The sequence below is a fragment of the Diabrotica virgifera genome, chromosome 2 (assembly GCF_917563875.1).
Source record: "Diabrotica virgifera virgifera chromosome 2, PGI_DIABVI_V3a".
Lineage (NCBI taxonomy): Eukaryota > Metazoa > Arthropoda > Insecta > Coleoptera > Chrysomelidae > Diabrotica > Diabrotica virgifera.
The window spans coordinates 89508601-89652779 of NC_065444.1; positions in this window are offsets into that span (position 1 = coordinate 89508601).

A 144179-nucleotide genomic window follows, 5' to 3' on the forward strand; every position below is an offset into this window, starting at 1 on the left:
AATATGAAAAAATAATACAAATAATAGGATTAGATATAAGAAATAAAAGAGAATTAAAAGAAATAATAAATAGAAAAAGACAAAATAAATGGGAAAATTCAACAAAATCTAGACGTTTATACAATTTGATACCAACATTAGAAAACATTCCAAATTATTTTAATCCAAAACAAGGTTTAATACACTTTTTAACAGGACATGGACCGTACCCAACATATTTGGAAAGATTTAACTTAAAAGATGATGCATATTGTGAATGTGGAGAACTAGGTACACCAGAACATATAGTGTTACATTGTGAAAATACTATAGAAAACGAAGAACATAGAGAAATGAGAAGAAGATTAGAAAGAATTGAAATAAAAGATATATTACAAAATGAAGAATATTTTGAAATATTAAACAATCTCACACAAATAATATCTAAAAAACAACAAGAAATCTATAATAATAGAAGAAGACAACCAATAATCCAACCCTGATGAAGTTGAGTAAGTAAAGTTAAAATAAATAAAATAAAATATAAATTCAAAAATAGATATTTACAATAATAATAATAATAATTCAATATAAAATAAATAAATAATAGTAGATTATACCACGAGTCAATAATGATGGCTATTATTCCCGAGGAATATTTACGAACCGAGCCGCGTTAGCGGCGAGGGAGTAACATTCCGAGGGAATGAGAGCCATCATTGCGAGTAGTATACTCTACTTTATCTACGACAAATTAATTAATTTAAGATTTTTAATGAACAACTTTATTTGTTAAAAACATTAAAATTAGTAATAGTACAATTAATAAACTGAATTGGTTGAGAATCATCATTAACTTTAGTAGAGATTTTAATACAAATATTTGGGATCTCGATTGCTGTAGAACAAGAAGATGGTACATTACTGTTTATCTCTTTAGCGATAGTATCTGCTGTAGTTGCCTTATTTCTCATAGACTGATCAATGTATCCTTCAGCTACCTGTGTTGACTTCCAGCCCCCATGACGCTTTAATCCAGTTAAATCGCCTCCTCCATCAATATACAGAGTGGCAGATGATCTGCGATAACAATGGCCGGTATAACTTTGAGGATTTGGCAAGTTTAAATATTTGGCAATCTGCCTACCAATATCTGCAAATTTGTTCTTTCCTATACGTTGTATTGTACATTTAGATTTTTGATAATTTAGAAAGAATGAATTTATTTTCACATGTGACGGACGGAGATCGATGTATTTCTTCACAATATTGTAAAACGTACTGTTTATGGTAAATTTTCGTACAATTTTGGTTTTAGACTTGGGGATTGTTATTAATAAATCTGTTTGAAGATCCTTCACGTCTTGTATATTCATTTGATAAAGTTCGTTTTTGAGTTTTTGAATAAATCAAATTAAATATGTATATTTACCTTATGTAAAAGATAAATTTCATCAGGAGCTTTGCTAATAAATTTCCTAATTTGCTCTGGGGTTAGAGTGGAAGACTTTCTTGCTTGAAATCCTTCCGATTTTCTCTTTAGAAACGCTCTTAGTTTGCCGTATTTTTCCAGATCAACGTCATGGTTTATTCTCAACATAGATTTAATCATTGAATAGAATGACCATAATGAAGACGGTTTATATTTTGCACTTAATTCAGCGAAATAGGCCAGCAGAACATTTTCGGAAAATGATTTCGCGTTGTTTCGAACACGCCATTCGTTGAAGGTTGCGTACGTTTTATTATAAATGGATTTCGATGTTTCAGGTATTAAGGTAGACGCTGTTGCTGTAGCTAGTTCTACAATTTCTGGTGGTGTACAATTAAAAGATTCTTCATTTTCGTCCATCTCAACAAAAACTGTCAAATATACTATTCGTTTGACAGTGACACTTTTTGAGGTTGATTATTTTGTTTCCGTGGTGAATTTTGTGATTGTTGTGCCAGAGGGTTTAATAGCTATTAATCCCGCATTATTAATCCCTAAGGGATTATTATATGGCATTATATTGCAAACACCACAAGTATAATACATATATTATGTATCAGTCGTAGATAAAAATAATAATTCAATACATACCTCATGAAATTAAAAAAAAAAAAAAACTACCAACTCTCTTCTGAAAATAGAGGGACTGTCTTTATAACTTAGAAGGGAGTTGATAGTACCAAAAATATTTTAAATTGTTTATTTAAATTTGTTTGTTAAACGTAATTAATAGATTATGGCAAATTGTTAATTGTAAAAATAGATTTAATAGTTGAGTAAAAAATGTAAAAATATAAAAAAAAATATCTGTAATCCCATCAGGAAAAAACGACCTGGATTAGTCACTAGAGGCCAGGTCATATGTATAAATAATAAATAAATAAAAAAAAATAAAAATTTATTGATATATTAATCTATAGATGCTCAATTTGTGGCTTAGGCCATTGTTGCTCTGAGCGCCTCATTTAGAGGTACTTACATTTTAGACTTTTGTTGATTTGTATCACCTATAGATTCACAACGTGTTTTTCCATCACTATTATCACTACTGTATTTATCTTTCACAGATGATAAATATTGGCGATTAATATTACTCATTCAGCATTTTCAAAATCACAAAGGATTAATATTACATAATTATATGTTATTCACAAAATGTTGTATAACGGACTACCCTCGTCGAATAAATGGACTCTATTTTGTGTCGCCAATTTCATGACTATTTGCTCTGCATTTAAAAATTAATGCAACACCAGGTTAGCTTCAAAACCTATCAATATTATATGCCAATATACGTGAGGCAACGAAACATTAAACCTGGGAATTTCTTTCAGTAAGATGAATCGTCATGCAACTTTTTGCATTCGGTTCGGGAGAGATTCAGGCAATTTTGTGAACTAAATTGATCTCCGGCAAAGATTTTGTGCATGACAAAATGCATTTTCAAAGTTCAACTCGAAGAGATGCAAAATGAAAAATTTAGAACTCATGAAATATTGACGGAAATGAGTTTAATTCTTATACTTGGGGGTTTTGGAGGTCACTGAACACGAATTTCATGGCGGCGATGGTCTCCGAGGTACCTGATGCCCAGGGTGGAACTCGTCGTTTGGGGCGATCGAATAATTCTCGGGACGATCGAGTAATTCGCGAAATGAAAATTGGATCTAAAAACTGCAAAATACGTTTTTAATATTTTTCAAAAATCTATCGAGTGACACTAAACACGACCTTCTTACAACACCTCCTGGAGGTGTTGTAGGAAGGTCGTGTTTACAACACCTCCTGGAGGTTGGTTGGGGTAACCTTAAAATCTTAAATGGAAACCCCCATTTGTTATTGCAGATTTAAAAATAAGTAACTTTTATTCGAGACATTTTTTCGAATTGTAGATATAGTTGCGCTATAATCGGAAAAACCCATTTATCGTGATACCATAGGTAAATTATAGAAACGGTCTAATATCACGAGAAATACACTTCCACATAAAAATACAAAAAATAAATGTTTAATATTTTACAAGAACCTATCGAATAATATCAAACACTGCACTCCATTTCACCCCCTGTAGGTGTGGTGGAGATTACTTTAAAATCAAATAGGAATCTCCATGTTTTATTGAAGATTCGAAACATTTTTTAGAATTGTTGTTACATGGATAAATAGTGTTTTTCCGATTATAGCGCCATCTATTCATAATTAGAAAAAATGTCTCGAATAAAAGTTACTTATTTTTATGTAGGGAATCCAAATCTGCAATAAAAAATGGGGGCTCCTAATTAAGATTTTAAAGCTACCCCCCACCCCAGCCATGGGGTGGAGTCAAGAGTCGTGTTTGATGTTATTTGATAGTTTCTTGGAAAATATTAAATGGAATTATTTATTATTTATTTAGAAGTGTATTTCTCGAGATATTAGACCTTTTTTATAATTTACTTATGGTATCAGGATAAATCGTTTTTTCCGATTATAGATCTATCCATAATTCGTAAAATGTCTCGAATAAAAGTTGCTTATTTTTACGTAGACAATCCAAATCTGGAATAACAAATGGGGGTTTCTATTTAAGGTTTTAAAGTTACCCCCACCCACATCCAGAGGGTGGAGTGGGGGGTCGTGTTTAGTGGCATTTGATAGATTTTTGAAAAAAATTGAACTAACATTTTCCAATTTTTCCATTCCATCTTCATTTCGCGAATTATTCGATCGTCCCGCGAATTATTCGATCGTCCCAAGCGAGGAGTTCCACCCTGGGCACCACGTACCTCGGAGACTATCGTTGTCATGAAATTCGTGTTCAGTTACCCTAAAGTATAAAAAATGAACTCATTTCCGTCAATATTTCATGAGTTCTAAATTTTTCATTTTCCATCTCTTCGAGTTGCACTTTGAAAATGCATTTTCTCATGCACAAAATTTTTTGCCGGAGATCAATTTAGTTCAAAAAATTGCCTAACACCCTCTCGAATCGAATGCAAAAAAGTTGCATGACGATTCATCTTACTGCACAAAATTTCTAGGTTTTGGGCTTTTTGGTGATCCGTTGCTTTGCCTAATAATCAGAATAATAAGACGTAATGCCATATCGAGGCGATGATGAAAATGATAAATGTACAAATTTATCGAATTAAATCAAGGGCGGCGAATTGCCCACATATAAATGAAAATCGAATTAACGTCAGAGTTCATACAAAGGGTAAAACAGTTTAAAACTTATGTGAAGAATCTTCAGCGAAACATACGAATACTTCGTCACAATCTGACCATATCTGCAGCAGTTCTACTTCTTAAAAACAGCGAAAAAAAGATACAGTTTTGATATAAGAAATGGCTAAAGAATAAAGAAACCTGTGCACATACGAATTTTTTAAGCGAATTGAAAGTGTACCTTCTGATTGGCATAATTTTTATTTAGGAATGGGCGAAGAAACTTTTATTTATTTACCCTTGGCACTTATTATCAGAATGCGTAGAAGAATTATGTCAGGTAACCTTGCCGTATATGCTCTCAACAGGCTGTTGAGAGGCAAACATATATCCCGAGGAGCAAAGTTAAGAACTTACAAAACCTTAATAAGGCCAATAGTAACTTATGCATCTGAGACATGGATTATATCAAAAAACAAAAAAAAATGCAATTAGTTTGGGAGCGAAAAGTGCTGCGTAAAATCTTTTGTGGGAAGAACGTAAACGGTCAATGGATGCGAAGAACAAACAAGGAGCTATCAGAGCTTTATTAAGAACCTAATATACTAGCAGTAACGAAAGCTCAAAGAATTAGGTGGCTGGACTACGTCCAGAGGCCACGTTGGCAGGAAGAACAAGAAGGGGAAGACCGAAGTCAAGATGGAGCAATGAGGTCAAAGAAAACATGACAAGACTTAACATAACCAACTGGAAAAAGAAGCTAACGATAAGCGGGAATGGAAGAGAATAGTACACCAAGCTATGGGCATGCTAGGCCTGTAGTGCTCATGTATTATTATTATTACTTATTATCAGTTTTTATAAGCCGTCTCTCTCTTTTTCTGTCATCATGGTACTCCTTGATTTTTACGGACCACAGAAATAACTCCTATTCTTAAACCGAAATAAATTCTTCGGGAAATCCTCGATCTCCCTTTTACATGTGACTCGTAGTAACCAAACTTGTATCGCACTAATCTAGCGGAAGCACCAATACCAAAGGTCTACAGGAATGGTCAAAACTCAACTGTATCAAACTTGTACAAGTCTTTTACACACACACGCTCAATTACACTTACGCAAGTCCGACATGCATAAGTAAAAATCGCTTCTATTCATCGACAACCGTTTCCAATTTGCTGCGCTATCTTCATCGCTCCCCCGTCCATCACAGTCTTGTTTTACCTGTACTCCTATTTCATTGGTACCGATAATAGGATTCGTCTGGGTGGGTAATTTTTATTTGCTTTTGACATATGCCCAGCTAATCTAAACCTACCAATCTTTATGACAGATATTACATCTTTTTTTTTTTCATCTTTATTCACTAATTGTTTATACTTCTCGTACAATTCGAAATTATATCGCCTTCTCCAAATACCAGTCTCACATATTGCACCCGTAACGGGTGCAATTTTTATACAATTTTCCTTTAGAATACAGGCATCCTACTAGTGCTGATATATGGATCAACTCCAAAATAGACGTAAATGGTTTACGTCTGTTTTGGAGTTGATCCATGTTTCTGATCCATATGTCAGCACTAGTAGGATGAGTATTCTATATATTGTAAGTTTGGTTTTTTGGCTTTTTCTGTTTTTTAACTGCTTGTTTTGTCCAAAATAACATTTGTTCCCTAGCAGTATCCTCCGTTTTGTTTCTTCAGATGTGTCATTATCGCAGGATATACTTACTTACTTACTTACTAGCCAACGCCCACCCTTGGTATGTTAGCCATTTGGCGGCGCGCTGACCACTATAGACGAGCCGTTTCTCGTAGGCGATCTTCATCCTCCTCGGGTGGGTCTGTTATCAGGGCTGGGCACTCTGGGAGGTGAGCAGCATCCATCTGGGGCTGATTACATAGTGGACAGTTGTCATTTTCACGGACGCCAATGCGATGTAGATGGGAGGCCAGGTAGTCATGCCCCGTAGTTGTTCTGAACGCGGCTACACTGATGGGTCTCGGCAAGTTGTGAGGGATTGGTGACTCTATTAGGTGGGCCCAAGATTTTCCAGCACCGGCTTGTGTTTGCTGGTCTTTTATCTTCGCTTTAATTCCTCTTTTAATGGTGCACTTTGCTGATGTGTACGATTGGAAGCTAGGGGGCTGTGGAAGAGTAGTGCCTTCTTTTGCAAGTTCATCCGCCGCTTCATTCCCTTCAACACCGACATGACTAGGTAATTGTAAAGTAATCAGCCACCCTTTTTCCAGCAAGTTCGATAGTTGGACGCGGCAAGATATTGTTTGGGCACAGTCGGTATATCGATTTGTCGACAGGGCGAGGATTGCGGCTTGGCAGTCAATGAAGAAGGCAAATTTTTGGGGGTGTTGGAGATTCTCGAAACTTTTAGCGGCTTCGTGTATAGCAGCAATTTCGCCATCATAGTTGGTGAGAGGGGCACCCACAGCTATGGAGCCTTTGGAGAACGTTGAGACATATCCTGCTCCTGTTCTTCCCGAGTCCGGCATCGAGGAGCCATCGCAGTAGATGTGGAGCCACTCATGCGCTGGGTAATTGGTGTGTATCGTCTCTAGGGCGGCTTTCCTTAGGACAATGTCTGACGATAAGTGCTTCGGGTCGTTATGGTTTTCAAGACGCAATTCTGTGTTTGGTAGACAGCGGGCGAGTGTAGTTTGCGCTGGGAAGGGGGCGGCTTTCGACAGGTCAATGTGGTATTTTTCCATGATTTGATTTGCTACTGTAAGCGGAGTGGTTTGTGTTTTAAGACGTGAGGCTGCTTGTCTATATTCGTCCTATTTTTGTGGAAGTATTCGTCTTTGCCTTTCCCAGAAGGTTAAAGCGTGTTGCTCTCTGCGGCATTGTATTGGTTCAATACCGGTCTGGGCTTCCATTGATGTAATCGGTGTTGATTTTGGAGCACCGGTGATGACGCGAAGGGCAGTGTTCTGGGCGACTTCAAGCTTGGAGGTGGTGTTTGTACTCGCAGTTATTGTAGCTTCACTCCCATATTTTAGTATCGGCCGGATATAGGTTTTGAATGTTGCTACCAAGACATCTTGCGTGGCGCCCCATTTTGTTGCTGTGAGACGTTTGAGCAGTCGACATCTCTTTGTGGCTTTCTCTGAAATGTCGTCGATTTGAGGTTTCCACGTCATTTTCTTATCTATGTACACCCCCAGGTATTTTGTTACATCCTCTATTTCCAGGTCGACTCCTTTGTATGTCAGCTTGACAGCAGTCTGCTTTGTTGAAAGGGTAAGTACTTGATATACGGTTTTGGTTGTACTGACAGTTAGGCAGTTTTTATCCGCCCATTTTTCTAGATTTTTGAGAGCCTGGTTCATTACTCCCTCGAGCGCTTTCAGACTGCTACTTGATGCCCATATTAGGAGGTCATCGGCATACAGGAGGGCTTCAACACCAGGTGTCTTTCTAATCATTGCGAGCACATCGTTTATCATTAGGTTGAACAATTGACAGCTGATGACAGCTCCTTGTGGCAGCCCTTGTCTTTGTAGTCTGAATTTGGAACAATGGTTGTGAAATTTGACTCTCTGATACCTTCCCCGAGAAAAGATTTTATCCAATTGAACAGTTTACCGTCAATTCCAGACTTCGCTATCTTGTGTAACAGCAAACCTCTCCATACTGTGTCGTATGCAGCTTGGAGGTCTACTAGCACTGCAACTGTTGACATCTTACGGTGGAAAGGATCCTTGACTTTTTGAGCAAACTCGACTACATGGTCCATGGTGTTCCTGTGTTTCCTGAAGCCAGCTTGTGCGTCGTCAATCAGTTCAAGATGGGTTATGGCTCGGTTCAGTCTGTCCAGAACCATTTTTTCGGCTACTTTGCATAAGGAGCTTGTGAGGGATATTGGCCGGTAGCTATCAGTCAGGCTCGGGTCTTTTTGTTTCTTTAGGGTGGGTATGACCTCGCTCTTCCTCCATTGACTTGGGACTCTTGAATTCCATGTTAGGTTAATCAAGTTCAGAATGGTGCTTTTGGCTGCGGCTCCCAGATATTTAAGCATTTCCAGGTACAACTCGTCAATCCTTGCTGCCTTTTTCGTTTTTGTGTCAAAGAGAGCCACTTCCAGCTCTGATATCGAGAAATCTTCTGTACAGATGTCCATTATACTTTTGCTCATCCGCCGGGGAGGGGGATAGCGCATCAGTCTTGCAGGATTATCACAGGATATCAGAGAACTCAGATAGGTAAACTTATTTACTTACTCAAAATTATAGTAGTATATGCTGAAGTTTTAGTTGGTGTTTCTAGCCCTATCTCTGTTATTTTAAATCGATATGCCGACATTTTGGTTTTTTTCGCATGTATTTTAAGGCCGACATTTTGTACGGCCGTTAAAAAGGTCGAAACCATATCTTTTAATGTCTTGTGTTGTGCGTACGATCAAACCCAAATCATCAGCGTAAGCCATAATCTGCATTGACTTATTAAAGAAGGTCTGTTATCAGTTGGTCTGTGCCCACTAAACTGGCAAGGACCTAGCATTTTTTCGAACATGGAACCATGCTGCCTTTTGAGCATTTATATGACAATTTAATCGGTTAACATCGACTTGGAGTCACTATATTTTGTTAAATATTACTATGTAAACTTGTAAACCATATGTTTTGAGGTTACTACTATTAGTAGTGTGCTAGTTTCATCTACTCAGCAGAATACACTGAAGATGATCTAATTTAGATCGAAAACGTTTTGCAATCCAGGTGGATGACATTTAAAGAAGTTTTTTAATAAACTATTTTATACCAATATACAAATTGAAGTTTTTTACTTCTGTATGAGGTAAAATATTGCTCCTCTATTTTGTAACTCAGCAACTTTTATAGTCTTTTTTTAAAGCTCTATGTGAGAGAAGACACGTCAACGTTTTGAAATTATTGTAAATATTCTCAATCAACATTGTCGCAATAATTGCTGCCAAAAATATTTAAATTAATTCCAAAATTTATACTCAAGACTATTTGTAAATAAGTGGTGATCATGCACTTGGCCCTAATGTCGAATATTGTCGTCATAAAATAATGGTAGAATTAAAAAAACAATATTTTGGATGTTTTATCCACAGTTTAATTCTCTCTAGTTGCTAAATACGCCGTAGTGTCCCCGAAGAACATTAAACCTAAGCGCACTCAGACGGTTGCATTTAGATCCTACTTCTCAGCTTTCTTTACCTATTTACCGAGAAACCAAAAACTTTTTTAAAGAACGATAATACGAACTGCAGGAAAGTTCCCGAGGCACTTGTAAATTGTGCAGTTGCTGGCTGTGAGAAGGGTTAGACTGGGAAAACGCTCCGTTAGATTGAGATGGGGCTTAATCAATATTACAACTTTTAGAAATAAATAATTTAAGCACTTTTCAGAAAGTCGCATCTGAGCTTATTGATTGGTGTAGCACAGTTTAATATAATTAAACTAGATAATACGATAGTTATCTCATAAACTACTACAGAGAGTAAATAAAATATTGGTATGTAAAATAAAAAGTAGTTACTTCAAGTTAACAGTGTTTGAACATTTTATTCCACGCTAAGAAAACAATATGTATTAGAAAAATGAAGTCTAAGAATTTATTAAGAAATAAGCAATTTAAAAATATTTTATTATTCTTTAGGACATGGTACCACTCAATACATTAAATGTTTGTATTATCTACAAATATATAATTATTTTGATACATTGTCCTACAGAAAACAAGGAAACGGAGTAAAAATCGAAATGTCAAAGAGCAGTTGAAAATGTAATTTTTATTACAATCGATTATGGTTGATTCCCATGAACATAATATTCAACATAGACATGCCACAAGGAGACAGTTTAATAACCTTTTTAAACACTAAGTAATATTTTACCCTTTCTTCCATTTGTATTGGTTCTATCTTCACCTGTTCATGGGTATTCTGAGGAGAGTTCCTAAACATTTTTATAGCTACCTTGCTTTTGAGCTTCCCATTGGTCAAGTTATATCTTTACATTTTTTGCCAAAACTGGTTTCTGCTTTAACTTAAACTTAAATCAGTAAATCATATGCCCAAAGAGAATGCACAAATACTGAAACGTATTAGACAGAGCTGTATACAGTGATGAGCACGTTAATAACCGGCAAAATAGCTCAAAAGATGGAAACCACAATACATTGCGAAACAAAAAGAGATGAAACTAGTAGAGGTGGAAATTATCGTTATAAACGTATTAATTAACATTACATTACATAGTTTCCCACCTTTAGACGTCTGTAAGCGGAGTATTTTATAAAATTCTACTGTCACAGTGACAGTGGTCATACTCATCTGATACGTCTAAAGGTAGATAACTATGTAATGTAATGTTATTTTATACGTTTATAACGATAATTCCAACCTCCACTAATTTTATCTCTTTTTGTTTCGCAATGTATTATATTTTCCATCTTTTGAGCTATTTTGCCGGTTATTAGCGCGCTCATCACTATATATTATCTATCACCAAGGCTTTTTAATATACAGTGATGAGTGCGCTAATAACCGGCAAAATAGCACAAAGATGGAAAACGTATTAAGTTGTAAGATAAAAAGAAATAAAACTAGTCGAGCTAGTAACCTGCGAAAATGGTTTAACTTAACCACTACCGGACTTTTCAGGATAGCAGTCAACAAAGTCAGAATAGCCATGTTAGTGTCCAACATCCGTAACGGATAGGCACCATAAGAAGAAGAAGAAGAGCTGTGAAATTTAGCGATACTAACTTATATATTTACATTATATTGATTGTTTCCCACCTTTACACGTATCAGAGGAGTATGTCAACTAAAACTGCCACTGTGACAGTGGCAGTTGCCAAACTCTTCCGATACGTCTAAAAGTGGGAAAAAATCAATATTATGCATATTGATAGGTTAATATCGCCAAATTTCCCAGCTCGACTATTCCATTTTATCTCACAACTTAATACGTTTTCCATCTTTTGTGTTATTTTGCCGGTTATTAGCGCGCTCATCACTGTATACTTTAAAGAGGTATTTCAAATTCATCTAGAAAACGTACATCATTAAATTTTAATTAAAATAAATGGGGTCATAATTAACAATATTCGTTACGCAGACGACGACGATGCTGTTCTAGCAGGTAAGATAGAAGATTTTCAAGCGCTAGTTACAAGTTTTATTTATACAGGAAAGGAAACCGCCTTGAAGATTAACATCCAAATGTTTTTATGATCATCAGGAGGCAGCAACATAAGCAAGAACAACGTCTCCTATTCGGTCAAAAAATAAAGAGTTAGGAAATTTAATTATCTTGGATCCACCTTACCAAGCCAGAGGGACTGTGATGGATGAGGAAATGAGTAGGTATTGCTCATGCAGTTTTTGCTAAGCACAATTGACCCTTGCCAGCTTCAATTGGGTCAGTTAGTTCTTCATCTACTTTTCCTTTTATGGTGTTGTTCTGGTAGATATTTTCGTTCAGTTTAATTATTCCTAAAGGTGCCTCTCTTGCGTACAATAAACGGATAAAGTCCTTTAACTTTACCCTGTCAAATGCCTCCTTAAGGTCCACGAAACATAAGTATGCCGGTTTGTTGTATTCTAACGATTTCTCTTGAACCTGTCTCATTAGACATAGAGAGTCGGTGCATGATCTTCCCGACCTAAAACCTTGTTGTCCTTCAGCTAATGTTATAATTTTATTCAGTTTGTTTGTTATCACTTTGGTCGTCAATTTTATTGTTGTGTATAATAAATCAATTCCTCTGTTATTCTTCGAGTCCGATTTTTTTCCCCTTTTGAAGAGAGTTATTAGGATGCTTGATTATCGCACTAAGCGAACAATATTACACATACTTAACGTTTCTAAATTCTATGTGGCGCTTTATTGTCACAATGTCAGAATAAAATCAAAAGATTATAATGAAAAATACTTGAGAAACATTCTCTCTAAGAGAAGAACGCTTTAGCTGCATCTCACATGAGATATTTAATTAGCTCTAAATACGATCAAAATAACTTTCATGATTTTAAATTTTCAATAGAAATAGTTCAAGAACAATAAAAACAAAATACCTATTATACAAAGAAGTTATAGAAAACTGAAATTGTCATTTGACGCTTGAAGAATTCCATATTAAAAGGGATCTTTCTTTTCACTGTTCTATCAGAATTCCAGTAGTAATTTTTCAGCTTATTGCAAATAATTTCCTGTCGCCTGATTTATGTCGTACATTCCACTGACATTCTTCCGATAACAACGAGCCAATAAAAATTTTTATTCCCTATAATTTACACGTTGAGCTAGAAAACTCCCTCAGATTTAAAGGATTTTCTAAAGTTTTCACTTTGACGGGATATTGATTTGATCATGAAAATGAATACTGGTTTACGGCAAACAAGGACAAAATAACCGATTGACAACGAACAGCTTTCTGTGTACGAAGTTTTGTAAAGTATAAAGTCTTTGTTTTATAAAATACAAACAAGAAGTTTTACCTTTTGTGCTCTGCATTAAAGAGTTTATATAGAGTATATCGTAAAAAAAGTAATATAAACATTCTTAAGATGTAGTTAAAGTTAAAAAACTGATAAGTGAATCCTGCATATTTTTGTTTTTTTATTATATATTATATTTACTTTACTATCCATTACATTTAACGGCGTTAAAAATAAAATTTTATATATTAAGTTTATGTAGGATTAAGCCACAATTCGTTTTAATAAAAATTACAGTTTTAACGACTGGCTGATGTTTCGAAAATCCGGAAATCGTTCTAAAAAATGAACGAGAAAAATAAATCAAAAGGTCCTTAAGACTACGTCAGCTCGTCATCAAGACGGAAAACACGCTCCAAGATTCAAGCTTTAATTTTCAATATTTTGTCACGTTATTTGGCACACATATACGTAATATAGTACAGGGCACAATTTGAGAATTAAATTAGTATGTGGAAATTACTCTATAATTAAATAAAATATTACAAACCACGAGTCTGTACCGCCATTAAGAAAAACAAAAAAAGAACGTGTGTGTGTACTTTGTACGCACGTAAGAAGATATTCTTAAGAAGTAAGAAGTAAATATACTTAAAAGGTTATTTGTATTTTATTTAAAAATCAAACATTCTTATCTACCACTTTCAAAAAATTTTTATTAAAACAACCAAAAATAAAAAAAATATATGAATCGCCCAGGAATTGAACCCGCGTCAGTCCAGTCTCAGAGCTAACGCATTACTCACTACTCCATCGAGGCCCTAGGAATTGACATGTAAGTTTCGAATATAATTACGCAACACGGCGACATATAGTGTAAAAATGTTATGCTTATATAATATTTTATTATTTTACTACAGAGAAACACAAATCCAAAAACACAAGAATTATAATAAATAATACATTTCCTAAAAACACTAATATATTCTTTTAATTACTTATTTGCACGGTTACAGATACATACATACCTATCTTGAAAGATTAGCAGTGAACTACATACTGTCAGAACTACATACTGTCAGTGTGCGCAGGCGCGCAGATTTACCCTCAATCGATTCGCTGCTAAAGAAGAATATCTTCAAAAATATACCATTTAGCGCGCCTATGAGTGAAATTATTATCAAGATGTTGTGCCTTTGTGTTTGATAGTGTCACGTACTGTCAACGCACTGTTGCAAAAGTTTCGCAGAACTTTCGAAAAACGGTGCGGGTACTAGGGGGTTTTTGTAACTGCCTAACGTAACGTATCTTCCTATACGTAAAGCAGTAAAGTATCGTACAAATTATGAACGTTAATAGGGAGTTTTTGTAACTGACTAACGTAACTTAAAGTCTTTTTTTAAATTCCGTTGACATTAAAAAAATAAAACAATGTTCACACCATATACAATTAATATACAAATGTAAAAAAAGATAAATGTGAATGATGAAATTGTATGGTATTAATTGCTTCTATTTAAATATAAAAATATTATTTTTCGTTAGTTTTAATTTTTTTTTAATTTTGTTTATACCTACTTTTTAGTTGTAAATTATTGTACCTACATCAGAATTCCAGTATAATGTAAAGAGTTTCTTCACATTTATTTGAAAATTTTACTAGTCCATTAAAATATTACATTTAGGATGCATTTCTTAGAGGAGTCAATTTTATTTTTTTAATGTGTAGGAGGGTTCAGTAGAAGCTTAAGTTCAAGTTTTTGGGGTCTCATCCCTTGTCCCCCGGCCGCAATATTGGAAAAAGGTGTGCAAAGGGTTCTCGCGCTGTATCTTCTAAACTAGCAATCCCACAGAAAATTTAATTACACATAAAATGTAGAAAATTAAATTTTCTACAATTTTATATCTACTACTTTTTATCGTGAAGTTACCAACAAAAAAGTTATAAATAAAAATATGAGAAAATTTTGTAAGAAGTTTCCTTTTGGAGGTTATAACTTTTTTTCCGTTCATTTCACAATAAAATAACATTATAGCGATTCTGTAGAAGATTTTCCAATGAACAATTTTCGCTATAAAGTTGTTTAATTTTATTTATTATGTAGGTTTTACAGCGCTCCCATCTTGACCAGATTCTCGAATTCTCATAGGAATACAATAAAAAAATATTTTCTATCTATTAGTCGAGCGGCAGCAATCTTTATGCCGACCACGAAAATCAAATTTAAGGTGAATGACCAATTTTGGTCTATTTTATGTTTTCGAGGTCGCTGAATCCGAATATGAAGTTTAATTTTATCTAGATTTGGTGGAACATGTTCAAAAATCAAATTATATACAAAAATGCCGAAAGTCAATTTTGATGATTTTTCAAATTTATCTCGCTGTATCTTTGGTCGCTGTAAATATTTCCTTTTGAAAATTTTACTGTTTAATCTCTGAAGAATGTAGATAACAATGGGATTTGTCCTAAATATTAGGACATACACACACCGGCAAAATTAGCCGAACACCTTAAAAATGGGACATGTTTGATGTCACGAATTTCCTAAACCAGTGGTCCGATTTGGATGATTCTTTTAGTACGTTATAGCCTTATTATTTAAGAATATCGTTGTAATAATATTGTTGCTAGACAACTAAATATCATTTTATACCGGGTGTAACAATAATACTGTGTTTTTTTTCTTAAAGTTTGGAACACCCTGTGGACTATTCTAGCATATATAAAATATGAAAATTAAAACTCAATTATAGCCTTAGGTATTCTTAACATTTTCTTTTTTGATTCATTTGCTTATGTTGGAAAATAAAAAAGTTATGGGCTTTAACAACTAGCCATGTTTTTGATCGATAAATCCTAATAGTAGGGGAGGAAAGTATGCTAAATTTGCAGTTACTCGAGCGTTATGGGGACCTATTGGATTGTGAATAGTATGTGCTAAAACCAGAAAAAGGTTAATTTAAATTTTCCATGTAGTGGGTGACTTTTCATTTTTTAATTTATTTTCCATTTGAAACAATCGTTTTTTTTTTCGATTATCGAGCGATCCATCCATAATTCGAAAAATGTGTCGAATAAAAGTTGCTTATTTTTACGTAAATAATCCAAATCTGCAATAAAAATTGGGGACTCCTATTTAAGATTTTAAATTAAATCCCCCACCCCACCTCCGTGGGGGGACGTGTTTGGTGTCTCATTCGATAGATTTTTCAAAAATATTGAATACGTGTATTTTGCAGTTTTTAGATCTGATGTTCAGCTAGTTCAGATGAAATCCACGGGAGGTCGTCATTGTGACATCGCTTATTAATTAATTTATTTAATACATCTATTGAATTACTTTAGGCTTGTTTATTAAACTAAGCAGATAATGATGGTAGGGGAGCCCAAGCGGGGATTTTTTCAGTTACTCGAGCGCGTCAGATTATCACATGGGAGAAACCTTGTACCCTGTAAATGTACCTATACCATATATTGGTTCTAACACCGGGAAATTGATAAAGAGGACCGAGAAAAAAATCTATTCTTAGAAAAACTCGAAATCGTCAGATTAAGATAAGGTAAGTTTAGGGCCGGTTGTTCGAACGCTAATCAAAAATGATCGTTATCAAATATTTTATTACTGTCACAACTGTCAATGTCAACTTTGATTGGGTTGCTGAAAACATAATTATTGATTACAATTATGAAATTAGTTAATCAATTATGTTAATAATTGTTATATTACTTGATTTACTAATCTCATAATTATAATCAATTATGTTTTGAAGTTGACATTGACAGTTGTGACAGTAATTAAATATTTGATAGTGATCATTGTTGATTAGCGTTCGAACAACCGGCCCTAAGTACATGCAAAAGAGTGTATATTTAAAAAATCTGACGATTTGAGCGGGGCATAAGAAAATCGGTGAGTCACAAAGTTTCACAAAAAAAAGCGAATATTTCACGAAGTAAACGTCAGTTTGAAAAACTATAAAATACGTGTTCAATATTTTTCAAAAATCTATCGAATAATACTAAACACGTCACCCCACGGAGAGGGGTGTGGGTAAATTAAAAATTTTAAATACGGTATTTCGCGAAATGAACATCAGGTCGTAAAACTGCAAAATACACGTATTCAATATTTTTCAAAAATCTATCGAATGGCACCGAACACGTCCCCCCACGGAGTTGGGGTGGGGGGTTACTTTAAAATCTTAAATAGGAGCCCCCAATTTTTATTGAAGATTTGGATTCTTGACGTAAAAATAAGCAACTTTTATTCGCAACATTTTTTTAAATTATGGATGAATGGCGCTATAATCGGAAAAAACGATTGTTTCAAATGAAAATAAATTAAAAAATGAAAAGTCCCCCAATATATGGAAAACTTAACTTAACCTTTTTCTGGTTTTAGCACATACTATTAACAATCCATAACGCTCGAGTAACTGCAAATTTAGCATACTTTCCTCCCCTACTATGAGGATTTATCAATGAAAAACATGGCTAGTTGTTAAAGCCCATAAATTTTTATTTTTTAACATAAGCAAATGAATCAAAAAAGAGAATGTTAAGAAAGCCTAAGGCTATAATTGAGTTTTAATTTCAATATTTTATATATGCTAGAATATTCCACAGGGTGTTCCAAACTTTAAGAAAAAAACACAGTATTATTGTTACACCCGGTATAAAATGATATTTAGCTGTCTAGCAACAATATTATTACAACGCTATTCTTAAATAGTAATGCTATAACATACTAAAAGAATCACTCAAATCGGACCACTGGTTTAGGAAATTCGTGACATCAAACATGTCCCATTTTTAAGATGTTCGGCTAATTTTGCCGGTGTGTGTATATTAAACACATTAAAAAAGGAGTTGTTAGTTTTTAAACATTTTGTCATTATATTTCGTTAGTTTCATGTATACTTAAAAAAGTTGAGTGACAAACTTTTTAGTTTATAATTTTAACCAACACAACAATAAAATATAATTTATGAAGAAGTTTTTCGGAAAATTTTAAGTCAAAATATACAATAGGAAAAAAGTTATGTTACTTCATAAACAAGCGGCACACCCCTAAAACGCTTATATCTCGAGATCCTGACCACGGTGTGGTGAATGGCTAATTTTGATCATACTTTATGATTTTGATAACAAAAATTCGTTTTTTGCTCTTCTTAAGGATTTTGCAATATGCGGTTGCGTCATTCTTCTTCTGAACCGGCGAATTTGTCCTCAAACAACTTCTTGGGCCGTTTCTATATATGCTTCGGGTTATAAGTTTTATAGTGGGGAGAAAGGTCAAAAACAGATTAATAAGAGCATAGGAATGTTAAAATCATAATAAATTGTATAAATAAAAAATATATAGATAGAAAAGTAAGCCTAACTTTTGTTTTTATTATATCCCTGAGCATTCGAGAATCTGGTCAAGTTTGGAGCGCTGTAACACCTATATAAATAAATACAATTAAACAAATTTATAGTGGAAATTGTTCGTTGAAAAACCCTATACAAAATTGCTATAATGTTATTTTATTTTAAAATGAAATGAAAAAAATTTATAACCTCCAAAATGAATCTTGTTAAAATTTTTTTACATATTTTTGCTTATATCTTTTTTGTTGATCACTTGACGATATAAAGTAATAGAAACAAAATTGTGAAAATTTAATTTGCTACATTTTATGTTTAATTAGATTTTCTGTAGGGTTGGTAGTTTACGAGATATAGCGCGAAACCCCTTTGCACACCATTTCCAAGATGGCGGCCGGGGGACAAGGATCGCGACCCTGAAAACTTGAACTTAAGCTGCTACTGATCCCCCCTACACAATAAATAAATAAAATTGACTCCTCTAACAAATTCAAGGTACAGCTTAAAAAATGTAACATTTTAATGGAGTATACTGAAGTTAGGTTATTTGTTTATCTAGTTATTGTGGTGAACACTGTATTTCTTAAATACAAGATTTATTTGTTTTGTTTTATTAATAGACAACTTAAAAAACAAGCAAATTTTCTATTCAATCTACTATGAAGTTCCAATTTCCCATAACAAACAAAGAATAATTTTACTCAAATAACTCAAATAACACAAATAACAAATAATAATAAACCAATATAACCTTAAATGTTTCGGGCGGTCCGCTGATGAAATGTTGATTTGGTAGTTTTTTACTTTTTTTGAAGTGTTTAAAAAAGTTTGTATCTGTTTTTTTTTAGTTTATATCATAAACAGTAAGCAAGTTACTCTCAAAATAAAGTTGGAACTTTTTTTTGGAATAAAAAATCGTGAAAGTCACCCCCAAATTAGCATCCCAAATAAAATTAATCGTTACCGCTTTACGAGTTGCATTATTCGTGTATGTATTGTTTATAATATGATCTGTAAATTTTATCATTTCAAAGTGCTTATTATTGAAAGGGCTGTAGTTGAAAGGACTGAACGAGTAACTAGTCACGAGCGTATGCAAATTTTGAACAGCCATATTTTAACCAATTTTGGTCTTACAGAAAAACAAAAAATCAAAAATATTCAGAAAGGCAAAAGCTACATTCTTTTACTCTTTGAGATTTTTGGTATCAATAATAAATTTTAAGTTATTTTGAAGAAAAAACATTTATATCAAAATTAAACACTAAAAAAATTTTATTTTAAAACCAAACTTTGAACGGATGAAACATACAAATCATATAAATCAAACATAAGTAAAGTAACTTGTGAAGCGGTAACCATTAATTTTACTTCAGCTACTAATTATGGGGTGATTTACTTTATTTTTAGGGCAACTTGTTTACTTTTGACGCTAGAAACTTTTTTAAACAAAAATAAAACTTGCAACGGTTTTTTTGGTTATTGGCTAAAAGTGCCTAATTTTTTTGCTTATTTCACGTTGAAATATTCGATTTGGAATTTGAAAAGTATGAACCTATTTTTCATTAGCTACAACTTGGCTTCGACTGCGTCTAGAGACCTCATGCATACACCATTTTTTTTTGGTTTTTTTAAGCTATATTTTTGCTGTTAATATTTTTTTCGGAAAATATTTACTTTTTGAGTTATATGCGAAAAAACATCTAAAAACGTGGCGCTTTTGTTGAAAAATGAAGATGTTCTCTCGTAAATAACTCGAAAAGTATTGACTTAGTGACAAAACTCTATGGAACAAAAGTTGCTTAGAATTAGTCAGTTTATCTATTTCCGGACTTACTTTGAATGTACTTTGTTTGACCCTCGAGAAGCGGTGAAATTCACCCTCTGGGCAAAAGCACACATCGGTATAATATTTTTTTTTCTTTGACATGTTAGCTGTGTGTGTGTTGTCAAATTCCATGTCGATCCAAGTGGTTCTTTAAAATTTAGAGCAAATGCCGTGATTCAATGGACTACTACATACAGAGAGGATCTAAATTACGGAATAAATTCATTTTTTGTAAAATGGACGACTTTAGAGAAAAATCCTAAAACAGGTCGATTTTTATTTTTAAATTACAATTGTTTGGCATATATTTCATACTAGTGACGTCATCCATCTGAGCGTGATGACGTAATCAATGATTTTTTTAAATAGGAATAGGGGTCGTGTGGCACCTCATTTGAAAGGGTGTTCAATTCTCTATTCAGGAATATAAACGATAATATTATTATTTATACAGGGTGACCAGAAAAATAATTTTTGAATTAAATTAATTGACGCAAAAAGAAGAATGTATGTAATTTATTTAACTCAAACTACATTGTACGGCTGTCAGTAAATAGAAAAAAAGGTTTATTTCACAAATAAACATTTCTTTTCGCTTATTAAATCACAAACAGCCTCCCACCTACCTTGGCAGCTTGAACATTTAATTTAAGCGGAAGGCAATGTTTATTTGCCAAATAAACATTTTTTTCTATTTTCTGACGGAGATAGAATGTATTTTGAGTTAAATAAATTGCATACATTCTTCTTTTTTCGTCAACTAATTTAATTCAAATGAGGTGACACACGACCTATATTCCAATTTAAAAGAATCATCGATTACGTCACCACGCTCAAATGGATGACGTCACTAGTATGAAATATATGCCAAAAAATTGTAATTTGAAAATAAAAATCGACTTTTTTCGGGATTTTTCTCTAAATTCGTCCATTTTACAGAAAATGAATTTATTCCATAATTTAGATCCTCTCTGTGTATTGGTGTTTCTGGATTGCTTGTAGATAGTGTTTTATTTTTTCCTTTTTTCAATATTGCAAAATTCTTTATTTAGTGACCTTAGAACAGGTGTTTTGCTTCAATCATATAATGATTTTATAATTCTTGTGTGTTGTCACGTAAATAAGTCGGGCGTAGAGAAAAAATCTCATAATACGAATTTAAATAGGACTTTAAAACAAATTTATATTATTTTTATTTACTTGTTATGTTAAAAATATCTATCTATCTATCTATCTAATTAGCCTTCTTCGGTCCATCTTTGGACATAGGCCTCCCCAATCCTTTTCCATTCTTCTCTGTCTGTCGCTACAGTTATCCACCTAGAGCCAACGTGCTTCTTGACATCATCTGCCCATCTCATTTGTGGTCTTCCTCTGCTTCGTTTATATTGCCACGGTCTCCAATTTATGAGAATTTTGTTCCATCGGTCTTCCTTTTGTCTTATAGTGTGTCCGGCAAATCTCCATTTCAACTTTGCAACTTCTTGTCTAACATCCCTAACTTTGGTTTTCTCTCTTATCCACTCGTTTCTCTTTTTATCCAATAGTTTTATGTGCAACATTTGCCTTTCCATTGCTCTTTGCGTCTTTATGATCTTGTCCATGTTTGCTTTTGTAAACGTCCACGTTTGTGAACCATAAGTGAGAACAGGGAGTACGCATTGATTGTATACCTTGGTCTTAAGATGTTGTGGATATCTTTTGTTTTTAAGGATGTAGCTTAGTTTTCCAAATGCCGCCCATGCCAGTCTAACTCGTCTTTTGATCTCTGCTGTTTGGTTTTCCTTGTTAAGTTTTATAATTTGACCCAGATATATATAATCGTGAACTTGTTCTATTTCATCTTGTCCGATCCTAAAAATATCTATTTCTAATAATTTTAAAGATAACTGGTTCTCACCAAAGCCATAAATTACACAAAAAAAATAAAAAAAACTATAAAAAATTTTAAAAAAATTAAAAAAATTCCCAAGTATTACTATAATCTTCCTCGAGGCACTTACGAGGGGAAAGTTATGTTGAAAAATTGTTCATCAAGTTATCACGAAAAAGGATAAAATGTTAGACTTTTTCTAACGGCGCGATTGCTCCCTGGTTAAATATATGTTGGTGTGGGTTGATTCTTTGTAAAGTGTGGTTACATATTATTCTCTATATTTTTTTGGAAATAACACATCCATAAAATGAAGTGAATTGTTGTTTTTTCGATAGCGAATTTGATTGATTCTTCATTATTGCTGATCATCAGAATTTCATTTAATGCTTTTGGTTCTTGCTAACTGGAGAACACATCATCTACATATTTCTACTAGCTGTCGGTTTTTGTCCTGTTAGTGTACCAAGTTTTGTTCGAAATCCTCCATGATTATATAACATTCTATCTGCTAATATCGAAAACAATCAAATTATTATATCATAAAGTCCAAAACACTTGCTCTAATTGAAAATGAATTTCAGAAAGAAAAAAACCTACCAAAAAAAGTTTTAACATAAAGTATTGACCCATTGTCTAAAACCAAAACTAATAACATACAAGACAGATAAAAGAACTAGGACAGCTTGTATATTAGTGCATCCTATGAAACCTACATCTGAATTTTATGTTTGTGCGTCACAGAGTTACCATATTTTTTGTTGATTTCTGTCATAATTTCAATCAATGTTAAATGTACCTACAAGAATAATAGAATAATTTAATAAGAACGTTTAAATTGAACCCAATTTTGAAAAATGTTAAATCTTTGAATTATCCACGTTCGTCTGTCCGTCCGACCGCGACTATAACTCCTCCGTCATTATACCAGGTAAAATGAAAATGAGGTGTCGAATGAAAACTTATAATCCAAGAATGGTACTAAATGTCAGAAATTTGACCTAAGCTGTCTGTCCGTCTGTCCGTCCGACCGCGAATTTAACTCGTCCGTCATTATATTAGGTAGAATGAAAAATGAGGTGTCAAATGAAAGCTTATAATCCAAAGATGGTACTAAAGGTGAGAAATTTTACATTTATACAGTTTATATTCCTCTTTTGAACTTTTGGTATTAAAAAACTTTATTTACTGGTGTTTCAATACTATTTTTTAATTTATTATAATTATTTATCTACTTTTTTATAATTAAAATGCCTCTTTTGAGGTGTTTGTATTAAAAAACAAGTAATTGGACTTCAAAATCAAAACAAAAGATTCAGACTCGACTTCTCAATACGCTTTGCTTGATGTGTTACATGTATTTTTGCGACTATAATATGGAACTTCCGGTTAGAACCTTTTAATCGGAAAAGATATAAAAACCAAAATTCTACATTTGTTCTCATCTTGGTAAGGCACATCGAATGATATATTTCGTTTACTATTTCGGTGACTTTAAACAGTACTTCCGGTTGCAAATCTAAAAACCGGAAGTCCGATGTCAAATTTTTCATCTTTAATCCCATCCTTTCATTTGACACCTCATTTGTTATTCTATCTATATTAATATCGGAGTAGTTGTATTCGCGTACGGATTGACAGACGGACAGAGAGCCTATGTCAAATTTCTCACCTTTAGTACCATCCTTGGATTATACGCGTTCATTTGACACCTCATTTGTCATTATAGCTGGTATAATGACGGAGGAGTTGAGTTTACAGACAGATAGACAGACGGACGGACGGGCAGACGGACGTGGAAATTCAACGTTTTCAGATTTTTCCAAAATTGGTGAAAACAACAACATACTAAACAAAACAAAACAACATAAAATATTGGTGAAAAAATATTTTTTAAATGCAACTGTATTTAAAATGGTAGTATGAAAAAATAGAGGATATGGCAAAGGTGTTATATGTCAAGCTCGAATTCAATGCCAAAATAAGCACAGTGATATTAGGGTGCACTAATATACAAGCTGTCCAAAGAACTACTACTACTGCATGTCGGTTTATAACGTTCTTCTATGCAGTAGTTTATAACATGCTTTTTGCAAAGCATGGCTATTGTCTAAAAGATCGAGGCCAAGTAAGTCACCCATCAGTTTTGAAAAACATAACCCGCTTAACAACCTTTTGGTTATATTTTTCATATTTTATTTCATATTTATTTTAAAAGGTCGTCAAGCATCTCAAGGTAAAGTTTGTTTAGCAGTAAATGGTTGACTTCAATTAGTGTGTCATAAATATTATTAAATTTATCTGACTTGGCCCATTGTTAAGACCGGTCCGGTGCGATAAGCAAACCAGGTAGACAGAGTTAGTCTTTTGACAATTAACACTGACTAGACGGTACTTCTATAATAAAGCAAAGAATCCAGAAAATTTACAATAATTACGACGACAAAAAAAAAACGTTTTTCTACAACCACTATTCAAAGTGCACTTTTCTGCACGGTTTTATGTTAGCAAACTTGATATTTTCTCACAGTATAAGATATTTGACATTAGTGTGCAGAAAAGTGACGTTTCTGTGCCGCAAAGTGACGTTTCTGTGCCGCAAAGTTCTTTTCTGCATAGTTGACTACCTCATTCTGAGTAACGTTATATTCTGTTTACATCCGTGGACTACCGCATTCTGAGTAAAGTTATATTCTCTTTACATCCGTGGTTAAACTTTAGACAAATATATAACCTATAAGACAATTATTATATTTAACTATAGCATAGAAACTAAATTATGGATGTTACAACTGTTTTATTTTACAATTTTATTCTTATTAAATATTTTATAATTATCAAATAACCAATAAGAATTTAGCAACCTGTGCAAGAGACGTCGAATGAAGTAGGTTTTGTGTAAATCCGTGACTGCATAAATATAATGTCAATAATGTGTAATCATTGTTTAAATTTAAACAAATTAAGGCAGTGCATTAATTTTTTAACTGCTCTGTGCAATTTATTTAGGTATAAGGAATTTAAATTGATTAGTAGGTATTAATTAAATACAGTTTAAAATTTATCACATAGTGATATAATAACGTGTGATCCAAAATTATTGTCACCATAGGTGGCTCTGAACGACAGAGATAGCCATACAGTGAATGTCTATTCTTAATTCAGATATACTTTCCAGCTTACGTCAGCTTTGCAGTGTACGTCAACTTAACAAGAAAAGTTAGGTTATGTAGAGATGTTGGTGGTGGACATATTTATACAGCATCTTGTTTGATTTTATTTATTACTGTTACTTATAATTTTGTTAATTATTTTTATTTTTGATTAAAATTCTGTGTTAAAGGTTTTGACTAATTTTTTATGTTTTATAATGTTAATCAAAATTAATTGATAAACCAATGATAAAAATTCAGATTAAAACAAGACATACGTAACTTTTTGCACCGCTATCTTTGATCCCAATAATTGTGGATCGCTCGTTATCACTATTATAATTAATCGTCGTTTGGAAATTGTGATTTTTATTTTTAGGAAAAACTGTGCTTGTAGAAAAAGTATAGTGTGAAACACGTGCAGAAAGGTAATTTCTCACTCGTTTGAATTGCGGCACTCGCTTGCGCTCGTACCGCAACTTTTCAAACTCGTGAGAGATTAGTACCTTTCTGCACTTGTTGCACAATATACTATTTCAAATGAGTTTTAAAATAAATTAAACCTAAAAATAAAATAACCTTAACTTTACCTTACCTTTTATATTAAATCTATTTTAATTGCTAAGATTATAGAAAAACAAACATTTAAACATATTTAAATTTTACCTGAAACCGGACCTTTTATACTATTGAAGTACCAGTACAAGTATTGACCATTGAAGTAAACTATTTACGTCTAAACAAACTTTATATAATATTTTTCAAGCATTATATTGCTTAAACTCAATTGTATTCATTTCTCAAGAACCTTAAATTCTATCAACATTAAAATCCATAAAACTTGATGAAAGAGCAGAAAAACTTCCATATTTCCATAACAAAACAACCCTATACATACGAGTTTTTACTGCTTTTTCATAGCGTGACACATGGAATATTGGGAGAGCACAAGCCTGACAACTACATATGAATCTACACATATATCATCCTAAACGTGTCAGAGAAAGTGAAAGAAATATCAACTTATTATATCTTTCCTCAATTTTTCCGCTTTTTACACAGCTGTTATCCGTTTGTCTTACGTTTCGTATCCTGAGATGATTTATATGTAACTGTATGTTTGAGTTTAAACCTAGACTGTAGTAATTTATTCTTTTATATGTTCTCTACCAAATCCAGTAGAATTAGAAAAAAGCTTAGTTTAATTCGTGACATGGTGTCATATGTTAGATTAATGGATAGGGCAAGTAAACGATTTTTTTTATTTACATTAATTTATCTAATGTGGTTCGAAACACTTGGAATATCGACGAAAACAATGGAAAAACACATAAGTACTTACCTTTCTTTAACCCGGGAGCAGTCGCGCTCACATCACGTAACGTCACGTAAGCATTCGCGCGTAGAGAAAAAATCTCACAATACGAATTTAAATACGAATTTAAAAGAAATTTCTATTTTATAATATTTTTATTTACTTGTTGTGTTAAAAAAATCTATTTCTAATCATTTTAAAGCTAATTGGTTCTCATCGGAGCCATAAATTCTATAACAAAAAATTTAAAAAATTCCAAAAACAAAATTAAAAAAAAAATTAAAAAGAATTTAAAAAATCCCACGCATTACTACAATGTTACTCGAGGCACTTACAAGTGGAAAGTTATGTTGCAACATTTTCATCAAGTTATCACGGAAAAGGGTAAAATGTTAGATTTTTTCTAACGGCGTGCCCAAATTTTAGGCGTGGGTAGCTTCTTTGACAATTTGCCGATACTGTTGGTTTGCTATAACTTTCCCATGCGTCACGATTCATTTTCAAACAAATTAAGTAAAAACATAAAGTGAAACGTACGCCGATGTGTGTATTATATAGTACACAGTATATATCTATATATATACAAGAAAGTCGAGTTATGTTAGTTACACCATTTATGACTCGAGAATGACTGAACAGTTTTTGATGAAATTTTACACGTGTATTCTACCGGACTCTGAATAGGCATAGCTCTGTTTTTGTGCCCGTACGTCATAAGGGGGCTTGCCCCCCCTGATATATTTTTTTAATTTTTCGACAAAAAGTTTTTTCTTAATTTTGTATGACGTAGAAGCAAAAGATACATACAATACTAAATTTTCACTTTTTTATCTTCAACCGTTATTTCTTAATAGCCATTTAAATATTTTACAACTTTGTTGCCATACTCCTCCGAAACGACTTGACCGATTTTTATAAAATTTGGTTCCGAACAGAACGATACTATTTTTTTTTTTCTCTCTAGCGCAGTCCGTTTTCGAAATAGTGAACCGTAAGCCGTAGAAAAATTCTGAGCACAGAAGAAGAACGAGCGGGAAATTTCATAAATGAAAAGTGCAACAGTTTAACTTTTGGACTCAAATTGGACAAAACATAAATTTTTTAATTGTGCGAAATTTTATAAAAATATCTCTTTTTTCACGAAATTGCAAGCTGTAAAAATTTTCTGAGCACACGAAAAAAGCAAGCGGCAAATATTATGTATGAAAAGTGCAACAGTTTAACTTTTCTACGTAAATTGGACAAAATATGAATTTTTTAATTTTACAAAATATTCAAAGAATTGGTATCTACAAGCGGAATTTTTACTCACGAATCCTAATCTTCACAAAAATTCTGAGCACACGTATAGAACGACCGGCAAATTTCATGGAAGAAAAATGCTACAGTTTAACTTTTGGACATAAATTGAACAAAATATTAATGCTTTAATTTTATGACATTTTCAAGTGTCAGTGTTGCCATACTCCATCTAAAGAGATCGATAATGTGAAATATAATGTGGAAAGCAGATGGGGCTACCGACGAAATGCTTTTTTATATTGTTACAAGACACATGATTCATAGATTATTCGGTAATTTCAATCGTTTATCACCTTGCATGGCAGATGAAAAATATATCAGTTTTTCTAATACATTTACTAACGATATATGATCACAAAAATATCGACGAGTATCCAATCATGTAGGTATTAAAAATAGCAATAAGACACTGACATTGACAATCGTTGGTTGGTACCATATTATAAGCCTTTGCTGAGCGAGACATTATGTGCTCATAATGTTGAGTTCTTCAGTTAGGTGAAGAACATCAAATACATTTTTGCAAGTATGTGAAGAAAGGCAATAATACGGCTGTGTCTCAAGTTGAAAATGCCAATATGAATGTTAATCCAATTAACAAAAACTGTGAAATAAAAATTCATGAACGGGATTCAGCAGTTAATCATTTAGCCGTTTATCTTGAAAAAGGTCAGCGCGTGTATTTCACGAACAAGACCAGTGATTGATCGTGCTATAAATCTACCCAAAACTGCACTCACCGAATTTTCCAAGCCGGTTAATCGTGTGGATGCTTTTGGTACCTTTGCAAGAGCGTTAACTACTCTCACAAGTACCTACCATATTATTTCACAAAGAGTCAAAAAACCCGCAACATGCACTCTGGTTGATAAATTAATGTCCCAATTTATTCAAAACACCTTGGTGCGAATATTTACAGTCAATCCAAGGCAGACTGAGTACTTTTATCTTCGACCGTTGGTGACCAATTATTTTTACTTTCAAGATATGCATAATTACTTAAAGTAAATAGACAAGTGTACTCAATATAAATATATCAGATATGCCAATTTAATTTAAACGTGTTAAATGTCCAATGAGATTGTCAACTACAGTGACATTAGATTACATTATGATCGATAGTATTTTGTTGTTATTTTCATAACTAATTAGTATATAAAATTTTAAGATATAAATTAAATATAAATGTTTGATGGTGGCGGATTAACCCATGATATTTTGAGTATCCTACGATATGATCACATCTCGGAGGCTTCTAATTTGTTCATAATGTTAACCTTCATGATTTAGGTTTACTTTCATATATAGTAGTAATACAGGATACACATAACATTTTAGGAACTTGATTGTTAAATGTAAGTACCGCTGAGAATTGAGCAGAATAGATCTAAGTTTCATAAAAATGATCCTCTTGCAATTTCTATACGAGTTTTAATTTCTTCGTCCGGATTTATATCTCGTTTTTCCACCATCCTAGGTATTTTACATGATTAACATTTTTTGTTATCGGTTCATTACAGACAATTAGTTTTATTGGGCCGACTGGTGTCTTGTTTATTAACCATTTACATAAGTACTAAAGGTTATAATATTAACTGCATATGTTTTAATTCAAATGCCTATAGCTGTATAGAAACGGTATGATGTTTAGATTTGGATTGTCTCTAAAAGCTCGGATAAGTCACTGGTTGGAGTATGGGGGTTGTCTCTTGTGGTTTGGTAGAGATGTGTATGGAGGGTGTGACCAAAGAGTCGAGTCGAGTAAAGAAAACTTATTTTTTCCAAGGTAAAAAAAGCTGATTTAGGTAAAACATTATAAAACATCGATGTTTTTTCGGCATAGTTTAAGATCACTTGGCACTGTTGTGCTTACTTGAAATGGCTATCACTTCCTAAAATGATAATTAATTTCGTCGAGTTTTTCTACAGTTAAACATTGTTAAAAAAATAATTTAATTAAAAAAATTGCAAAACTCGTCTACTTTGATGATAACGTGTGTCCTAAAAGTTTTGGCACAAAATATTCATCGAATTTGTTTATTAATGAAGTAATTTATTTAAACAGCAACTAGTTATCGTAAATAACAATTCAATACTTAACTTAACTATACTATCTGTAAATTCTTCTCTACTAGACGCAAATTTCTTCCAATGTCTTTCGTGAGGTCCTGGGCGGAATTCAGATCAATTCCTCTTAGCTGCTAGCAACTTCTTCGTCTTAATTGTTCCTCATCTTGGGATTAACAAAGCGTATTTGGTGTTGTAGCGGCCAGTTTTGTTATCTCTTGAGTAATATAAGGTGTCAAGGAGTTTCGCTTGAGAGTATTTGGGGCATTTACGTCTCTTTCGATATTTTACACAACTATTCGTCAATTCCAACGATATAGTAATCTTATAAGATTTTTATTGACGAGCCAATCTCCTCGTTTCCATTACAAGGTGATTTTTTGCTCCTCTCGCCAATCTCTCTGACTTATGGGCAGTAAATGTACGTGATCTTCCACATGTTGGTAGGTTCAGCCATGGTATTCCCTGCTTGTACTTCGTTATTGTTCTATAAATGGTTGTGAGTGAACTGTTTTCATTCTGAGATATTCGACAGATTTCAACTTGGTGTACCCGCCCAACCAACTTGTAGATACTTTTTTTTATTTGTAATGTATACTACGTTTTAAACCGAATGTTTCAAAATAAATAAATCTAAACTGACAGTAAACAATGTAAACAAGCTTTTACTTTCAGAGGTAACTTTAAATTATTTTGTTTTTTATAAAATTAAAGCCAATGAATTTTGTACCAAAACTTTTAGGACATAGGTTATTGCATAAAATTATTAATATTTAAAGTAGGTACTGAGATCAGTGTAGAACCAGATACATAAATATATTGAACAGTTTTATAAATAATTGCAAAATACCAACCAAAATAAAAAGAACCCAGATTAACTATTGGCGACTTTAATGTCAAGATAGATAAGAAAGGAATGGGTGACAGTATACAACCTTTTCGATTGGGATGAAGGAATTACCTAACGAGAATAATATGTTTGTCCAACTGGGCCAAAAAATATTTATCATAACATATACTATTAGTCAGGGTAACCGGGCCTATTTTCACCATTTACTCTTAACAAGCTAATTTTTTGTGAGTAGCTTCATTTTGACGAGACATCCAACTTTTTTCCTTACAACAATTTCCGTATGTGGTATAGTCGATTCGCTAAACTTAAACTGGCTAGTGATTTTAGTTGGTAATTTTTTTTGCCAATTTTGCCAAAACTGACAGAATTACTAACTATTAAGTAGTTATTAACTATTCAGTAATTATTTTTTTGCCAGTTGTGTCTGAGTTTAGCGAAGAGACTATACATGACAAATATAGCAGGGATAGTCCAGTCGAATTAGACAAATAACAGGCCTAACCTAGAAATGCCGAGCTGTCCGAAATTTTAATTTTCTAATCTTCAGGGAGGATCAATAGTAGTTTAATTTGAAATCTCAGCTGAATTCCGCCGTTGCTTTAGCCGTCATTTTGATTTTAAACGGGAATTGTTTTTGCTCAATATCTCCGCCATTTTCAGCTTCTGGACAAAAGGTATGAAAACTAAAATTGTTGAAAATGTGATTTTCTATAATTTCTTTTATTACAATTTTTTTCGTGCGGTCAATATTTTCAGAGTTATGGGGGGAAATAATAACAAAGCATAATTATTGAATTATTTCTTTAACTCCATAACTCTGAAAATATCGACCGTACCGTCGATAACCGATAAGAATTCAAAAGAACAAAAATTATTGCAATCCAGAAGCCTGGCAAAGACAACAATCTGCCTGAAAGTTACCTACCTATCGCCTTACTTAGTTGCTGTTATAAATTACTAGAACGACTCTTATATAATAGAATATGTAACACCATTGAGGACGTTGTACCAATGGAGCAAGCTGGATTTATAAAAGGACGAAGCTGCTGTGACCAAGTGCTGTCCTTAACTACATTCATCGACTTTGAAAGAATTGAAAAATCTGCCATAACATTTACAGACCTTACGGCTGCCTATGACACTGTGTGAAGGGGGGCCTTATTTATAAGTTGATGAAAATCATAATCTGTCTCAAAACTTGTCAGTTGATAAACAATCTACTAACTAACAGACTGTTTCAGGTATATATAAATGATGCACGAAGTAACGTTAGAAAACTTAACAACGGCTTATCTCAAGTCTCAGTGCTAGCTCCTTTATTATTTAACCTTTATACGGCAGATGTACCTGAAACAAAATCGAGAAAATTTGCTTATGCAGACGACCTGGCCATTGCTTCCAAGATAATAGTAAGGAAGCTGGAGAACGAGCTCTAAACGAGGACCTAACTACACTAAGTAACTACTTTAAGAACTGGCGCTTACGTCCTAACACAAGCAAAACTGAAACCTGTCTCTTTCACCTGTCGAATCAACTTGCGGGTGATACTCTCAATGTAACTCTAAATGACGCAGATATCAAACATAACAACAAACCCAAATATCTAGGAGTCACACTTGATAGAACACTCACCTTCAAAGGCCATCTTACAAACGCAGCCGGTGTACTGAGAACAAGAAACAAAATAATAACCAAACTTTCTGGAACAACTTGGGGTTCTTCTGCAGATACTCTTCGGACCTCTGCTCTAGCTTTGTTTTTTTCAGTGGCAGAATATTGTGCACCAGTATGGATAAATAGTGCACATACAAAGGAAATCGATGTTCAACTTAATCAAACCATGAGAATAATCACTGGAACAATAAAATCAACCCCAGTGAGATGGCTGCCTACTTTGAGCAATATTGCTCCACCAGATCTACGCCGTACAGCAACATTAGTAAGAGAGTACCAGAAAATTGTAGCCAACATACAATTACCAATCCATCAAGACATACCAGACAAATCAAAAGAGCACCACCGACTGAGGTCTAGAAATCCTCCAACTAGATCTGCCCGAACAATTGGTGATTCCTATGATATACAAAGGCCATGGTCCACAAGATGGATGCCAACAATAACAGCAGACTATACAGGGTGATTGATTAGTAGGGTAAAGCTCAATAGCTCCGCGATAGTAATAGATAGCAATAAGAGTTAATAACAAAAATTTTAGCCACCTTTGAGCATCACATTACAAAATTAGTTAGAATGTTACAGGGTGTTCGATAACACAGTGGCAGACCTAACTTTTGTTTTTTTTTTAAATGGAACACCCTATATTTTATTTTATATTCGAAATCCTGTTAACTTCTCCATCACAAAAATATAAAGGTTTGTAATGTTATACAGGGTATTTACAAAGTTATAACCAATTCTGTATGCAAATCGTAACAAGTTCAACTCCCTGTATAAATAAAAATAAGCACAACAGCAATGGTTTATTAATGCCATATTTTTTATTTATTGTCAAAATTTTTAAGAATTATTGAGATTGCTAATTTTCTTTATATCAAATACAGGGTGAGTCAAAACGCAAGTACATTATTTTCTCAGTAATGTTAAATGGAACACCCTGTATTTTATATCATTATTGAAAAGTAATATTAACGTACTTTAATTTTTATATAACATTCCCTACGCCCAAATTTATTAGTTTTCGAGGTATTTTCATTTTTCAGAGCAAATTATTTTAGGTGTTTAAATTTACTTAAATTTTAATTTAATGTAAAAATTAAAGTACGGTAATGGTACTTGTCAAAATTTTCAAGATTGGTCGATATTGCTAATTTTCTTTATATCAAATACAGGGTGAGTCAAAACGCAAGTACATTATTTTCTCAGTAATTTTAAAAGGAACATCCTGTATTTTATATCATTATTGAAAAGTAACATTAACGTACTTTAATTTTTATATAACATTCCCTACGCCCAAATTTATTAGTTTTCGAGGTATTTTCATTTTCAGAGCAAATTATTTTAGTTGTTTAAATTTACTTAAATTTTAATTTAATGTAAAAATTAAAGTACGGTAATGGTACTTTTCAATAGTGATATAAAATACAGGGTGTTCCTTTTAAAATTACTGAGAAAATAATGTACTTGCGTTTTGACTCACCCTGTATTTGATATAAAGAAAATTAGCAATATCGACCAATCTTGAAAATTTTGACAATACGCTAAAAAATATGGCATTAATAAACCATTGTTGTTTTGCTTATTTTTATTTATACAGGGAGTTGAACTTGTTCCGATTTTCATATAAAATTGGTTATAACTTTGTAAATACCCTGTATAACATAACAAACCTTTATATTTTTGTGATGGAGAAGTTAACAGGATTTCGAATTTAAAATAAAATATAGGGTGTTCCATTTAAAAAAAAAAGTTTGGTCTGCCACTGTGTTATCGAACACCCTGTAACATTCTAACTAATTTTGTAATGTGAAGCTCAAAGGTGGCTAAAATTTTTGTTATTAACTTTTATTGCTATCTATTACTATAGCGGAGCTATCGAGCTTTACCCTACTAATCAATCACCCTGTATTCAGATATCCACCGCAACCAAGGGTTTCATCGTATCGGGTCTACCCCGGTCCACCTAGGCGAGGCTTAATCGCATACGTACCGGACATGGTAAATGTGTTGATTCTCTGTTCAAATGGGGTCGTGCAGAAAGTCCACAGTGCGATTGTGGATCACCTAGACAGACCATAGGTCATCGTGTTTCAGATTACCTAAATCGTGCCTACCGTGGAAACCTCCAGGACTTTGTGGAATGCTCCCCAGAAGCAATTGAATGGCCATATAAATTGGACATTAATATTTAGATTCATTCATTATATTTTAGTATTTAATAATATATTATATTTGTGTATTTTTCGTACTGTGAAAGTCTATACGCTAAATAAAAATAAATAAATCGACCCCACGAAAAAAATTGTAATAAAAAAATTATAAAAAATCACATTTTCAACAATTTTAGCTCTTATACTTTTTGTCGAGAAGTTGAAAATATCGGAGATATTGAGCAAAAACGGTTCCCGTTTAAAATCAAAATGACGGCTAACGCAACGGCGGACTTCAGTCGAGATTTTAAATTTACACTACTATTGACCCTCCCTAAAGATTAAAAAATTAAAATTTGGGGCAGCTCGGCCTGCATGTTAGGTCTGTTATTCGTCTAACCCGACTGGACTATCCCTGCTATCTTTGTTATCTACCACATATGGAAACTGTTGGGCGTCTCGTCAAAATGAAGCTACTTACGAAAAATTAGCTTGCAAATGTTGAAAAGAGGCCTAGGATCCCTGACTAGACGTCAGAATAAAATTAAATTTTGTCAATAAATCACGTGAGCGTGTAAATTGTCGCAAAGTTCTGACTGAATATAATTATGAACTGAGAAGGGCAATGAAGGAAACGTGGAGAGGACAGAGTGTCTTCTTCTCCTGAGAAGATAGAACAAACTGCAGAAATGTCAATTTCTCCATAAACGTTTTTTAAAAAATCCCTAGACAAGTATACTCTCAATCCAAAGAGTCAAGTATAGAAACAATACTGAATGGTGAAGAGACCCTGAAGGAAATTTTCCAGATGTATTTTCCTGAAAATTCCACACCTGTAATTTTGAACCAATCAAAATACGTTATTTTGACAGATCACCATGGCAACGGAGGTATTTTATCGGAAATCTTTTGCTCGTGGGGTACCCAACAGCGAATTATAGTGGAAATTTTTTGACGTTTACAATAACAGAACATTTTTGACAGACTGGTTTACATAATTTAGTTTTGATTCATTTTCTATCACTTGTAGTTACTCAAAACTTACGTAAAATTGAAGAATATACTATTTTCTATCTTGAAATGGTATTCCCATGCAACTACAATGAGTAGAAATTACGAATTTGAAAGCCTGAATAATTGCTGACAAAGCTATGGCGCGCTATTAATCTGTTCATGCAGCTTTGGATTTTCAAATGCAAATTTGGTGTGGAATTTTCTTACCGAATACCACGCGAAGTCAAATTAATATCCGGAAATTTTTTTTTGATCATGAATATTTTTAGAAAATTTCCCTCGTCTGCGACTCGGGAAATTTTCAAAATATTCATGATCTCAAAAAAATTTCCGGAAATAATTTGACCTCTAGTGGTATTACTAGTGAGAATTTCCTGATACCACTAGACACATCGCCGAAGAATAGACTGTAGCGTTTGAAAAAACTCCAACATTAATTTAAAATCCCAATTCCCAAAAAAATGTCTATTTTCCAATTTATTTTGTGAAGTTCAATATCATTATAAGATCCCAAGCCGACCCTGTATACAGCCATGAAGTATTGCAGCAACATTTCAATGTGTTACAAGATTCCTGTTTATTTGAGACGCAAAAACAGAATTTGTAAGAAGTGTTGACAAAAGTACAGTTCTAATGCGTAGATGAACTTTCTAGAACAAATCTTGAACTGAAAGTTGAGTTCTTGTCAACTAAGCATCCCTAAGGATCAAAATCGCTCGGTACTTCCGTCGTATTTTCCCCGATCTGTGGCTTCAGACCGAAGCGCAGATCAGTCCGGTTTGATTTCTTCAAGCGTGAAGATCGCATGCCGACTCACCCCAAAAGGGCGTGGTGCCTTTTGTTACCCGCCGGTAAAGGGTATAGTATGTCGTTCTGGAAGATCTAGTGTGAGGGCACGATGTTTTTTTTTACCCCGTAGTGAAGTTGGGTGCTCTTACACTGTGTTTGAGTTGTGACGCAGTACTATACGCCGGCGTGGTATGAAGTCCCTGTATCTTGTCCAAGTTCCAGTTTAAATGAAGTCTTCCGAGTCCCGATTGATGTCCTGATGTAGACATTTTGAGTTCCAGTCCCGTGATGTTTATCCAGTTGATTGCCCCGAAATAAAAAGGAAGCCATGAAGCCCACCTCAGGTCGATGACCCTGTTTGTTTGTAGATGAACCCCCTTTCCGTGTAGTTTGTGACGTGTGATAAAGGATTTTGTTTAAATATGGTATGATATATTTTTTTAAATTTTGCAAGGATCCCAAATGGATAAATATTTTTGTTGGTAAAGAGTTTTGAAAAATAATAGTTGTTTGTGCTTTCATGATGCAACTTGTAAATTAAAATGACAGTGACTTTGACCTTTGACAGCTGCGTCAAAATTTTGTTTTGACATACACTGTCCAACAAGTTCTTTTGTCATTCTTTTGTTATGTTAAATTGAAGATTTTTTTTGTAATGTAAAAGATTTGTAGATATTTTGTCCTGTAAAATCATTTCCTGTTAAAAGTTTTTTTGTTTGTTTAAAAAAAAAAACCACCGTAAAGTTTTAAATAAATGTTTGTGAAAGTGTATCTATCATCTCATTTCTGTAGCCTTTGGAAAAATTTTAACAGAAAACTAATGCAACTGTATGAAAGTTTTAGTTCAGGAGAAAAGAAAGAATATGGCATAGAAGCCAATAATAAGGAAAGATGTTGTCCCAATGTAACCCCAAAGAGGAATCAATGATGATTGTCCCCCCGATTGGTACCCGTAAGTAAGAAAGTATCCAGTAAGTACCCATAGGTGAAATAGAGGATTTATTTCAAACGGCGTCCCTTTTTGTTAAATAGTAGAAAGATCCTCTAGTCAGAGTAAGTACCCTTATGTATTTAGTTATGGTAGTGTAGTCATCTTAACACCCCTTCACCCTCCCTAACGAATCTACGACCTAGCTCCCGCACAACAAATGAGCTGCCGTCCCGCAACGAGGCTTTATGTGTCTGCTTCTTCTTCTTTAGCCCCATTCTTACCCCCCAGTATCTCTATAGATAGTCTTTCCTTGTTCCCATATGAGCAGACATGTTAAACGCTTGCAAATGTCGCCCAACGTGTGAGGCTTAAAACGCTTCAAATGGCGCCCAACGTGTGTGGCTCGACTCATTTTTGGCCTCCTTCCGGCTCCAGTTGTATGTAAAACGCTTCAAATGTCGCCCAACGTGTCAGGCCGATTCATTTTTCTGCCTCCTTCAGTATCCAGTAGTTGTCTTGTCCAGTTAAATGCATCAAATGGCCCCGACAACGTGGGGCGTGTTATTTCTAGCCCCTCAGACCCCATTTGCATGTTCCCACTACCATATTCCTTTAGCCTCCTTTCGGTCTCATTTGTACTACAACTGTTAGGCAGTGCCCGTCTTGGGTAGCCGATCTCAGTTTGTGGTGCAGGTGTTTCCGATAACATGGAAGCTCGACTCGTGTCATGTTTTGTATGCCCATTGTTACAAGTCTAGCTTGTAGACATGTTCAACTAGTAGTTAGCCTATCTACTAGTCCCCAATGTCTTTAGCCACCCCCCCACTTAGTGTTACGCTTGTAATACTTGTAACGTACACCCTGAAGTTTGACCCGAGTAAATATCGCCCCAGTCTTCCCATGTAGTTTAGCCCAGATTCCTCTTGTCTTGCCCCCCCGAAACTGTTTCATGTCTTTTAGTGCCCCCGAAACTGTTTCAGTCTGTTAGTCCCCATGAAAGAGCCCATTTTTGTAGTTTTTGTTGCAAAAGTTAATAATTTTTCCAAAGAGGTGTAAGTATGTACACATTTTGTTGTGATGTTGATTTGGTCGTGCTGTTGATTGTATAGGCATGTACCATTTCATACATCATAGTGTATTTAACTTGTAACCCCATATGTATACTGGTATTGTATTGTATTGTAAGTATCGTAGAACAGAATTGTATGTTATTGTAGCGTACTAACTGTATTGTATTGATATTGTACCCATGATGAAAGCATTGATTTGAATTTTTTTGAAAATATTGATGAAATATATATAGACAAACAGTTGAATAAAAAAGTAACGTAAAATTTTTTTGAAAATTTTGATTAAAAGTAACGTTAAATATTTTGAATATTGAATCCAATTATGAAGTATAACAGTATGTTGTATTTTTTGCATGTATTCCTATAGATCAACAGTTTTTTTTACAGAATAATCGTTTTTTGTGATTTATTGATTTGGTCATTTGATTAGATGTGTAGTGTTGTTGGTATGGTCCGTGTATGAGTTTAGCCCCGTATAGTCTGTGTGAGAGTAGTCCCTTGTTTTTCCAGCGAAGCCTATCTCTGTTGGTGTATGTCATGCCACAGGTTAGTTGGAGAAGTCATCCCATTGAGAAGTCATCCCCTTGAGAAGTGGCCCCGTGAAGAAGTGAAGAGGGAAACCGTGGAGAGGCCCCCCACTTCTGTGTTTTTTTCAAGCAGCCAGGAGAAAAGCTGTCACTTTTAGATTTGAAGATAGCGTTCTCTGTCGACACTGTTTGAGAATAACTGTCTTGAAGTGTAGAAGTTAGCCCCTGAAAAAGCCCCCCCCTTGTCTGTGTTGCCCCTTGTTTTTTTTTTTTTTTTTGACTAATCTATCTTTGTAGGTGTCAAAAGGATGCCAGAGGTTAGTTAAAAAGAGCCCGTGAAGTAGTAGTTGAAGTCTCCCCCCCAGTGAAGTAGTTGAAGTCCCCCCGTGAATGAAGTATGTCTTTTTGTATCTGACATGTCACAAGTGTAATACTCGTGATGAAGGAAGTGTTGTTCAGCTATCTGTGAACACTTTCATTAGTAGTCGGAGCAAGAAATGTCTTATCCCGTGTGAGCTCATATAGGAACCAAATTTCAATATTGTTTGTGTTTGTAAGCCCCTGAGTATATCTAGAAGTCAAAAAGTATGTTGTTGTCTGTTTGTTTGTCTATCCCTGTTTTGTCTGGAAGTTTTAGAGCCCATTGTCTGTTGTCCCGTGTTGTCTATTAGCCCGTGTTGTCTATTAGCCCGTGTTGTCTATTAGCCCGTGTTGTCTATTAGCCCGTGTTGTCTGTTAGCCCGTGTCCGTGCTGGAGTTTGATTTTTTTTGGCGAATAGTTAGTTGACCTCTCTTCTCTTTGTTGATTGAAAGTAGGCCAAGAGCAGAAGCTGTGACAAGGCTGGTGAGGTTAGGATCTGGCCGCGTTGAGTACAGGTGAAGCTTGCTTTCGGTCGATAAATGGAAGCGGTTGTTCGTCAGAACTGTCATACTTTCCAATGTCCCTTTGGTCTTCCCCTTGCGTGTTGCTTTCATCCCCTGTTTTGAAAAAGTAGCCCCCCGTTTTGAAAAATAAAGTCCACCCCCAGTCTTGAGAAATGAAATGCCCCCAGTTTTGAAAAGTAAGTCTATCCCCAGTTTTGAAAAGTAAAGCCCAACCCCCCTGTCTTGAAAAATGAAGTCTATCCCCTGTTTCGAAAAGTGAAGTGTAGCCCTGTTTTGAAAATGAAGTCTTTCCCCAGCTTGTGATTTGAAAATGAGAGAGTTGTCTAGTGAACGTTCATGAAAGGTTCTTATGTCCTGGATTGGACTGTTGATTGAAAACGTAATGATGTAGTGTTCTCTATATCATATGTTGCGTTCATTTCCCTTAGTCTTGTTTAAAAAGTTTGATATCCTGTTTGAACCCAGTATACTAGTCTTTTCGGTCTTTTGTTGTTGTCACACGTATCCCCCCTCCCCCCTTGTTAATATTGTCTTGATTTTAGTCCTTGTTGTTGTCATATACCCTTTTGTCTAGCCCTGTTTTGTTTGAATGAGTTGTTGAAGTAAGTTGTTGGTGAGATTTTGTCTCACTGAGGTGTTTAGACTGGATTGTCTAAATCCTCGTTTTGCAGAACCGTTGCCGAAATGTCCCGTGAAACTCGCTAGGTGTTAGCAGAGTTTGGGCAGATGTTTATCTGTCAAACATCAACTTTTTAGTTTTTGTGAACCGCTCGCGGTTAGGCAACGAGGTGACAAGGCTGTGTCTGCCCTGGTATGTCACTTGTGTTACTGCTGTGGATGTCAGCGAGGTCCACACAGGGCACAAGTTTAGTTTCTTTCCCAAGGCACAGAAACTCTTGTCACCTACAGTTCTTAGTAGAGTCAAGAAACATTTAAGTCTACTCGACTTTAAAGAGTCTGGCGATTGATGGCACGCTAGCCCAATCCCTAACGACTTTTTTGTTTTGTTTAATCCCCACTAGCCATTATCTAAATATTTTGATATTGTTGTCCTGTCACACCTAAGATGTCCATGTTGGATTTTTTTCTGTTTGTTATCGAAAACTGGATAATCTTATCCAGGTTTCTCTTTTGCGCGGAGGCTTTGTAGCGTTTGAAAAAACTCCAACATTAATTTAAAATCCCAATTCCCAAAAAAATGTCTATTTTCCAATTTATTTTGTGAAGTTCAATATCATTATAAGATCCCAAGCCGACCCTGTATACAGCCATGAAGTATTGCAGCAACATTTCAATGTGTTACAAGATTCCTGTTTATTTGAGACGCAAAAACAGAATTTGTAAGAAGTGTTGACAAAAGTACAGTTCTAATGCGTAGATGAACTTTCTAGAACAAATCTTGAACTGAAAGTTGAGTTCTTGTCAACTAAGCATCCCTAAGGATCAAAATCGCTCGGTACTTCCGTCGTATTTTCCCCGATCTGTGGCTTCAGACCGAAGCGCAGATCAGTCCGGTTTGATTTCTTCAAGCGTGAAGATCGCATGCCGACTCACCCCAAAAGGGCGTGGTGCCTTTTGTTACCCGCCGGTAAAGGGTATAGTATGTCGTTCTGGAAGATCTAGTGTGAGGGCACGATGTTTTTTTTTACCCCGTAGTGAAGTTGGGTGCTCTTACACTGTGTTTGAGTTGTGACGCAGTACTATACGCCGGCGTGGTATGAAGTCCCTGTATCTTGTCCAAGTTCCAGTTTAAATGAAGTCTTCCGAGTCCCGATTGATGTCCTGATGTAGACATTTTGAGTTCCAGTCCCGTGATGTTTATCCAGTTGATTGCCCCGAAATAAAAAGGAAGCCATGAAGCCCACCTCAGGTCGATGACCCTGTTTGTTTGTAGATGAACCCCCTTTCCGTGTAGTTTGTGACGTGTGATAAAGGATTTTGTTTAAATATGGTATGATATATTTTTTTAAATTTTGCAAGGATCCCAAATGGATAAATATTTTTGTTGGTAAAGAGTTTTGAAAAATAATAGTTGTTTGTGCTTTCATGATGCAACTTGTAAATTAAAATGACAGTGACTTTGACCTTTGACAGCTGCGTCAAAATTTTGTTTTGACATACACTGTCCAACAAGTTCTTTTGTCATTCTTTTGTTATGTTAAATTGAAGATTTTTTTTGTAATGTAAAAGATTTGTAGATATTTTGTCCTGTAAAATCATTTCCTGTTAAAAGTTTTTTTGTTTGTTTAAAAAAAAAAACCACCGTAAAGTTTTAAATAAATGTTTGTGAAAGTGTATCTATCATCTCATTTCTGTAGCCTTTGGAAAAATTTTAACAGAAAACTAATGCAACTGTATGAAAGTTTTAGTTCAGGAGAAAAGAAAGAATATGGCATAGAAGCCAATAATAAGGAAAGATGTTGTCCCAATGTAACCCCAAAGAGGAATCAATGATGATTGTCCCCCCGATTGGTACCCGTAAGTAAGAAAGTATCCAGTAAGTACCCATAGGTGAAATAGAGGATTTATTTCAAACGGCGTCCCTTTTTGTTAAATAGTAGAAAGATCCTCTAGTCAGAGTAAGTACCCTTATGTATTTAGTTATGGTAGTGTAGTCATCTTAACACCCCTTCACCCTCCCTAACGAATCTACGACCTAGCTCCCGCACAACAAATGAGCTGCCGTCCCGCAACGAGGCTTTATGTGTCTGCTTCTTCTTCTTTAGCCCCATTCTTACCCCCCAGTATCTCTATAGATAGTCTTTCCTTGTTCCCATATGAGCAGACATGTAAAACGCTTCAAGACTTGAGACTACAACTTATGATTCTAGGGAAAACTGTGTGACAAAAGAAGTGGTAAAGGCTATAGCGGGATAAGATGGTCAAAAATGCCCCCGCACCGATCAGCCCAGCTACTTATGTTTTCGATAAAGGATATAAAATTATGCCCTCGTGTAACTTTTTAGCTTCCCAGAGGTCCTAAAACCTCTTAAATCGAGAAAGAAGAATTTTTAGGTTTTATTTTTTTGTGAGCGCAATTTTAATTTAAAAAATCTGAAAAAATTCAAGAGGATGTATATTTTGAATACAAAACAGCCTGATTTTTTTCAGATTTTTGTAATAAAAAATGAGCCCAGAAAAAATTTTTGAAATTTTCAAAAAATTTTTAGGTTATGTAAATATGATTTGGCCAACTTTTAAATAGCATTTTTCTGTGTGCTTTTTGTCGTTCTTTTGAATGGCAGAGGCAGAATTTTTAATATCTGAGCGGAAAGAACGAAAAAATTTAACAAACCGTTTTTGGCTGTCTCGAGATGCATCTCGGGACAGCCAATTTTAGGATTTAGGATCCTGACTACAACAACTGAAAAAACACTAAAAGTGTGAATTTTGTCATAAAATTTGGTATGTGGGCTTATAATAATATTTGGAACAGCTTTTCCAAATAACTTTTTTCGATATCTCTAACGCGAAGCAAATCGAATCGCATATCGAAAATTCACCCTGTTTGTAGATTCGCAGTAGACTGCGTTTAAAATTTAAATTTCAGTTGACAATTTTAAAAATTGTGAACCATCAACCTGTATGACTGTGCCAAATTTCAAATCTGTATATATTTTGATAGCCGAAATATAGGGATGTCTTCATCTTAAATGCGACACACGCATCATATGTTATCAATTTGATAATTTATTGCAACTAATATAGTCATAATTTTTATACGTAGATTCAAAATATACATTCGAAATACTGACTAATTCACTAATTTTATCATAAAAAGTTCAAATTGATTGCATTGAAGTATTGAACCAATTAATGCGTATTAATATAATATTATTATAGTAATTATAATATGCAGAGTGAGTTTTATGTATAGAAACCCTCAATTATCTCGGAAACGTCTTGCACGATTTTTATAGGTTTTAGTGGGTAGGAGTTTTCTAATGCAGCCGATATTATAGTGATAATTACATTGTTGTCAGATCTTCCGTTTTTGTGGAAATGTAATGAACTTTCTTATTTCAAATAGAACACCCTGTATGTCTTTTACGTTTTGAAGTCCTTAAGAAATACTGATTATTTCTCATGTCATATTCTCTATACCTAAATGCCATAGTTTCGGAGTTATTGCTACATGTATTTAAAAAAAATTTAAACAAATTATAAAAATCAATTTTTTCGGCTTGTGTAGACATTATTTTACATTCTTTAGATCATTGGGAAGAAATAAGGTCTTTTGTAATTTTTCTCTAAAGGTAATGGTTTTCGAGCTCTAAACAATTTAAAACTGAAAAAAATCGAATACTGACGATTTTCATGGTAAACACAAATAAAAAATATTATTTTTGAAACAGCTGAATACCCAAATTCAAGCTAAGCTCTTCTTCTAGGCGCACGCTATAAACTTTTTGGCCCGTTTTATTCAAAAATATTGCTTTTTAATAATTGTTAGTGAAGCGCATATGAGAGGGCGGGCGATCGGACTGCATTAACAACTAAAAAACAATATTTTAGAATGAAACAAGCTTAAATTACTTATTGGTAACTGATAAAATCAGGCTTGAACTTGAATTTGTATACTGGGTAGTAACAAAAATAATATTTTTGATTTGTGTTTTTAAACCTTGAAAATCGTGATTATTCGATTTTTTTTTCAGTTTTAAATTGTTTATGCACAACTCGAAAACGATTAACTTTAGAGAAAAATTACAAACGAACTTTTTTGTTCCCAATGGTCCAAAGAACATAAAATAATGTCTACCCGGGACGAAAAAATTGATTTTTATAATTTTTTTAAATTTTTTTAAATTTGTTTTAAATAAATGTAGCAGTAACTCCGAAATTATGGCCTTTAGGTATGGGGAATATAACATTAAAAATAATTAGTATTTTTTAAGGACTTCAAAACGGCAAAAATATAGGGGGTATTCCAGTTGAAGTAAAAAATTTAATTAGATTTTTAGAAAAACGGAAGATCTGACAACAATGTAATTATCACTATACTTTCGGCCGCATTAGAAAACCCCTACCCACCAAAAGTTATAAAAATCGTGCAAACCGTTTTCGAGATAATTAAGGGTTTCCGTACATAAACCTCACTCTGTATATTATATTATTATTACACATTAATTGGTGCAATCAATTTGAACTTTTTATGATAAAATTGTGAATTAGTCCGTATTTTAAATGTATATTTTGAATCTGGGTACAAAAAATACGACTATATCAGTTGCAATAAATTATCAAATTGATAATATGTATGTATATCCACAAACAGGGTGAATTTTCGATATGCGATTCGATTTGCTTCGCGTTAGAGAATATCGAAAAAAGATATTTGGAAAAGCTGTTCCAAATATTATTATAAGCCCGCATACCAAATTTTATGACAAAATTCACACTTTTAGCGTTTTTCTGTTGTTCTAGGATCCCAAATCCTAAAATTGGCTGTCCCGAGATGCATCTCGAGACAGCCAAAAACGGTTTTTTAAATTTTTTCGTTCTTTCCGCTCATATATTAAAAATTCTGCCTCTGCCATTCAAAAGAACGAAAAAAAGCACACAAAAAATGCTATTTAAAAGTTGGCCAAATCATATTTACATAACCTAAAAATTTTTTGAAAATTTCAAAAATTTTTCCTGGGCTCATTTTTTATTACAAAAATCTGAAAAAAAATCAGGCTGTTTTGTATTCAAAATATACATCCTCTTGAATTTTTTCAGATTTTTTAAATTAAAATTGCGCTCACAAAAAAATAAAACCTAAAAATTCTTCTTTTCTCGATTTAAGAGGTTTTAGGACCTCTGGGAAGCTAAAAATTTGCATGAGGGCATAATTTTATATCCTTTATCGAAAACACAAGTAGCTGGGCTGATCGGTGCGGGGTCATTTTTGACCATCTTATCCCGCTATAGCCTTTGAACAAAATCAAATTGGTATTAAACCCATTAGAGTATTAGAGCCATATCACTGGTCCCTGACGGGATTTATCCAATATTTCTACAGAAAGGAAATGGCTTTATTTATGTACAAAAAATATGTATGAGACTATAAGCTAGCTTAAGACTGGGCTACACGTTAAAAGCATGGAAATTCAAAGGGTTGCTTCTATATTCAAACCTTGAAAAACTGCGTAAGTTAAGTGGATTACAGCTTTCTACGTACTCTGTGTATCTTTTTATATTAAAAATGACACTTTCTCCCCTAACCTTACCTAATCCCCATTATTACAGAAGTTCGTAAGCGACGTAGTATCGCCAAAGCTATTAAATCTAGCCCTAAAAAACGTCTTCAAAATTACAAATTGGCGTCAATATCAACGTTAATGCAGAAATTTAAGCACCTTGAATCTAGGGATGGGAAAAACCTACCGGTTTTAGCCGAAAACCGTTTTTTTTTACTTCGCAATAACCGGTTTTACCGGTTGCTCTTTTGTCCCGGTTATAAACGGTTTTTTCTTTTCAAAGTAAAAACCGGTTATTAGGTTTTTACGGTGATTAGGGTTAGGTTAGGTATTATTTTGGATCCCAATCATAATTATTATTCTCAAGTAATTATTCCAAACAAAACCGTAATTTTAATTTTATTTTATAAATACAGAAGCAAACTGAAAGTGCTAACTCATATCAGACATAAACAATTAAATTTTATTATAATATTTCATTCAAAAGATATTTTTAATCATAATATTTACATAAGAAGTGATCTGGTTGAAGTAGACGCAAACATCATCTATTTTTCACACGTGACTCACCCACTGAAAGTGGGTGAATGCCTTTTTCTGATTACCAAAAATAATGTTCTGACTATGAATATAGAATTACCGATTACGAATATGAATCTCCAAGGATTTCCCTACGTTTTCAAAACGATACACCCATACCGGAAGTATTAAATGAGTTAAAATGTACCTATTATACAAAAATGTACAAACCTGTTAAAACAAATACATGATAATTTTTTTGATGATAGTAGACATAAAAGATACATAAATTGCATTATCCAATTTATTTTTAAGTAAAATATTTATGTTGATATTATTTTTTTTAAATCCCATTTGAAAGAGGCTGAGAAATTTTTTATTTGAAATAATTAGGTTAAATTGTATATTATTGCAGTATGTATATGTATATTAATCTTACGCTATAATATATTTAATAATAATCAATAAATATATAATAATAATAAAATAATAAATAAATATAATAATTAATAGAATAAAACGGTTTTATTAAAAATTGTGTTTTATTTATATTGATGTTCTTTCAATAGTACTAATTTTGATCATATTGATATCAAGTATCGAGTCGAGTGGAGTATCGCAAACTAAAGTGCGTTGTAAATATAACATTGTAACCTATTGGATTAAAAACTGAAAACCGCTTTTTGGAAAAACCGGTTTTTTTGGCCGGTTATAACCGTATAAACCGTAAGCAAAAAAAAACGGTATAACCGAACACCGGTGTTTTGTCAAAAACCGCCATCCCTACTCGAATCCGCTGACGATATTGTGATTATAGCGAGCTCATTCGAGGAATCACAGATTATGGTGGAGGAGTTCGAAGCTCCAAATACGTCGACCCAAAAATAATATGACAAAAACAAAGACAAAAACAGACGACCCAGGCGTATAACTATAAATGGAAATGATATAGAACCAGTCCAAGAAGAGTGATATGAACAGGATTTGGAAAGCTTAGTTGGATACTTGAGGAGCAAAATGTTTAACTAGTGCATCCTTCCTATCATGACAAATGGATGTCAAACCAGAACAAAAGCAAATATAAACAACCCAGCCACAAAACAAAGAGCAATGTGAGGTATAGACTCAGATAGAAAGAATGACAACTGGGTAAGATCAAAATCAAATGTCGAGGATATTACAAGAAAAATTGTCAAATTTAAATGCAGCTTCGCAAACTACACTTCTAGACAAAATACGAACATTGGATCGCCACAATTCAACATTGGAGACCTTACAAAGGTACATTACCAAAAAGAAGACCACAGGTGAGATTACTAGATGATATCAAAAAAATTATATATAATGGATTTTTACGGCTGTCGCCGCCTCTCCATACCCAGCTTCCAATTTTTTCTATCGTAACATATATCTTCATCTAATTGCCTAGAATCCATTGCCTCCTGAATATTGTCCATCCAGCTTCTCTGTGCGTCCTATTTTTCTTCTCTCCGGTGGGACCCACTCTAATATTTTTCTCGGCCAGCGACTCTCATTTATTATTTTAACGTGACCGAACCCTGTCAGCTGTCTCTTTTCAATATCGTCTATTATAGTTTTTTCCACCTTCATGTGTTCCCTAACTGTTTCATTTATTACATGTTCTAATCTCGAAAGCTGACAACCACTCCTCAAAAAGTCCGTTTCTGTACTAAGTAGCTCCTTTTTATTTCTTGCATTTATGTCCCAAACTTCTGCACCGTAGATTGTTGCATTATACTTTCATATATTCCTTCTCTTTGTTTCCTTCCTGATATGTTTGTCCCATAAAATTGAATTGAGGGATCTAGTGATGCTTCTACCTTTATTGATCCTATTTGTATTTCGTCTTCACTATTTCCTCGTTTGTTAAATATAGCTCCCAAATATTTACATTGTTTCACACCAACAATATGGGCTTGTTCCAATGGTAGGTTTTCAATGTCTTCGTTTCCCACTATGAAGTATTCTGACTTGCCCATATTTATTACTAATCCTGCCTGTTGGTAATGATCATTTAGCTTCCGTATCATATAGCTTAAGTCATCTTGATCTTGGGCTATAACAACTTGGTCGTCCACAAAGTAAAATAAAAAAATATGAAAAAAAATTTTTAAGAAAGGCTTTTCTTTAGTTACGAGTGACTAAATTTAAAAATATTATAAAAAAAATCAACTAAAAACCGAAAATTAAAAAAATTGAAAAAATCTAACACATTCGTCAAAGAAAAGAGTGGCGCTTCTTCATCGAATAAACGGTTTTCGCCCCACGCTTTTCTTTAACGAATATGTTACATTTTTTCAATTTTTTTTATTTTTTGCTTTTTAGTTGATTTTTTATATTTTTAATTTTAGTCACTCGTAACTAAAGAAAAGCGTTTCTTAAAAAATTTTATTTTTTACTTTTTTGTCTTACACTTTTCAAACATTAAAGTATATCGTTATGTTTATTAAAATATGTATAAAACATATTATGATGTACTAACATGATAAGTAGTCGGAATCGGCAAAAAAATTGAAACTTTATTGTTTATTTATGAAGCATCACGTAAACAATTAACGTAAAAAGTGAAATTATGTATAGCTCATATCATTAGCTACAATCCTTAAAAGTTTCAAGTTTTTACATTTTGAAAAAGAAGAGAATTTAACTTTCTAGTAAATAATTTTTTTTATTTAAACAATTTATAAACTTTAAAAACATTTTTTTATTGACTATTCGTGTATTGTTCCCGCGAATGCATATGTCTGCAAATTTTCATTCAGTTGCATTGGAGAAAAGGCATTCAAATTAACGTCTAAAGATTTGACGTAAACTATTGAACTAGATATAAAAGCGTTTAAAAGGCGTTTAATAATAATAAAAGCGTTTAATAATAATGTAAATAGGGAGTCGTCTCCCACTTTCACTCCCGTCGGTTTTACTGCTTTTGTCCACCTCTGTAAGGATTGGTCAAGGTATAATTTAAAGAGAGTGGGAGATAGACAACATCCTTGTCGGAGGCTCTTTGAAGTATTAAATGCCTCAGTGAAATTTTTGTCGTTTTTGATTCTGATGTTACTGGTCTCATATAACATTTTAGTTACTTGTATGAGTTTTCCATCGATACCGATGTCTTTCGTTGACTTCCATAGTTCTGTTATGAAGACACTATCATAGGCTTTTTATAGGTCGATAAGAGCGAAGTAGGTTTCAAAAAAATTACCGGATTAAAGTGTAAGTATGTTGCTCATGATAAAGATGAAGCAGTTGGGAGAGGCCTATATAAAAAACGGACGATATAAGCCTAAGAAGAAGAAGAAGAAAAATAAAATTGAATAAACACTCAACAGGACAGTAATAACTAAACAACAAATTTGTTGTTATCGTCATCTTTTGTTTGCTCATTAACATCGTCTTTATGTCCCTTATAAAGCCTTGGGCTTGAAAAGTTAATTTCTGTCAATGTTTAGCATAATTACTTAATGTGCGAAACGAACAGGAAATAATAATAGATCTGCAATAGAGTCGTTCATGTGTTGTTTCAAATAGATAGAGAAAATGTTTGAAACACACACCTGGGTATAATTAACGTCACATATATCACCGTATGAATGATGTAGCGTTTGCCAAAAGCAGTATCATTAATATAACGTAATTTCAAAGCTATGTAAATGTTGCTGAAATACTGTTAGTAGTATGTTTTCACCGTGTGTTTGAATGTATAATATTTGCGTATAAGGGTTACTAATTTGTGACATGTACAGAAATTGTATCTGTAAAATGCTTAAAATAGAACTGTGGGATTTACCAACCCCGAGGTTATTATTTACGTAAGTAGATATAGTGCATTCGGAGGATGTGAAACGCTTCAGGAGGTCGATATTTCGAACTACGTAGGTTGTTCTCAATAATTTGAAAATATATTTATCTTCCAGAATCAAATATATAAATTATTTTATAGAAGGCTGGTTGCTTTGCAATATTTAGATTAAAGGCCTTGAAGTTTCCCCCTAAACATCTTTCTTCATCTTTCGTAAATTCCAAAATTTATAATTGATGGATTCGAAAAACAAACGTTTTTCAGTGTTTTATTGTGAGATCCAAAATTTATGTTTAACATCTGAGTGGCACTTTCCTTTTATGGACGTGGACTATAATTTCAGTGATCTTGTAGATAAGTCTATATCTGCAATAAAGCATTTGAATGTGTAATAATGATAGAAAGTTGCCTATGCCAATGTTAAGCCGCAAATAAAATATTTTTCTTTTTAGAGGTGCCGCAAAAGGGTTGAAAGTTAGAGTTTTTAGTTAAATTTTGCGAATTTTTAGGATGTTGGGTTGGTAATCAATAGTTATTGTAATGTCTTGATTCCTATTTTCAATGATAAATACACACTCTAAAACTACTACTTCAAGATAATTTTAGTTTTAACTTACAACAATCCAATATTTATTTTTGCTAAAACTCTCAAAGTTTGAACTTGAATTCCACATTGAAACAAATATTTAATAGTAAAATATCTATTTCTTTCCTTGATATAATTTAACATTCTAACTATAGTAGAAGAGCACATTTCAATAGTAGAGGAACCTGGATCAACCTTCCTAGAGCATATAACTCCTGCTTCCGGAATAGGTGAAGCATAAAAGATAGCATAATGGAACATTTTCAAGGTGACAATCCTTTGAACATTTCCAATATAACAGCTATCGGATGTGATGGAACTGCCACTAATACCGTTATTAACAATGGTGTAACTACTTTAATAGGAAAAAAACCTAAATAAGCCGCTGAAGTGGCTGATTTATTTGTTGTATACCAATGAATTGATTTGCGTCATTTGTTTTGCACAATGGATGGAAAGACTAAAAGCCCTAATGAATTTGGAGGGCTTTTAAGCAAATAATTTGAAATCTGTAACTAGCTTCCTGTAATTAATTTCGCTTCCATACAAAACAACCTCCCAATTCTAGAGATTAAGGGTGATCTAAGCACAGATCAAAAATGTTTACTTAAAATGTGCAAAGCAATCTCCAGTGGTGTATGTCCTAATTTTTCTTTTAGAACCCCTGGGAAATTAGCTCATCCACGATGGCTTACGTTGGCCAATCGCCTTCTTCGGTTATATGTTGAAACCGAGAATCTCTCAAATAATCTGAAAACTTTAGCTATGTATGTGATGAAGGTGTATGCCCAGTCTGGTTTCATGTCAAACTGAAAGCATTTTGTGTAAATGGCTCAAAATATATAGGGAGACTCATCAAATTTTCACGTTATCTTTGTGAGGAACGTCTCCAAATAATAATTGATCCAGTAGTTCAAAGGAATGGTTATTTCTCTCACCCAGAAAATGTGCTCCTCTCCATGTTATGTGACAAGAGAAGTCTCATAAGGGAGCTTAGTCTGCGGCGACTTTTGAAGGCAAGATCGGAACTCATAAATGGTGTAAGGAAGTTTGTTGTCCCGAAGCCTTGTTGGAAATTATTGAGCCTCCTATGACAAAACATATAACTGACGAGGACATAAACAAGTATATAAGTGAAGCAAGAGACCCTAGCTGTCAGGTGCAGTGTGTGGATTTTCCGTGTTTTCCCTATCATACACAGGCAGTAAAAAGGATCACAAAGCTCGTGACTGAGTCATCTCTTAGTGTCTGTGGTCTTGAAGGAAAAATGGTTTTGTTAGAGCAAATATTGCTTCCCAAAAGATTATGCTCAAATTTGAGACAAAAAACAATTTATTTAAGTGCCAAGATGAATATTGTAACTAAAGAAATCTTATAGCATTGTGTACATATATCAATGATAGCAGTGTTAACTGTTATTAGAAACAATATTTGACCAAGAAATGTTGACTACGGCACCAGGTTAAATATATAAAATATTGGAAATTTTCTGAATTTTTTTGATGAAAACCTATCTTTTCAAATCTCTTGCGGCACCTCAAGAGGTAAATCAGGGTCAATTGATGATGATGTTGATGCAATATCCATTATACTATTTTGATGATACAGAACGTATTCAGCAAAAAATTATTAAATACAGTGGGAATAATGTGGGTTTGTTAAGTCGTGGTCATAATTATTCTTATATTGTCAGAGCACTAAATTTTAATACCCTCCAACATCAAAGATCGTAACATTATCTAGTTTGTCTTCCTTTATTTTGTTTCACGTTAAGAACGGAACATTGCGCTTATGGAGATCAGTGTTGCCAAACCTCTCGGGCACGGGTGGCTACTCAACTGCCGATATATGATTCATTCTAATCAGTACGGCGTGGCATCGGCGCGCTTCTATCGTCCATTGGTAATACATTGCCCTATCTAAGTGCAACGTTCCGTTCTTAACATGAAACGCTCTATACATCATCATCATCATTATTTGGCTCTACAACTCTATGTGAGTCTTGGCCGCGTTTACTATTTCCCTCCATTGTTGTCGGTCCTGAGCAGCTATTTTCCATTGATGTACTCCCATTTTGCGTAGATCACTAGCTACTGCGTCCTTACATCTCTTTCTTGGGCGACCAACTGACCTTTTTCCATCGGGCCTTTCCCATAATGTGGCGTTCAGAAGTCGTTCGTCACTTGATCTTAGAACGTGACTCGCCCATCGTATACTGTTTGCTTTAATGTAGCGTACTATGTTTTCATCCCCATATATTGTCTGGAGTTCATCATCGTTGTCTCTTCTCTGCAAGGCCCATAGATAGTCCGCAGTATTTTTCTTTCAACTACCAGTAATTTTGTCGTTTCCCGCTGGTTCAGAGTCCATGTTTCGCTTCCATACGTTATTGTGGGACAAATTATTGTCTTATATACTCTTATTTTTGCTGGTCTTATATTTAGTATTTTTGATTTAAGTAGGAGTAATATAATGACCTTAATGAGTAATATGACCTGTTTTCTGCAATGATTCTGGCTGCCACGTCCTTTTCATATTTTTTCAGATGTTATGAACGCTCCCAGGTACTTAAATTCTTTGACGACTTCAAAATTGTATTCATTAACCCTCCGTTACTCGCACACGGTGTATGAGACCGGTCCTCTAAATAACTTCCTATAACTCTGATTGTAGTGGAGATTTTGAATTTCTGCTGCATATACCTCTTCAGTCATCAGACAACTGTGTGTGAAGTCCACGCGCAGTGTAAAAAAGAGTATGGTACTTTTATTTTTAGGCAACACCTATTAATTAGTAATGTAAATAAAAGTTGTAAATTTTAATTAGTAAGGTAATTTGATCTTTTTTCTTATTTTTGATGTTTATAAATTTGTTTATTTATATTAAGGTATGGATTATGAGAAGGAGAAGCAAAGATTATTAAAATTATTTGAGGAATTATCGACTGACGAAGAAACGTATGAAGATGATGATGAACAAAGTTACTTTTTGATAAAGTAATATAATGTTGACACAAATGCATATCTACAAAATTATATGATCATACATACATTAAATAATATAATTTTACACAATTTTGCAAAAAAAAAATTTTTCAAATATTGCTGACCCATATTTTTGGACCCGGTTTTCTGCACAATGCGCGAGTATTCGATCACAAAAAATTGGCGTGAGTAACGGAGGGTTAATTGTTATGTTTTGTCTAATCCTTGGTCTTGGGTTCTTCGTAACCACCATGTACTTGGTCTTGTCCTCGTTGACCTTAAGACCAACTTCCTTGGCTCCGTTCTCGAATAGGTTGAAAACTTCTTTTGCATCTCTAGTGGATTGTGCAATTGTGTCCACGTCATCCGCAAAGGGCAATAGTATTTTTGATCCTTGGGCGGCAAATCTGTTTGTCAGTTGTGGCTGAGCTTTCCTTACTGCATGTTCCAGTGCGAAGTTAAATAGCAGGGGGCGAGAGGATCTCCTTGTCTAAGCTCGGTGTCAGTGAGGAATTCCTCCAACGTGGTGCTGCCAATTCTGATTCGTGCGGAAGTGTTCTCCGTGCTCACCTTCGCTAATCGTACCAGCTTTCCAGGTACTTCCATTTCTACCATAGTCTCCCACAATGCTTCTCTGCTAACAGAATCGTAGGCTTGTTTGAAGTCCACGAAGATTTGGTGTACATCGCGGTTGAATTCCCAGTTTTTTCCCTACACCTGGCGTAGGACGAAGATCTGGTCTATGGTCGACCTTCCCGGTCTGAATCCGCTTTGGTAGTCGCCCATAGTATTTCCTCTGCGTATTTAGTTAGTCTTCTAAACAGTATTATGGATATAATCTTGTATGTTGTATTAATTAAAGATATTCCTCTATAGTTCCGACATATTATTTGTTTGTCTCCCTTCTTGTGAATAGGTATTATATGGCTTTCATGCCACCTTTTCGGCATTTCTTCTCTTTCCCAAACTTCTCTTATAAGATGATATAACTCAAGATGTAGTTTTCCTCCCCCTTCTTTAGTAGTTCCGCCTGTATACCGTCTGGGTCTGGGGCTTTATGGTTTTTTAGGGAAGAAATTGCGGACTTTACTTCAGCTAGTGTGGGCCCTGGTATTTCAAGTTCGGCTAACTGGTACTGTCTTTATTGCCCTGTCGTTGTGGGGTTTTCTGTATTTAAGATTTGCTCAAAATACTTTCTACATTGGCTTCTTATCTCTTCGTCGTCTGTGAGCAATTGTCCTGCATCGCCTTTTATAAATCTTGGGCTGTTGATCCTGTTGTTCGTCATTGTTTTTAGGTCCCTAAAAAACTGTCTAGACTGACCGGTTCTATGTTCCTCCTCGAGTTGCTGTATTCGTGCTTCTAGGTACTGTTTCTTTTTTCTTCTCAAGAGTCTTCTCTTTTGAGTCCTTACTCTGTTGTAGTCTTCCCTGTTCTCTTCTGTAGGTCGTGTTAGTAACTCCAACCTCTTGATTGCTTTCTGCTGCAAGCTTTGTTCGCCCTACTGGTCAAACCACTGGTTTTTCTTCTTGTTATTCCTTTCTTCCCTATAGCTCTATACATAGTTTAATAAATAGACTGTGAATGTATAACTAAGTATTTTTACGACATTTTAGTGTATTGTTCGAATGTACTATGAGTGACACTACTAAATTTCAATGTAATTCGGTGTTTTGCCAAAACAATAGTATTAAAAGCACTGAAACCTATTGTGTAAAGCGTCTTACATTCACGGAATTTTCCGTGATACCTATGCTTCATTTCCCAGTGTGTTTGCGTGACCCCATATCGGGAACAATGTGGAAGGCATATAATATTCAATTGTTCCATTCATATGTAAAGGCCAGTTTTCTGAGACCCCGCACGAACAAGTTATTGTTAGAGAATCAACAAAAAAAATCTTGCAAAAAAATTGCATCAAAAGCTTGTTTTAAAAAGTGCATGTTATTCAAAGGAACCAAAATTAATTACCTGTAGAAAATAAGGGGATTACTTTTCAAGATTTGTCAACTTTGACGGTAATTTATTGATTTTCAAAGATAGTGAAGTTCTACAGCCAAACAATGAAACCACGCAAGTCAATACTGAAGCCACAGATGAGAGAAGACGAATATTCTCCCGATTCTGTGGATAGAGGGCTATATAATCGGAAAAATTAATTTTTGGAAATGGAAAATTAAATTAAAAAATGAAAAGTCCCCACCAAAATGGAAAACTTAACATTTTTTGCTTTTATGACCTATTCTTCGCAACTCAATAGGTCCCCATGACGCTTTAGTAACTTCAAACTTAGCATCCAAGGCTTCCCTAGTAATAGGTATGGAGCAGAAATTTTAACTCTCACAAAAACATAAGCGGAAGCATTTAGAAGGACACAAAATGATATCAAGAGATCAATCATCATCCACAAATAGAAAGAAATATCTAGAGTAGGCCTATGTTCAACAAAGGACAAATCAGAGTCAATTGATGATGATGTTGATGCAATACCCATTACACTATTTTGATTATATAGAATATAGAACGTATTCAGCAATAAATTATTAAATACATTGGAAATAAAATGAGCACTGAATTTTAATACCCTCCAACATCAAAGATCGTAACATTGTCTAGTTTGTCTTCCTTTACTTTGTTTCACGTTAAGAACGGAACATTGCGCTTATGGAGATCAGTGTTGCCAAACCTCTCTGGCACGAATGGCTACTCGACTGCCGATATATGATTCATTCTAATCAGTACGGCGTGGCATCGGCGCGCTTCTATCGTCCATAGGAATTACATTGCCCTATCTAAGCAACGTTCCGATCTTAACGTGAAACGCTCTATACATAGTATAATAAATAGACTGTGAATGTATAACTAAGTAGTTTTACATTTTAGTGTACTGTTCGAATGTACTATAATTGACACTACTAAATTTCCATCCAATTCGGTTTTTTGTGTAAAGCGTCTTACATTCACGAAATTTCCCGTGATACCTACGCTTCATTTCCCAGTGTGTTTGCGTGACACCATATCGGGAACAATGTGGAAGGCATATAATATTCAATTGTTCCATTCATATGTAAAGGCCAGTTTCCTGCGACCCCGCACGAACAAGTTATTGTTAGAGAATCAACAAAAAAAATGTTTTCTAGAGAAATACATCGTAGTATCTGTATGTCTTTGTTAGAGGAGTGTTTTAGCACATGCGTTTAAATGTATTATGTATACCGACGTTCAATTATTGACAAATACATAAGTGTTGCCCGAGTCGATATGCCTCTTTATTTTGTGTATAGTATGTGTACAATATTTTTTTAAAAGTAATAGAAATAAATAGAGCAACGGCCAAAGAGTTATTTTCAGTTAATAAAACCATCATTATTTCCATACGTATTTTGATCTCTTTACAACAAAGTCGATCTTTCAATATTACTTACATTGCCAGATTTTGTAGCGATCACGCTACTAATTAAATTACTTTAATTAAAATTGGATTAAAATATACCCCTCTACAAAATCCTTGGGTGACGCCCGCGAAGATCCAACAACGACTTTTCGGTGCACAGGCGCGCCAATAGAAAGAAAATCGATTATTGTCGATAGTCGATTGCTAGTTTCGTTGGTCACGAACTCGCAAAGAGGCAACACATCGTCATTACTTAGGTGACGGAGTTTGGGCAAAATTGGGAAAATATAACTAAAAGGCCTCGAACATCAGCCAATAACCCATACTAATAATAATCAAGCAGTAGTTATATCTGGAGACTTATTTACAAGAAAGGAAAAAGGTTATAATACCGCCGATGTGTTGCTTTGCTCAAATTCCGTCCCTTAGTTACTTGTCACATAGACACTTAGTCTAGTCAATTTATGTAAATTGGATCATCATTTAATGTGCCATCATATAACTATGTGCCAGTTATTGTAAGCAACTCGGGTATGGGTTACCCCTAGAGTTACTTTTGGTTGGATTGGATATTACCTATTTCACAACATCCAGGATTGGATTTTTCACCACAGCAGCCCACTAGTTTTTGCCGTGCCAAGAGGAAATTCATTCCTATCTGGACTTTAAATAGGAACTGTGGTTAAGATAAGTTGTTTAATTTTATTATTTACATATTTTGGGTACTCTATAGTTGCTTGCACTGTAAACTTCTTGTATGCATACAATCGAGGTAAACTAGGTACATATTTCTTGATAGATAGGGTTTTAGGTCGTTGGTTTTTTTTTGATTTAATATAAGTAGTAGTTTCAAATAAATAAAATTAGGTCTTGTTCAATAATCATTATAAATAATAATTGTATCTTAAAAATTTGATAGGGAAGGGGTCGTTAAAGGTTTGTCGCGGATTTCAAATAGCGAATATGTCTTGTAGGTTTTTACATTGTGTGTAGGGAGTAACTGACCAACTCATTTATACAACTCATTTATACAACTCATTTATATAACTCATTTATATAACTCATTTATATAACTCATTATATATTTACTTATTAGTGTTTTTGCTAGGTGAGATCTTTATTATTTTTCGTAACCGTAGCGTTCTTGTCGTGGATCTCACTCTAGCGTAGTTCAATTTAGGAAATAATTACTAACTTTTTAGTTGTAAGGACTTAGTGCTATTCTGACGGACTTTTGCTTTGGATTTTGATTTTAATACCTTTGCTTGGCCAGTGATAGTGGATAATTGCTTGTTAAGTGGCCTTTGCGGTCCTATTTGATCTTTTCCCCATCCACTATCACTGTTATCACGTTGCGTTATATGTAAATTGTTAGTATTTAACATTTATCATTAATATATTTGTATGTATTAAGGTTGGTGTTTTATTTCAGTCTGTATTACCAGTATATAACATAGCAAGACAAGATCAGTATTTAGTATTTTGTATTTCAGGTGGTTGTAACCAGTGTCATAGAGTTCCTGTTGTTCGTTACTTCAAAATCTCGAACCTGTCCAACTTCTTGGTTCTGAGAGCCGAGTTGTTCGTTCGAGTTGGCGCCCTGTTTTCTTCTTCTTTCTTTGTTGTAACTCGATAATATTTTATCTCTAGCATTCTTATCTATTTTCCTTCCATTTTTGTATTAACAGTCTCATTTTCTTCCTAGTTACTATCATTTCATTACCAAACTTTCTTCTCATATCTCCAAAGCCAATATTCGGTGTATTGAAGCTAGCCCGAATACTCACTTGAGATTTAGTGTCTCTCTGCCCTTTTATTTTTTTTTTCCTGAGCTAAGCCCCTCATCTTGTCGTCTTAAATCTCTTATCATTTATTTTACCCATCTTTATTCAGTTCTTCTCTTCAAAAATCTCTATACCCAGAGTATAGAGGTTTCAATTTGTCGTTTTTTTGGAAATACAATGAGCTTTGTTGTTTGCTCATCAATCATCCCACATATTTTTCTTTCTAAAGTCCTTAAAATATACTAAATATTTGTCGTGTAATACTCTCTATTCAAATATTTCATAATTTCGGATTACAGCTAAATTTATCGTATACTGGTCCGAAAAAAACGAAACGCAATATAAGGAACTATAACAACATTTTTGAAAATCCAATGACAGCGTATTTTCGATTATTTTACTTTCCCTAAACCAGAGTAAGAATGGCCCAAACATTTTTAATGACAATGAAGGTCAAATAAGATATTGTTTTAACCCTTAAGTACTAACATTCCGTCTCTCAGACGCAGACGGCATCGCTTTTCAAAAGTGGGATATTTCCCTTCCTAGAAAATTTTGAAGGTCACCCGTTTATGACTTTTCGAGTTGGGTTATTCTTTAGTAGTATTGAATTCGGCAGTTTGTGGCACGTTGTTATTCGAACGATATTTAGGCTCAAAGTATGATTTCCGTCCAATAGACGGGGTTCGCCAAAAAACATCAAATAAGGGAATAAGAACCCTGACGAAACTCGTTTGAAATGTATTGATGAGGTAGAACACGACATTAAGCCAAGTGGAATCAATTTGTGATGAAAATGTTGCCACTGACTACCATTGCTACACTGCTTTTTATTTTCATTTTTCTTACTCTTGGTTTAACTCGATTATAAATTTTTATTAAGATTCTTTAATTTGTTTAATTTTTATCACACTTTTTTCAGGAGAGAAAAGGTTCACAAACAATCCTTCCATTGTTGTTATAATGTTTTTTATTTTAATAAATACAGAAGAACTAGATTAATTACTGTGTTTTTTAGATAATCAATACTCTCAGTAAGTCATCGAGATATTTTTTTGCAATAAAATATTTAACAAAAACAAAAATTACCACTAAAATATTAAACCCGTCTGTCAGGCGGTTAGTTAGTGTTTACGTCATTGATTTAAGATGTTAGTCCTTAAAGGTTAAAGTCCTGGCAATTCTCTGTGTGTTAGTCTTTAAATTTTTAAATTAGGTCCAATGCTTTATTTTATTTATTCAAGAGGACTTTCAAACTTTAAATTCTAAGAAAATATGTATCCATATTGTGGTTTAGAGATAATAATACACTTTCAAGAAACATTACAAATTACAATAAAACAACAGGTAACAACAAACAGGAATGGGAAAGAATCAGTGGGCTCACTCTCGTTAAAACACACCACAAACGTCAAAATTTTAAAATTAGTCGAACCCGCTTATTAGAAAAGCCTACGTGCCAAGCAAAAATATTCTTATAACCGGGATATTCTAATAACCGAGCGTTGGTGGCTAGCCGAAATAAATGTACCGAATAAATTTAATCATAGTGCATACTACGTTAACATGTATATGGTTTTAGGTCTTTTTATGTCAATAATACAGTAGTGTAACTATTAGGTACTTATTTATTAAAAACCAAATTGCATTATACAATGTTGATGCATACAGGAATTAATATGAAATGTATACAATATAATATAGATGTTATGATGGTCCAGGATTACTAGGGCTATCTTCTCCCGGTAAGGGTGGTTAACCCTTATCCGAGGGGTGGAATGATTACTAGTCGTTTCACTGTTCAAGTTGTTTTATTATACTCGCATGAGTACAAGCTGGTAGCAACTTACGTAACGTCGTCCCCGCGGAGTGTAGATGACACTCTCTTTTAATGTGAATAATCTTACATCTAATAATAGAATGACGAATGTGGAATGTGTAATGAGGAATCCCTTATATGTTTTGATTGTATAAATATATTGAAAAGTGCAAAGTCAGCGTCGACCCTGAAAAGTGTTTATAGTGGCTGTATGTATACTTACACCTCACGATCTATTTCAATAATGTTTATGTAACGAAAGAAGGTTGGAATTGTTTATGATGACATTTAAATAACCGAAAGAAATTAGCGTAGATAATTAAAGGGTGTTTTTAAAAGATATCTAATGAGTACAGATGAATTCTTGTACACCTTTCCCTCCTAAGAATTTTCTGACTACGGGCAGAAAATTTTGCAAGTGGTGCACCAGCCCATACTGTGTTGTAATCAATACAAAAAATTTTATTTTATATACAAACTTCCTAAAACTACCTAAATACATAAATAAAAATAAAAATGTTAGTTTAACAACATTGTTTCATCACACTTGTCACTCACTGTGTTTTCGGATTGTAAGCATATAATCTATTCTTATGTATTTCCTTGATTTTATTGTTTTCTATTCTGATTTTACAATTACCGTTATTTACTTCTGTTATTGTGAAAGGACCTACATAAAGACTATCAAACTTACCATTCTCTTCCCTTTTTACTATGACTAGGTCTCCTATTTTAAAGTGTTGAGGTGTTGCTTTGAGCTTATTCTTTTCTTGCCGCTCTCTTTTGTGTTTTAATAAGAAGGTTCTGGCTCTCTCGTGTGCGCTTTGTAGTTTGTATCGTAACTCATTGTAGTAGGCATCTATATTGTAACATGGTTGAATCTCCTGTGTAAGGTCTTCCGGTAGGTTAACCTTCCTGCCATATAGCAGTTCGAACGGTGTATATCCATGATACGCGTTAGGGGTTGTATTGTAGCAGTATGTGAACATTCTGCAACACACATCCCAATTTTCTCTGTCTTCGTCTATGAATGCTCTTACGTACTCGTTCAACGTTCTGTGTAGTTTTTCGCAACTTCCAATTGACTGTGGGTGGTATGCGGTTGAAAAGTTGTGCTCTATTTTTAATAGCTTTGTTAATTCCTGCATTACTTCGTTCTTATACTCTGTGCCTTGGTCTGTTCTTATTTGCTTCATGAGTCCGTATGTTGGTATGAAATGATCAAAGATTCCTCTTGCTATTGTCTCTGCTTCTTTATTGCACACTGGTATGCTGACCGCGTATTTTGTCAGTTCACACAACATTGTGATACAGTATCTATTACCTTCATTACTTCTAGTGAATGGACCTATTGTATCTATGTATACTATGTCCCATGGTTTGGAAGATGTGTCCGATATCACGAACTCTTCGACATGTGTTCTTTTCGGTTTGTTAATTTGACATTTGTGGCATTGTTTAACGTATTTTCTTACGTCTTTTTCCAAATTTTTCCATCGGAATCTTGCCTTTAGCTTCTTTATTAGTCTATTATTCCCTACGTGTCCTCCGAACATCGGGTGATTATGGTATTCTTCTATTAATCTGTGTTTTTCTTTGTCATCTTTTATTGTTTCTGGTACTTCACATATGTATATTTCTATATTCTTCAATTTTTTATTTCCTTCTTTAATAAATTCATCAATTGTGCACAATTTAAAAACAATATCATTTACGTATATCTTTACTTTACGTACTGCATTCTCTACCGCCAGCTTATCAAGCTGTGCCAACGCTTGGTTTAAATCGAAACGATCAAATCCTGTGGCTATGCTTTTGCTGCATTTTGTTTTGTTTTTGGCCCTAATGCTCAGTCTTGGTGAGATTAGTTCTGCTCCATAGGACAAGATTGGTAGTCTATGCGCCTCTAAATTATTTAGTACCTTCCTTACTGTCTGTTTGGTGGCTTCTGGCTGTAGTGCGAGTTCACTTTCAGCCGTTGTTTGTCTTGCTTCCTTCTCCTTTTCTCTTGCTTGAGCTCTTGTTATAGCTAGTATATGGGTGTTGTCTATGTATAGGTTCTTTAGTTGATGCAATGTTATTCTTGAAAGGCTGTCTGCGTAGTTATTTTTCCCTGTTATATACTCTATTTCGAAGTCATATTCTTCTAGGTCTAATCTGATCCTCGTGAGTTTTGAGGTTGGTTCTTTCATTGCAAATAAGTGTGTCAAAGGTTTATGGTCTGTTTTTACTTTTAATGTTGGTGCTCCATATAGATAACATTTAAAATAATTAATTCCCCAATGAATCGCTAGTAATTCCTTAACGATTATAGGTTTATTACATTCTCCTTTACTAAAACTTCTTGATGCATATGCTATAGGTAGATCTATTCCGTTGTAATCTTGACTTAGGATTGCTGAACAACTCTCATTGGATGCGTCTGTTGTTAGGATAAACTGTCTGTTGAAATCAGGATATTTTAAAATTGGTGGTTTCGTCAGAGATGCTTTAAGCTTTTTGAATGCTTTTTCACACTCCTCAGACCAAAAAAATTCTACTCCTTTCCTCGATAATCTGTTGAGTGGTCTGCATATTTCCGCAAAATTTTTAATAAAACGTCTGTAATAGTTGCAAAATGCTACAAATCTCTTTGTTTCTTCCGCTGTCTTAGGTGTCGGATATTGTTCAATTGCTGCATACTTCGCTTTGTCGGGCGATACTCCCTCTTGAGAAAGATCATGTCCTAAATATGTTACTTCCCTTCTAAAAAATTGACATTTTCCTGGGTTAAGTTTCAAATTGAATTTTCGACATGTCTCAAATGTCTTTTTCAGGTTGTCTAGGTGATGTTTTTCGGATATTCCTATCAATACTATATCGTCCATGTAAAGAAATGCTTTATCTGGTGTTAATCCCGAAAATGATATTGACATCATTCTTGAAAAGCTATTCGGGCTTACATTTAATCCAAAAGGTAATCTGGTAAATTGAAATGCTCCGTTTTCCGTGCTAAACGATGTGTATTTTCTCGATGACTTTTCTAATGGTATTTGATGAAAACCTGACATTAAGTCTATAACTGAAAACCATTTTGCTCTTCCTAGTTGATCTAATATCGAATCTATTCTTGGTAATGGAAATTTGTCTGTGACTATTTTCTTGTTCAGTTGTCTAAAATCTATGCATAATCTCCATGCTTTATTTCCATCTATAGCTTTTTTCGGTACCAGTACAACTGGGCTGTTGTACTCGGATGTAGATGGTTCTATGATTCCTTGGTCTCTTAGTTTTTGTACTTGTCGATTTAATTCCTCTGTTTGCGCATGAGGTGTCCTATAATTCTTGATATATACCGGAGTTTGGTCTTTAACTCTTAGTTTCTGTTCGTAGAAATTGTTACAGGTTAACATATCATGCCTTAGGGCGAATATGTCTGCATATTCTTCGCATAACGATACTAAGTTATCTCGTATATATTCTGGTATGTCTAATTTCAGTGATTCTCGTAATTCTTTTTTCTTATCCTTGCTGTCGTTGACTAGTCTATATATATTGAATAGTTTAATGTCCAACGTCCTGATTGTGCTTGCCTCTACGTTTACTGTTTCGTATGTTTTGTTCAAAATTTTGATGTATGGATTATTACTTGAAATAATTGCTCTTGCTATGAATATTCCTGGTTGTATTTCCTGTTGCTCCACTATCCTGTCGTTCCTTAGCGTTTGAAAAATTTTGACTATTCTGTAAATTTCACATCGGGGTGGTATTATTATGGTGTCATTATCTATACTATCCAGAATTTTCGTACTAATGTAACAATCGTTGTCCTCTTTAATGTGCATTTTAAGGTTTGCGTAGTCCAGTATACATTGAAAGTTAGAAATAAAGTCTCTCCCAATGATTCCGTCTGTTGGAATTGGAAAGTTAGGTTCTACCAATTGAAAGATGTGTTCGAATCGAGTTCCTTTTACTTCTAGTGTTGTCTCAACTTCTCCCATTGTTTGCAACTCTCCTTTAGTGACTCCTTTTATTTTCGCCTTTGTGTTTGGTTTCACCTGTTCCTTCATAAAATCTTGTGAACATTTTAGTATTGAAATATCAGCTCCGGTGTCTATGATAAAGGTGCTTGTGTTTTCAAGGATTCCTGTTTTCATTCGTACAAAGTTCGTTAGGTTCAGGTCGAAGTTGTAAATGTTATATTTTATTTCTGCCTGTGTGCTTCCAACTTCTTGTTCATTCAAAACCCCAACTGCTGGTTTTCTTGTTCTTCTTGACTGTCCTCTATCTCTAGTAACCTTACGTTCCTGTTACGTCCTCCTCTCTGGTTTCCTCTGTATGTTTGATTGTTAAATTGTCTGTATCTTCTGTTCGAATAATTTCGTTGATTGTCCGTTGCTTCTCCTTCGTTCCGTTGTCCGAAGTTATTTCTTCTTCCTCTGTCATTATGGTATCCTCTTTTGTATTGCTGCTGTCCTCTCCTATTCTCGTAGTTTGTCCTATAATTTAAGACTCTTCCTTGTGCATTTTCTTGAGTCGTATCGATCGATAAAAATTTAGTTACTACTTCCTGCGGTGATGTAAAGTTACCTGCTTCCAGTATTAGCTTAGCTTTCTCTGCATTAACGTTTCGTTTCATTGTTATTACTACTGTTTCCGTCGTATATTTCTTCGCTAACTCCAGTGGCATTCCTTCCGCTATGTATGCTACTTTTAATTGTTCTGCTAACTCTTCCACTTCAGATGCGTACACTGCTGCATCTCTATGCCCTTGCCTTTTCTTGGCTAATTTGGCTATTAAATTCTTCGGATTATCACCTCTTAGTTCTTTCTTTAGTGCTTCAGCTATCCGTGGAATCGTATCTTCCGTGGTTATTAAGTTCCTATCCTTATTGGTAAGTCGTGTTTTTATTAGCGTTACAGCTGTGTCTTCATGACCTTCCGCCAATTTTCCAAGTAGTTCTAATGCGTCCAAAAATGGTTGTAATTTCCCTGCGCTTCCATCGAACTCGTTGGGCAATATCTTGCTTGCGATATTCAAAAATTCATTGATTGTCAGAGCCATTGTTATATCTTGTTTTATGTGACCTTTTTCCTCTTTTATTTCGTCGTTAATTATTTCTTTTTCTACTTCCTCGTCGCTTTTTCCTTCTTCTGCTTCCTCGTCGCTTTGTTCCTCTTCAACTTCCTCGTCGATTGGTTGATGTATTGAATTTGGAACCACTGTTCTTACATTTACTGCTTGAAATGAGCGTATAACTTTGTCTCTGATTTTTCGAAAATATTTTTTGCACGCTTCCCTCTGTTTGTCCGAAAGTGCTTCCCAGTTTTTCTTAGTTAAGTGCGTGAACTTGTTATAGGATTTAATTAGCTCTGTCGTTACTTCTTCCTGTATGTCCTTAGATTTCGGTACTTTTTTCTTTAAGACCCTTCTGCTCTGTCTTCCTACTTCTTGTGCAAGTTCCTCAACTATTTTGACAAAATCTTCCCAAGTAACTTTGTTGCTACTCATTTATACATAATATTCTATCCTCAGTTCCTGCACTTCTTAGCGAAAATATAAATTCGATAGTCTTACGGTGTATATAGATATATGGTATATAGATATATAGTAAAAAATAACGAGATAAAATAATACGTCAATATATGGTAAAAATATGTAAAAAAAAATTGCAATAATAATAAATAATAGTTCAAAAATAAATAACGTTATATTACCCTTGTAAATAAGTAGTTAGAATAATAATGTAAATGTATTATGCATATAGCGTATATTTGTTATATATTTATATCGTATATTTATATTGATAATACAGGGTGGGGCATTAGTGTGACAAAGTCCAATTACTCGTTTCTCGTAAGAGATACGAAAAAAAGTTATTTAGGTAAAAGTTGGGGCACACATAGTACCATAATTTAAAAATATTTTCAAATATACAGGGTCGTCCCTATTGACAGCGTGACACAAACTTATGTTTTTTTTAATGGAACACCCTGTATTTTTTTACATTTTTGGATTCTCCTCGATGTTTCCTTTCTTAAAATATATGGTTTTGTAATATTATACGAGGTAGTTTAAAAGATAATTACGTTTTTTTGTTAATTTCGTAGCAAAATCTACACCCTGTAGAATTTTAGTGATTTGACATCAAATTTTTATTTTAAGTTCAAACGATTTTTAATATAGTCTACTATTGTTAAACATTAACAGTATAGCGAAATGTTTAATTTTAGTATACAGGGTGGGTCGAAACTCGGAATGAGTATTTTCTGAGTTTTCTTAAATGGAACACCCTATATTTAAGTATTTTAAGGAAATGATATTTTATGGTACTTTTTTATTTCTTAAGCATTCCCTATACCTAAGTGCTTTAATTTGTAAGTTATTCGTGATTCTTTAAGCCAAACATTAATTGTAAGATAAATTACGTGAAATTTTATTAGGTGGCTGTGAAAATATTTAATCAAAAATAATTTTTGGAAAAGAAAATACATCATAATCTAGTCTGATCCTTAATTTATTACTATTGGATGAAACATCCAAATAAATTCGTAGTTAAGGCTGTTGGTGCGCAAAATATTAATAAAAACATACAATATTCTACCTAGTCGGCTATGACACTAAATTTCCTTAAAAATTTGATATTATACTATTTTTATAGATCCAGTTGCTTCGTTACCGTTACTAATATGTATTTTTCTTATGAGAAACTGATTAATAAGATTTTGGTGCTAGTGGAATATAACAAAATGTGCTACTAGCAATAAGAATTTTTCATCAGAAATTCCCTGATAGAAGACAACTAAGAAGAGAAACGATTAAAAATATACTAGAACGGTTTCAACGGACTGATCACTTAGATTATGATAAATCTGCTCGAATAAAAACTATTGTAAGTGAAGAAAACAGCAATTAAATGTAATCCTTAGTGTCACTGAGGATCTGCATATTAGTAAAATCGTTCTTACAATCTAAGTATCTTGTCTGTTGAAACCGTTTTAGTATCCTTTCAAAAGTTTCTCTTTTTGCTTGTCGTCTATCAGGTAATTGCTGATAATACATTTTTATTGCAAGTAGCTCATTTTTGTTATACTCTCCTAGCACAAAGCCATTTTAGTCCGTTCCTCATTAGAAAAATTAATATTAGTAATGGTATCAAATCAACTGGAACTATATAAATAGTGTAATGTCAAATGTTTAAGCAAATTTTGTGTCATAGCCAACTAGGCAGAATTTTGTATGTTTGATTCATATTTTAAGCACCAACATTAACTACGAATGTATTTGGATATCTCATCCAATATTAATAAATTAAGGATCAGGCTAGATTATTATGTATTTTTTTTTCGAAAAATTACTTTTGATTGGATATTTTCACGGCTACCTAATGAAATTTTACGTAATTTTTGTTGCAATTAATGTTTGCTTAAAGAATGACGAATAACTTACAAATTAAAGCACTTAGGTATAGGGAATGCTTAAGAAATAAAAAAGTACCATAAAATATAATTTTATTACAATACTAAAATACAGGGTGTTCCATTTAAGAAAACTCGGAAAATACTCATTCCGAGTTTCGACCCACCCTGTATACTAAAATTAAACATTTCGCTATACTATTAATGATTAACAGTAGTAGACTATACTAAAAATCGTTTAAATGCAAATAGAAAATTTGATGTCAAATCACTACAATTCTACAGGGTCTAGATTTTGCTACGAAATTAACAAAAAAACGTAATTAACTTTTAAACTACCTCGTATAATATTACAAAATCATATATTTTAAGAAAGGAAACATCGAGGAGAATCCAAGAATGTAAAAATATACAGGGTATTCCATTTAAAAAAACATAAGTTGGTGTCACCCTGTCAATACGGACGCCCCTGTATATTTGAAAATATTTTTAAAATATGACACTATGTGTGCCCCAACTTTTACCTAAATAACTTTTTTTCGTATCTCTTACAACAAACGAGTAATTGGACTTTGTCACACTAATGCCCCACCCTGTATATATTTACGATAGCAAATATTAAAATCATAAAAAAAAATTGCAAAAATGTACCCTCGTAATAAATAATATAAATAATATATACCTCAAATAATAATGGTAATATGCCATGTGAATAACTTTAATATGTGTTAAAAAAAATTCCAATAATACCCATAAAGATAATTAAAAATAAATAGATAAAAATACTAATTACATTACTGCTATTTCATTCATTTGTTAAGAAATATCGTGGAAATACTACAAGAACAAAATATAGACTCACCAATTTAAACGTTTGTGTTCGTATCACCAAAAGTTCTCGATCCACGTTCCATGGCATTGTCCATTGTCCCACGATGTTCCATCTCCATACCATTGTCCATTTAGCTCCATGTCAAGCCTGCTGTCTCCATCCTTTCTACATACCACGCTGTATTCTAGGGTGGTCGAGGTACCAGATCCTCAGCCATAGACGTTTTTCTTTCCATTTCTCGTTCCAGTTTACTTCAGTTTCTTCCCTGGTCTTGGATCGCCATATGATGGTCCAGGATTACTAGGGCTATCTTCTCCCGGTAAGGGTGGTTAACCCTTATCCGAGGGGTGGAATGATTACTAGTCGTTTCACTGTTCAAGTTGTTTTATTATACTCGCATGAGTACAAGCTGGTAGCAACTTACGTAACGTCGTCCCCGCGGAGTGTAGATGACACTCTCTTTTAATGTGAATAATCTTACATCTCATAATAGAATGACGAATGTGGAATGTGTAATGAGGAATCCCTTATATGTTTTGATTGTATAAATATATTGAAAAGTGCAAAGTCAGCGTCGACCCTGAAAAGTGTTTATAGTGGCTGTATGTATACTTACACCTCACGATCTAGGTCAATAATGTTTATGTAACGAAAGAAGGTTGGAATTGTTTATGATGACATTTAAATAACCGAAAGAAATTAGCGTAGATAATTAAAGGGTGTTTTTAAAAGATATTTAATGAGTACAGATGAATTCTTGTACAATGTGTAAATATTTTCTTGTTAAAATACATATAAAAGAGTTACTTATTTTGTTATGAAAACAAAAATAGGTAATTGTACTTGGTTTTTTTTATACATAAACTACTAATCAGTCGTTGCTCTAAATTATAAAAATTAGAAAAATTTCCATTGGATTGACCCTCCAGAAAACTTCTTACCTACGAGCGGTTAGGATAGGCGATTAGCTGTTTCTAAAAATGTTGTTATAACAGGTTAATGGGTGGCAATCAGCCCTATTCTGTAACTTTTATCAAATCGAATAGAAATGACCAAGTCGAATCGTAATTACCTGAAATCGGAATGTTTGATATCTATCGCGTCATTTTTCGTGTTTGGATTGGCATTCTGTTACTCACATCGAAACAAAGGTAAATCTAAATCGGCAATTTCTATTTCACGTGGTCAGGAGGGAGTGGCAACCCCGCATTGTCAAGCGAAATTAGTGTTCTGTGACCTGGTTCTAAATTTGAAATACGACACTGTTGCCATATCTTCAATTTTTCATACAATCACATTACATACAGTTGCATTTAAAAAATAGTTTTCAAATAACAAAAAAGAAACGTTTTGGAAAATAAACAATAAAATATTAGTGTAAATATTGGACAGAAAAACCTCAAAAAAAGATAAATGGTTTTTAATCAAAGTTAATTAAAATTGTTCTAAAAAAGAAAATGATAAATAAAAAGGTAAATGAAGCTAAGATGTATAATGTAAGATATTACTAATATACATATACAACCTTAAGATTTGATTCCAGCTAAAATAACTGAGAAATAACTTTTCCCAAAAACAGCGTCTTTTCTATAATTATTTTCTTTTCTATAAGCGTTAATTAATACAAATACAAGTAAACTGGTATATTATATTTATCAATCAACGCTATAAGTCTATCTTTATATTTTAAACGTTCTTGTACAATCTATTCTTCTTGTACATTATGCCATTGATTGAAATTGTACAAGAAATTTAAAAAAATATGCTTGGCAACATTGTGACTGGCAAACATTCAGCATTCAGAATCTGAATTTCGGATGACAAATCATATAAATTTTAAGTTTAAGGTTAGGTTTGATGCATACTCGTACATGTCTAAATTAAATATACAATTCCCTAAGTAAATACCACAACAGACTAAAAATTAAGCAGATACAAAAGGTAAAAAAACTGTAACATTTTTTTATATAATAGGATTAGTAAATAATTATTATACTTGTTGGATTAAATTTTAAACCCACTAGTACTCATTACGGGTACGCCTATGGCCGTTTCAGTAAATAACTACCCTTGGCTAAATTTATTATCATAACGGTACTGGCACAATTCGTTGTCGGTATGACAAACGCAAATAACTGAGTTTATTATTATAAACGGGACCATTTTTTTATTGCAGCTTTGCCAAAACACAATGTTTTGGAAATAAACCCAAAGTTTACTGCTAGAGTTCCTATAGGTATTACACTTTATTCAAAGCGGCAATGGTATTGCAACGTTTTACTGCCACTTTCCGTTTCAGTAATATGTCAAAGGAATAACTTTCCTTTCTGAAACCACCGTTAGGTCTCTTTTGACTTCATTTTGCGGTATCTCTATGATGTACCGTTAATTTACCTAAAAACGCAAGTAGGTCGGTTTTTTTTGGAGATCCATTTTTTGAGTAGGGATATATCCCCACTTTTTTAGAGGGAAAGATCGCAAAGATTGCGAAGAGGAGGACTTAGCGGCTGAATAGCTTGAAGTGCTGACGTGTGTCTCTAGTACCTCATATCTTATCTACTATATACCTTATCTGCAATATATCTTGGGAGTGAAAAGTCACTTTATGATCTTATGATTTTATCTGAGTGGTATTCACTCGCTTATCGTATCTGGGCACAGAGCACGCCAAATAGAATTCTATTTTGCTGACGTCACAAAATAGAATTTCATAATGGGAGAATCGACGGTTGCTAGGCAACGTGACGTCACTAAAATAGAATTCTATTTGACGTGCTCCCGCACCAGTATTTGGATCTAACACCCGATTAGATTCAAATTACCATATAACTTCAGTGCTTGCTTACTAGTTAAAGTAAATATAGAGTCAGTACAATTTAAGAGGCAGAGTAACTGTAAGTGTCTTAATTATACTACCTACAAATATTTCCAAAAATAGAGCAATCTGTGGGCTATCTACCTCAAAAATATCTTCATCTGTGGTTTTTGACTTTTGACTTTTCATTGCCAAACCTTAAGTACAAACATTCACTAATTCATTAATAGCTGTGCGATTGGCTTTTTGTTTATAAAACCAAGTGCGGCGTGGTTTTTGATATTTGAACAGAAAACGTTTGTTAACTTTGTATGCTTTGCATTTAATTTTATTATATGTTTTTACTTTATATTTTCTATCAATCATTAAATTTGCCATATCAGTTATCTCGAGATAAGCCCTAAAACAGTAAAGAGAGATTTTTCATGATAGATGCTTGATTTGATTTTTTTTAATTCATAACCAACCAGGCTCTCTTTACTGTGCTTTTAATTGTGCATGTTTTTGTTAGAATTTCATACTTGTATTTATTCTATCATAATCATTGTTTATTTGTAACTGTACACATTAACACATTAATTGTTGGTGCAGTTTTGATTGGTGTATATTGTTTTCTCTTTATTTCTTGTGTTTTTTGGGATTCACCCTTCTGGTGAACCATTTGTATAATATTTATATGGTTTTTTGTTTATGTCACGAGTTTTATTTATCTACTCTTAATAAGTTCCCTGATAAGAGATTACCTTTAAATATTTACTAAATAACTGTCTATATATTTTCTTGTATTTGGTCTCAGAACCTCATTATCTTTATTTACCTAACCTAAGTTTTCAGTTTTTTGCTTTTTCTATTTATAAACTTTCTCCCTTGGGTATCAGTCACGTGCAACGAATTTTCGAATATTTCATTCAACTAGACTTCTCGCCTATTTCTACAGTTCCTTCTTACTGGAAAGAAATAAAAAATAAAACCGTCATAAAGCCTTTCTTTTATAGTTTATTCTACCGATACACTCCAGTCAAACATCAAGAATAGGACATTTTTCCAATGCAATAAAAATTTTAGTTTCCTGTGTGGAACGATAAATCTAAAATCTCGTTATTTTGAAAATAAAGTTTTATGGTTTTCTGAAGCATAAAAACTTCCGTATTGGAGAAATATTTTGTAAACGTATAAATAAATATATACATATTGCCAGAAAACGGCAGTTCTCGTCAGTGGCGCACAATAATCCTACATGCGACACTATATTATATACACGAAATTTTCGATTTTCTAAATCTGACTGAATTGAAAATCGGACCAAATCCCACCTTTTAGGAAAAGACTCGTTCATGCATATGTCAACTCTCTCTTTTAGTCCAAAGGTGTAGATTTTACGGCCCTTCACATTTATGGTCTGTTTTTCGTTCTCGTCCCCAAAACTCCCAAAAATTTCAATAATATAAATCCGGCCTTTATGGCTTCTGAGATTACTGATCATTACCTTTCCAACTCATGTCTAATTTTGAAAATCGGTTGTACCATTCAAAAGTTACCGAGCTCAGAAATATAACTAAATTTTTATTTAAAATGTTGAAAATGTTTGTGGATATGTATGTATGTATGTATTAGGACTGGATCCCACTTATGAAAAAAAGTTGATTAATAGCAAGCTGAAAATTTGTTAATAGCTTAAGGGTGTCTAGTCGGACAAACTTTGATGTATGGGAACACTAGAACAGGGAAGGTTTTAATTGTGGAACAATTAAAAATTTGGAACGTCAGACCACGAAAACGTCGAACATGTCGGACAGAACTTCCAATTGATTTGTTACCCTTTCATTAAACTGTCATGCAAAAATCAGACTGCTATTTATCGCTTGTCATAATTTCTGTCATTTAACATATTCTGCGTGTTCCACTCATTAAAATACCCAGTTATTGATAAATAGCAATCTGATTGTTCCAGGACAGTTTAATGAAAGGGTAACAAATTAATTGGAAGTTCTGCCCGACAAAATACATAGGACGTTTTCGTAGTCTGACGTTCCAAATTTTTAACCTGTTCCACAATTTAAACTTCCCCTGTACCAGTGTTCCCATACATCAAAGGGTGTCTAACTAGACACCCTTAAGCTATTAAAAAATTTTCAGCTTGCTATTAATCAACTATTTTTTCATACGCGGGATCCAGACCTATATGCAGAAAAGTTACACCGATCTGAATTTTTTTCTGTGTTTCAAGAGAGGGTCAGGGCCGATTCAGGACAGGTGTAGTTTGTGACTTTTGATCACCCATAAGCCAGGTATAAGGCTTGGTAAATACAAAATGGCATATTTTTGTTCGTATATATCTTAGGTTCAAGGAGAGGCAGGAAAACCGCAAGTAGACCAAATCAATAGCGTTGAGTTAAGCTTTCATATGGTGCCTAAGAGGTTAGGATCCGACGTACACGTACACACGGCTCATTATAGCCGAAAAACTGAAAAACCAAACTTTTGGTATTTTGACAATGACTCAACATTTAAATTTACGAATTACACCAATAACTGAGCGTTTGTAGGAGGACTCTAGACGCATCTAACGATGTATACCTTATATCTGGGAAAATTCTAATTTTTATGTTATAGGCTTCATAAATATGATCAAATATATTTATGGGGAAAACGGTTTTTCAAATTCAATAATTTCTGTAATACCTTCAGTTATCATACTTGACATGCATCAGATACTACTTGTCAATACGTTTCAAACTCATGTTTAGTGATCAAAATCGATTAAGCCGTGATTGGTCGTGCAATCTGAGTTCATTTGCCGGCCATGATTATTAGGATGGCTGGGATATGAACTCGGATTGTTTTATCACAAGTCTGGTGTCGTAACTACTAGATAATTTAAGAGAGAATGCGACAAAGGTGACCATTTATAACGGCTTAACGTGTAATCGAGAAACATTACATTCAACTTCATACATTTAATTTATAAAAAACTTGAAAAACTCCTGATATAAGAATAAAAAACCGCTAAACGCCATAAAACTGAGTGGCGCATACAATATTCCAGCTACAAAAGAGCTGATATGAGTATCACGAGGCGCAAAAATGTATTTTTATTTTGATGGAAAATAAAATTCTAGTTTTATTTTGAAAGATTTTTTCCATAATATTTGCTAAATTTGAAGTAAAACGCGCCACAAAAGAGCCTTAAAATGCAAACTGTATCAAAGTTACTCTTTTGTGGAGCGTTTTACTTCAAATTTAGCAAATATTATGGAAACAATTTTTCAAAATAAAACTAGATTTTTATTTTCCATCAAAATGAAAATACATTATCGCGCCACGTAATATTCATATCAGCTCTTTTGTAGCTAGAATATTGTATGCGCTACTAATTTTTACGACGTTTAGCGGTTTTTTATTCTTGCTATTATAATACAATACAAATTTCACTAATTGTTTGGGCATTGAATTAAAAGTGGGTCATAATAAAATACACTATTATCTGAATATTCCAGTTTTCTGAAACGTTTATTTCATTTTTCAAGAAATTCTACAATGCAATAACAGAAAAAAAATTAAATTTAAATACAACTTTAGTATACGATTCTTTACCTGTGCGTCATTAATGCCTGGCTAGATAAAACACATACTTTTTATCTAGCACCATTCTCTTCCACGCATGAAACTAATGACAAAACAGTAAACTAGGAGCCGCTATAGGTGAAATTTGCTAATCATTTTTGGCACGATAAGACCCTATACCAAACAGTAGAACCTAAACGAAAACGTATGAACACTAGGCCGGGCCGAAAAAGGGCAAAAAAAATTTTTTTGGGAAATTTTAAACGGGCTAGTAAAAAAAAGTTGTGTATGGTAGTCCTAATACTGTGTACCAAACATTGGCCGAATTAAATTATTTTTGACCGGGCCCCCGGGGCCCTAAAAAAAAATTATTTTTTTTTTGCTTTATTTTTGGGGCGGGTTAGTGTCTAAGATATTAATATTAATGCTACTATCTTTTTAAAAAATTTTCATCATGATCTAAAAAGATTTAACCGGCCCCCAGGACTACAAATATAAAAGAGGGGTAACCAATGCATTTTTATTTACTATTTTGGCGCTGTGAACTGTGCAGCTCTTTGCTTGAATCAATATTCGGCACGAAAGGTTTTTTTATATTGAAGTATTATGCACATATTTAACTTTATTTCGTATATTCATTTAACCCAGAACTCACCACGATGAGGTTGCTGCACGGTGAGTTCCACCCGCCCACCATCGTTTGCTCAACATTTTTACTTACTCATTCCTTGAACCATAGCGTCGACATTTACTTTTAAATATCGGCTAATTCTTTCTGGCATCAAGTTTAGCTCAGATATAACCATCTCTAGATTCTTCACCACACACTTTTATTGATGCATCAGTAATTATTATCTTCACACACCTCTCCACCGCTTAAATATGGCAAGGAAAATTGTCAAACTTTGGAACTTGTTTCACCATGTCCTACAATCCACAATAATTATTCTTCGTCGGCCAAATGCTGTATTAGAGGATGATCTGTTAGAGTACCATTCATCTAGTCTATGAAATCTATGTATCTTCTGCATCGAAATTGATTTAGGGATTTGGGATACTATGAAAACACAATTTTTATACCAACCTTCCTACATTTTAAAATCCTTTTGAGAGCATCCTCTCTAATACCTTGGCGTTAATCTGTTAACATACAAATTTGAATGATTTACGGGTGCGCAAATTAAGCATTGTCTTAAATAACTTTATTGATAAATTGATGAGACATTATTCGGAAAATCTCTCGAAGGCTGCATTAATTTCCATAGATGCCTGGCACCATATTCCAATTTTGGCTGTGTTTTTATCTCAAACCTAATACGTAAATATACTGGTATTACAAACTCAGCTAAAATCTTTAAACTTTCACAAGGGTCAGCTTGTTGTAGCTACATAAAACTCTAAGAATGCGGTTAGCTGTCGTGAACCAACGTGTTTGTGCCATCTTCCCTGGAATTTTCTCTAAACTTTGAGAACATATTCCATCTCCAATTATTGCTTAAGATAGTTTTGACAAATAGTATTGATCTGAACTTAGATCATTTTCATTTACAAGAGGCAGGACAGCTTCTATGGTGTTAAATTTAATAACAGGCATTTTTTCGTAATTGGGAAGAAGGGATCCAATCGGCTCAGAATATGAATAGAGACCTTTTGTGTGGTCATCTAGTTTTTGCAGCAAATATCGCAAGGGAAGTTCATTAACGTGCAACGGGAATACACTCCACTGTAATGGTTTATTTACTCGCATTTCTATAATTCGTATGATACATTCCAGTCCGTATTTACATTTGGACAATCACATCCCATAACACCTAATTTGCTTAGATCTATATTATGGCCTTGTAAGTAGTCTAATATTCCTTCGACAATATTTATTACACGAGACTTGCTAAGAGCCAAGTACCCAAAATATAAAATACGGGTCCTTCAATTAAAGCTATATGGTCTTCAGTTTTCATAATTCGTCTCGCCTTTCCGAAGACCATGGTTTGATCTTTCCTTTCATCAAAGTGTAGCCCTTCAATATTGACTTGTTTAAATTTTTATTCTCATGCTGGATTTGCCGTTTGTTTCCCTTAACTCCGCTCCGAATTTTATTTTTGTTGATGACCAGAACTGTATTATATTTGAAGATTTAGTTTAGACCTTCTTAAACGGCAATTAAAAGCTAAGTATTTTTTCCTGTCTACTGCATTATCTTTCTTTTGCTTAATAATAGAATATGACAACAGAAGCTTTTTTAATAGCCCCAAACATTTTTTTAACAAAATAAAAATTCTTTGAAGGCCTGGGGCCCGGTTAATTACTTTCTAAATCGTCCCAAATTTGGTATAGGATTATATAAATACTAGTTCCAACTTTTAGCAACTAGCCTTGTACAAGAATTAAAAAATAAAATTTCGACCCAAAAAAAATTTTTTTAAGGGCCAGGGGGCCCGGTTAAATATTTTTTAAACCAGCCCAAATTTGGTATAGGATTATATAAATACTAGTCCCAACTTTTGGCAACTAGCCGTGTAGAAAAATTAAAAAAAAAAAGTTTTTTCGGCCCGGCCCAATGAACACTGTGCTGTCCCACGGTTCTTAGACATTACTACGGTTGTCTGGATCGACTAACAAATGAACATTAAGGGCGATATTACGTCACGAGTATAATGTTATTGGAATCATAATATGATTAATCGGTATTTTTATGTTTTTGATGTATGGAAAATAGTCAAGATAGTTAAGAAGTAAAGATGTTAAGGGGATTATAATACCTAATTATGGAAAACTGTTAATAATTATCCAATGTTTTATGCAATATTTGCGGAAATCTAGGACTTCAATCTCCATTATACACTGAAAATTTGTCGCTGAATTTCCATTAATACTGGATTAACTATTGAATGAATACCATCCTTAGAGGTCAGCTAGGATTATGTGATTTATAATCAAGGCTATAATTTTTTGTAATAATTTAAATTCTTTTCCTCTTAAAGTACCGTCTCCTATCGGAGATTGGCTACCATCACAGCAATCTTAACTTTGTTGGCTGCAGCTCTGAACAACTGTATTGAACTGCACCAATACCACTCCCTTACATTTCGCAACCAGGAAATCCTCCTCCGTCCCACATTTCTCTTTCCCGAGATTTTTCCTTGGATTATGAGTCTTAGCAGAGAGTACTTTTCTCCTCTCATTATGGTATAATTTAAATAATAGGTATAATGAAATTTTAACTTTTCAACCTACCTTATCAATGTATATCCTTATTTAAGCTCCTACAATAGGTACGATATATTTTTAAATAATTGTGATCCATATAAGAGTAATGGGGGAATAATTAAGTGTATTCAGTAGACTTTCATCGGTATAGATGAAATAAAGAAAGATTTCGATGAAACTGAAAGGAAAATTCTAGAAAATAGCCCCCAGACAAACCATAGGGTAAGGAATTGTACGATAAACAGTTTCTCTTCTTTTTATTTGGCCATCTTGTTAACGTTGGCGATACAAATGGTAATTGTAACTTTTAAAGCTACTGCACCAAAAATTTGTGAGGATTAGCGGTCAAACCATCTTCTCAGGTCTTTCAGCCACGAGATCTGGCGTCTTCCTACTGATCTTTTACCCTGTACTTTACCTTCCAATATGATTTCTTCTTCTTCTTCAAGTGCCATCTTCGTTCCGAAGGTTGGCGATCATCAGGGCTATACGTATTTTCGAAACTGCTGACGGAAACAATTCGTTGTTGCTTCAGCTGTACCATTACCGTAGATTCTTTAGCCAGAAGTTTCATCTTCTTCCTATGGACCTTTTTCCTGCTATCTTCCCCTGCATAATTATTCGAAGCAGTTCATATCTTTCGCCTCTTGTAATGTGTCCCAAATATTGCAGTTTTCGTTATAAAATATAATTTCGTTATTAAATATGATTTAATGAGTTTAAAATAAAGAGAAAGCAAAAAGTTATAGTGGAAAGTTTTTAAATTATCACCCTGTACTCTGCCGTGCTAGGCCCAAATGCGGTAACTAGCATTTGACAAAATGGTGGCAAAATCGATTTCAAAATTGAATGCTAAAATTTTGGCCCGCTAGGGATTTATGGACTAGCTAATAGTTTTTATGCATGGATATATGCCCCAGTTTATTAAGGGAACAATTAATTATATTTTAAAACAAAGTTTTATATAAAAAAAGGTAGATACCGCTAAAACGTTTTATCAAAGATTACTATAAAACTAAGCCTATTAGCGGTATGTGGTTTACAGTTGTGATTGATACGAAATAAAAAGCTTTTCTGTGTATTAAATTTTATTCAGTTGAAAGAATTAAAATACTATTAAATGTTATTATTTTGTTGAGCTTCAATATGACAACAACAACTTGACAATATTTAGTTGTCGTTATCTCTTTCAAGAGTCAATAAATACATAATATTGGTTCATTAATAATGATGTTCTATTGGTGATTCAATATAAACAATTAAATATACAACCAAACAACATACCTTTTGTCTGGTACATACAAAAAACCTATTTAGTATTACAATGGTATTACCTCATAATAAACATTTTTTATAAAATCTTTTATAGTGCGTCTAATAATTTGGCCAGAAACTCTACTTATACTACGAAAAAAACAGAACCTGTTCAGATTGTTATCAGAGTGTTTAAACATCTGCTGCTGTTAAGCGTTTTAAAGAATTTTTCAACTGTGAATTTAAACCGTAATTTTCACTCTCTAAACTATTATATTTTTAGCGACAAAGGTTTCCTATTTTTTTACGACCTGTTATTATAGAGCCTTAAGATTTTTATGATCGCCGACACCAACCCCAATATTATTATGCACTGTTATATTATTGGGCATTTCACAATATTATATTCGGTAAAATACCATTACTTAAAGTAATATGGGCAAATTTTAATATTTCATTAGTTGTATTGTACAAACTAGTTATATGTTATGATTAAAATATGATCACATTGTCATTTATACCGAAAGTGTACCTAATTATGGGATATATAAGATTTTTAAAATATTCAAACAAATTTTTAAGGTACAAAAATTTCAACAATTCCAGGTAGTACCTGACGCATTCTTAGAAATTTTATAAAGGAATAAAACCAGCATTTTTGTATAAAACTTAGGTAAAGAATTCTCAAAAGATTAAGTAAATATATCCCAAATCTACAATCCCGTATCTATAATAGCATTGTATAACTAGACATTGGGTAGAATGCATAAAACGTAGTACCTGCTAATGCTTCAAGTATGTACTACATTTTTGAAGGTTTTACTACACTGACAAAGCATTAAATGCTTTGAAAGTGTAGTAAAAACCCTTACAAAGCATTTATAAGTGTAGTAATGCTTTATAAGTGTAGTAAAATCTTCAAAAATGTAGTACGTACTTGAAGCATTAGCAGATACTACGTTTTATGCATTCTACCCATTGTCTAATTAAACAATGATAATAGCTTGTACTTAAACAAAAAAAATGCAATCAATGGGACTGCTAATCCCATGTACGACCAACAAAGGGTTAATTACAGAAACCTTTAAGTATGAAACAAACCTTGCTCCTGTACAGGCTGAACATATTTTTTTTTCCACTTCTTGTAATTGCTTTACAATAAATTGTTATCTTCCTATAATATTGTCTTCAGTGGTTTCACCTTGTGTTTCACAACTCTTACTCGACTCTACTCGATTTTCTAAACAAACATAAAATATTTGGACATCTTGGGTATTAGTGCACCCTAATATGTCTGTGTAGATTTTGGCATTGGATCCGACCATCACTTGTAACACCGTTGCCGTATCCTCTATTTTTTCTTACTATCACGTTACAATTTTTTATGATATTATACACGAGCGGACACCCTCAAAAAAGCGCTTAGTTTTCGAGATACTGACCACGAAGGGGTGAATGGCTAATTTTATTCATACTTTATATTTTAGAGGGTGCTGAAAATGAAAATGAGGTTTATTTTGAATTTTATGTGGGGGAACATTGTCAAAATCGCAATTTTAACCTAACAATAAAAAAAATTAAATCACGTTTTTTGCGTTTACCTCGCTACAACTCTGTTCCATTTTAATATTTTTTTCTGAAATTTTTAGAGTATATAGCTCTAACATTTCTGAAGACAAAGGTATCTGCTTTATGTTTTTGTTTTTATCATGATAAAGGTTATGAATTTTTCAAAGAAAAAGGTGCGGATTTGTGCATTGCAAAGTTTAATCGCAAAAGTTGTGTGACGAACTTTAAAATTTAGCTTCTTAATTACGTTTATTTGAAAGTAGAGTGTACAAAGAAGTTTTCTGGTAAGTTTTAGATCAAAATGTTTTATAGAAAAAAATAGTGCAACTCTTAATATCGACATTAGAAATCCAGAATATAACGCTTATTTTTTGAGGGACAGGCAATCTAGGTCAAATTTTTCACCTTAAGTACTATCCTTGGATTATAAGCTTTCATTTGACACCTCATTTGTCATGCTACCTGGTATAATGACGGAGAAGTAAACGTTCTTATTCTATTATCCTTGTAGCTACATTTAACATTTATTGAAATTATGAAAGAAATGGCGTGGCAACACTGTGACGCAGAAACATAAGATTCAGCTGTGCGTTACATAGGGTGCACTAATAGCCAAGATGTCCAAATATTTTAAGTCACTTTTTGTCAAAATGTTTGTGGATATATTATTAAGTTTTTAAAGCCTAATTGAAAAAAAAAAAAGAAAAATGAAAACCTCTTACCGCCTAATTCAAGTCATATTGTTTAGGACAACATAATTGGTTAATTATTGAAATAGTATAAACAAAAATGAAAATAAATTTCAATAGATATAATAATCTCGAAAAGATCTTACCATCCTCGCTAATTATTTCTTTTACTAACAAAATTCTTTTAACTTACACAATAATCTAACCATGTAAAGTTAGGCCGAATTTACTTTGTAATACTAAGGCGATTTGGCGGTCTCTAAATGTAGGCGTAGCATTCTTGAAAGTATATTAGCGGCAAGTGCAATATGCTAAGGTATATGGACGGCAACTGTAGCAGATACCGTCATAACGCCATAGTATTTAACATTTGCCGCCAAATGGCTTAGTATTTTAATTGAGAAGTGTAGATACCGCTCACAAAATTGCAATTTTATTTAAAATATATTGCTTCTACAACTCAAAATACTTCGTAAATATGTACTAAATACCCTGTTGTACATAGAAATACAAAAATACAAATAAAATTGTTGTACCTAGAAATACAAAACATGTGACTATTATCACCATACCTACTCCATCTTTCATCACCAACATAACACTCATCTCTAGCAAAACCAAATCAACAGTTTAATTTTTTCTTTCCGGGTGTCGTTCTTGTTCCTTTCACTAATTTCCTCACAGACATCTCATAAACCCCCCCCCCCCACCCACCCAGCGCCTACTGTCATCATCATATTACGGTTTTGGTTTTTGGACCCTTAGAGATCCGGGCAGCCTGCATTGCCTTTAAGAAATAGTCGCCTCAGTCTGAGTTTGTGCTATCATAATGATACATCCCCTAGATTATTTAAGACATTTTTACACCTCAGACACCCCCATTGTGATTTCTTACACAGACAAATTCCGACAGCTACTAATAAGTTAAATAAATTCTATAACTCTAAATCACCACAAAATTGCTTTATCAAATCTTCGATCTCTTGTACGGTATTTAGCTGTCGAACACTAAACTCCTGTGTAATGTGGTTTGCCTAACTAGTTCCACTTACAGTTTACGAGAATCCATTTTACTATACCAACTAGTTTAATCAAATTTAAATGATATTTTTCACATTGGGTGTGTTGTTATATCATTTCTAATTTTAACAATCTGCATACCTTACTCTTAAATATGACAGGTTATTTTAAACTACCTGTGGAACTGTCGTTTGTCTTGTCATCGTTCCGAGGTTCCCAACCATTTCATTTCACTTGCCGTCTCACTTCCAACATGTGAACAAGTCATCAACAAGTCTCAGATGTTACCTAGAGCAAATTAGATAATATTTTAAACATCCAGGCTTAAGGTAGCATTTTATACCTATGTTTCCTTGACGGACTACTTTTACTGAGCTTTGACCCACATATTTTTGTATAATACTATCTTGGTGGTTAAGCATGTACATTGCACGTGAGTATAACCTAATATTTTTTTAACCCTAGTCAAAATTTCAACGTCTTTGCCTTTTTTATCAGGTTATATTCATTTTAGGTAAGCACTGATGATGACTTTTAAACCAGTCGAAAACTAGTTATGTGAATTTGATGTGGCCCTTTTGAGGGTTTTTTAAATATACCTTTTTATACAGGATTTACTGTTTTTTGTATCACATGGTATACAACCAACTACAGGAAAACTTTTTCCTTGTGGATTTTTAAATACAAAAATCTCATTTTCGATAAAAAATCCTTACCGCCTTTGGGCTTAGCACGGCAGTACTGTACAGTAGATTTAAATGACTATGATTGCCTCTTTTTTTCTTCAGTATGTATAGCTGAACAGAAGACTAATCAAATATGTATGTTACCGGCTGTAAAATATTTTTTGTACATTCTATCTCTCCTAAAGTATTTTTACGTAATTTTTTTCGGATGTCCTTTTAGTATCGCTCGAAATACCCTTATCACACAATATGTCAGAATGTATTTGGGGCAGTGTAAATATTTAGCTAAGTGAATCTGAAGTTATAATAATCAAAGTAAACATTTCAAGTCGGGCAGAACTTTCGTAACATGTTTTGAAATTCATATTTTACTCGACAGAGATACAATTTTTTTGTAACTGTTAAGTATTGTCTACTCTGTCGTAATTTTAAAATAAAATTTTACATTTGTTATTTTATATGTGCTAGCAAAACCTCGCAGTACGAGAATATTAAAATACGAGATATGAATTATTTTGTTTTAACTTAATTGCACGTCAACAATAAAATTTCATACTGTGCACTGGAATAAGTGTTACCCCTCATATTAACTTACTTATTTTTAACACATAAGCAAAATTCTCGGACAGGTCGATTTTTAAAATAATCAAAGTATATTATAGCGTCAATTTTTCGAATTTTACAGGATCCCTCTTCAGGTGACAGGCATAATTTTGATTTTTTTTTAAATGGGGAAGTACATCATATAACACCTCATTTAAAAGCTTTTGAAATATTGATTAAAAAAATGTATAATAATTTAATCCTTTTTGAGAGCATAGGCACAAAATTTCGGTCAATTTTTTTAATAAATTTATTACTAGTATGTATTTTTGAAAAAAGGGCCTAGCCGGGTAAGATGATGAAAAGTGCCCCCAACTCGATTCGAATTCCATATGGGTCACCGTTTAGCAAATATAGTGAAACTAACTTTCTGAAATTTTTAGCCCCCTAGGTGGTCATGTGACACACCTAGAGCCTAATTAGGCTTTTTATGTTTTTATTTTTTATCTCGGTCGCATCGAGAACTAGCGAAAAACTTTAAATAAAAAATTTGTAAGCTTTAAAAAGTTCTCTCCGAAAAAAAAATTTATTTTTAATTTTTGGTGGGAAATTTAAATTTTAGAACGATTTTAAAAATTTTAAATGAGTATAAAAAAATAACTAAGACATTCGTTTTCACGAAAAAAATATATAACGTGTATTTTTGCATAATATTTCACCCTGAATTTTTTCAAATTTTTAAAATTGGTGAAACGCACCTTCAAAAATAAAAAACCGCATTTTTTCAGTTTTTTTTTTTTTCGTTTTTTGATACAATTTTATACATATTTTTCTAAAAAAGGTAACACCGTCACTGGAGCAGGTAAAAAATTTAAAAAGAATTGGGGTTTGCTTAATAAAAATTTTTTGTAACACCATCCATTTTCAAGATACAGGGCGTTGAAGAAAACAAAATTTTACACATTTTTTACGATTTTGCCGAAACTACTGGCAACATTGTAATAAAACTTGGCGGGTTTTAAGTGCATGTTTTGACATACAATTAAGGATTTGATATTCATCATTGGCGCGCTTAGGGGTAATGGTCTGAATTTTCAAAGAAAAAAAGATAGTACGCCACTGACATATTTCAAATTAACAATCATTTTTAAATTCTTCATTAAATTTGCGATAAAAAAACTATCTTATCATTTTTTCATACGAGGCGCCGTTTTGCTGCAAAAAAATAAAATATCTTAACGCTTCCAAAGTATTCGAATTAGTTTTTATAATGGACGTATGAGTTTACGTATGTAGATGTAGAAACTACTAATAGAAGTTCGAATACTTTGTAAGGGTTAAGATTTTTTTATTTTTTGAATAAAAATGGCGCGTCGTATGAAAAAATAGGAAGATAGATTTTTTGTCACAAATTAAACGAGGAATTCAAAAAGGATTGTTAATTTGAAATATGTCAGTGGTGTACTATCTTTTTTCTTTAAAAAGTTCAGACTATTACCCGTATACGCGCCAATGATAAATATAAAATTCTTAATTGTATGTCAAAAAATGTACAACTACCTCTTAAAACTCGCCAAATTTTATTACAATGTTGCCAGTAGTTTCGGCAAAATCGTAAAAAATTTGTAAAATTTTGTTTTCTTCAACGCCCTGTATATTGAAAATGGATGGGATTACAAACAATTTTTATTAAGCAAACCCCAATTATTTTTCAGTTTTTTACCTATCTTAGTGACGGTATTACCTTTTTTGAAAAATATGTATAAAATTGTATCAAAAAACGAAAAAAAAAACAAAAAATGCGGTTTTTTATTTTTAAAGGTACGTTTCACCAATTTTAAAAATTTGAAAAAATTCAGTGTGAAATATTATGCAAAAATACACGTTATATATTTTTTTCGTGAAAACGAATGTCTTAGTTATTTTTTTTATACTCATTTAAAATTTTAAAATCGTTCTAAAATTTAAATTTCCCGCCAAAAATTAAAAATAAATTTTTTTTCGGACAGAACTTTTTAAAGCTTACAACTTTTTTATTTAACGTTTTTCGCTAGTTCTCGATGCGGCTGAGATAAAAATAAAAACTTAAAAAGCCTAATTAGGCTCTAGGTGGGTCACATGACCACCTAGGGGGCTAAAAATTTCAGAAAGTTAGTTTCACTATATATGCTAAACGGTGACCTATATGGAATTCGAATCGAGTTGGGGGCACTTTTCATCATCTTACCCGGCTAGGCCCTTTAACGCAGAATGAAAAATTGCATTATTATCGAGGGATGAAAGTCCCTGAGAACTATAATGTTTGTTTAATGAGTTACAGGTGTCAAAAAAGAGAAAATTGAGTTGAACAGGGTTGAAAAAAAGTTATAGCGGACGAACAACAACTAGTAATTTTAATATTTACTATTTATAGAAGGATCAAAATCCTTTTAAAAGAAAAAAATTTAAATTTTTAAAATAATAAAAGGCTTGCATGTAAACCAAGTAAATATAAAGTAATACAATGCTTTAAATTATTATTTTTCTTAATAAAGTAATCAATGTTGTTGTCAATTTTGCGAAAAATTTACTTAATTACTGATGAAGTAGTAAACATAAAAGATGATAAAGCAATATATTTCGACAAACCTTTTTAACGTTAGCTGTTAAATTATTTTCAAACTACATAATATACACAAATTTTATTTTTTTATACGTCTTATTTATTCCATATAAAAATTTTTACTCTCAAATGTATATATTTGTATTTTTAATAATTATTTTAAATAATTCAATAAACTGAATATTAAATTCTTAATTGTATGTCAAAAAATGTGCAGTAACTACGTCTTAAAACCAATCAAATTTCATTGGCCTAACTCAACTGGTTTTAAAGCAATAAAATAAACCGTTAGTTTGTAAGAAAAAATTCAACATCCTGTATCTCGGAAACGAGACATCAACATTTGCGGTCATACGTTTATAAAGCAAACGGTCATTATTTTTTCATGCAGAATTACCCCTTAAAGTTTGTCGTACTTATTTAGAAACACCGTGCATTGATGAAGAACATGTCTAGTTGTTGAAGTACCTAACTTTTTTAATATCCAACATAAACGAATGAATCAGAAAACAGAACATTAAGAAAACTTGAGGCTATAGTTGGGTTTTAATTTCAGTATTTTATAAATGCTAGAATATTCCACAGGGTGATGCGAACTTTGAGAAAAAAAAACATAGCTTGATTGGTACACTCGGCATACACTGAAAATTTACCTGTTTAGCAACAGTATTATTACAGTGGTATGGCTAAAGAATCAGGCTATAAAATGTTCAAAAAGTCACTTAAATCGGCCAACAGGTTTAGGAACTATGAGACATCAAAAATGACCAAATTTTTAAGTGGGCCGATTTCTATGCACGAAAGTTTATATGGTACTCCCGGAAACTATCCCGTTTTAATTATTCTTATATGTATTTAAAATTATTAAAAAATATTTTTTTTTTAAATGTAAAGATTGTAATTAAAGTCACAGAAAAGTTTTTCCTCGCTGTTTGTTTGCCTCTAATTTGAATTTTCATCATCGCTGTTTATATTTAATTACTACTCACGGATATGTTTATACAAAATTGATTTGAAATACGGTGCAACTCAAAGTAATTAAATTTTACGATCTGGTTTAAAACTATAAACCAGATTAGATTGTTTAGGTACAGATATTATCTAACCGAAATTGCAAAGTCTGTGTAACTTTAGCAATTACTTTCAAACCACATTTTACGAATTATAATTGAAAATTTACGTATGAACAAACAAGTGGTACATTTTGGGGTGGATGGAATGTTAGACTTTGAGGGAATAAATACTAAACAAACATACCAAAATAAACGTATGCCAGATGAAAGTGAAATTCACAATGCAATAGGATTTCCAGTTCCTGAAAATAAATATGAAGAAAACGGAATACTTAGCACTATCGAAGAAAGACGTCAAAAATAGACGAACACGTAGAAATAAAATGAACGAAGAATTTTAAATAGTTGGGTTTTATAATGTCGAAAAAGTAACAACAGAAGAACGAAGAAGAGATAAAAAATATATTGGGACAAACAAGATCTTGTATAAGACAACTCCGTAGTCTAATGTAGACTAAAAACAGCAAAGAAAAAATATCATATACCAAACAATAGCACGAAGTATATAAAAGAGCATTCTGGCGACCGAAATGGAATACGTCATGAATTCTGGAGAAAACGCTGTGGCCTAACCAGAAGGAACACAATATGACATGAAGAAATAAGGAGAAGAATGAATGTGGAAGCAGATGCCTGCAGTATATAAATGAAAACAGACCAAAATGGGCACCTGCTCTACGTACGGCCACGTACCACTCCCCTTCGGGTCGTGAAATTAAAACTGTCAAAGTGTCATTCGGGAAAAATTCGATAATTTTAGAGCTCTTGTGCAATTATTACTGATTATTTCATTCATAGGAGATCCTGACCAATAGAAAGCTACATAAATCTAAATTAAATCGATAATTTTTGATAATTTCCCGTCGTCAAGTATATTACCTCAGATGCCCTTCGTTGCTACGAAAAAATACATTCAGTGACATTATAACAAATTATAAAAATTATAAAAGTGATGACTTTTAACCGTCAAATTAATATTTATAACAACTGTGAGTTTAATTGTACTAATTTGTACTTACATAAATAAATTACAATAACATTTTGGTGTTGAACAGTTTTATTCATGAAATAATCGCAACAAATTGCACTCGATCTCTAAAATTAATATAGAATTTTAGAGCTCTTGTTCAATTACTACTGATAATTCGAAGAAATAAAATTATTTTGACATAATATTTAAAAGTCAGATCAGTAGACAATTAAAATGGTTTTGAATCGTCGTCATGGAAACCAATATGGTCGTCGTGGTAAACCATTATATAGAAAGTTTGGTCTTTGACCTTGTCAAAGAATTAATTTGTGTATCTTCACTTTTAAATAAAAATTGATATAACTCTATATTTTGTGACTTTTTTCCAAAAGTACGGTCCTAGAAAAAATATTGTTCCTAACTCATGCGGAAAGTGACTTCCCCGCACTCGACTGCTTGCCGAACTCCGCTATAGTGTCGTTCGGGTCAACGGCAGTCTCGTGCGTGAAAGTATCACTTTCCGCACTAGTTAGGAAAATAATAGGTCTGGATCCCGCGTATGAAAAAAAAGTTGATTAATAGCAAGCTGAAAATTTGTTAATAGCTTAAGGGTGTCTAGTCGGATAAACTTTGATATATGGGAACACTGGAACAGGGGCAGTTTTAATTGTGGAACAGGTTAAAAATTTGGAACGGTCACAGCACGGAAACCGCACATTTATTTTGTCCGACAGAGCAGACTTAAACTCTCCGAACAGAGATTTAACTCTCATGCAAAAATCAGACTGCTATTCATCACCTGTCATAATTCCTGTCATTTGATATATTCTACATGTTTCACTCATTAAAACGCCCACTTGGTGATAAATAGCAGTCTGATTTTTTCATGAGAGTTTAATCTCTGTTCGAAGAGTTTAAGTCTGTTCTGTCGGACAAAATAAATGTGCCGTTTTCGTGGTATGACCGTTCCAAATGTTTAACCTGTTCCACAATTAAAACTGCCCCTGTTCCAGTGTTCCCATATATCAAAGTTTATCCGACTAGACACCCTTAAGCTATTAACAAATTTTCAGCTTGCTATTAATCAACTTTTTTCATACGCGGGATCCAGACCTATAAATATTTGTACTTTAAAAATTCGTCGGTCGAGTGTTATAATGTTGTATTAGCACATTTTTTACAGTTTGGCAGGAAAAACAATTAAAAAAATGGTGACAGTATTTTTATTTTGAGACGCACTGGTTATAGAAATTGGTCATTTTATATGTATAAAAGAGTAATAAAGAGTTATTTATAAGATTTTATTTATTTTTTTATTAACAAACAAAAAGCATTTTGAAAATAAAACAGTATGAAAAAATTTTTTTAAGAAACGCTTTTATTTAGTTATGAGTGAAAGCAAAAGCAAAAAGCAAAAAATTAAAAAAATCAAACTCGACGGATTATTCGAAAAAAACGTTCGTTAAAAAAATGAAAAAATCTAACACATTCGTTAAAGAAAAGCGTGGGGCGAAAACCGTTTACTCGATGAAGACACGCTCCACGCTTTTCTTTAACGAATGTGTTAGATTTTTTCATTTTTTTAACGAACGTTTTTTTCGAATAATCCGTCGAGTTTGATTTTTTTTTATTTTTTGCTGTTTACAGTTGAGTCCGCGAATCTTTACCCGTGCGTCATCATTTAAAGCATACGAAATAAGTCGACGATAAGTCGGAAATTGAAATTTACTAAACGCAACAGCAAGTGACAATGAGTGACTTGCTGTTGCGTTTAGTAAATTTCAATTTCCGACTTATCATCGACTTATTTCGTATGCTTTAAATGATGACGCACAAGTAAAGATTCCCGGGCTCAACTGTAGTTGATTTTTTTATATTTTAACTTTTAGTCACTCGTAACTAAATAAAAGCGTTTCTTAAAAAAATTTTTTCATATTGTTTTATTTTTTACTTTTTAGTCTTACACTTCTCAAACATTAAAATATATCGTCATGTTTAAAAAAAAAGGATATAGGTATATGACAGATACCTTTTTTGCATTTATTTTAACTTTTGATACACACATTGTACATTTTCTCTAATTTCTTCATACATTTCTTAAATCAAAATCATTATTTACGACTATTACAGTTTTCGCAGTATTTCCATATCTTGTAATATTTTAATATTGCACGGTGTAGACACTGTTAATTTTTCGCAACGCAGTTCTTCGATGCACAAGCCGTCTAAAGGTACGTATCCATACAAGGGTAAACCTCGCTCGGTGTAGTAGCTCCACTTAGTGGATACGTCGGTGATCGCCGCTTGGCGCGTACACTCTTCGTTTCAACTGGTGTTTATATGTAAGGGAGTGCATGCTGTATCCATTTGAGCAGCTACACCGAGCGGGGTTCACCCTTGTATGGATACGTACCTTAATGATCGCACTCGGCTCAATGAAACGTAAGATTTGCAGGCTCAATGCAGGCTTTTAAGCCTGTCTTTACGCAAACATTTTCGGACCCAAGTTCACGACAGCGCAGCGTAGTCAACAGACGAATCCTTGCGTTTTTTTGGACAGTCGAAGCCCACGACAATACTAAGGGCAGCATTTGTCCCTCTGCGGTGCCATAACTTTTTTTCGCTGAAAACTGGATAGAAATCGGACAGAAACTGGATAAATTTGAAACTTTATTGTTTATATATGAAGCATAACGTAACCAAATAACGTAAAAAGTGAAATTCTGTATAGTTCGTATAACTAGCTACAATCTGTAAAATTTTCAAGTTCTTACATTGTAAAAAACAAGAGAATTTAAGCATTTCCATTAAAATCGTTTTTTTTTATTTAAAAAATTCATAAACATAAAAAAAATTTGATCGACTATTCGTGTATTGTTCCCGCGAATACATATGTCTGCAAAATTTCATTCATTTCCATTGAAGAAAAGGCAGTCAAAATAACGTCTAAAGATTTGACGCAAACCATTGAACTAAATAAAAGCGTTTAAAAAAAATTATAAGATGTTGATAGAACATTATGATTTTATTGAAACATCAATTTTTACAAAAATGTAACATGTAACGACATTGTTCTAACAAACAAAATTAATTGATTGGTTGACTTACCTGTTAAGGAGGGACAATCATAATTGTCCTATCTTACATTTCGAACATTTGTACTTATGGTAGTGGTCTTTTCGGGCCGCTGATCACAGTTTAAAGAAGCAGAAGAAGAAAAAGAAGATTATTAAGCTTCTTGACAAGTGACGTCCGCGCATCACTGTTTTTTTTTTATTTTTATTTTATTTTTATCGCACAAGACATGGGTGGGTTCAAAAGAATCAATGGGGGGGAGCGTACAAATGTTCGAAATGTAAGATAGGACAATTATGATTGTCCCTCCTTAACAGGTAAGTCAACCAATCAATTAATTGTCCTTCACATAACATTTCGAACATTTGTACTTATGGTAGGCTGTTGAAATATTAAAAAATATTGTGCGATAAATAAACAAAAGTACATTGCAATCCAAAAATGAATAGTACTTAGCAATTTTTTTTAGAAACTTTACACAAAATATATACATATGTATACCTAACTAACATATTAGAGCAATTATTAATTAAGATTCATGTTTATATTTTAATTATATGAGATGTGTACCTTCAACCAGGTACAAATAAACATAATAAGAAAATTAATGTTCTTACTAATATTAGTAACCTACACATGTAATATAATTAAAATTATATACAATTACATGGACTCAGCAGACAATACGGTTTTGCAAAGAGTCCGTAATCTTTTGCTAGAGGTTTATTATAAAAAATATTGAATACTTGAGAATTTTCTGTCCATCTCGCCGTCTCTCTAATATCTTCTATAATCCAGTTCTAACTCCCGCTGAGGTAGATGCATGTCTGACACTATACACTTTAAAAATATTAGTGTCTATATTTTTAATTTAAAAAAATGTTATATCCATCTATTCAACGCCTGGGTAGATGTTGCTTTATACGTCTCTTTTTTTTTTGTTTTTAGTTATAAACAAATTGTCTTCCGATTGAGGACGAATGTTTATGAAATCTCTAAACACCCTCAACTGTGTTTTTTGTTTTAAATAGGTTGATATTTGTTTATTATTATTATTATTTTTTGGGGAAGTCTTTATCCTATGTTATATCAAAATGTCAATTTTATCTTGATCCATGAAAATATTCTGAGTTTTTATTAGGTACAGGGTTTGTAACCTCTGAACTGAAGTGAGTGCAATCAACATTACAAGTTTGTAAGTAAGATCTTTCAGGGAAAGGCTTGTGAGACGAAATAATGTTTCTAAATAAAGTAATACTGGTAGAGGGTCCCAAGTTAATTAATATTTGGGCAATTAAGGTTTGAGGTTATATATACATTTGTAAAAAAAATTTAAAAATGTTTTTATAATATTCTAGGATATCTTCTATCAACGCCAATGCAGCACTGTGAATGTTTATAGGAGCTATAATTATAATCCTGTTCTACGATAGATTTAATAAAATTAAAATTTGATAATTTATAAGCAAAATGGTTATTATTTTATACTAAACCGTCACCATCTCTTGAAAACTGTATCAACAGATTTAGTGATTTGTTGTAATAGATGGGATGGAATCCTCAGGAATGCCTTTTCTTAAAAAGCTTGCCTGACAAGAATATGGAAACCCAAAGGATGTCCTGGATATAAAAGCCCAAAAAAAAATTCTAGATTAAATTTTTATCAGGTCCATAATTATTTTTTGGTTGTGTAAGGTGTGGTGGTCAAAGGTTGTGTACCAAGGCTGAAAAACATAAAATTTAAATCCATGCCAATCTAGAGTTAAGGCATTGGCTTTCTCTGATCCGGGGTCAGGGTTCAAAATTACATACCTTGTACATTTTTTTTTTTTTTAGGATATGTGGCAAACATATCGATTTCTGGTATAAGAAGCTGCTCAAAAATTATAGTAACACAATTATCACTTAAAGAATACCTACTCTGTTTCTATTTTTAAAGATCTTGATTCCGAGTCAGGCAAAAGCATTTTTTTTTTTACTGTTATAGATACAAAAATAATTTTTAAATTCCTATTTTCACAGAATTATTAAACTTATCTGCAAATGTTGAGTACTGTACACTACCCATCTTGTTAATGCAAGACACAGCTGTTGCGTTATTTATTCCTAGCAAAATGTTACAATTCCTATATTCGTTGAAAAAGGATTTCAAGCCACTCTATGCTGCTAGTAACTGAAGTACATTTATATGTAGTTGTTGTTCATGACTCCAAAAACCATGAGTTTTGTTATCAATGCAGCATACCCGCCATGCTAAAAGATATATGCATCGCAAAATATTTCAAGTACATAATTGGATTATTTTATATTTTGCTCACTAATTGGTATGTTATTTAACCACCAATTGTAATCGTTTTTAAGTATTTAGGTATGGTCATTTTAGTGTTATAACTATTAGTTTAAGAAAGAGGCTACTTTTCTTTTTTATTTATTTATATATATTTTTTTTAGTATAATTTTCCATATTGAACTTCCATAAATGGACGAACTGTTACAAACTGACCGATTAAGGCTGCAAATGATCTTATTTTACATGTACTTTTATTTTTGATGTTCTGAATACTATTAGATTTTATTTTTGTCAGCAGGTGCAAAATATATCAGGTTCGAATCAAACGTAAAACTAAGAAAAGTTATATTTTGTGTGGGTGAAAGTATACTTTTCTTTTTTTTTTTATTTATAGTAAATCCCAAGCAGAAAAAACATAGAAAATGTTTAAACAATATTTTCTTTACATTTTAAATATGATTTTGAAATTGGTAAATGGTCCTCTAAAAAATTGACAAAAGTAAAGCCTCCTGTTATTAGATTATTTAGGGCTGGTTTTAAAGTTTTTGTAAATATAAAAGCCGAGATATTATTCAAACCAAACGGTAAACAGTTTAATTAATATAAAAAAAGTTCTGTACTTAAATTTTAAATATTTTTTAGAATTTTAATGAACAGGAATAGCAAAATAGACAACTTTTAAATCTATTTTTGCCATAACCCTTGAAAATGAGCTTGAGGACTGACCTATTATAGTCTTCCAGCTTAAAATATGTGGCTTCTATAAAGCAATTCAATTGTTTTAAATTCAAAACAAAATATCTGATTTCCGTTCTTTTTGGGCACAAAAAACTACGAAAAATAAATTGTCCTTTTGTATGTGAAGAAGGAGAAATAATAATTTTTAATTACTTTTCAAGTAATTTTTTTTTGTCATACGACCCGTTTGGGTCTATGAGAACTTTTGGTGCTCTCTCTTCAGAGGGCGTTGTTTTAAATAAAATATTAAAACCTTAGACCCAACTTAAAACTTTCTTATCTGAAGTAATCCCTTTCCATATTTTAATACAGTTAGCCATATTACCCTATTAATTTTTATTGACCTTTAGTATGACATCCTGGTTGTTCTCATTTGCTTTTGGTACTGCTGTCTGTTCGATTGTTTGTATCTCGATGCTAGTAGAGGGTGATTTGAGTACTGACTTTGTCCAAATCTTGGTCTGCTCAAGGTTGGATTGAAGTTTAAACGCTGCTGATTAAAGTTGCTAGATTCTGAAAGAACTCTTGATGGATGCTGAGTGGAAACAGCAGCTTGGCTTTGTGGTACAGTCTTTGGATAAACAGTGGTCTTTTGTGGCTTCGTAATGACTTCGAGATGACTTAATAAAGCTGATTTTGTATCTTTGTTTAATATTTTTGACAAAACCAAACAAAAATTTATTGTAAGTACACTTACTAACTTTGTAATATCAAGGTAGACGATAAAAATCAATGCAGAATGTGCAAAAAGTAGTTAAATATATTTTATTCTATTCTAAACTTCTGGGCTACTATAAGTAACTCTGCGAAATAGGAGTAGCTCAAAATAAAGATTTTCTGGGCTACTAAAAAAAGTACCCTCTTCTAGTTTTATTGTTTGAGGACAAACTAAACAAACATTTAATGTAAGCAGTAAACTTACTACCTTCGTAATATGAAATCTAGGCAAAATGTGCACAAAATAGTTGAATAAATACATTTTATTGTATTCTAAACTTCTGGGCTACATTAAAGTACCTCGGAGAAATAGAAGCAGATAAAATAATCATAAAGATTGTCTGGGCTGCTGAAAAGTACCCTCTGCTGTAATTTTATTGTTTGAAGACAAACCAAACAAAAAACTTGGTGTAATTAAACTTGCTTGTAATCTTAAATCGAAGTAGAATTTACAAAAGTAGTGAAATAAATATAATTCTATTGTATTCCAAACTGCTGGGCTACTGTAAAAATACCTCTGAGAAATAGAAGCAGATAAAATGATCATAAAGTTTGTCTAGGCTACTAAAAAATACCTCTGCTCTAGTTTTATTGTTTGAACACAAAACCAAACAAATAATTTAGTGCAAGTAAACTTGCTTGTAACGTGAAATCGAAGTAAAATTTACAAAAGCAGTTAAACTAATATATTTTGTTCTATTCTAAACTTCTGGACTACTGTAGAGTACCTCTGGAAAATAGAGGCAGGTCAAATAATCATAAAGATTTTTTGGGCTGCTTAAAAGCACCCCTGCTCTAATTTTATTGGTAAACCCTTTATTTTGTTCTATTTTAAACCTTTGGGCTATAATTTTATTGTTAAACCCCTAACAATTTAGTCTGTATTACTTTGGGCTACCTTAAGGTATCCTTATTGACACAAACAATATAAATTTTTGCATAATATCATGTCTGTCGGACATTTTGCTACAAAATAAACATTAATAGGAAAACCAGTGCAGTGTGGCAACATAGCGCCTGCTACATCTCTGTGTGTTTTGACAATACTATTGACGTTTTGAGTATTTCGAATAGGGAAGAAGGCGAGATATAGTAACTATGACAACAGAGAAAATATATTGATAACAACAAAAAAGGACCCCAAGTTTGAATTTGATTAAAATTGTCATTTCGTAAATATTAAATATTTATAGTTCGATCTATTCACACATAATTTAATTTATCTAACATAAAATAATTCAAAAATATCTTATAAATAACTTGGTCTTTTCGGATAAAACCCAAAAATATCATATAAATACCTTAACTCTACCAGTTTCTGTTGCAAATTTTCATATTTCCGCCTCTTTCGGGGTACATAATGATTCTCTGATGACTTTTGTGGTATTTTAAACACTTTCTAATAATTTTTATAAAACTATTTGGAAAACACTTGTGATCAGTACACGCACAGAAAAAAAACAGTGATGCGAGGACGTCACTTGTCAAGAAGCTTAATAATCTTCTTTTTCTTCTTCTGCTTCTTTAAACTGTGATCAGCGGCCCGAAAGGACCACTACCATAAGTACAAATGTTCGAAATGTTATGTGAAGGACAATTGTGTCGTGTAATAATATATTCTAATAAACTTATAAATTAAGGAAAACATTTAAAGTAAACAAAGGAAACAAGTTTCTAAATAACTTTTTTACAACAATTTGGCTGAATTTACTACTGTTTTGGAGTGCTGGAAAAATTGCATTTTGATATTGAGGGCATTTCATCGTCTAAATTGTCATTAGTTAAACGATCTTTCTTTTGTTTGTATCATTGCGCTGCAAAAATTTTCGCAAAATATTGCTTAAAAAAAGTTGATATGAACTTTAAAAATTCTTTTTAAATGCAGTACTTTATCAAAAGGTAGTAAGCATTCCCTGGGTTCATCACAAGATTTTATCAATGGTAAAGGTATTGAAGTAGGGGTTAGACAAGATCCGTTTGTTTTTCGTACTGGAGGCTTGCATATAATTGAAACTTCAGTGAAGGGTCCATCGTGCTGGTACTTCAGTCTAATATAATATATTCTGGAAGAAGAATATCTCAACTGCTTTACAGAAGCAAAAGGTATATTTTTAAAATTAAGCATTTGAGCGATTTTTTTGAATATTTTTAAATTTATTTGGTCTTATATAAAATATTTAAAAGGGTTTTTCTTATTTACTGTAGGCAGTGATCTTAAAAAGACTTAATGGGCTAAATATTTCCAACTTTGCAAGTTGTCGCTCAATCTGGCTGTCTATTATCTATTTCCTGGATTGATAACTATGTCCAGGTTCACAATACTTTTGGGTTCTAGTTTCAATATTTAGATGATCTTCTAGGAATTTAAGCAAAGCAATGCTCATTACAGAATTTCTATTGTGCGGCACACATGAGTCCGATCATATAATAAATCGTTTGATATTACGAATATTTATTAGTACCTACAATATTCAAAATACGAATAAGTGCGGAAGCAATACCTTTGCGACCGTCAGTACCCTCACACCATATCGCACAATAAGCCCGGTTATTAATAGATTTTAAATTCAATATTAAATTCATAATCATTGAGAATTTGTCGATAATGGTGCAGTTTGACAAGTTATAGATTTCTTTCAGTACAAAATTCTTTATAAAAATCATAGATACAACTTTCGCATATTCAACGAAGTTTCAAAATATTCCTTATTCGAATATATCCGGCAATAATGAGAATATATTCTTGGAATAGACCTGATATTATATCTGAAGGTTTTTTTTTATAACTCAGTTGTAACTTTTATTGCATATTTTCCATGTCGTACTGCTGATGGAACCCCGGTTTGGTGTTCCCGCTTATTTTTATGAAAATATTAAATACGTCTCTGGCTTATATCTAGTGTGGACAGAAAAAACGGCTTACATACTTTAATTTGGTTTTCTAAATATGTCAAAAAAATAGGCAAAAGAAAAGATCCGTCTCGATTTATTTTTAGTTTGAGGTCGTCTCTTATAATATCGTTCCGTATTATGATTATAAAAATGCAATTTTTTGTTATTTGATAAGCTCCAAAATGAACTATGAATTGCTTGGCGGTCACTGATACTAATTTTTTGAACACAAAAATTTACAACTTTTCTCACAGTTCTTAAAAGTTTTTATTTCCCTAGCCCTGCGAACTATACCCTTTACTTTTTGATATGCTTGGCCACTTTGGCATAACTTTGTATTGATATTTTGGCTCCAAGCATTTTATTGTTAGCTTTTTCCCCTCATTAATCTCATTTACATCCACCGTATCTGCAGTAACAATGCTCGAAACGTCTATATCTTTGACCTCATGACTTGCTTCTTCATTTCCACTAAAATAATGGTGGGAGTTCTCTTCTCCTCCTGGCAAAAAGTCTGGATCGGCATCAGAATCGTCACTCACATCAAAGGGATGTAACTCTGTATCACTAGAATAAAAACAAATTCTACAGCCGATAACACTGAAATAACAAAAAAATAATAAAATAAAGAGTCAATGACGTTAACTTTTTTTTAACCCTGGTATGTGCATATATTCTAGTTTATCTTTTAAATATAGAGAAGCCGATACCATTATTTTTTTCACTGTCAAAACAAAGAAAATAAAAGGGAGCTTTTGATTATATCCTTTAAAGGAAAAATCATAGGTTAGACACTATTTTTATACAGTAAAACCTCGATAGAACGGACCTCTATTTAACGGACTTCGGATATAACGGACAAAAAATCAGATCAAATGTAAAAAAAAAATTGAAAAAAAAAATTACGAAAAATCGAATTTTAGAAGGAAAAAAAACAAGGACAGGATCTCGGCATTGCTTTGTACTAACACCGATGGATCGCATGGATTGACTACTATAATTGTTGGTAAATCTCGTAAACCTAGTGTTCTCAAAGATATAGTCATCAAAAGGCATCATCTACCCGTTTCATAACAAAGCTCTAAAAGGGTTTGGGTCACCAGAGATAATTTCAAAAATTGGTTTTTAAAGGATTTGTACCTGCAGTGAGAGAAGTTCAAGAGGAGAAACTGGTAATACCGCCTAAGGAGGTAAAATGTTTATTGATTTTAGACAAAGCTCCTGCTAATCCCCCTGAAAGTATTCGTATGTTTTGCCAAAAAATACACTGCTTATTCAACCCATGAATCAGTGAATGATTTTGTCAACCAAATGAGTATATTGTAGAAAGATTTTAGATGAAGTAGAAAAGTAAAAAAGTAGCGAACAAAACTTTATTCCTTTTTAAACTTAAAGATTTGTACACTGTATCGAAATACAGTACCTACCTACATAATTTAAAAAAAAAATTTGATTGATTTTAAACCTATTTTTATACAACGGACTTTCTGCTTTAACGGACATCCCGTCCCCCCAATTAGTCCGTTATATCGAGGTTTTACTGTATTATAAAAATAAAAACATACAAAGGATGCTTTTTGTATCACTCTGTATAATGAAAAACAGTTTAAACAAAACATATAAAATACAACGTTAAACGACCCCGCAGAAACCTTATGGGAAATGTCTTTCTGTCAAATGCTCTGAAACTTTGGGTTCTGGTCAATGGGCGCGTAGCTCCAAAAAATCATGGTTTCAAGATATAAGCCTCTGAAGTTATAGGTGCAGTGAGGACGTTTGAGTTGGAATAAATTCATTTCGTCGAGAATGGGCGACTCTGGAGATAAATTACGGATCAGGTCGATTTTTATTTTTAAATCATAATTTTTTGGCATATTTATCATAGTAGTGACGTCCTCCATCTGGGCGTGATGACGCAATCGATGATTTTTTTAAATAAGAATAGAGGCCGTGTGATAGCTCATTTGGAAGGTGATTCAATTCTCTATTCACTAATATAATCATTAACATAATTATTTATAGAGGGCGCCCAAATTTTTTTTAAATTAAATTAATTGAGACAAAAAGAAGAATGTAGGTATATAATTTATTTAATTCTAAATACATTTTACTGTACTTACAGTTTGAACATTTCGCACCCTCAGTAATATAGAGTTACAATTCAAAAAAGTAGATTTTTGGGAAATCGCGTTTAAAGATTCTGGTTTCCAAAATTACAGCTATTGTTTCAAATGACTTGCTGCTTATTATTTAATATATAAATGTGAAATTTGGCAGATTGTTATTTGATAATTGCACTACAAATAGCAGTGTGAAAAAAATTAATATAAATAGATTCCATTAATTACATGTAATTGAAAAAAAAACTTTCAAATTAGTCCCATGTAGTACAAAAAATCATAACAGAAATAAGGAACTGTTTAAATTTGATCCCTTATATTATTAATACCCTGTCACTGTTTATGCAAAATAGCGATCTATTATGAATTAGACCCATTTATTTATAATATTTTGCATAATATAACGGATCAAATAAAAACTATTCTCTATAATACAAAATGTTAAAACACAAACTAACCAGGATTTTCTTCATAGGAAGACATTTTACTGATTCCTGCCTTGTGGCAGTAAAACCAGAGGTGGCCGGGGCGAGTGAGAGAGAGGCACAAATATATTTACCGAACCATTCGTGTTCTTTTTCTCCCTCTGTCAACGCTAACCGGTATAGAATTTAATTGTGTGCTCTCATCATTTAAAATGACAGTTAACAAAAATTTTGAGTTAAACCCTTATATTACTGAGGGTGCGATTTAATTTAAGCGAAAAGCAATGTTTATTTTTTAAATTAACATTTTTTTCTGATTTCTGATAGCAGTAAAATGTATTTAGAATTAAATAAATTATATACATTCTTTTTTGTCTCAATTAATTTAATTAAAAAAAAAATTTTGGTTCCCCTGTATAAATAATTATGTTAATGTTTATATTAGTGAATAAATAATTGAATAAACTTTCAAATGGGCTATCACACTACCCCTATTCTTATTTAAAAAAATCATCGATTGCGTTATCACGCCCAGATGGATGACGTCACTAGTGTGATATATATGCCAAAAAAATATAATATAAAAATAAAAATCGAGCAGATTCATAACTTACAGAGTCGCCCATTCTCGAGAAAATGAATGTATTGCAACTCAAACGTCCTCACTGTACCTATAACTTTAGACGCCTATATCCTAAAGCCATGATTTTTGGAGCTACGCGCCCATTGAGTCTTTTGTTCTACACATCAATTACTATCAGAACCCAAAGTTTCAGAGCATTTGACAGAGAGCCATTTCCCATAAGGTTTCTGCGGGGTCATTTACATGCGAATCGTTTTTTCAAATTTAAAAAATTACCAATATCTGCTGGACTTATTGCGTGAAACTGTATTTTGAGGTTATACTTATACATTAAAATTAAACATTTCATTGTTTATACCTTACCTTAAATCGACGCCTTCAATTAACTTTACAAAAATATCTTAATCAGGCTAAGTTCGTTTTCTTTGACAAACAAACACAACGTGGTTCTTACGATGAAATTATAATATTCTAACAGCAAAAATACCGGATTGCTATTGGTCGCATCTGATAGAACATTACTACAGTTTTAAGCTATTTTTAAATTTGTCATTTAGAATAATTTAATATTGACTAAATTTAATGATACGATCAAATATTTATGCAGGAGTCGATTTTAATAGAACAATGTGCCATCCCTTAAGCAAATTCTGTACATCTCCATTTTCCCAAGTGCTGATAGAACATTATAACAGAGCACTCGACCGACGAAGTGTGGAGACAAATAAAACAAAATAGGCCAGGGTAATAAGACAAAAATATACCCTGTTCGTGACACTCGAGCAGCCAGGGTACTGAAGCGTTTTTTCGACAAGTAATATCTACAGGAACAAATTGTAACTATTTCCTGCGTAGGATCTGGCGGCCATTTTTGTTTATGAACAATTAACTGTCAAGAAATGGCATTTCTCCCTTTTTTTTTCAAATCAATGGAAAACAGTGAAACTTATGATTTTTTTAGTACAAATGTCTTTGAGATTATGGAAAAAGCTTTAAAATGACATATTACAAAGTTTGATATACTCATTTATTGTTAATATAATTGCGAAAAAAGGTCGGAATTGCAAAAAAAGATATTTTCGCAATAACTGTTGTAAAAATTAGTGTACAGGTTTGAAATTTTTGTCAAATAAGGGTTCTTTGGTGATTTATATGTGATAAAAATTTCAAAGCGATTCATTGAATTATTTAAATTTTATTCGAATTGTTTATCTCAGAGAGCATTTTTTTTGCAATAACATAAGTGAGAAAACAATGACGTTAGAACCATTTCACAGGTGTCAAATGGAAGAGCATGATCTATGTTTTCAACTTGGTTTAAAAAAACCGAATAAAAAATGCATTTATTAGTAATAAATAATTATGCAAAAGTATCGTAAATCTTTCCTTATAAACTTTTTGGATAACTTTTCCAAAAAAATTAACTTTTTTACCCTGTTTTAAGTGCACAACTACCAAGTAATGTTATTTATATCATAATTGATAAAAAATTGTAATAAATATATATAATTTCTTATATAACAAAATAAAAAGTTTATAAGGAAAGCTTTACGGTACTTTTACATAATTATTTATTACTAATAAATGCATTGTTTATTCGCTTTTTTTAAACCAAGTTGAAAATATAGTTCATGCTCTTTTATTTAACACCTGTGGAATGATTCTAACATCATTATTTTCTGACTTATGTTATTGCAAAAAAAATGCTCTCTGGGATAAAAAATTTGAATAAAATTTAGACAATTAAATGAATCGCTTTGAAATTTTTATCACATATTAAGCACTAAAGAACCCTTATGTGACAAAAATTTCAAAGCTGTACACTAATTTTTAAAATAGATATTGCGAAATTAATTTTTTTTTGCAATTCCGACCTTTTTTCGCAATTATATTAACAAGAAATGAGTATATCAAACTTTGTAATACGTCATTTTAAAGCTTTTTCCATAATCTCAAAGACATTTGTACTGAAAAAACCATAAGTTTCACTGTTTTCCATTGCTTTGAAAAAAAAAGGGAAAAATGCCATTTTTGACACTTAATTGTTTATAAATAAAAATGGACGCCAGATCCTACGCAGGAAATAGTTACAATTTGCTCTTATAGGTATTGCCTGTCGAAAAAACGCTTCAGTACCCTGGCTGCTCGAGTGTCATGGGAAAAACCTTATTACCCTGGACTAAAATAGTCCTGAGCCTACACAAGATGAGCTAAATTAATTTTTAAATATGTATAGTGTTCTTTCTAATGTCACATAAATTGGATGTTGTATTATGAATCAAGGAATATTATTTCTCCTGTACGATTCGGCTTCCAAAAGCTCCTGTAAATATGGCCACAAAATACACAGATTAAGCCGTAGCATAAACCAACAAGTTTATGAGTCGAAAGTCACTCTCTAAACCTGCGGTATTATTTACTGAGCTTCTACATGGATTCTGATTATTTACTGCGGAACTTTGAGCTGCTGTGCGAGCTACAACGCCACCCTATTAAGCGTGCATGTGTTATTTCAGTTTCGCCAGATTTCAGTAGGACATAAATAATAAATGCATGGAGAATACTAATAGCATCATTAGGGGAAGAAAAGCAGGTATTGGAGACGGTTACATTCGCATTGATTCAGTGGATCGTATTCAAAATAAGTGCGGTTTACTTATTGACAAGATATACACACACCCAAACGTATATGGAGTCATCATGTATTTCAAAGTAATACTTATTTCTTTTTAAAGAACTTGTTATTGTTGCGAAGAATAAAGGTTTTTATTGAAAATAAACAAATATCTATAAGACAATCGGATAGTACAGCTCGGTATGGTATAGGTTATCTGTTTGAGTTGCAAATTGAACGAAAATAAATAAACTAACTTTTGCGTCCAAAAACGAAAATATGCCTCATGTGGGGTTATAGAACTTACAACAAGGAAAGATTAATTGGTCTTGTGGAGAAAGTAATGTTCTCAGAGGGACATAGCTGTAGAGCTAGGTGTAATACAGGGCGTTCTGTCCAAAACCCATGCTAGGTAACAGTAATGATGAGCAAAACAAGAACAAGACCAAGACCAGGCTAGTCTTGGTCTTGGTCTTGTTCTTGCAAGCTTGGTCTTGGTCTTGGTCTTGCAGCTAAAAGGCAGTCTTGGTCTTGGTCTTGCTGCAAGAGTCTTGCTGGTCTTGTTTTTTGGTAGTAATAATTTAAACCAAACAATTTCCAATAAAATGTACATTGAAATAAATAAAGATATGAAGAATGAAACTATATTTTTTGCTTTAAAATTTTAAAAGAATGTAGAATGTAGTTTCAAGCGGATACCAATTTTAACATTATACATTCACCTAATTATTTCATTAAAAAGTATGTTTTAAATATAAGGTTTATTTATAAATTTCAATTTTAAGAGGAAACAGTAGCGATCAACAGGTAGCAAAAATGCGTTCCAAGATTGCGGTTGTAATTTTGAATATTTTTTCGAGATATTTGGCACATGTATTCATAATATAATAAAGAATGGCGGTACAGAGCCCAATTTGAAAAATATATTAATATGTGGAAATTACTCTGTAATTAAATAAAATATTTAAAAACGAGCCTGTACCGCCATTAAGAAGAACAATAAAATACACTTTCTTCAAATAAACTTTTTATCCGATGCCTAGATTCTGTGTCATTTTGGAATTAACAATGAAATAAAAAAATTTATTAGTTTCAAAATGACACAAAATCTAGGCATCGGATAAAAAAGTTTATTTGAAGAAAGTGTATTTTTTTGTTCTTCTTAATGGCGGTACAGGTTCCTTTTCTTAATATTGTATTTAATTACAGCCTAATTTCCACATATTAATATATTTTTCAAATTGGGCTCTGTACCGCCATTCTTTATTATATTACGAATACGTGTGCCAAGTATCTCGAAAAAATATTCAAAATTACAGCCGCAATCTTGGAACGCGTTTTCGCTACCTGTTGATCGCTACTGTTTCCTCTTAAGTTGAATTGAGACACAACCTGCTTTTTATACATTCAATATGATATAAACGAAAAAAAAGTGAAAAAAAGGAGAAGAAAAAAAAAGTTATTAGTTACATTTTATTTTATTTGGAGGAAATCCGCGCTGTATTTAGTTATATGTACAGACTAATATACAAGGCAAAAGCAAAAATGTGTTTTTTATATGGAGAAAAAATTAAAAAACCTTTAATTTTAACCAGATATAAAATTCCTATTGAAATTATGTATCGAACGTGAACACTGATTTCTCATTAAAAAAAATTTCAGTTCATATGAACGTTTAACCTATAAAGTTTGTACACACACTTAGTAAACATTCTGCATATACAGGGTGGCTGTATAGTGTGACAAAGCCGATACCTCGGAAACTGTTCATAATAGAGAATAACTGAAAATAGAAAAATTAAAGAAAATCATTTTTCCACCTACCTCTACCGAAAGTATACTTTTCCGGACCTGATTGTAGGGAGCAAAGTTGTACTTTTCCTCCCTAGGGAGGAAAATATTTTTCCTCCCTAGGGAGGAAAAGTAAAAGTGACGTCATGGTATTTCATTCATGAAATATAACTTATTGACGCCCTGTACAATATCTATTTTATATTACGTAAGTATCTATACATTTTAACGTTTATTTAAAAACACTCTGTATTTTGCAGAATGGTAAAAAACAGTAAATTGTTATTCTGATTTAACATTGTTTACATTAATAATTTGACTTGTATTTGACAGTTGACAGTTATATTGTAGCTACTTGTTAGTTTTAGTTCTAATAAATTTTGTTGGTTAGTTACATAAATAAATTAAGTAAAAATGAAAAAATGACTTGTTATTTGAGGAAGGTGGAAAAACCATATGTATAACATGGGAGTAAAGTGCCTTTTCCTCCCTTGAATGATTACTGCCCTCCGCTACGCGTCGGGCAGTAAACTTCATTCTCGGGAGGAAAAGTAGCACTTTCCTCCCTTGTTATACAAATAGCTATTCCGAAGAATCCAGTATCACTCAAAAAAGTTTCATTATTTTTCCACAATGCTTTCACAGCATTGTGAATCCCTTTTCAAAATCTATTATGATATTTTTTGGTATTAATTTTAAATTTAACGACCTACATTTTTCCTCGATTGTGCTAAAAGAATTGAAATAAGTGTCAGTATTCTTATTAGACAAAAAAGCGAAAACTACTGGTACATAAAACCGTTTTAATGGCAATTTTTTAAATGGATTACCCTATCTATAATTACATTTTTTTGTCTTACAAGTAATTTCAATTCTCGTTGAACTGTCGCCGTTTGAAAACTTGCCTTCTGGACACGTTGAAGGTTGAGAAAATGCAAACCGTTTGACTTAATCAAAACGACTTAAAATTATAACCAAAATATTATGTATTTTAAAAATTCGATATTGTTTAAGGTTTATTACAATGTCAGTATATATTATTGAACTAAAAAAATAAAGTTAAATAAAAAAAAAACAATTTTGCAAAAAAGTGCAAGAGTCTTGCAGGTTGGTCTTGGTCTTGCGTAGTCTTTTAAAGTTCGGTCTTGGTCATGGTCTTGGTCTTGAATACCTGGTCTTGGTCTTGGTCTTGCAAACCAAAAGGCGGTCTTGGCGTTGGTCTTGGTCTTGCCGCAAGACCAAGACCAAGACCGCAAGACCAAGACCAGTCTCGCTCATCACTAGGTAACAGGAACTAGGAAAGCTCAAAAATAAAGCAAGGGAAAATCGCCAAAAGTAATAACGGCTCTCCAAGATCGTTTAATTGTCCAATCAGCTGGAAGACACCCCACCATTTCTCACCTGCAGCTCCAAAGGCAGCTTTTGGAAGCTACAGGTGTAACTTTTTCAGTTGAAACGATAAGAAGAAAAGTTCGTACCAAGAAGTATACAGCATGAGACAGTTAGGGGTTCCCGAGTTATCCAGGCAACACAAGATTGATCGCCTTAATTGGTGTCTTTACCATCAAAACTGGAACATTGGGAATTGACAGAATGAGCTATTTTCAAAAAAAAGTCAGAAGACAAGCAAGAACGAAAACTGTCAGATCTGTTCACAAATATACAAGGGAAAGTGTAATGTTCTGGAGAGGAATTGTGATCCGTAAAAAAACTCCTTTAATTTTCATCCAATCAACTTTAATTGCTCACAGATATGTTGATAACCTGTTTTCAGGCTTTGGAGAGGTGAAACAGGAGAAAATTTTATTTTATTGCATGATAATGGACCTCTACATACCATTAGAGTGACTACATACATCATCGAAGCAGTTTGGAGTATATTGTTTGGAGTGGCCTGCTTGCTCACCCGAGCTTAATCCTATAGAGTATTTGTGGGATACGCTTAACAGAAAAATTAAATCTCGCTGGGATAATCCACAAAACACCGCACGGCTAGTACAAGCTGCTCTTAAAGCATGGAGCAACCTACCACAACAAAATGTTGATAATTTGATTAGGAGCTTGCCCACGCAAACTGAAGCTTGCATAAAGACTAGAGATGATAACACTGACTACTACAAAATACAAAAAAAAAATAAATTAAAACAATTTAAACAGTATTCGTTGTACATTGAAATTTTGTATGCTATTGACTTTAAAACAACTACTTTCAATTTGTTTGTTTAATACTTTATTGTTTCATTTAATTGTTATGTATTTGTTATTAAATTGCTTTATAATAAATATTGTTTGACTTCGTGTGTTGTTTTTTTAAATTCACACGAAATAGTAAGAAATATCAAATGATTCCATATAAGTTTGGGTGTGTGTATATTGACAACTGTTTATTCCACAATAAAGTTTATAAGAGTATTAGAGCAGAACGGTAGAATATCTTTTGATTGTAAAAAAAAATAATTAAACTCTAGAAAACAACAGTATTGTGCCAACTAAGAAAGATGGAATGAAATATCCGCCCAAAACTGCGATAGTCAGAATACCTGGCTTATATTTTAACCCTTAATCGGTAAGGTAAATAAATATTACACAAACAGTAAGCTCCAGTCGGTGAGACTGCCACATTTAGAAAGTCATAAGTACGAAATTATATACCTAAGACATATTGTAGAGTATATGCCAAATATTATGTATTAGCATTATCGTTAGTGTGTCTAAAACTAAAAATAATAAAGTTAGAAGAAGGTAAAGTTTATCAAACATTTGAATTATACAGAGTGAGTCAGTGCCGGTTTATGCACTGGGCGCTTGGGGCGGGCGCCCAGGGGCCCGGGCCCCGGAGGGGCCCGTAGTGCCCGTTCCTTTTATTAATAAAAAAGTAAAGTCCGCTAAAATCTACATATTTAACAAAATAGAAAAAATGACGACGAAATACCTGCGATTTCGAAATGGTCTGATTTTAAGACTGACGACTTTATAAAAACTATGAACTTTTAAACATTGATTCCTTAGAAAATTGTAAAAGAAAGTATCAAGATGGAGACAAAGCTTATTGTAGAAGATTAAATGGAAGCAACTTTTATAGAGGAAAACTCAATGGAGGCAAAGAAAAGAGAGATTGGCTAATATACGACGCAAGTGCTAAAGCTGTTTATTGTTACCCGTGCAAATTATTTTCAATTGAAAAAATAGTTTAACTGATTTTGAATGGACCCACTGGAAACATTTGAATAATTTTCTCAAATATCACGAAGAAAGTAAATTTCATCTGAACTCTATGGTTACATTAATAACAAGATCATCAATAATTGGAGTTCTGCCTTGAAAGAGCAAGTAGAACGCGAAGCTGACTATTGGATAAACATCCTAAGAAGAGTAGAAGGACTAGCTTTCCGTTGATCCAATGACGATTTAACGAGTCGTCATAAAGGAAATTGTATATTAGGCTAAATTTGACTACTTGTTAGATGAACATTTACAACGGAATGCGAATAAATGAAAGGGTTCAGTTAGCTATGTGTCTCACCAAATTTGAAATGAGTTCTTGGAAGTATTAAAATCAAAACTTAGAAACTTTTGACGCTGTAAATGCTTTAGTTAAAAACAAGGGATCCATCAAACCTATGTTTTCCAGTTAAGCAATAACAGAGACGAAAAATTAGCAATTAAAATGAAGCCAAGACGTTACAGAATAAAACGGATACCTTGGAGATAGCTCCATTGACAGTGATTTGGACAAAAACTTTGGAACGAGTTAATGCAACAAGCAAAACGTGAACGTGAAGAAACTGTGGACTTGTGTCAATTGGAGTAGAATTAATGACACCTATTTTGAGATTTATTGGAGACGTAAGAAATTTGTTAAGCGAAATTGAATAGAAGCCAAAAATATTTTTTACGAAGACGACGATATCTCAAACATATTCTATACAACTGACCTTCAAAGATCAAAGAAGGGAAAAACATTTTTTGATGAAGCAGGTGAAAGTGAAACAATTAAAGGCCAGTTATAGGCCACAATATTACTCAAGATTCAAGATCTTTTAAAGAGATTTCTCCTTCTTCTTCTTCTTCTTCTTCTTCTTTTGTATAGACATGGCTGCCCGTTTTTTCAATGTGCCTCTAGTAGTTGTCGTTCCATCGTTTTCGTGGTCTTCCTACTGATCGTCTTCCTATTGGAGAACCGTCTCTCGCTGTCGTTACTATTCTATTTCTTGTCATTCGGCTTATGTGGTCATTCCATTATATTCTTCTGTTTCTTACCCAGTTATTAATGTTGTCCACCTTGCATCTCCGTCGTATATCTGTACTTCTAGCTCTGCCCCATAGAGTATTACCATTGATTTTTCAGAGGGTTTTCATCTCAGCTGTTTCGAGCAATCTTTTTGTCCTCTCTGTGTCGGGTCGTGTTTCTGCCGCGTATGTCATTATTGGTCTGATGACTGTTTTGTAATTTCTGCCTTTCATTTCTTTTCCGATATGTTTATTTCTCCATATTGTGTCATTCAGGCAACCTGCGACTCTGTTTGCTCTATTCACTTGATCTTCCACTTCTGCTTCGAGCCTTTCATAGCTAGATAGTGTGGGGCCTAGATACTTAAACTCCATCACTTGTTCTATTATCTGACCCTCTAGCTTCAATTTACATCTTATTGGATTTGCTGTTATAACCATGCATTTTGTCTTTTTTGGGGAAATTAACATTTAAAGAGAATTAAATGCTACAAAGATGTTACATCAGCTGTTACATGTTTTTTTCTACGCTAGATAAAGAAGCAGTCAAGACGTCAATGAGTACTTTATGTGTGAAATATAAAAAAGATGTTGATGAAACCAAAGAGAACTTGCATAATGAAATTACTCATTCTATAACATTATGACAAAAGTTAAATAACCATTTATAAAATTTGGTGTCATCCAGGATGTAAAGATTGTAAAGGCAACAATTCCCAATATTTTACCTTTACTGAAAGTTTATTTCACGATACCAGTTTCTAATGCGTCAGGCAAGCGGTCTTTTTCGGCTTTAAAAAGAATAATAATATATTTAACGCCAGATTAGGGTCAAGAAAATCTAGATGCATATCACCATTGTATTATAGAAAATGAAGACCTGGAGCAACTGAATTGTGATAGTATTATATGACAGATTGCTAATGCCTAGTCAAGAAAAAAGGTGATCTAATTTTTGTCATAAGTATGTATTTTTAGAATATATTTTTTTGTTCGTCATGTGTTGTTTTGTGTAAATTTCTGTTTTTTTTTTATATTTTTAAATGTATTTTTTGGAATATTTTTTAAGCTTGCTATTCTTCTTGTTTGGTTAAAAAAAAGGATGGATTTTATAATAAATACATGTGTTTTCTTGTTAAAAAACTGTCAACGAATAGCAATTAAGGGGGCCCCTAAATAGTCAGCGCCCAGGGCCCGAAGTTAGGTTAAACCGGCACTGGAGTGAGTCATGAGGAACTGTAAATACTCCTACCTCGTATAGAGGCTCCTATGGGGAATAACAAATGACCATTAAAAAGTGTCTGCTCCCATTGTTTAATAATATACAGGGCGAGTTTCGCATTTTGACAGAAACTTGTATTCGTCATAATTTTTGAACAGTCAGATCGATGTGTCTCTTATTTTGGCCAATCGTTACACTATTACCACGTAATCAACTAATTTATTCAAACTAAAAAAAAATCAGGTCCGGCTTTAAAAAATTAGTTCGTTTGGCTCTTAGAAAAAATTTCACCCTGTATACGCTTTTTGAAAACTCTAATATGAATTTTACAAATTAGACAAATAGGCAATTAAAAGGGCATATTTATTTTTTTTCCGCACACGAATACTTAATTTTTTATAAAAAAATCAAATTTCACTATGAATGAAAAGTTTGGTAAAGTGAACCATAGATTTAAAAAAAAATAACTTTTATTACAAAAATTAATTTTTTTTGCACAAATAAGTAATTTATGTTACCATCCGATCAACTGATTTATTCAAACTAGAGAAAAATCAGGTCCGGATTAAAAAAATTAGTTCGTTTTGGTCTTAGAAAAAATTTCACCCTGTATACGCTTTTTGAAAACTCTAATATGAATTTTACAAATAAAACAAATAGGCAATTAAAACGGCATATTTATTTTTTTCCCCACACGATAACTTAATTTTTTATTAAAAAATCAAATTTGTCAAAATCGGAATTTTAACCTAAAAATGAAAAAAAATGAACTCACGGTTTAACTCGCTACAACTCTGTTACATTTTAATATTTTTTTCTGAAATTTTTACAGCACATACATCTTACCATTGTGAAGACTATGAAAATTGTTGTAGACTTTCAGTCTTCTTCTTGTAAAAGTTGCAAACTTGTAAATCGCAAAAATTAGGTGGAAAAATTTAAAATTTATCAATTTGATCACGTCTATGTTAAACTATAGAGTCCAAAAGAAGTGTTTTAGATCTAGACGTGTTATAGAAAAAAAAATGGTAAAACTTTTAATTGTAAGAAAAACGTTGTTTTTGTAAATTAATTTTTGTAAAAAAAGGTAATTTTTTTAAATCTATGCAAAAACTTTGCCAAACTTTTTATGCATAGTCAAATTTGATTTTTTAATAAAAAAATAAGTTTTCGTGTGGGGAAAAAATAAATATGCCATTTTAATTGCCTATTTGTCTTATTTGTAAAATTCATATTAGAGTTTTCAAAAAACGTATACAAGGTGAAATTTTTTCTAAGACCCAAACAAACTAATTTTTTAAATCCGGGCCTGATTTTTTTCTAGTTTGAATAAATCAGTTGATTAGGTGATAACATAAATTAAATACTTGTTCAAAAAAAATTCATTTTTGTAATAAAATTTATTTTTTTTAATCTATGGTTCACTTTACCAAACTTTTAATTATTCATAGTCAAATTTGATTTTTTTTTATAAAAAATTAAGTAATCGTGTGGGGAAAAAAATAAATACGCCATTTTAATTGCCTATTTGTCTAATTTGTAAAAATCGTATTAGAGTTTTCAAAAAGCGTATACAGGGTGAAATTTTTTCTAAGACCAAAACGAAATTTTTTTTAAATCCGGATCTGATTTTTTTCTTGTTTGAATAAATCAGTTGATTGGTGGTAACATAAATTAAATATTTGTTCAAAAAAAATTAATTTTGGTAATAAAAGTTAATTTTGTTAAATCTATGGTTCACTTAACCAAACTTTTAATTCATAATCAAATTTGATTTTTTTATAAAAAATTAAGCAATCGTGTGCGGAGAAAAATAAATATGTTATTTTAATTGCCTATTTGTTTAATTTGTAAAATTCTTATTACAGTTTTCAAAAAGCTTATACAGGGTGAAATTTTTTCTAAGACCCAAACGAACTAATTTTTTTGAAGCCGGACCTGATTTTTTTCTAGTTTGAATAAATCAGTTGATTAGGTGGCAATAGTGTAACGATTGACCAAAATAAGAGACACATCGATCTGACCGTTCAAAAATTATGACGAATACAAATTTCTGTCAAAATGCGAAACTCGCCGTGTATATTAATAAACAATGGGAGCAGACACTTTTTAATGGTCATTTGTTATTCCCCATAGGGGCCTCTATACGAGGTAGGAGTATGTACGGTTCCTCATGACTCACCCTGTATAAGCGGCTATGACTGAAGATATCGGCGCACCGTCTCGTCTAAGATTATTAAAATTTGTACAGTCGAAGCGTAAAGTACTCAATGCTGTCATGAGCCATAGCAGTTTTCTACCTCTACACATTTATATCAAATTCATTTGGAGCATTTGGCTTTGATTTACCGAGAATTCGAGCGATAGTTCTCCGAAGCTCGCGAGGTATACGCGGATTTGTTAAACGTCGATCCAAATCTAACAATAAAACACTGAAAACGTTTGGTCAATCCAAATGTTTAGCAAGGTTCAGTGCCTTCGTTTTCTTCCTCTTTATAAGCAATTCTGCTTGTTCATTGGTGGTTGCTTTCCAAAATGTCTAAAAATAGGCAAAATCAAACCTCTGTTTAAAACAGGAAAAAAAGAAGACCTGATTAATTACAGACCAGTCTCTTTGTTGTCTGTTTTTCCAAAATATTTGAAAATATTTTAAAAAATAGATTAGTAAGTTTTTTGCACAGGTTTAGTATAGTATTGGATTGCCAATACGGTTTTAGAGAAAGAAAATCGACACAAGATGCTATTTGTAAACTAACATCACAAATATCAGAAGATTTTGAGTCTAATAAACGTAGTTTATGCATATTCGTCGATCTCTCTAAGGCGTTTGACACGACATCTCACGAGATCTTGTTGAAAAAACTTGAGAAGTATGGTCTGAGAGGACGGGTTTTGACATTACTAAAAAGTTACTTACTTACTTACTTACTTTACTCCTCTTGATTCCATTTGGAACATAGGGCCTCTACAGTCCCCCTCCATTCATCTCTGTTTCTGGCCAGGGCTTTCACTTCTTTCCATGTTAACCCATTGTCTTCTAGCTCTCTGGTAATATTTCTTTTCCAGGATGTCATTGGTCTGCCTTGTTTTCTTTTTCCAGTTGGTTGGTAATCCAGGGCTTGTTTGGTTATATCATCTTCATTTTTCCTTAATGTGTGTCCAATAAACTTCCATTTGCGTCTGTTTATCGTTTTGGCTATCGGCTCTTGATTAGTTTTTCTCCAAAGTTCCTTGTTACTTATCCGATTTGGCCAATATATTTGCAATATTCGTCTAAGGCATCTATTTACAAATGTTTGAACCTTTTGTATAATCTTTTTCTCTATTTTCCAAGTTTCTGCTGCATATAGCAAAATGCTCTTTACATTTGTATTAAATATCCTGATTTTGGTTTTGGTTGTTAATTTATTGGACTCCCATGTTTTCTTCAGCATATAGAACGCATTTTGGGCTTTAGTTATCCTTCCATTAATTTCCTCTTCTATTCCACCGCTAGCGTCAATTATGCTTCCCAGATAACAAAACTTCTGTACATTTTCTACTTCTTCTCCTTCAATAAATATACCCATTTCTCTTTCCGTATTTATCTTCATAAGTTTGGTTTTTCTTGTGTTAATCTCTAGTCCTATTTTTCTTGCTTCTTTTGTCACCTTTTCTGTTTTTTTCTGCATATGTTGTCTTTTTTCGGACACCAGACATATATCATCTGCAAAGTCTAAATCTTCAAGCTGACCGAAAGCATTCCATCTAATTCCTGTTTTATTTTTCGTTGCCTTCTTCATGACCCAGTCAATTAAGATCAAAAATATGGTTGGAGATAGAATACACCCCTGTCTGACTCCACTGTCTATGTTGATTGGTTCTGTGAGTTTCTTAAAAAAGTTACTTAACTGACAGAAAACAATTTGTAGAAACTGATGGTGTCAAAAGTGATCCTGAAGTAAATAATTATGGCGTAACGCAAGGGAGCGTATTAGGCCCTCTATTTTTACACTCTATGTTAATGACATGCTCAAACTAAAAATTGTTGGAAACATAATTAGTTTTGCTGATGACACTGCAATTTTTTATAAGGCCGATAATTGGGAAGATCTTAAAATTATAGCAGAAGAAGACTTCCAAATTATAAAAACATGGTTGCAAAAACAAACTCACATTAAACTATGAAAAAATTAAATATATACCTTTTGCAATATATAAAAATTTTCTGCCAACTTTTAATTCATTAAAAATAAGTAAAAACCAACAAATATTTAAAGCAGAGTACATAAAATATTTAGGAGTCATTATTGACAGGCACCTTAAATGGGACTTACAACATAAAAAATATTATAAGAAAAATACGGGGACTGCTACCAAAATTCCGCTATTAAAAGGAGTTTTTGGATCTTGAACAGCTTAAAATGCTTTACCTGTCTCTAGTACAATCTCATCTTGTATATGGGATTTTAGGATGGGGTGGAGTAGCTGATTGCCATCTGGTGACCCTGCAAAATACACAAATGGTTTCTTAAACTAATATGGAAAACGAAAAACATATCCCTCAGTCCAACTTTTTCATGAAACTCAGGTTCTTGATGTTCGGCAATTGTACTGCTTAGAGCTACTTAAAAATATTCATAAAGATAAAATTCCTCTTAGCCCAGCCGCACACCAAAGAAACATGAAACGTAAATTACGTTTCATGGAAATAAAACAGTGCTAAACAAATAAACTTCCGCCCATTTATGAAACTCTCCGAAAATAAAAATGTGTCATGAGCATGAGTCACACCCGTTTCATTGGTAGGCGGACTTTGAGATATGTTTAGCAGTGTTTTAGGTTCATGAAACATGTTTTTCGTTTCATGTTTCATGTTTTTCGTTTCATGTTTCTTTGGTGTGCGGCTGGGCTTAAAGTAAAAGTGTCAAATTATGAAACAAGAAGAAAATTGAATGTCGAATGTCTTCACACTTTAAAAACAATCACGCAACGGTCAGTTAAATATTTTGCTCCAAGAATATACAATCAATTGCCCATAAATTTTAAAAATGTCAAAAATTTTTATTTGTATAAAAAATTAGTTACTGCTGGGGTAAAAGAAAAAAGGGAGTTGTGTAACAATTTAATAAATTTAAGTTTTACTAGTTAAAAAAAAACATAGAAATTAGATTAGAAACTGTAAAAATAAAATAATGATTTGTAAAAAAAACAATAAACATAAACCTGTCAATATTGGACAGATTAAGTCAACAAGCATGTTTATGCTTTTAAGACTTTTCTTTACGTTTATTTTTGTGTAAGTAAACTGAAATTGTAAATTATTTTAATAACTATTGATTTGAATAAATATATATATATATATATATATATATATATATATATATATATATATATATATATATATATATATATATATATATATATATATATATAATCCAAGTCTTGATCACAGCTGAACAATTGAATACACAAAGGAAAGGATCAATGGGAAAGCAGCTGAATAATGGAGCCAAGAGTACTCTTTTTTTCAAATATCAGATATTTCGGTATTTATTTGATACCATCATCAGTGATAGCTAAAAGATTGTTTTGGTGAGCTACATTACAAAATATAAATTGAAAATTTCGACTTACAAAATTGAGAATGTGACTATGTTGTTAAAAAATATGTAGAAAAGCCTCCAGAGGGGAGACATGTTGTGATTTAAAAATTATTGTCAATAAAACACAAAAAACATCTGAACAAAAAAAAAACTGTAACAATACACATTTGAATAAATTAATTAAAACCAATAAAAATTTTTTGAATATTAAAATCTAAACATTGGAAAACAGACATTAAGTAGGTACAACTTGTACTTTTTTTGTACATGAAAAAATTGAAATTCAACTAATCTGGCGGTAATATATTTCATGTTCCATGGTATAAAACAAGTGATAGCCGACAACGACAAACTTCAAGTCAAGTAAATATGACATTAATATGACAATAAAATACAAAACTTGGAATGTCATATTTACTTGACTTGAAGTTTGTCGTTGTCGGCTATCACTTGTTTTATACCATGGAACATGAAATATATTACCGCCAGATTAGTTGAATTTCAATTTTTTCATGTACAAAAAAAGTACAAGTTGTACCTACTTAATGTCTGTTTTCCAATGTTTAGATTTTAATATTCAAAAAATTTTTATTGGTTTTAATTAATTTATTCAAATGTGTATTGTTACAGTTTTTTTTTGTTCAGATTTTTTTTGTGTTTTATTGACAATAATTTTTAAATCACAACATGTCTCCCCTCTGGAGGTTTTTCTACATATTTTTTAACAACATAGTCACATTCTCAATTTTGTAAGTCGAAATTTTCAATTTATATTTTGTAATGTAGCTCACCAAAACAATCTTTTAGCTATCACTGATGATGGTATCAAATAAATACCGAAATATCTGATATTTGAAAAAAAGACTACTCTTGGCTCCATTATTCAGCTGCTTTCCCATTGATCCTTTCCTTTGTATATATATATATATATATATATATATATATATATATATATATATATATATTTGAATAAACAATAATAGTAACATATTACTATTATTGATACCTCTATGGAAGTTTGTCACTTCATCTTTTGCGCGGTCGCCCGATATTTCTTCTACCGATTGGTGATTTACCTCTTGATATTTTGACCACACGTGTCTCATACATTCTGGTTATGTGGTTATTCCATTTTTTTTTCTATTTAGTATCCAATCGTTTATACACTGTACGTTACATTGTCTTCTAATGTTTTCACTCCTCTTTCGATCTCTCAGCGTATTTCGTGTAATTCTTCTCAGTACTCTCATCTCTGCCGTTTCCAGTAGTCTTTGTATTGTGGCTGTATCGGGTCTTGTTTCTGATGCATATGTCATTATTGGTCTTACACTGGGTTTATAAATTCTTGACTTCATCTCGGCGTTAATGTTGGTTCAGCCATATAGTGTTATTAAGGCATCCTGTCAGGCTATTTGCTTTTTGTACTTGATTTCTCAATTCTTTGTCCAGATCTCCCTTACTTGACAATGTAATTTCAAAGTATTTTACTTTCATTACTTGTTCAATACTGATACGATCAATTTCTATTTTACATCTGATTGGTTCTTTACTGATTACTATTGTTTTAGTTTTCTGAGATGAAATTGTTATATTGAATTCTTTTGCTCTTATGTTAAATCAGTGGACTAATTTTTTCAGGCTATTTTCATCTTGGGCTATCACAATATTGCGTCGTCTGCGTAGCAGAGTTTTTTTACTTCTTTGTTTCTCAATATATATACCGGGTGGTGAATTGGAAAACGGGCCATAGGAAACTCAATGTAAAATTCTAAATTGTTGAATTCCTGCTTCCCTAATTATTTTACATCAAAAGTCATGAGAAACTATTTGTAGATGATTAAAATCTGTATTAAAAACAAAAGTTAAAATTGTTCTACGATTTAAACAGAGTCCGAAATTTTTAAAAATAGAATACATTTGCCATATCTAAGTAAGTGCGTAAAAGTAAGGTCACACGTTACTATTTCTGACAGTTCGCAAACTATTGACTGAATAAAACATCTTTATTGTTACTACTTTCTCCTCAACTGAGGACATCTTTTCGACTTTATTGTTTTTTAAACAATAAAAACGATAAAATAAAAATACTGACAGTTCAAAATAATGTTAATATAATAATTTCATTGTGGCCGAAGGCAACCTTATACACACTCTTGCACTGTGTGTAGCCTGAATTTGGCAAATACTTTGATAAAATTTATTATATTTTACAAAATTTTGGAATGTGTTTAATTCGTAGAACAATTTTTACAATTGTTTCCAATAATGATTTCAATCCTCTATAAATAGTTTCTCAGGTCTTTTGATGTAGAATAATTAGGGAAGCAGGAATTCAACAGTTTAGAATTTTACATTGAGTTTCCTATGGCCCGTTTTTAAATTCATCACCCTGTATATATATATATATATATATATATATATATATATATATATATATATATATATATCCTTTAAATAACAGCTGACTTTTTAGATGAAATGGGGTTGAAGTTTATTGGGTATCCAGCTGAATAAAACCAACCAAGTGGTACTCTGTTTAACAAAACGTTATATTTCGCTGATTTTCATCAGCATCATCAGACGAAAGCTACAATATTTAAAAATGGTACAATTTTATAGTATGGTTTTTTACAATTTTTATCTTACCTAATTGAGGTTGATGGTATTTAGATGATATTTAGATGACATCGAGATACTGCAATTTTGATAAAATGTGGGTTAAATTTAGTTAATTATGTAATAGGATTAATTGAAATTAGTTTTATATTGACAAGAATGAAAATTTTATTTGAAGTTGATTAATGTCAATCAGATGAAGTACTAGACATATTAAATATTGAATGTTATTAAGTGTTTTATGTAGGAAAATAGTTTAGTTATATATCGCTAATATCATAAAGGTTTATTTAATTGAAATTTAACATATCGGTTGTCTTTTAGTTTAAAAATTTAATATTATTTTTTATGATGTTAATTATATATTAAAAATGTGTTATAAATTTGATGTTATTTTTCTAATTGTAATAAATAAGCATAAATTTCACTTAGATGTTCGACGTCTGATTTCTTATTTATTAAATTATCTGTTTGACTGATAAATGCCATCTCGAGGAATAGTCTTTTGTTAAGATTATTTTCTATTGCAAGTATTTTTGTTTCGTTGTAGTTCATTATATGTTGTTCATCATGTACGTGCTTTGCAAGGGAACATCTATCAGGGTATAATCTACTGTCACTTTTGTGTGAAGTTATACGGCTTTTTAGATGCTGATGAAAATCAGCGAAATATAACGTTTTGTTAAACAGAGTACCACTTGGTTTTATTCAGCTGGATACCCAATAAACTTCAACCCCATTTATATATATATATATATATATATATATATATATATCCTCTTCCTTTGTTGACGTTTTTGATGATTTCATCCATAATTAAAATAGCATAGCACTCAATGAGTCTCCCTGTCTTATTTCTTTACGGATATCTATTATAGGTCCTGTTAGTTATTCTGACTTCCATTTTGTTGTTTTGGTAGATGTTTTTAATAGTTTTTATGATATCTAGGGGGACTTCTCTATTGTACAGAAGATGTACTACATCTTTGAGTCTTACTGTGTCAAATGCTTTCCTCAAGCCAATCAGGCATAGAAATGCTGGTCTATTATACTCTAAAGATTTCTCAGTTACTTGCTTTATGACGAATATTGCATCTGTACACGATCTTCCAGTACGAAAACCCTGTTGTTCATCTGCTAAACTTATCCTCTGATTCATTAGGTCTTGTAAAGTTTTAGGGTAGTATTTAGCAAGTTGATATCTCTGTAGTTTTCTGATTGCTCTTATCTCCTTTATTGAATAGTAGAATTAGTTCGATAGTTCTCCATTCATCCGGTATTTTACTGTGTTTTATGATTGGGTTAATTAATGTTGGTAATTATTTCGTCATTGCTGCTCCTCAATATTTCAGTAATTCGTTTAGTATTCCATCCTTACCTGCAGCTTTTCTGTTCTTTAGCTTTTCAAGTGTTTTTCCAACTTCCTGTGTACTTATATTAACATCTTTATTTGTGGTAATTTCTGGGGTTTCCGGTTCTAGCATCATTTGTTCTTCCCCTACATAGAGCTTTTTTTAGATAGTCAATCCATGTATCATTTTCTATGTATTTTAGTTCTATAAGCACCTTTACCTCCGTTCTTTGACCTCTTATAAAGCGCCATATTTCCTTTTGGAGACCATAAAAATAATGTTCCATTTCTTTCTAAAAACGTTAATAGTGATCATTTTTATTCTTCTTACGACTGAATGTGTTTCCTTTCTTATTGTCTTATAATTATCGTATGCCTCTTATGTCTAAGTTGACATGTATTTTAGGTGAGCTTTTTTCTTCTCTTTGCATTTTTCCTTCATTTCTGTACAAAACCATGCAGTTCTTCGCCTTGGACTCGATTTATTTTTATTAATTTTCTTTTACCAAGATCTTCCCTGTCTGAGGCTAATATGTTAGACTTAATTTTTGCCCAGCTTTCTTCGACTCCGCCACTTTCTGTGATATACATGTTTCTGCTTCTTTCCGTTATTTTTTTTTTGAAATAAGTATCTTGTGGAGTCGTCTTGTAAGCTTTCAACTTAATCTTGGTGATGTATTCTGTTATATTGAATTCTTTTGCTCTTATGTTAAATCTGTGGACTAATTTTTCAGGCTAGTTTCATCCTGGGCTATCACAAAATTGCGTCGTCTGCGTAGCAGAGTATTTTTACTTCTTTGTTTCCCATTATATATCCTCTTCCTTTGTTGACGTTTTTGATGATTTCATCCATGATTAAATTGAAGAGCATAGGACTCAATGAGTCACCCTGTCTTATCTATTTGCGGATGTCTATTGGTTCTCTAAGTTATTCTGACTTCCATTTTGTTGTTTTGGTAGATGTTTTTAATAGTTTTTATGATATCTAGGGGGACTTCTCTAATGTACAGAAGATGGATTACATCTTTGAGTCTTACTCTGTCAAATTCTTTCCTCAAGTCAATCAGGCATAGAAATGCTGGTCTATTATACTCTAAAGATTTCTCAGCAATTTGCTTTATGACGAATATTGCATCTGTACACAATCTTCCAGTACGAAAACCCTGTTGTTTATCTGCTAAACGTATCCTCTGATTCATTAGGACTTGTAAAATTTTTAAAGGTGCTGTTTTGTACCTACCAAGTCCTATAGCTGGCTTATGGATGATCAAATGTCACAAACTACACCGGTTTTGGATCGGCCCTGATCCCCTCTCCAAACACAGAGAAAAAATTCAGATCGGATTAAATTTTCCACACACATACATATGTACATACAAACATACATATCCACAAACATGTTCCCTTTTTTAAATAGAAATTGAGTCATATTTCTGAGCTCGGTAACTTTTGAATGGTATAACCGATTTTCGAAGTTAGACATGCGTTGGAAAGATAATGATCAGTACACTTAGAAACCGCAAAGATCGGACTTAAATTTTTGAAGTTTCTGGGGGTTTTGTGGACAAGAACTAAAAACAGACCCTAAATAGGATAAGCTGTAAAATCCACACCCTTGGACAAAAATGGATGGTTGACATATGAATGGGTGAGTCTTTTCCTGAACTTTAAGATGGGAGTTAGCACAATTTTCAATTCAGTCAGATTTAGAAAACCGAAAATTTCGTGTATATACATATAGTGTCGCGTGTAGGAGGGTGTGGGTGTGCGCCACTGGCGAGAACTACCGTTCTCTGGTAATATTAAGTTGTTCAATTCCCTGACTTACAATTTTATGTGACATTTACTACGTAACAGGTAAACGAAATAATCGTATTTATCTATTAAATAGCTAATGTAACCCAGTTTTCCGTAAGAATGCTGTCACTTTTTCCTTCGACGTACGATGTGACACAACCCCGGGGCATTATCCGAATTCTAATAATAAACTTAATTTAGTAGGTCGAAATTGTTACTTTAAACCTAAAGCAGCCAATACTTACATCCCACATATTATTGATTTATAATTTCATGTCAATAATTTTATAAATAGTACCTTTAAAGACAAATTGAGTAGTTTTCAAAAAGTAAAACTAAGTAAATTAAACTTTTTAAAAGATAAAAGTTTAAAAATGGAAAAACAAGGTAAGGAAAACATTAGTTAGAATTAGATCCAAGGAGGCAGAACTTGGCCAAACTCTTAGTTCTCGAACAGAATATACAGACATATCTCCAGATATAGAAAAATCTAAAGAAACCCAGTGGTAAAAAGTCGCTTTCGTAACGTGGAACATGTAAGTTATATTTCTAATCATTTATCGACCTATTGATATGCTGACTATATGCATCTACATCGACATATACGTAATCTGATTGATTACAAGAAAGCGCTTGATCGAGTACAGCACGCCAAGATGATGAAAATACTAAAAGGAGCAGGAATTAACAACCAAGGTCTGGAAATAATTGGAAACCTTTACTGGAATCAGACTGAAACTCCTGAGAATTGAAGGGGAATACACCCAATGTGTAAAAATTATGCGTGGAGTCAGGCAAGGTTGTATTTTGTCTTATCTAATCTTTAACCTCCACTATTAAAGAATATTTTGCGAAGCTCAGCAGGAAAACGATAACAGAAGGTCAACTCTACATCAAGCAAATCCCTGTAGAAAGAGTGACGCACTACAACTGCCCCTCGGCACCAAAATAAATGAAGAATGGGCTAAAAACCCAGAGATAAGATAGCGCATCGGAAAAGCTAGATCCATCTTCAACCGGATGGGGGCCTTCTTCAATAGCCACAGCCTCTTTTTTTGTCACAAAAGTAAGAATGCTGCGATGCTACGTCTTCTCTGTACTTTTTTATGGTGCTGAATTGGGGATATTGAACGAAGATATATGTAAAAAATTGGAAGCAGTTGAGATGTGGCTATATCGGAGAATTCTTAAAATTCTGTGGACTAACCGGGTCAAAAATTAAGAGGTCCTCAGAGGAATGAGGAACAATTGAGTGGTACTGACTACCATCAAATCTCGAAAGTTAGAATATTTCTGACATATTATGCGAAACAATTCAGATATGCCTTCCTACAAGTTATCCGGAAGGAAAAATATTTGGAAAAAAATGTCCAGGAAGGAGAAGAACATCCTGATTAAATAACCTCAGAACCTCGTTCAACACAAAATCCCTACAGCTTTTCAGCGCTGCTGCAGATAAGATAAACATTGCCAAGATAATCGCCAACATCCGTCACGGATAGGCACATCAAGAAGTAGTCATTTGCTGTCAAACTTTTGATCTTTTTATAGTACATGGTCACCAACAATAATAGTTATTTATGTACCAAGTCAATAAAGTGACTCTTTATCGAACGACTCTGATATTACGAGCACAGGGAGCGAAGCGAGCGAGGCGAGTAACAGACAAGTTCGATAAAGAATCTTTACTGACGTGGTGCATACAAAATTTTATCGCCAATCATAAAAAAATTAACACTTACTTAATTACACTCTTGTAACGAAAAAAGAGTATGTGTACTTTGTACGCACGTACGAAGTTATACTTCAATTATTATAATTTCAACAAAATAAATATATTTTAAACTGTTTAATCGTATTTTTATTTAAACATTAAACTAATTTTATAAAATAAAATACCAAAAATTAAAAATACATACTGTTAATAGTTACGTCATTGTTTATGAAGTGTAGCCTCCTGCAGCGCAGTTGCTTTTCCCTTGATGAATAGTAGAAAATCTAAATAAACATATGGCAAATTATCAGTAAATATCTATCACCATCCTATATATAATCGAATTAACAAAAACACCATTTCATACTATATTTGCATTAATACAAAACTTAAAAGATTTAAGAATTTTTTAAATTTTAGAGGAAATAAAAATTTCGTATAACAGTAATGACAATGACAGAATGCTTTTGCATGATAGCCGATTTCGATGTTGTAGTTTTTATCAATATTGAATACTTAACTACTAAAAATCTGTAAAGTTTTGGTTTTTGTTTTATGAATATAATTGCAAAATACTACAGAATTTCAGTTTCTGACACAAATTTAATTAATAATAACGTAAATTTTGTACAATACTTTTAATAATTAAAGTAAATGAATTTTAAGTTCACTCGAATAAACAACCGATTACTGCCATCGACCACTTACATTCAATCTCAGTTAATTTGATTAATCGCGGCAGGTAAAATAAAATTCTTCTTTCAGTACAATAAAGTGTCATTTTACTGCCGCAAATAGCGCAAATGAGTACAATAATGAATGACTTTAGTGACGGTTGGCGATAAATTTCTTTATTAAACATTTAATCATGACATCTATCGTTGTGCTCTGCACATTTAATTTTAATAATTGTAAAGCGTATTCGATGGCATCTATTGATTTGCGCCGTATCTACTAGTTTTTCTTTTATCTCTTAGTGATATTCCCTATATTTGTCTTTCAATTGCCATCTGAGTTTTTTCTATTCTATCGAAAGTAGCTTTGTACGCATATATAAATATTACAACTATTTACCAGAGAAACCATTGCAAAAGTTTTATGTCTCAATCAAACCAATTTAACGAAGACAAAATATAGCATTGACAAAATTTCACTCGACAAAACAAAAAACAAACAATTGCTAGGGGAGGTGCATCAATATATTGATTTGTCATAGTATTCAGAAGAAATAACTTTAGAAAACAAATATGGAAATCGTAGGTATCTTTACAGTTGCATCTGTTACAGTCGCTGTAGTTTTGAAGTTGTTGAAAAATTTGTAATAATAATATGTAGGTAGTATAAAACACAAGAAATCTAATAGGTGCCTTTTCAAAATGCTTACTGGTCTCTGGCTTGCGTACAGCTTTTCTACACGTATTTTATTCAATATTAGGGCTAATCAAACTTTCTCTTTGTTTGGAGCTATGTAGTACCGGCGCTAGGGTATAAGGCGCCCGCCTGCAAAAGTAGCATAGGCACCCTTCGGTTTCTTTTAAATTAGTATTTTGTATAGCACCGACAGAAAAAAGCTCATTTTGGCGCCCCCAATCCCACCCAGCCCCCACCCAGGCCCGTTATCGCCGGCTCTGGAGCTATGTCAAAGATTTGTAATCAAACAAAATATTGTAAAGTTTCATCGTATACTATTTTAAAAGGATAAAAGGACACCTCTTCGCTACTCCGATCCAACGCATTTTTATCATTATTCATTATTAATTAATCTTCTTCTTCTGCTTATGTTAGGCCTCTTGGCCTATTCTTAATCGATTTTGAGCTTGTATTCGTAGCTGTGATGTTGACTGCCAGCTACCTCGCCACCTCTTACTTCCTATTGGTCTTTTGCCTGTTGGCTTCGAATCCCTGGCTATACGGGCGATTCTGTCGCTGTCCATTCTCGTCACATGCTGATTCCATTCTCGTCTTCTCTGTCTTCCCCACCGTACTATATCTTGTATGTTACAGAGATCTCTTATTCTGCCGTTATTAATTATTAATCTCTTTATATAATTATCTTCTGATTCCATCCTGACATCCATATAAGAGATGATTAAGATTCTCCGTAAATGTATATTGAGTAGAGTTTCCAAATAGGGATTAAAGAGAGACGAGTAAAACATTTACGAATTAGAAACAAAGTTTCGAGTTTGACGTTTACACGGCTACACTATTGTGATCAGACCAATCATTTAAGGGCACGCAAAGTTTCATTTAACGACAATGTTAATAGTCCAGAAAGCCACTGCGCATCCGCTAGGAAAAATATTCTAATTTGGATTTTTTGCACAATCTTACTCAAAAAGGACCCATTTTAACAAATTTGCATGTTGCCAGGACCACAAGTTGGTCAAAAATGTTTTAATCGTTTTTTTTTTGTTTGTTTCCTAAAATTATTTTTTTTTGCATGGAACAATTTTTTTTTTAGGTTTTTTGGATCATTCCAAACAGGAAAGTTCTTTGGTGGGTTTCTCTAAAGTTGATAGTTTTTGACATCTAAGCGATTAAAAATTGAAAAATTGCGAAATCGGACACTTTTCACCCTCAAAAACTATGTGAAAAACTGAAAATTTTAATGTTTCCAAGGTAGGCAGATATTCTTTAAACATCGATTGATGTAATCCCGAAGAGTTTTTGCAATACAATATCAAAAATGTTTTTTAACTGCCAATCAAGCGTGCGCGACACTATTTTCCACCGTTGCATGTGTATGCAGTATGGTGCAAATGAAAGGAATAAATTCGATATTTCGTAAACCGGCGACTTTAAGGAAAAAACAGGTCGATTTTTATTTTTAAGTTATAATATTGTGACATATTATACGGTATACTAGTGACGTCATCCATCTGGACGTGATGACGTAATCGATGATTTTTTTAAATGAGAATAGGGGTCGTGTGCCAGCTCATTTGAAAGGTTCTTCAATTCTCTATTCAGTAATATAAACATTTACATAATTATTTATACAGGGTGTCCAATAATTTAATTTTTTTGTCAATTTGCCAAATGATTTAATTTAATAAAAATTTTTTGCACACCCTCTATAAATAATTATGTACATGTTTATATTGCTGAATAGAGAATTGAAGAACATTTCAAATGAGCCAGCACACGACCCGTATTCTCATTTAAAAAAATCCTCGATTACGTCATCACGCCCAGATGGATGACATCACTAGTATACTATATATGCCACAATATCCTAACTTAAAAATAAAAACCGACATGTTTTGGGATATTTCCTTAAAGTCACCGGTTTACGAAATAACGAATTTATTCCTTTTATTTGCACCATACTGTATACACATGCAACGGTGGAAAATAGTGTCGCGCACGCTTGATTGGCAATTAAAAAACAAAGGGGTTTTTGATATTGTATTGCAAGAACTCTTTGGGATTTCATCAATCGATGTTTAAAGAATATCTGCCTACATTGGCAACATTCAAATTTTCAGTTTTTCACATAGTTTTTGAGGGTTAAAAATGGCCGATTTCACAATTTTTCAATTTTTAATCGCTTATATGTCAAAAATTATCAACTTTAGAAAAAAGTCACTACAAATCTTTTCTGTTTGGAATGATCCAAAAAACCTGAAAAAATTGTGTTCCATGCAAAAAAAATAATTTTAGGGAAAAAACAAAAAAAAAACATTTAAAAAATTTTTGACCAACTTTTGGTCCTGGCAACATGCAAATTTGTTAAAAGGGGTCTTTTTTGAGTAAGATTGTGCAAAAAATCCGAATTAGAATATTTTTCCTAGCGGATGCGCAGTGGCTTTCTGGACTATAACATTATGTCACATATCTCTGCAACCAAAGCACTTCAAGACCTAATTCTTTTTTTATTTTGAAACTACATGTATTTTTTAGTGCCTCGTAGAGTTTTGTAAAGTTGGAGTGAAAGAAACATTTATTTTATTTTTAAAATACTCCTACAGAAAAGACCCAAGAAAGTGTAGATTTTATTTTTTATTTTACTTGTTTTTGTACACTTTTCAATAAGGCTTTACGCGGCACTTGATATTGCCTATTTACAACTACTGTAAAAATTTGGACCTTCTATCATCTAAAGATCCAGAGATGTTTGACATCAAATATAAAAACCTAGTATTCGGGAAATCGCAAAAACGTAAAACACTAATAGAAAATAAAGCTACCGGTACACGGTAAGTTGAGTCCAGACGTTCAGAAAACAAATAATTTTGTAACCATGGATATTTTATACTATGTATAATGTGTTATATATCGTTGGAAAGAGAAGATTTCAGAGAATAATTTTCAATCATAACCCAAGAAAGTTAAAAAATTCAATTTTCGGACTTTGGGTGCCCTTAAGTCATTATTAATTAACCCCTCAGGATCGTTTTGGGAAATTTCGAGTTTAAGAGATTTCCATTAATAAAGTACGGTAATGATGGGTTAGTTTTGCCGACATATTATAGCACAACACATTTTTCATTGATGAAGTAGCTATTTTCCGCAACATTTGAATATTGCGTCGTGTTAAACAACATATTGATTAATAATGGGATTCACACATAATTCACATTAAAAGTGCATACCATGATTTCACACCATCAATTCAGAAAAAAACATTTGGTTATAAAGATACAAATCTTTCCTTCGTGGGCGCACTGGGAAAACCACTAACTCCATTTTTTTCAATTTTGACCTTTTACTACCATTAAATCCACAAACAACAATATGTTAACAGGAAAAACCCTATATCTCCAAATTCGTCATCCACCGTGCTCAAAATCGGCACATTAAATGACAAAGAAAATCAACTAACTCCATCTTTTTCTAAGTTTTCATGAACAAAATAATGTTTTTCCAAATATTTTTAAGTACATGTATGTGCATACCACCTGTGGTTAACATCCTTTAAAATTATATCCAGGTACCAAAACTGGAACAGCCAGTGTACCCGATTTTTAAGAGGTAATCCATTAGGTAATGTTTAAATGCGTTTTACTCAAAACTTTACTTTTGTAAGTTAGTGGATTTTCGCAGTACGCCCACGCTATACAGACTCAGAATAGGACTTAGGGTAGAGACATACCGAAGACACATACATGGATGTACGCGGTGGAGGTCGCTACATCGATGTCAAAGCAAACCTACATTTTCTTATGAGATCGCTCATACCAAAGATGTTTCACCCGTTCACCCTCGCAACCTATCATCGCAGTTTACAGCGATGTCCATGCCAAAACAAAATAGTTTGTTGGGGAGTTCGGCTCTGCATGGAGATAATAAATTTTGTTCCTAACACGGCCCCGTAAAATTATAAATTGTGAATTTGTACCTAATTATAACAGATAACTGTAAGTGTACAAGATTTAATTAATTTCGTTGTAAAAACGTTTTGAATTTAATATATTGGGACAGTTTGTTAATTCTATTATAAACAATTTCTCCTTATCCGTGGTTTCACGTTAATTACACCTGTCTTGATACAGACCCATATACCTGTTTTTGCAGGTGGTCAGGATCCTTTTTATTGACAAAGAGTGTTTAATGAAATTAACTAACAATGGAAAATAATGTTACCACAATGCAATCCAAAATCCAATATCAACAAAATATCTCACAAACATATTCTTTAGCAACTTCAAAAGTTCAGTTTCCTTCTATAGAGAACGCGATCATTTTTAATGCACTAGACAATACCAAACTCCAAGAATACCTTATCCCCTTGGGAAATATAATCCAACCCAAAAATATTATATTCTGCTCTCGACTGTCTAACGATCCCATCTGTATGTACCTATCTAGCAAACAGCTGGTAGAAGATTTCATGACCAACAAAGGATACATTGAAATTCAAGGCGAAATTGTTCGAGCTAGGAAATTAATAACACCAGCAGAGAGGATTGTCCTCTCCAACGTATGCCCCTCCATACCTCATGAAATACTAATCAACCAATTACAAACTATTAATATAGTACCGGCGTCACCTATGACATTCCTTAAAATTAGTGCCACCTTACCTGAATATAACCATATTATCAGCTTTAGTAGACAAATATACATCAGTCTCCACAATTTAACACTTCCGGAATCATTTCTACTTGAGTTTGATAATACCTTTCATAGGATTTTCCTATCACAAGATAGTTTGGTTGCTACAATTGCAAGAAGTCTGACCAAAAAGCATCTCAGTGTTCCGAATCAACAGTTCTGGAAGATCAACATTCAAATAATGAAAAATCTTTACCCAGCCTAGAGAATTCAGTTTCGCAACAAACACATACACTATCAGAAGCAATGTTAATCTCCCACGTTCCCAGCAATGCAGATTCCCAACATGTACATCAACTTTTAGAAGAACCGATGTTAGCTTCCCACGATTCAAACACAACAACCACGATAACAAACATTGCTCAAGAATCCTACTCCCATAAGCGCACCGTTGATGATATAACTTCGCCTGAAGTCGAGTCTTCTTCAGCAGAATGCAAGTTGTTCCTTGAGCCTAAAATTTGGCAAAAAATCAAGAAAACCAAAACTGTTTCGACGGACAGTAGTAGTAACTCTGTATCACTGCTACTAGAACCCGCAAAAACGTTTATTGAACATAATTCTCCACCTTTCGTTCTTGATTACAAACAACTGGATATACTTCTAACTAACATTACCGGTTCTGCTGATCCCTTGAGTATCATTCAAGAATACACAAAATATTACGTCAGTCTAACTGATATGTTCACAAAAGTATATCCCCACTTAAGAATAGAAGTATAAAGCGCAAATTAACGTCTATTAAGAAGAAAATGTTTGTAGTAAAGAAAAAAGAGACGTTCTCACAAACAATTGTTTGTGAGAACGTCTCTTTTTTCTTTACTACAATAGTATGGACTCACACATGCAACCCATTCATTATAAGAAAATGTTTGTTCAGATTGTTACAAAATTTCTGACTCTGACAGGGACACTTCTCAATTAAGTCAAAAATAACATTCACAAGTAAGTGCTCGCGATGCTATTGGTAATGACGAATAGGAGATCGAATATCGGAGTGTGGCAAGTGATTTTAAAGCCTTTTTCAAAAATAAATTGTTAAGTGCGTGGAACCGGGAGTGGCAAAACTCTGTATCGAAACTAAAACTGATTAAAAGTGACATTTCTTCGTGGCAACCGAGAGCAATAAACAAAAAATCCCAAATAATCTCAACACGTCTGAGACTGGGCCATGGTAGGTATTACACACGCACACCTATTTACAAACAGCGAAGCTCCAAAATGTTCCGTTTGTAATGTAGCAGACAGTACAGATGATTTCTTAATTGATTGTCCTAAATATACTATTGAAAGGCATCTTGAAATATGGCATCTCGAATAGCTTGCAAACGTTACTGGGAAAGAACTTTCTTTACAGAAAACTAATGGGTTATATATCTTGTATCAATATATTGTACAAAATTTAATCATGTAACTACTACATAGGTATTACCATTTTTATATTACTAATATTTGTATACATTGTAAATTACAACCGTCATGTCGCTAATATCCTTCGGGATGACGCGGCTTTGTTTTGAATAAAAAAAAAATAGTTTGTTTTACATTGTGATCGAGCTGTTGATCGTGTGGTAAATTACAAGTATATTGGTAGTTTTCAAACCACGTGATATTCGCCGGAGATTAGCATAAATGTATCTTATTGAAATGTATCCTCTGTATCATCTGATACATACTGAAATATATTCAGACTAGTTTTTTTATAAGCATAAAACCTGTCTGTGTGGTGTTTCTTAAGCTCTTTATATATGTAAGTGATGATATTCTACTAGATACTAAGCATAAAATCGGTCTGAGTGGTGTTCCTTAAGCTTTTTAAATAGGTGATGGATGTTGTTTGGATGGATGGATGTTTCACTTAGAGACTAACTTTTTGGATGGATGTTTCGCCTAGATACTATCTTTTTTTTATACATAGGATGAGTCGAAAACTGGCGATTTGAATAAGTACAAGTGATCCACCACTTTTCACATGAAGACATGCAATCACTGTCGTCACTACTGTTGCTCATGTACATAATTGTATAATGTAAAAAGTTAACTTTCCCAGTACACGTGTCAGAACACACCTCAGAAACCACAAAGAACACTGAAAGGAAGGTTTCTTCGGTATGTCGAAAAGGTCCCTTAGAGTAAGGAGTAAGAACAGAACAAGTGGGTAGTGGTGGAGGTGGAGATCGCGGTCGCGGTCGATGTCAACATCCATGTAAAACAAACACATTGTAGTGAATGGAAGAGAACATAGCAGGTAAGTCGCGATGGAGGTTTAGCACGATACCATCCAGGAGATTTACATCGATGCTTTTGAAAATCAATAAGTTTGTTTTTACATGGATGCCTACTGTGATTGGTACGTTCAAGCCCAAGTTGTCATTCCGCTGTCACCTGCCATTTTTCTTGCGCTACGGTACTCGAGTTACTACCTATAATCTCTTAATGCGTATTCAGTTCATTTTTGAATTTCAAGTGCTAAATATGAAGAAGGATTCGATAGCAATTGTGCAGCTCACTTCCGTATTGTGAAATCAGACCCGGATACACTATTGGGTATATTAACTATCAGTCACCACTTGGGTACAGCTGACATTTCATCACTAACTTCACTTGACTGACACAATATCGTAAAAGCACAATCATTTTGTCATCCAAATTTTATCATATTACTTCACTTGATAGGGGTCCTAGCTCGACTGAGCAGCGCAGGTAACCTCCTTGCTCCGGCTATCGACATCGACCGCGACTTAACTACTAGCATCCACCGCGACCTCCACCTGCACCACGACCTACTTCTTCTGTTCATACCCGTTTATTTGTTTACGTGGTCCTCTGAATTCTGTGGAAAATTGTAGAAACTAAAAATTAATTAAATTTGTTATTCGTATATTCCTACTGTTAAGGGTTAGTTTTGTCCTATCCTGTCTTTATTGTAACGGGCAGAACTCGATATTAGAAGGGTTAAAAAGAAGGTTGTCTTCATTGCAGGTTTGAAAAGATCAACTTGAGAAAGAAATACGTTCACTTTAGACTATACGAGACTTATTATTGCTTTATAGTATAAGAATATAAAAACTTATAAATAAATAAGTAACTTATATTTTTAAAATATAAGTTACTATATTTAAAACTTATATTTTTTAGTTTCTTATGCTTATTAATAAACTTTATGATTTATGTGCATTGCAGTCAGACAAATACATTTAGAATTTATGAATACATCAAAGTTTATTACTAGTTATTAGTGTTTACTGTTGTACCTATTCTTAGTCCATTACAGAGAAATACAATAAAGAATTATCGAAAAATGACTCGGCGAATAAGGAGAATCTAGAAGTTTTTATCGTCGGTTCAAATTGTATTAAATATGTATGAGAATAACAAGTTAAGAAATATAAATCGATAAAGCTTGAAAGTTTTCCAGAGATAATGGAATGACTGGATATTAATTCATTTACCGATATTTGATCGTCAAAACGGCTTGGGAAACGGTTGACAAAGGCATTAGATTTGTATAATTATCAGAAATTGGAAATTAAAATTCAATTTTGGAAGAAAGGAAAATGACTGGTTCGTTAGGTAATCTTAAATTAAAAAAAAACTACAAATAGAAGGGGTATAAATGGTAATTTTGTATTTGGCTGATGGAATTTTAAGGTAGTAATGACGACCGTAGTCTTGAACATTGCAGAACATTTTGATTATCTCCCAAAACCTAATTTTCCTTTATATAGACGCTTCATTTTTCGAAATGTTCAGGGGTGTAGCAAGCACTGGCGTAGCATTGCCCCATAAGAGATGGTTCCTCCAAGGACCTTGTCAGTACTGGAACTGGATACTGCTATTGGCAGTTGGACATATTTTTAACTTCTTTGTAAGAGACAGTATTTTATCTGCACCTGCAACCTTGCAGATTGCAACAGACTAATGGATATCGGTACCTTTAAAGATTATTTCCACCATATTTCGAACAACTTGCAATCCATTTGGCGGCATTTTAGCTTTGGCATGGATAATTTTTGCACATTCGACACAAGCAGATGCTCCTTGGTTCTCCTTGTAGTGCTGTCTCATTTAGTGGAGGTTAGCGACTACACTGGAAAATCTGTCTACACGGGTTCCCTCATTAAAGTAATGTTTCTTATACATCTTGGTTGGTGGACTGGTCATTAGCAGTGTCTTTTATTACCATATAGAAAAAGGTAATTTGATATATCGTAGAGTTTAAAAGTTTTTCCAGGAGCTGGTAGTTGGCATTGTATGTATGCATCTTTAATACTGACCGGAATGCTACTGGTGAGTGAGTAGTCATCTGGAAGGGAGATTAGATCTTGATTTTTTCATTAGTAACACCGCGCCTTGCTTTACTTGCTAATTCCTCATGAATTCACCAGTACACTCATCAATTTTTCATCACTTCTTCATCTACTTCGTGGGATTCTTTGAGTGGTGTCAATCGGTTATGTTGTATTATCATCGGTTTTCTCCTCGAAATCTTGATTATTCGGTAGATGATAAAGTTAATCTTCCCCTAATAGGATACGGATCTTCCTTTCCTAGAACTACTGCGACTTGGTACAACAACACTTTCGCTTCTTTTGATTATAGAACCAGACTTTATTATTGTTCTTAAAACGGCCCTTTTCGGCTTGAGTATCGTAACGTTTCTTGTTCCACGCTGGTGATTGCTTACAATGTTTACCAAATAGTTGCCAACTGTCTTATTCGTTCGCTCTATCATTCCATCCAATTGCGGGTGATCATACCTTGTCTGTCGCAGATGCTGCGGAATAGGTCGGTCTCGAATTTCCTTCCTTGGTTAATATGGATCTCAAAAAGTGCACCAAATCGGCTGATGTACAGGGTTATTCACTATATTTTGACCCCTCTGAAACCTACTTTATTTACAGAATTAGAAAAAAATGTAGAATACAAAAGTTATTCAATTTTTAAATTATGATTTTTTTGACATAAATATCATACTCGTCACGTCATCCATCTGGGCGTGGTGACGTAATCGACTATTTTTTTAAATGAAAATAGGGATCGTGTGATACCTCATTCAATAGGTTATTTAATTCTCTATTCAGTAGTATAAATATTAAGATAATTATTTATACAGGGTGTCAAAGAAGAAAAATTTAATTAAAATATTTGACACAAAAAGAAGGATACGTATTATATGTAATTTATTGAATTTAAAATATCTTCTACTGCTGTTAGAAAACAGAAATAAAAGTTTATTGCACAAATAAATATTGCTTTTTGCTTAAATTCAATGTTCAACCTACCAAGAGGCAGATTTGTGGCAGCTTGAACATTGAATTTAAGTAAAAAGTAATGTTTATTTGTTCAATAAACATTTATTCGTTCAATAAACAATTATTTCCGTTTTCTGACAGCAGTAGAATGTATTTTGAAATAAACAAATTACATACATTCTTCTTTTTGTGTCAATTAATTTATTAAAAAAAAAATTTGAACACTTTGTATAAATCATTATCTTAATAAAAAGACTAAGTTTTCACTCTAATGGCATATAACATATCCCACCAGAATGAAAACAATGGGAACCTTCTCTGGTTACACCTCCGAGGCTTCTACAATTTGCAAGCCATACGGATGCTGAGACTAAGGAAGATGAGGGAATTCTACAATTTACAATTCACGTCACATCTGCTCAGCGCGGTAAAGTTCCAACGAGACTGGTTCCCTTCATACTCCACACAGAGTAAATGTAAATCAAAAATGAATGACCATTTTCAATTTCGTTGCAAAACGAAAATACAGCCGAACCATATTCCAGTCCAATCAGAGAGTGCTGCAAGCACCTCTACCGGTTTCGAAACTTATTAGTCTCTCATCAGGAGGCACATATGCTGCTCTCCCTGATCCAACCAAAACAAACCCCAGCGTGCAGTCCCGAATTGCAACGAACGAAATGGCATAGATGCCCTAGCGGCAACTGCTAGCAAAAGACTAAGTTTTCACTCTAATGGCATATAACATATCCCACCAGAATGAAAACAATGGGAACCTTCTCTGGTTACACCTCCGAGGCTTCTACAATTTGCAAGCCATACGGATGCTGAGACTAAGGAAGATGAGGGAATTCTACAATTTACAATTCACGTCACATCTGCTCAGCGCGGTAAAGTTCCAACGAGACTGGTTCCCTTCATACTCCACACAGAGTAAATGTAAATCAAAAATGAATGACCATTTTCAATTTCGTTGCAAAACGAAAATACAGCCGAACCATATTCCAGTCCAATCAGAGAGTGCTGCAAGCACCTCTACCGGTTTCGAAACTTATTAGTCTCTCATCAGGAGGCACATATGCTGCTCTCCCTGATCCAACCAAAACAAACCCCAGCGTGCAGTCCCGAATTGCAACGAACGAAATGGCATAGATGCCCTAGCGGCAACTGCTAGCAAAAGACTAAGTTTTCACTCTAATGGCATATAACATATCCCACCAGAATGAAAACAATGGGAACCTTCTCTGGTTACACCTCCGAGGCTTCTACAATTTGCAAGCCATACGGATGCTGAGACTAAGGAAGATGAGGGAATTCTACAATTTACAATTCACGTCACATCTGCTCAGCGCGGTAAAGTTCCAACGAGACTGGTTCCCTTCATACTCCACACAGAGTAAATGTAAATCAAAAATGAATGACCATTTTCAATTTCGTTGCAAAACGAAAATACAGCCGAACCATATTCCAGTCCAATCAGAGAGTGCTGCAAGCACCTCTACCGGTTTCGAAACTTATTAGTCTCTCATCAGGAGGCACATATGCTGCTCTCCCTGATCCAACCAAAACAAACCCCAGCGTGCAGTCCCGAATTGCAACGAACGAAATGGCATAGATGCCCTAGCGGCAACTGCTAGCAAAAGACTAAGTTTTCACTCTAATGGCATATAACATATCCCACCAGAATGAAAACAATGGGAACCTTCTCTGGTTACACCTCCGAGGCTTCTACAATTTGCAAGCCATACGGATGCTGAGACTAAGGAAGATGAGGGAATTCTACAATTTACAATTCACGTCACATCTGCTCAGCGCGGTAAAGTTCCAACGAGACTGGTTCCCTTCATACTCCACACAGAGTAAATGTAAATCAAAAATGAATGACCATTTTCAATTTCGTTGCAAAACGAAAATACAGCCGAACCATATTCCAGTCCAATCAGAGAGTGCTGCAAGCACCTCTACCGGTTTCGAAACTTATTAGTCTCTCATCAGGAGGCACATATGCTGCTCTCCCTGATCCAACCAAAACAAACCCCAGCGTGCAGTCCCGAATTGCAACGAACGAAATGGCATAGATGCCCTAGCGGCAACTGCTAGCAAAAGACTAAGTTTTCACTCTAATGGCATATAACATATCCCACCAGAATGAAAACAATGGGAACCTTCTCTGGTTACACCTCCGAGGCTTCTACAATTTGCAAGCCATACGGATGCTGAGACTAAGGAAGATGAGGGAATTCTACAATTTACAATTCACGTCACATCTGCTCAGCGCGGTAAAGTTCCAACGAGACTGGTTCCCTTCATACTCCACACAGAGTAAATGTAAATCAAAAATGAATGACCATTTTCAATTTCGTTGCAAAACGAAAATACAGCCGAACCATATTCCAGTCCAATCAGAGAGTGCTGCAAGCACCTCTACCGGTTTCGAAACTTATTAGTCTCTCATCAGGAGGCACATATGCTGCTCTCCCTGATCCAACCAAAACAAACCCCAGCGTGCAGTCCCGAATTGCAACGAACGAAATGGCATAGATGCCCTAGCGGCAACTGCTAGCAAAAGACTAAGTTTTCACTCTAATGGCATATAACATATCCCACCAGAATGAAAACAATGGGAACCTTCTCTGGTTACACCTCCGAGGCTTCTACAATTTGCAAGCCATACGGATGCTGAGACTAAGGAAGATGAGGGAATTCTACAATTTACAATTCACGTCACATCTGCTCAGCGCGGTAAAGTTCCAACGAGACTGGTTCCCTTCATACTCCACACAGAGTAAATGTAAATCAAAAATGAATGACCATTTTCAATTTCGTTGCAAAACGAAAATACAGCCGAACCATATTCCAGTCCAATCAGAGAGTGCTGCAAGCACCTCTACCGGTTTCGAAACTTATTAGTCTCTCATCAGGAGGCACATATGCTGCTCTCCCTGATCCAACCAAAACAAACCCCAGCGTGCAGTCCCGAATTGCAACGAACGAAATGGCATAGATGCCCTAGCGGCAACTGCTAGCAAAAGACTAAGTTTTCACTCTAATGGCATATAACATATCCCACCAGAATGAAAACAATGGGAACCTTCTCTGGTTACACCTCCGAGGCTTCTACAATTTGCAAGCCATACGGATGCTGAGACTAAGGAAGATGAGGGAATTCTACAATTTACAATTCACGTCACATCTGCTCAGCGCGGTAAAGTTCCAACGAGACTGGTTCCCTTCATACTCCACACAGAGTAAATGTAAATCAAAAATGAATGACCATTTTCAATTTCGTTGCAAAACGAAAATACAGCCGAACCATATTCCAGTCCAATCAGAGAGTGCTGCAAGCACCTCTACCGGTTTCGAAACTTATTAGTCTCTCATCAGGAGGCACATATGCTGCTCTCCCTGATCCAACCAAAACAAACCCCAGCGTGCAGTCCCGAATTGCAACGAACGAAATGGCATAGATGCCCTAGCGGCAACTGCTAGCAAAAGACTAAGTTTTCACTCTAATGGCATATAACATATCCCACCAGAATGAAAACAATGGGAACCTTCTCTGGTTACACCTCCGAGGCTTCTACAATTTGCAAGCCATACGGATGCTGAGACTAAGGAAGATGAGGGAATTCTACAATTTACAATTCACGTCACATCTGCTCAGCGCGGTAAAGTTCCAACGAGACTGGTTCCCTTCATACTCCACACAGAGTAAATGTAAATCAAAAATGAATGACCATTTTCAATTTCGTTGCAAGACGAAAATACAGCCGAACCATATTCCAGTCCAATCAGAGAGTGCTGCAAGCACCTCTACCGGTTTCGAAACTTATTAGTCTCTCATCAGGAGGCACATATGCTGCTCTCCCTGATCCAACCAAAACAAACCCCAGCGTGCAGTCCCGAATTGCAACGAACGAAATGGCATAGATGCCCTAGCGGCAACTGCTAGCAAAAGACTAAGTTTTCACTCTAATGGCATATAACATATCCCACCAGAATGAAAACAATGGGAACCTTCTCTGGTTACACCTCCGAGGCTTCTACAATTTGCAAGCCATACGGATGCTGAGACTAAGGAAGATGAGGGAATTCTACAATTTACAATTCACGTCACATCTGCTCAGCGCGGTAAAGTTCCAACGAGACTGGTTCCCTTCATACTCCACACAGAGTAAATGTAAATCAAAAATGAATGACCATTTTCAATTTCGTTGCAAAACGAAAATACAGCCGAACCATATTCCAGTCCAATCAGAGAGTGCTGCAAGCACCTCTACCGGTTTCGAAACTTATTAGTCTCTCATCAGGAGGCACATATGCTGCTCTCCCTGATCCAACCAAAACAAACCCCAGCGTGCAGTCCCGAATTGCAACGAACGAAATGGCATAGATGCCCTAGCGGCAACTGCTAGCAAAAGACTAAGTTTTCACTCTAATGGCATATAACATATCCCACCAGAATGAAAACAATGGGAACCTTCTCTGGTTACACCTCCGAGGCTTCTACAATTTGCAAGCCATACGGATGCTGAGACTAAGGAAGATGAGGGAATTCTACAATGCAACGAAATTGAAAATGGTCATTCATTTTTGATTTACATTTACTCTGTGTGGAGTATGAAGGGAACCAGTCTCGTTGGAACTTTACCGCGCTGAGCAGATGTGACGTGAATTGTAAATTGTAGAATTCCCTCATCTTCCTTAGTCTCAGCATCCGTATGGCTTGCAAATTGTAGAAGCCTCGGAGGTGTAACCAGAGAAGGTTCCCATTGTTTTCATTCTGGTGGGATATGTTATATGCCATTAGAGTGAAAACTTAGTCTTTTGCTAGCAGTTGCCGCTAGGGCATCTATGCCATTTCGTTCGTTGCAATTCGGGACTGCACGCTGGGGTTTGTTTTGGTTGGATCAGGGAGAGCAGCATATGTGCCTCCTGATGAGAGACTAATAAGTTTCGAAACCGGTAGAGGTGCTTGCAGCACTCTCTGATTGGACTGGAATATGGTTCGGCTGTATTTTCGTTTTGCAACGAAATTGAAAATGGTCATTCATTTTTGATTTACATTTACTCTGTGTGGAGTATGAAGGGAACCAGTCTCGTTGGAACTTTACCGCGCTGAGCAGATGTGACGTGAATTGTAAATTGTAGAATTCCCTCATCTTCCTTAGTCTCAGCATCCGTATGGCTTGCAAATTGTAGAAGCCTCGGAGGTGTAACCAGAGAAGGTTCCCATTGTTTTCATTCTGGTGGGATATGTTATATGCCATTAGAGTGAAAACTTAGTCTTTTGCTAGCAGTTGCCGCTAGGGCATCTATGCCATTTCGTTCGTTGCAATTCGGGACTGCACGCTGGGGTTTGTTTTGGTTGGATCAGGGAGAGCAGCATATGTGCCTCCTGATGAGAGACTAATAAGTTTCGAAACCGGTAGAGGTGCTTGCAGCACTCTCTGATTGGACTGGAATATGGTTCGGCTGTATTTTCGTTTTGCAACGAAATTGAAAATGGTCATTCATTTTTGATTTACATTTACTCTGTGTGGAGTATGAAGGGAACCAGTCTCGTTGGAACTTTACCGCGCTGAGCAGATGTGACGTGAATTGTAAATTGTAGAATTCCCTCATCTTCCTTAGTCTCAGCATCCGTATGGCTTGCAAATTGTAGAAGCCTCGGAGGTGTAACCAGAGAAGGTTCCCATTGTTTTCATTCTGGTGGGATATGTTATATGCCATTAGAGTGAAAACTTAGTCTTTTGCTAGCAGTTGCCGCTAGGGCATCTATGCCATTTCGTTCGTTGCAATTCGGGACTGCACGCTGGGGTTTGTTTTGGTTGGATCAGGGAGAGCAGCATATGTGCCTCCTGATGAGAGACTAATAAGTTTCGAAACCGGTAGAGGTGCTTGCAGCACTCTCTGATTGGACTGGAATATGGTTCGGCTGTATTTTCGTTTTGCAACGAAATTGAAAATGGTCATTCATTTTTGATTTACATTTACTCTGTGTGGAGTATGAAGGGAACCAGTCTCGTTGGAACTTTACCGCGCTGAGCAGATGTGACGTGAATTGTAAATTGTAGAATTCCCTCATCTTCCTTAGTCTCAGCATCCGTATGGCTTGCAAATTGTAGAAGCCTCGGAGGTGTAACCAGAGAAGGTTCCCATTGTTTTCATTCTGGTGGGATATGTTATATGCCATTAGAGTGAAAACTTAGTCTTTTGCTAGCAGTTGCCGCTAGGGCATCTATGCCATTTCGTTCGTTGCAATTCGGGACTGCACGCTGGGGTTTGTTTTGGTTGGATCAGGGAGAGCAGCATATGTGCCTCCTGATGAGAGACTAATAAGTTTCGAAACCGGTAGAGGTGCTTGCAGCACTCTCTGATTGGACTGGAATATGGTTCGGCTGTATTTTCGTTTTGCAACGAAATTGAAAATGGTCATTCATTTTTGATTTACATTTACTCTGTGTGGAGTATGAAGGGAACCAGTCTCGTTGGAACTTTACCGCGCTGAGCAGATGTGACGTGAATTGTAAATTGTAGAATTCCCTCATCTTCCTTAGTCTCAGCATCCGTATGGCTTGCAAATTGTAGAAGCCTCGGAGGTGTAACCAGAGAAGGTTCCCATTGTTTTCATTCTGGTGGGATATGTTATATGCCATTAGAGTGAAAACTTAGTCTTTTGCTAGCAGTTGCCGCTAGGGCATCTATGCCATTTCGTTCGTTGCAATTCGGGACTGCACGCTGGGGTTTGTTTTGGTTGGATCAGGGAGAGCAGCATATGTGCCTCCTGATGAGAGACTAATAAGTTTCGAAACCGGTAGAGGTGCTTGCAGCACTCTCTGATTGGACTGGAATATGGTTCGGCTGTATTTTCGTTTTGCAACGAAATTGAAAATGGTCATTCATTTTTGATTTACATTTACTCTGTGTGGAGTATGAAGGGAACCAGTCTCGTTGGAACTTTACCGCGCTGAGCAGATGTGACGTGAATTGTAAATTGTAGAATTCCCTCATCTTCCTTAGTCTCAGCATCCGTATGGCTTGCAAATTGTAGAAGCCTCGGAGGTGTAACCAGAGAAGGTTCCCATTGTTTTCATTCTGGTGGGATATGTTATATGCCATTAGAGTGAAAACTTAGTCTTTTGCTAGCAGTTGCCGCTAGGGCATCTATGCCATTTCGTTCGTTGCAATTCGGGACTGCACGCTGGGGTTTGTTTTGGTTGGATCAGGGAGAGCAGCATATGTGCCTCCTGATGAGAGACTAATAAGTTTCGAAACCGGTAGAGGTGCTTGCAGCACTCTCTGATTGGACTGGAATATGGTTCGGCTGTATTTTCGTTTTGCAACGAAATTGAAAATGGTCATTCATTTTTGATTTACATTTACTCTGTGTGGAGTATGAAGGGAACCAGTCTCGTTGGAACTTTACCGCGCTGAGCAGATGTGACGTGAATTGTAAATTGTAGAATTCCCTCATCTTCCTTAGTCTCAGCATCCGTATGGCTTGCAAATTGTAGAAGCCTCGGAGGTGTAACCAGAGAAGGTTCCCATTGTTTTCATTCTGGTGGGATATGTTATATGCCATTAGAGTGAAAACTTAGTCTTTTGCTAGCAGTTGCCGCTAGGGCATCTATGCCATTTCGTTCGTTGCAATTCGGGACTGCACGCTGGGGTTTGTTTTGGTTGGATCAGGGAGAGCAGCATATGTGCCTCCTGATGAGAGACTAATAAGTTTCGAAACCGGTAGAGGTGCTTGCAGCACTCTCTGATTGGACTGGAATATGGTTCGGCTGTATTTTCGTTTTGCAACGAAATTGAAAATGGTCATTCATTTTTGATTTACATTTACTCTGTGTGGAGTATGAAGGGAACCAGTCTCGTTGGAACTTTACCGCGCTGAGCAGATGTGACGTGAATTGTAAATTGTAGA